We start from the raw sequence: 142,914 nt of genomic DNA on the forward strand, positions 1-142,914 counted from the left end.
TCAGCCCGCATTCCCCTGCTGCCTTTGCTTAGAAACCAGGACTGGTGCACATCTTGGTCTGCACCACTATAAAATTCAGAGGAAGCCAAGATGCACGCAGACTTGGAAACTAAAAATCACTTCTTGGTCTAGTGACATACATGCAGCCTTTTCATCCAGTCATATAGATGTCTCCTGGACGAACCTACCCCTTTATAATGCACTGCAAGATCTATCACAGCATTGAGGCTATTGCTGTAATAGAAATGGCAATGCTGATGTTCAGGAGAAACGTTTGCACAGGCTCTGGCCGACTATAAACTAACCTCAGTTCAACTCTTCCTCCATTACTGCTTCATCATTTAAAGTACAGGTATAGATCTGCTCTGCTAATGGGATTAGGGAAAAGTTTCAAGCACCTGAGATCCAACAAACTGAAATGATGAAGCCTTTATGCTAATTGCTTTGCTAGAGATCACAGCAAAGAATGTTTTGTAAGTGTGAATGTAATTTTATTTTGCCAAACACATCAGAATAATAAATTGGAGAGAACTGTAGCTAATCACAATGGCCTAGTATCTATAAAATGACTGCTTTTGTGGGTGCAAAATTAATGCTCACTTAAAGCATGTATAGTTTCCAATAAAGATAAGTCTTTCAGACATTGTTGGTAGAAAGGAAGAAGGAAAAGTAAAATTTCAATTGCAATTCAGGGGATCCCTTTTACCTTCTCTTACTTTTTTTCCCCCAAAGAAAATCTCTTCCTTTCATTTCAAAATGTAAGGTAAAGGCACAAAGTCCCTATTTCAAAATGCTTTAATTATTTTCCATACAATTTGCTACAAACCAGGAAATTTTTTCATTAGAAATCAGTCAACAAATTCACTTTCAAATATTGCTTTCCAATTAAACACCTAAGAAGACATCGAACAGTTACTATCTCTCTCTGTCTCTCTTTTGTCTCTTTTTCTGGGGTAGAGTGGGAAGGTGTGGGAATAATTCCCAAGCACAGAAGCATCTGCTTCACTTGCTATCAAATAGTAGCTAGCAAAGCTAAGTCATTTTTTTTTTTAATGGAAACCACTATACTGTAACAACAAAAGCTAAAGAGAGGAGGAAATTTAATGTATACAAAATTCTGCAGTCATTAAAACTTTAATCACAAAGAGCTATTGATTTTAGTTCTAATCTTTGAAAAAACAGGAGAACCACTCTATACTAAGGAGGTTGTTGGAACAGATTCATACGTTAATTGGGTTTCACCTGTCTTCGCACCTGCATTGTTTAGGACTGTGCATGATGGTCTACTTAGTAGGTTCTATAAACATGAAATCAATTACTTTAGAGTTGACTGGCAGGAATTCATTATTTTTTGCATATGTATATAACAATATCTTTTTTCTTTTCTGTTTCAGTAAATCACAAGTTTGCCACATTTAGTACTGATACTGAAAAATTATATATAAATGCAGCGATTTTCTTAAAGGAAATTGTTGGTGTCTGGATACATCTTGACACTCATAGTAAAACAAAAATTAATTGTTTAATTGTTAAATTACTGCCACTCTATATTTCTTCTCAAGAAAGTGGAAGCATAGCAAATATTAACCCAGCTGAAGGAATTCATCTGCCAAAGATAGATGTGTTTATCGCAGGCAACTGCCTTGCCATTCTTGTCACCACAGAACAGACACTTTCAGAGCTGGAGACTCCTCGCACTCTAAAGTGAGATGAATGTTTATCTCAGAGTGAGGTATAGGAACCAGGAAGAGATTTTATCTGTTATCTATCAAATGAGCTAAGTCCAGTCACAGAGACTTAAGTTGCCTACAGTCAGTTTCTTCCTATCCAAAGGGAGAACTGATTTGGTTATACCTATGTAATAATAACAATAAAAAAAAGTATACAGCTTCTCATCTGAAAATAAAGATCAAGTCCAATGTTTTATGTAAATGTCTATGTAAGATTTAAAGTTAAGGGCTTGTGAAGAATTTTGTATTTGACTTTGATTTAGAAATAACTCTTGGAAATTAAGGGACCTGTGTCATGTGGACCCTGATCCTGATGTAAAGTGTGAGTTCCTGTGCTCTTACAGGTACAGAGGGTTGCACACAAAGTTCCCTTAAACACATGAACTAATTACTCTGAAACAGTAATTAATCCCCAGACCAAAACTGCATATTACAGAGATAAGACTGGATAAAACCGAAACACATCACAGGGATGCTATAATTATTTCCAAACCAAATGTTATAAGCCCAGGAAATAAAGAGTTAACATTGCACTGAAAAAAAATCTTAACAAATGGATATCTGGAAATACTTGTACACTCAAACAACCTTGGCACAATGTTACAATTATGATTAATATATAGTTGTTTATAGTCCTGCCTTAGAATACATTTGCTTTTATATGTGAATGCAATGTTTTTCTTTTTTTACCCTTTCTGGTAGCAGTTTGAGCATGCTCTTCTATATCTTAAATAATGTACTGAATCCTCCAAGTTCGGTATTTTTGATTTGGAAAAACTTGCACATTCATGATGCACATGCAAGATGAACAACAGGCTTTATTAAAAATAAAAGGACTTGGACTACAGTAAAATACAGTCAATTTTTACAGTTGTGAAGTCTAATACATAGAAATTAGATGCAACCTAAGTGTAATAGTCTACTATTTCTATGCATTTAATAACCTACTGTGTGTATCTTTAAACTCTTGGGGCAATATTCACAGATACTCCAACATTTCACTGCTCTGAAACTGAAATAAACTTATGGTTGTGCCTCCTTTGCATGAACCAGTTACGCACTTCCATCTCACTTCGCATACATCCCTCTACTCATTCACCTGCCTAGACATTTTACTTTCTTTTCTGTTCCCTGTGCTCTTCTCTCTGTCCTCTTACACATCCTCCTCTTCCTTACTTAATGGCTTCCACGCTCCAAGAACGCAACTAGTGAAGTATAAAGCCAGCCACCTGCTGTCGGATTCGCTATGATACGCAAAGCACGCCTTCAAGGTGACCTACAATGAGACTACTTAAAGGACTTGAGGCCAATGGAGAGTATGATCCCTAATGCGCTTACTCCCACTGGACCGAGTTGTAGGCTCCAACAACCACGGTTTAGGCTCCAAAACATGCCAGGATGTGTGCTACACATTTCTGTTTTCTTTTTCCTGTCAATGCAGGGAAAAAAAAATAAAACAGCAGTTTTCCATGCTGCTGTAAGGAATTATTTGAAGATGGTGATCCGAGGCTTAAATCCACTCGAGACACTGGTAACTCATCTGTCACAAAATCCGATTTCTTCCAGGCCCACAACACCTGGCACTGCCTCTTCTCCCTCTCGCACAGAGGCAGCCCCACCGCGACGCAGCGTGTTAGGCCTGTCTCCGCCGCCTCTTCTCTAACGGAGCAAGTTTAGAGAGAGAGAATCACCGCTTCTGAGGCCAGACCGCGGCCAACACTGACGCCTCCCCTTGCAAGCTCGGCGCTAACGGCCCCTTAACGGCCGCTGGCGGACACGCCCCGCCGCTCTGCGCAGACGCGTCTTACTCCCCCCCCCCCCCCCCCCCGCGTTCCTTCCTCAGCTCTCCTTTAAGGCGCGGCCCCGCCCCGCCCCCGGCCCCGCCCCCTCGTCGCTCCCCGGAAGCGGTAATGCTCAGCGGGTGATCCAGGAAGCGGATGAGCTCGCGCGCCTTCCTCTCCGGAGCGGCGCTGCGGGGGAGGGGCGGGGGGAGCGGCGCGCGCGCGCGCGCGACGGAGAGCGCGCGAAGGTCCCGAGGCGGAGCGCGCGGCCCGGCCCCCCGGCAGCGGCGGCGGCGGCGGCGGCGGGGTGGGGGGGGGGGAGAAGGGGGAGGGTGTGTTGGGAGGGGGGTGGAGGAGGAGGAGCGGCGCCGTCGTTTCCATGGCGCCGAGCGGGCGGGGGAGCCGGGGCTGAGGACCCCGCCCGCCCATGGACCCCGCCGCGGCGGCGGCCGCCGAGGAGGAGGGCGGGGAGAAGCCGCCGGTGATCTACACCATGGAGAACAAGCCCATCGTCACCTGTGAGTGCCCGCCGCCTGCCCCTCCCCCCAAGCCCCGTGCCGAGGGCGGCCGTTAACGGCTCGCGCGGCGGCAGCGACGTCCGGCGGGAGCGTTCTGAGCGGGGGAGGCGGCGCTGCCCCCGGGGCGGCGGGGCGCCGGAGTGCGGCGGCTCCGCAGGGAGCGGCCGGCGTAACGGGGGAGGGAAGGAGAAGGGCGGTTCGGGCTGGGCAGCGGCCCGCTTCGGGAGGGCGCTTCGGTGGAGATCCGCGGCTGTGGGTGGTTCTTGTGGCTAGCGCTTTGGCTGGAGAAAATGGCACTTCAGGGGTGGTCTGATGCTTTTGTCCCCCTCCTCCCCTTTTTTCTTTTCATACTAGTTTTTATGGCCGTAGACAAAATTTGAGTTTATTTCTGTATGTTTCATGGTTATAGTAACGGTACTTACCGTTTTGCTTACAGGTGCTTAGAGATATGAATACCACAATAAAATTTAACCCCCTCCCCAGACTTCTTACTAGTGAGTTTTGTGTAGGTTTACTCTGGATCTATCATCAGCAGGATGACATGCTTTCTGGGGAGGAGGGATTCCCACTGGCAGTTTCCCAGTGGTGTTATAACTTAATCTTTAATTATTAGGTTTTAGTCTCATTTCTGGAAGCGAGACAGTTCATTTAACAAACAGTATTGCATGGTTCCGGTGATGAATTAGTTCTTACAGGTGTCAGAGACAGGCTGCTGGAGCATGTGGACCCTGATCCTGATATAAGCTGTGAGTTCCTGTGCACTTACAGGTGTAGAGGGTTGCACACAAAGTTCCCTTAAAACATGAACTAATCAAGCATACTGGTGTCTGGCTACAGAAGTTTATTCATATGTGGCCCCAATCCCAGCAAGTGCTTTCATTTTCCAGATTTTAAGGATTAATTCCATTCAGATTGCTGGGAGAGGGAGCAGGGAAAAAAAATGTTTTTATTGTTTGTCATCTACCCTTTCAAGTAGCATTGATACCTTCTGGACAGACTGATTCAGCAAGCCTCAGTATTCTGGGCTGGGTTGTGCAGTTGTGCAGCTTTTAACAAACTTCTGGAATACTACCAATGTGTTTGAAGATGACAATTTTAAAATGGATTTTGGTACTATGAACTGCTCCTTGGACAAATAAAAGCACAGGGAATAACTTAGTCCCTGGTTAGTTAGCAATATCTATTAATCTTGGAATGGAGAAGAGGATCAGAAGTTAGGGAAGGGAATAGGACTTAATAAAATATAGTTGAAAAAATAATGAAACGATTCTAAAGTATTGTGCTATTTTAAGATACTTAAACAGAAGCTTCTAATAATTAACTTGAATAGTGGAGAAAAATCATTGTTCTTTTTCAGGTATTGCATGAATTTATGATTTTTGAAAAATATCCCTAAGCCATAATCATACTAAAAACTATAGAGTTAGGTTTTTTTAATATATAGCTATATATATATATATATATATATATATATATACACACACACATACATACACACACACACACGTGTATATGTATGTGTGTGTTTATATATATAAATCTATAATGCTTTTAAAAAAGGTGAATCAATTTAGAATCTACATGTTTTATCAAAATATATTGAAGCCTTTGTCCTACTTCAGGATATCCATTTCTCTTTAGGTAAAACTCAGAAAATGTGCATGTTGGAAACATCTAAAGAATGTTTTTGCTTCCCTTGTAGGTGCTATGTGAGTGTTCTGACTGAGGTGAAATGGTTTTTAGATTTCTTGTTTTTACCTTGTAGTTAGAACTGGAGTGTGTGTGTGTGTGTGTGCGCGCATGTGTGTGTTTGGGATGTGGTGTGGTGTCAGTCTTTACTATTCCTGTAATGATTTGAATCTGTAAGAATAGTTTTCAGGCTTGTCAAAGTGCATGTAATTTTACCTCAAACTTGTTTTTTTATTGGTAACTGCAGTAAAGGACTCTGGCCTCTTAGTGCCAGGAGATGCTCACGATTCCAGACATTAAATTTCCTGGGGTTTTGCTCAAGCCCAATTATCTGATGTTAAAAATAATTATTGACTTCATATAGTGAGTGTACTTTGTGATTACAAAAGGTTTTGGAATCCTTACAGTATGATAAGTATGTGATAGTATGATAGCACATACCTACAAATATGAGGTGGGGGTATGAGGTGAACATTATGTGTCATTTGTATGCCTCATTACTGGACTAAAAAAATAATTTTCTGAGACTATGAATAAGCATGACAGTAGTATCCTCACTGATGGGGATTGGACTGAGACAACTGAATTCATAGTATAAAGCTTACTGAGCAGAAGAGATGACTTTTCTGTTGAATATAGTAATGGTGACTTGCTGCTACTCCTTCCCTCCCCCAACGAGAAGTTCTGCTTTTAATGGTGGCAATGCATTTTGCTTTAACTTCCTTTCTCCTTTATCCAGAGAAGAGGAATATTTAGAGGCCATGAAATTTCAAAGAAATACATTCCATAAGATTATGACTTTTATTTGAGGGAAACCTTTTCTGATAATTTTACAGCAGGTGATTTATGAACAGTTGAAGCTTGGTCTTCTAGGAGGACAGTTGTTGGTTCGATATTAATGTCTTGGAAACTGTGTTCAAAACCACAATGTTAGAAGCGACTTGACAAATACAGCTTGGCTTTTGTTCTGTTGTCCTGGTTTCAAGTGGTCTGGGATGACTGTCCCACCTAGAAGGTGTGTATGAGGGGAAAACCAGAATTGCAAGGCAAGACCAGTTTTTCACTACGTGAAAGAAGGGTGAAGGTCAAGTGAGGCTGTACCTCAAATTATAAGTATTTCCTTTTACTCCTAGTTTCAGGCTTGCTTCTGTTAAGCAAGAATTTAAATCATGATATACTCTTCTTAACTGTTAGTTACTCTTATTTTGATTTTTTTTAATAAAATTTGTTTTCAACATCATATCTGAATGATGTTCTGCAAACGAATGTTTTTATTGTATGTTGTAACTCATGAACTTTAAATAAATTTGAGAATACTCTGAAAACAGTGCTTCTGTTTAGGATAAAAGTGGTAAAGAAAATTATACTTCCAAAACTATGAGTTAGTTTATATTGTAAAAGTAATTATTTGCTGTATTGGTAAGATCCTGAATTCAGCATTATTTTGTCCTTAATGTTGATAATTCTATTACAAAATATATGCTTCTTTATATGTACTTGAGTATGTTTGCAAGTGAACTTCCTTTATAGACTTTCACAGATGTACTTTGTGCTTAACGTGGAGATGTATTTGATTTTAGAACAATTGTCTCTTTCTGGATAGGTGAGTGGGTTCTGGTCCACTGGTATGCTCAAAAGTTTAGAATTGGGCTTCTAATCTCCTAGGCCTTAGGAGTAGGAGGAGGGTGAGACTTTTAAGGTGCTAATGCATTTTCTTGTTCCTATTTAGGATTGGAGAGTTTGTATCATGCTTCTATAATTCACTTCCATTCTGATACAGATTTTTATAAGCTAGTGTATCTAGACACCTGCTATTTCACAGTTATAAAAATTTATCCTTAACAGAACTGTAGCTCTCTGGACAAAATGCAGCAAATGTTGGAGTAAGTCTGCAAAACAATTTAAGAAGGAATTCAAGCTGTTTTCTGAAGTTGAAATGTCAAGGGGAGTGTAGGTAGGATAATGTAGATACCTATTCTCTGCCTCTGGAATGCAAGATGAAGAACAGAAATCTTAAGCTTGTCAGATTAGTAATGTACTTGCAATTTACCTTGGAGCTTTTTTACCTCATTTTTTTTTGTTAGTATTTTCTGGAAAAAAAATGTTAATAATACCTTAAAGATAAAATCCTTGCAAGATGGGATGAAACTCAGAACTCAGATGGGCTCAGAAACTCTAAAAAGGGGAAAACTAAAAGTTATTTTCAGCTATCAACTGTAAAATTTATATTTAGAGTTTTTTTTTTCTTTGTAAAGGCAATCTATTCTTCTGTTCTTTCCACCTATAATATGCTTCTGTAGACTTTAAAGACCAGGACCGATACTTTGTAGATCCAGTTTTCTATGGTGAAATACAACAAAAGTATTTTTCCTGGTGTTTAAGAATGGCAGACTGTCTGTATATATACACCAGTATTGCTGTATTAACTACTTGAATTCAATCTTTAAATTTTCCCCGTATGTACTGGCTTGGAACTATAGAAATAAAAATGGCAGCCTCCATACAGCTTTGATTCCAATTGTGAATGCAATTTTTGTCACTGCATTCTTCTCATGTAGGTACTGTAATAAAATAATTTTGCCCTAGAGCTTTTTATATAGGTTTTCTAGCTTTATATTTATGATGTCTGTATTATTGGCAAAAATGTAGCTTTAATAAAAAGCTTAGATTAATAGATTTCAGTTAGGTAAGCTGCATAAACAAAAACACATAGAGAAATTTTCTTTGGACATACTGGATTTTGTAATTGTTAAAAAGTAATATGCTTGCAAAAAGATGCAGTTCCTTTATCTTTCCTTCCTTTTCTCAGAATGGCAGTACCCCATGTAGTATTAAGTCATTCTCGTCAGTTAGGTCTGAATTCCATGATGACTCCTTTCCAAGTTAGCTAGAAATTTTATATTGTCAGTCTTTACTACATTGCAGACTCAATGAAGAGCCTCACTGTTCAGCTGTGGTTATGTTTACTCTGGCTTGTTACATTTGGAAGTCTTATTTCAAGTTGGTATCAATTTATCTTCATTGCTGCTAGAACTTGTATGTTTACTAAGCAATTTGAGTCAGTCTGAGCTTTCCTTTTGCTGTAGAAATACTACTTTTTAGCATCATTAATGGTTTTTGTTGAAGAGGCAAGCTGAGCAATTGCATCAGAAGATCAGATGTCACGAACTTGGGTAGTTTCTCTAGAATGTTGAGCTGACAGCAAATGCTGAGCTTTTAAACACAGCGTTGCTTCTTTTTCATGAATTATATTTGAAACTTAATGTTTCAAAGGCTTTCTGAAATTGTATGAATGAATGTTTCTTGCAAATACCTATCAGCAAAGGGTTTGGATTAGTGTGTCCTTACCTGGTTGGCTTGCATTTGAGTTATTAGCTCTATCTTTATCCATGCAAAGAGCAGATTGAAGACTTGGATGATCCTGCTAAATGAAGTAATTTAATAGGCTCTTCAGAGCTTTCCTACCAAATTACTCTTTTGCAATTATTTTCATGTAGTGCTTAAAACTTCCATGTCAGTTTGTAGTATCTGCTTATATGTTGTGTGTGACTGTGTGTATTTGTTCTCACTGTCAGTACTCTGTCCAAGTAGAAAGAAATTTGTATATTCCTTAATTTGTCTCTTGGTGGAGAGAGTAGGGTGTGCCGCTTTCATCCAGTCCTTGTTGAGAAGGTGCTGTGACATAGCAGAAGCAAAGCCATCAGCAAAATCATTTGTAGGCCTGGGAATGGAAACTCTTTGCCGATATCTATAAAATAAGGGGAAACAGAAAAGATTAATACAGTTAAAGGGGAGGTAGGAAGAGTTTTATGTCCTTTTTGCAGGGAAAATAAATGTTTGCCGTTAGGCATCCTGTTCTAGTCCTAGAAGAGCTTGATTCAAGGTTCTGTTATTAGTAGACAGAGGTAATAAAAGATGTACCAGACAAGAAGTGACATTTAGCCCAAGTGATTTGAATGGTTTGCAGCTAATAAGACCCTTACCAAAAAAAAAAAAAAAAAAAAAAAAAAAAAAACCACACACCACCCCTCCACTTTCTCCCCCCAAACCCTGTATCATATACATGTGTATTTTCCCTGTTCTTAAACAGGACTTCTCTGCCCTGTAGGTCACTTGCATTTTCTAGTTGATTCAGTATTATTCTGTATGTATGTACCTGATTACATATCTTGTAAGAAGGAGAAATATGTTCTTGTTAGTGTCAACTCTTGATTTCTAGATTAAATGATGTAGCAGTAAGTAAGAATTTAAAGCTCTACTAAGGATCTTTCTTCTGCAGTCTTCTGTTTCAATTTTTAGACCTTTTTTGAAAATGAACCAAGGGGGAGGAGGGAACCTAAAAAAAACATTCCTTCCAAAGCCTCAGGTGAATCTGCTTACAATAAGCTAGTGAATTTTAAAAAGCATTCATAGCAGAACTTTTTACCAGTGGAAGAATAAGTGGCATTGGAAAAGGTAGCCTTGAATGATATTTGGGAATAAAGTTAAAGTAAGCCTTTGCCAAAGTATAGTCTTGGACTGAGCTTGTTTGGAAGTGTTTGGAGCCTTTTATCTCAGCCTACAGGATTGTTGTTGCTATCGAAGTAAAATATTTGTCTGCTTTAGTCATCTGACATCAGGAGTCTGTTCTCCTTACAGTGCCTGTATAGTTAGTGGGTTGGAACAGTTCCTTCCAGAGGAAGATACTAAGTTGTGGGATATTCAGATACTGCAGTGACAAAGCCTATACACATCTAAATTTCTAGAAGATTAGAAAAAATAATGTATTTCTTAGGATTTTGGTGGTTTTTAGGCATGTATCAAATTTAAAAAGTGCCAATATTTTAGTATGCTTTTTGTCAGACATCTATCACAAAGTGGATGCTTGTTCTTGAGAATCCTGGCAAGATTGTCATTATGGTCCTCACATCATTCCCATATGGATGTCCAGCAGAACAGGTGTACTGGACTGGTGTGGAGAGAAGGGCGGATGCTTGCTTTGACTCTGTCAGCCAGAACATCGGGGGAAAGATAAAAGAGGAAGAATGGGAAAAAAGGAAAAGGTTGGGCCAGTAGCATATGGTTTTAATGGACAGTCACCTGGTCTGCAGTGGTATTGACTAGGCTGCTCACTCACTTTGTGTTGTGCTATAACCTAAACTATGAGTACTTTGGTACTAATTAAATAGGCATTAGTTGCCCATTTTACTTCTTGGCTTAACATTTAAAAAAATTTTCCATGGGATAGGCTCTATAGAGATGCAGCGTACCCCCAGCAATACATTTGGACATTCTTTACTCAATTTATGTAATGAATTTTTATCGCCAGGTTCACAATTGAGACTCATGTGGGTAAGTTGTTACCCTTTTGCCTGACCTGGCCATATTAATGTTTTGGATATGAATTTGATGGATATCAAGTGTTTGAAGGCCATGTAAGTGTTTTGAAATTATTTTGTCTGACTTGTTTTTAAAAAACGATTATGATAAAACCCTTTAAGGGTTTGTTAGGCTTTCTCTGATTTCTGGACAGATACCTATTTGTCTTGATTTATGTTTGTGAAATACTTTGATATGTAGTGAAGGGCATGCCTTCTGAACCTTAATACGGAAGAAAGACAAGAATCCTGCCCGCTCTCTACTTTCTTCCCTTTCTCCAGAAGTGTTTAAGTTATATCATTTGAGTATTATTGCTTTCTATTATGTACTTAGTTGAATTAAGGATTAACACTTCGCTTTACTTGCAGTAATTCTGTAAGTGATGCCACTCCACGTATGGGATAATTTTGTGCTTTCTTATCTCATGTGTGCGCCCATACCCAGATGGGGAATGGATGGATTGATATACAGCTGCAAAAGCTGAGATGGTTATTTGTAATCTAGATGCTATGGATTGTCATTTTTTTTATTGTAACCAAAAAAGAAAAAAGAAAAAGAAAAGGCTTCTTGTCTTTAGTCATGAAAGGATTCCAAAATTACTTTTCTGTCTCATTTATACACATCTTCCCTCCTTATCAACAATATCTGAATGAAGTGAACTTGCTGTGATGAAATGGTGCTTAGGAATCCTGCCACATTGTTGCTTAGTTTATTAAGAAAGAATAAAAACTTGTGGAGCAATTCTCAGTTTTCTGCAGGCTTTTGGATTTGCTGTAAGTTTGAATTCCAGGAATAGTTGTGTTTTCATAACATTCCCTCCAAAATTCAGTTACGTGCAAAGAAAATTTTTACACTTTCACATTACTAACTAGTCTTGCTCATATTTGTCCTGTGTCAATACTTTGCTAATTTTATCTAGTGATGACTTCATTTTAAATGCTCTTTGAGGTGAGTTCGCTCAAATTTGCTGATTACGGAAGATACAGGGTCCAGTTGAGCAGAACTTGAGATGTTATAATCCTTTAGTGCTTGTAGTATTTTATAGAAGTATTTGTTCTCTTTTTCTCTAGTTTTTGAGGATGGTCTTGCCTTGACCATAAGACATGTTCTTTTGTGTATTTTATATGCCATCAAAGCCAATGAAGGCGGGGGGGGGAACCCTAACTTTTTAAAACTGATTTAATTTTTCTTAAACTGATAATATGTTTTGGTTGTCTGTAATAGCAGGATAGTTAAATGGCATTGTTTAGTAGTTCTTCTGTATTCTGAATCATTTTTTTTTCTCTCAAGATGTTGAGGTTTTTTTTTGAGGGGGGGGGACCATATTGGCCTTTTAGGGATAGTCTAGAAGGAGTACTTTTGTTATCCTCCAGAGGCAAAATATATAACTGCTTCTTTAGTTCAGGTTCCAAGCTTCCTGGATTCACATTTGAATGTGGTCAGCCTGCTGTTGCTAAACCACTGAGCTGTATTTCACTTTCTGTGGGCAGTAATGAGTTGCAGATCAATAGACTGTTCTCCATGGCCTAGCTCAGTGAGATAGTGTAACCTGATGTGAGATAACATTAACAATATGATTAACATTTGTTTCACTATTTATTTTAGGCATTTGTTTATAGTCTTTAGATTTTTTTGTGGTACACTTAATGTGGAGTAGGATACAGGTGAAGACTGAAGAATAAAATGTTTGTTCTGTACCTTTCTGGAGACTTAAGGCTGAAGCACTAATAGAGTAGTTCTTAGCTATTTTAGGAAAGTATATCACTGAATAACAGCTTTTGTGTTCAGAGGCTAAAAAAAATTGGCTTTGTTTATTGTAGCTTTTAAACACAGATTTTTTTTAATTGATTATGCAGCGATAATTGTGCTGATGGCTACTGATCAAAATAGTGTAAGCAAGAAGTTTGGGAAAATGTGAATGGACTTGAAAAGGGGTTTCCAAAACAAATAAGATTTCCTAAACTATTGCACAAGTAGTTCCTGGCTCTGTGCCATGATACATGATTGTGTGATGGGAGGGAGAAGAAGGAATTTCAGGTACCTCTCCAGCCCTAGTGCCCTGTTTCTCAGAAAGAGCATCTCTCTATTCAGGTTGAGCTATACAATAGAGAATGATTACAAAAGGAAGCAGAAGGAAAAATATCAGGAAACAGCAGAATTGCTTGTATGCCTGTTTAAAATCTTAACTGGAAAATGTAACTTTTCAGCTCAAGAGATCATCAGAAGGAGAAGGAGAAGTGGAGAGCGTGCAGCCTCTGTAAGAGGAAATAAAAGATTTTTATTAATTTGTGGTCTGAGGTAGAAGAGAATGCAGCCAGCCAAAGATGAAAAAGGCAGTGAAGATGAGGTTTGGGCAAGAAAGCAGTAGCCCTGATAACTTCAGGGCAATGTGCAGATGAGAGATTAATGATAAGTGATACTGCTGAACTAATATGGGTCAGATCATTACTCCAGCTTTAGACAGGGTACATGACATCACTTGAGCCCTGAAATATGTTCAGTGGAAAACATGTTTCTGACCTTAGTCCTTTCTTATTTAGATAGGTGTGTTTGCCAGTAGTCAAATGCCATCTCTTCCCCCTTTAAGAAATGTGAAAGGCTATTTGGGCATTATACATTGGCTGGGGGTATTGAACTAGTCTGCTTGTTTTCAAATATGTCTAACAAAGCACCTTATTTCTGCATCTACTGTCTCTTTGCCCAGAGATACTAATTTCAGTCAGAAGTTGGAAGACTTATTTTGAACCTCTCTCTCATGTTCTTCACACTAAAGAATGGAATTTAAGGGATAATATTGGTAGATATTCATATTCTTAATTTTTATACATAGTTACTCTAGTGGTGTTCAGATTTAATGCAATTGCTCACAACCTGTGAATAGTCTCAGTGCTTGAGTGTGCTACAAAGCTAAGTGATTAAAGTCTATCTGGATCTGTTGCTACATCTGTATAGGGCCAGCTCAAGGGAACCTGCATAATGTTAATGAACCTGACCTTTCTGAAAGCAGCAAGCACAGGCCTGCAGTAGATGGGAAACCACTTTGTATTTTCAGCAGCCCCAAAATAGTAGAGAGGGGGGAGAGGAGTAGTTGAACCTAGTAAGGCTATTTATTTATTTATTTATGCTAATTTTCCAATGGTAGGCATAACTACCAAAAGATGTGAACCACTGTCTAATTATCCTGTTTTTTTGAAGGCTAAAATCTTGAGGTCTTTAAATGTATTGTGTTTAGCTACTGCCTCTGGTCGAAGAGTAATTTGGTGGTGTTAAGCATTGGACCAGCTATATGGGTGATATTCTGTCTTTCTAAGAGTGCAAGTTTTCTTGCTGGTTTATGGATTATGTAGTAATGTGGAAAATTGTAATAGGAATTTTAAAACAGTATATTATGTATCTTGTTAGCGTTGGATTGTGTGAGCATGTGACTTAAAAAAAAAAAAAAAGAAAGAAAAGAAAAGCAGCGCTTGGTGCTAAACTTTGGCTTCCGTGTAGTGTACAAAATAACATTTTGTTTATTGAAATAAACTATAGTATAATTTATTAATATTCTATGTAATTTGTATAATAAATTAATGTCTTTAACTCTTAGGTGCTGGAGATCAGAATTTATTTACTTCCCTATATCCTACGCTTTCTCAGCAGCTTCCAAGAGAACCTATGGAATGGAGGAGGTAAATTGTATTTTTCTTCCATAATAATCGATATATGTTACTAGAGCTGGAACAGTGGGTATTTGTGGTGCACTGTGAAGTTTTTACCATAAATTGAGTTGAATATGGCAACTTAGTTGAGGAAAGAAGTCCTTAGTTAGTCATGGTAATCAGTTTGGTACACTTGAGGACAATTTCCACATTTAAGCTATGCTGAACTTCACTTAAAGAAAAGTTGGGGGTTTGTTTGTCTATTTTGGTATATGGCTGCTTGTGCTTCAGGCAGTCATGCTCTGAAAGTAACAGGCTGTTTTTTATGAGAATACAGACAGAATTTAAATAGATATAACTTCCTACAAAAAGTTTAGAGTGATACATTTTTCTGGTGGAAAAACTGTTTTAGGATTTTTTTTATTTATTTTGGATTTTATACTTTTGGAGGGCCTAGAGATGTAGAACTTTCTTTTAATTAAAATTGAAAGCTTCTAGGTCCTATTCTTGCTCAGAACCTCTACCATATTTCAAGTGTTATCTAATTTTAGTTAACTTTCTGTAAGTCAGGTGACAGTCAATAAGCATAGTTAGTGCATTTCCAGTGCCAGAATATTTCAGTTTATTATTCACTAAAATTCATTTTCGTTCTTGTGTTCTGCTACATAAATGTCCCATTCACTAACTGCACTTTTAAAATTCTTCAGGTCTTATGGCCGTGCTCCGAAGATGATTCATCTAGAATCTAACTTTGTTCAATTTAAAGAGGAGCTACTACCCAAAGAGGGGAATAAGGCTCTCTTGACCTTTCCCTTTCTTCATATTTATTGGACAGAATGTTGTGTAAGTATTAGGAAAACATAATGAAAAACAGAGGATTCAGTTTTAAAAATGAAATTGTTTTGACTTTCTACTTGTCCTCTGTGGTATTTTCCCTTTGCTTTTCACGCTTATTTGAACAATCAAGTCCCTGTTGCGTAAACATTACATACTTAACATATTGGAAATTTTGTCAAATGAGTACTTCTTACCATAAGTGGTATCTGTTTGTAATGGTGCCTGACACTGAAAGGACATGCTTTTGAATAACCAACCTTCAGCGATTTGGCACAAAAAATCCCAAGATCTAACAGTGCCACTGCAGTAATGCAGCACATGTGCTTCATGGTATGAAAATGTGACCGGATTATTTCAGTTATGATCTGTTGAGAAGTTAAACCTAAATATATATATTTTTTAATTTGTCCTCTATATGCAGCTGGTGTTAGTACAAGTTAGCAATCTAAACTGGGCAAGATTTGAAATGTCTTAATCCTGTTTATCTGCAGTTCATTGCTTAGTGGTTGTCTTCTGTTATGAATTAGTTATACAATCAAAGGACAAAAACTTTAAATAGTTTAAGATTTCAGCAGTGTTAGAAAGCTGAAATGTCACAGTTCTGTTACATTGTGAGAACAGAATGATTAAACTTTCTCATTTCAAACTGTGTTATGTTGTGAAGATTAAAAATGTATAAAATAAGAGTTAAAAGTTTAAAAATCTTAATTTCAGTAATCTAAAGAATTATAATTTTCCAAATTCTAAAACATATATGCTATTAACCAAAATACTAGGAATAAAAGAAACTTAAAGACTATAACCTTACCATACTTGTATTTGTTTTGATTTCTCATTTTCACTAATTCCATTTGATATTCCTCTATATTTTTCTTCCATTAGAACAAAATTTACCTTTTGAAATTGTTCAGAGTATCTGTTTGCTTTGATGATTCATCACTTTTTATCCCAGGACACGGAAGTGTATAAAGCTACAGTCAAGGATGACATCACCAAGTGGCAGAATGTTCTCAAAGCCCACAGCTCAGTGGACTGGCTAATTGTAGTAGTTGAGAGTGATGCCAAGAAAAAGAACAAAACAAATATCCTTCCCAGAACATCTATAGTAGATAAAATAAGAAATGACTTCTGTAACAAACAAAGTGACAGGTAAGGATTCTTTTACTTGCAAATACTTTAACCTGTGACTAGCTTGCTAATTAAAAATTCAGTTTCCTGTATAACAGAATCCTAGGTTATTTAAGGACCTTTCATTCCAGCATTCAAACTGATGGTACCATTAAGTCTGCTTAAATATACTTTGGAGAATGTAGACACAAGCAATTAAGGGAAATTTTTATTTTCAGTTGCTCTTGGAATAGTGGCTGCTTTGAATGTGATTCAAAAATATTTCGAGCATACTGAAACCTCTTTCTGGTTAAGAGACAGAGTCAAGGCAGAAAACATAGTAACAATCTGTTTTTAGGACTTTGTTTGTATGTTTCGGTGCTTTTAAAAATATTACCAGAATTACAGGTAGTTGGAATGAATTGGGAGGGAAATAAGAAACCAGTGAGGCCTTATTTTTTTTTACCAGTCTGCCTTCTACCTCTTATTTAATCAGCTTTGCACTACAGAGTAATTGCTTCAAATCCAGAGTCTTCATCTATTTTTACTGTAAGGAAAATAATGAACGTATGAAACTATTCCTGTTTCTATTAGAAGCCAGTGGAATACACAAATCTTAATCTGAAACTAACTCTAATACATAGTGTTTTTCTTCTTCCAGAACGTTGCACAGGATGTGTTCTACATTGTTTTTTTTTTTTTTCCCTTATTTCAAAAATTAACTTTAAATGGAAGATTTTCTCCATAAGAATGAATGACAGGAGATAAGCATTTGAAATTAAAAGGGTAGATGAAAGCACTTGTACTCTCGTGAAAGTTGACAGTGACTGGCAAGTCATCATGTTAGAACATGTAAATTGGTAGCACTTGCTTTGTATATAGACAATGTTGTTATATTACAGTATTATTTTGGCAAATAGTTTGGACAACGCTTTTTCAATTTGCTTTGATTTCTAACTGATTGGCTCCATTTAAACATTTTGCAATAGAATAAGGTGATTTTTCTAACTAGAAATGTTTTTGCCTGGATGAGAGATTGTCTTGTCTTTAGAGATGTTTATTCATTGTTCTTTTTTGAGAAGGAGGGAGTAGAAAAACGAAGCAAGAAAAATATTCTAAGTAAGCTTTTATTTGTGAATTGATGTGATCTGTGAAGGGCTTATTTCAAAAAAGCAGTGGCAGCTCTAGCATATAGGATGTGTAAAGTAAGTTGGCATTTTGCAAGAATAGACTATGAAGAATAATTTTAAATGACATATGAAAGGTTGACTGTATGTGGTCTAATGGATCTTGATTTCCATCTAGCATAATCTTTGCCAGGAGTAACTATAGTTACTATTCTATTAATTGCATTTCTAAGCAGATTTCTTTCCTTGCATAGTTGCAGCTTTACATGTGTTTAAATAATTGAAATAATATAGTCATTATTTTCTTTAAAAAAGATAAATATTTATAATATCCATTGGGTGGAAAACACTTAAAGCTTCTTTCCATCTGAGTATATTAAGCTCTACTATTTATGGAGAAGAAAAAAGTCACTGACCCTTGTAAGTATGTGCATTGTTTGTTTGTTACCAGTTAGTGTTGACTGAAAAATCCAAGTTTTGTCCACTGTGAATACTATCAGATATGCACAGTATTCAAATGTGTATTTATGTATGAATTCTATGTTTTATACCCCTCCTAAAAATAATTTTAATTAATCTCTTTACAGATGTGTGGTACTTTCTGACCCTTTGAAAGACTCTTCCCGTTCTCAGGAATCTTGGAATGCCTTCCTGACCAAACTCAGGACATTGCTGCTCATGTCTTTTACCAAAAACTTAGGCAAGTTTGAAGATGACATGAGAACTTTGAGAGAGAAAAGGACTGAGCCAGGCTGGAGCTTCTGCGAGTATTTCATGGTCCAGGTACGAGTCTATTTTTGAAGAACAAAATGATTGAGTCCTAGTTTGAATAATGGCATTTTTTTGTTGGCTGTCTTTTCTTTTTTTTTTTTTTTTTTTTTTTTTGGATGTTCTGTTTCCTCTTTTGGAGGAAAAAATGGACTGGTATGAAAGCAACATTTTTTAGATCTTCCTTGCAGCAGGTTTGTGTTACACTGTAACTCAGTACAGAATCTTTTCAGGCTTATCAATGTTTTATGAACCTAGACTATAGCAAACACAGAGTGTCTGTAAAGTGTTTTAGTATTTGCTCTTGAATGTTGGACAAATGTTCTATTACTGTGACTGCACAAAGGCACTCGAATTTGTTATGTAATGTGAGTGAATATTACTGTGCTTTCTTTACTTAGATTAATATCAGTATGCCTGGAGACTGTTTTCAGAAAAGCTTCTATTTCTAAGTAATCCTGTGTAGAGCATGTCATTGAATTTCAGATTTTTAGCTTGTAAATATGTCTTGTTTTAGCTGATGTAGAAAAAAAGCATGATATTCTTGAGCAATGGAATTGAAAATCTTGATTCTTTTGGATTTGTGTGGTGCCTGTACAGTTCATTTCTCCTCACTAGTTCCGTCTCATCTTCATGTCTCCTTTGACTTCATGCAGTGCCTATTGCATGTATTATATCCACATCTCTCTTTTTTTTTTTTTACCAGCAGCTTTGACCCCTCCCTTCTCTGTGCTTAACTGAACCTTTGATGCTGTAACTGCTGCTCTCACAGTGTAATCAGAAAGAGCAAGTTTTAACTACTATGAAAGATGAGGCTTCAGCAATTTTCTTGAAACTCAGAGTTTAATAGATCTATCAACAGTATCTTGTAGTGATTCGGGATCTGGATATGCAGCAGAAATTAATGGATTTAGATATTTGACTGAAGCTTCCTTTTTGAACTCCTTTGTGTTAGGAAGATGGTAAATGGAAGATGGAATGAAAGATGCATCAGTTACAATGGCAAATTACCCTATGTATGTAAGCAGTGGAAGTGGGGGGGAAAATGGAAAAAGTAATTCCTGGATCTCTAGGTGGATGGAGGCAGACTTTAACACAAAACATGACTAATATTTAACATGCTGTTTGTATTACTTGTTTGTCAAAAGGAAGAACTGGCCTTTGTCTTTGAGATGCTGCAGCAATTTGAGGATGCACTAGTGCAGTATGATGAACTGGATGCCTTGTTTTCTCAGTACGTTGTCAACTTTGGGGCTGGTGGTAAGTGTCCTAAAATGGTAAATAAATACTAACTGTAGTAGTTTCTATGCTATACTTCTCCTAAAACAATCTGGTGCTTTGGGTACCATGTATGTGTGAGTAGAAAGATGGTAACTTACAGCTGAGAGGTTCTTAGAGTTTGTGCTACCTCAGGCTCTTGTGTTATGTTGTACAGACTCAGGTGTATATTGGTTATATTCACTTGGAGTTTTGTTTTTTTGCCTCTGAGGCTTAAAAGTAATTTTTAATGAAAACTTGTATTTTATTCTTATTTGAGGGTTACAAATGGAACCCTGAACCTGTAATTACCTAAGCATTGATTTAGCTGGGATATAGTTGCTGTTCTCACAGCTCACTGCTAAGTTATGAAACAGAAAAGTTCTGAGTTTGCTTTAAATTATATGAGAAGTTTCATTCAGTTTCATAGTGATTACCAAATATGTACTTATCTGTACTACAGGAAATTTTATTTAGCTTCAAGAAAAATTACTATGCAAGAAGTATCAAATAATTAGAAACTGTTTTACTGAATGAAAAAGGATTGTTGTTTTATATAACAACTTAAGCAAGGTACTTGTTGTGACTATGCTAAAATTCTAGTGCTGGAATAATTGCAACAAAGTATTTGTCCTGTTCCAACCTGAGGCCATTCCTGCAAGTAAGGGCACATCTATCGATAAGGGCTGAATAAGAAATTCTGAAGTAGCTAAAGCTTGTTTTGAGCTTCAGGTAGATTTGATTTCTGAGAAACACATTATAAAGTGATGGCCACTATACTAATAACAAATATGCAGTTAAGACAAAGTGTACTTGAGATTTGAATGTTCTGAAATTCAGATTTGTACTTAGTTATGGAAGTGAGTGATGAGATTTTTTTTGTGTTTTTTTGTGTTTTTTAGTCAAGTCACTAAGCTTATCATATAGATAAGTGATTTAAAGAATAATCCAGCTTCCAACCTCTGAGGGGAGAAAAGAGGCTTTGATTTAAAGCAGTGATTGATTCTTGGATGTTAACTCTGTTTACTTAGATGGTGCAAATTGGCTGACTTTTTTTTGCCAGCCAGTGAGGAGCTGGAATGGATTAATTCTCCGAAAACCAATAGATATGGAGAAGAGAGAGCTAATTCAGAATCAAGAAGCTACTCTACTGGACTTGCGCAGTTACCTATTTTCTCGCCAGTGCACGTTATTAATCTTCCTGCAGAGACCCTGGGAGGTTTCCCAGCGAGCACTGGAGCTCCTTCACAACTGTGTGCAAGAGCTCAAGCTATTAGAAGTGAGTCAGTCCAATATATTCCGTTATTTGTATGATTTTATCCCAATATGACCTGACAAGATTTTGTTAAGTTTACATATTGCTGACTAGAACACACTAAGCATGGCTATGAGATATCAAAATGGTGCTGAAATAACCCTGTTACAATCTGAAACATCTGTTAAAACCGAATGCTTTATCATGAGATTGTCTTTGGAAAGGAATTTAGAAAAGTCTCATCCCTGAAAAACGAATGTGTACTTAGTGTTCTAGCTTTCACCTGGAAAGTTAACTTCTTATTCTGAGAGTGGTAGGCAATTTGTCTGCTTCTTTCCTGAATTTATTACTGATCTCTTGAAGTTCCAGTAATTTAAATCTATGTACAATATTGTATTGAAGAAAATTAGGACAGGATAATTAATATCTTGACATAGAGACTGCTAGTAACAAAATGCAGTTCAGAACTATAAAGAGTATCTAAAGTAGTGTTTCTTACTGCCATGTCAGTTGGTCACTGTTTTGACCACCTTTTGTGGTTCCTAATTAGTGATTCCTTTTGGTACCAACTAATGCTCCTCAGTATTTTTCATGTCTCTCTGGCTATCCCATCCTATCAGAATTAAAAGAATAGGCAGAAAGAAGTGACTGCTCTTGGAGCTTTTTGTCTTGCTACGTACCTTCAAGATTTCTTTTTAACACTTTAGTTTCTACTGATGTTTTTTAAATCTTATAAACAGGCTTTCTAAAGGATGCTCTATTCTAATCTCCCCTATGTATGACCACAGATAAATATTGAAATATATCTTTAAGAACAATATAATGTCCATCAGAATATTTCTGGACTTCGCTTTGTGACTCATGCATGTCCTTAATCCTGTGGGTTTATGGTTCTCTGTTAGTTTTTTGTGCTGTTATTATTATAACTGTTAATTTTTGTCTGCCTGTGTAGTAAGTTCCATGCATTAATGTGCCACATTTAAAACAGAACATCTACCGTAGATTTCTTTTTAAGTGGCACCTTCATGTGTTTTAAAATGGACTTGAAGAAATTCCCCTACATAAGAGTGTACACACACACACACACACACACACGTACTTGTGTGTATATGGGTTTAAAGACTTTCATAGTCTTCCCACTTCTCAGACTTTATTTTTGCATTGTTTATGAACAAAATTTTGATACCATTAATTGATTGTGTTCCAGATCTTTAGTTATATGATATTTATCACGTTTATTGGAGTGTTCTGATGTTAAACTCTCCTCCCTTGTCCTACCATGTCTCATTTGATAATCCCTTCTTCATCTTTGTCACAGTTCTTTAAGTTATCCGTGACTGATGTCCTATCCCGTTATTGACAAGCTTGTTGTTGTGAAGGACACTTACAATCTTAGACTCATTTCCATCTTTTTTTTTTTTTTGCTTCATAGGATACTTTTGATTTTTGTATTAGTTAGGTCAGGTGTATCCTTATTAAAATACTACATCTACAGAATTTTTTTCTAACTTTACTTTCCTTAGGATTATTTCTGACTTTTTGGAAACTTTCTCAGTACTAGTATCTATTAGTTCTCTCTTCCTTCACTTTCATCTTGGTGAGTGTATCAAACCTAATTAGTATGATCACTGTTTAGTTACTTAGCCAATCCTGTTTTATGAACTAATTTATATATATTATTCAGGAGGGAGTGAACAGTTAGCAGTCTCTTAGACCAGCTTATTCTAAGACTACGCAAACATAAGCTATGTTGTATCAAGAAAAATATTTTGACAAAGTATTTTCTGACTGAACTGATGATTATTTCCCAGTTAATGTTATCTGTTCATCTTCAGGTCTCTGTTCCTCCTGGAGCATTGGATTGTTGGGTATTTTTGAGTTGTTTGGAAGTCTTGCAAAGAATAGAAGGCTGCTGTGATAGGGCTCAAATAGATGCCAATGTTTCCCACACAGTTGGTTTATGGAGCTATGCCACTGAGAAGGTGAGCAAAGGATATGTTGCAGTGGTAGCATTATAATTTTGAAGTAGCCCACTTGTTTCTGTGGAACAAATTTTGCAGTTTTTTAGTGAAACTTTAACACATGCTTCTGTATATTATCTTTGCTCTATGTGAGATACCCAAGTTTATATTCCATTTCTCCACAGGCAGACAAGGCCTGGGAATTACTAGAGTATGCCCAGCTCTTTAGAGGAGTGATGGGTAGGATGTTTTATGTCATTAAACTGCATTAAGACAGGGTATATTTCTACTTAGCATCAAGCGTACCAGCTGTGGTCCAGAAAGAGTTTTTATGGCAGCTGTGTGTATTACACAACTTCCACAATGTTAGCTGAGCTGTTCATGTTTTTCAAGAAAGTTTTCATTTGGAATACAATCCTTCAGGTGAATTTGCAAGCTTATCTAGTGTACTGGAGACTGTTTGTATTTCCTGATTAATGGTTTTCAAACTTATGTACTGAAATACAGATGCGGTTTCTAGAAATTTCTTTGGCAGTAACTGCCAAATATCTCAAGCTTTCTATATGTAATATTTATATGGAGAAGTAGAAGGATTTATTCTAATTTAACGTTCTGCATGAAGGTATGTGTGTGTATATTTACGTATCAGTAACTTACATTATCTCTAATTTAACTCTTAATAAAATTACTTTTCAAGTGAGAACCACATTAACTTTTGAAAGGTTCTCCACCCTCGTTGCAAGAAACAACTTTTAATACACATTTTATATAAGCAGTACAATATGATGTTAGTATTTTCCAAGGAAAAATCTTGGGAAAGTATGTCAGTACACCAGAAAGACCTTACTGCACAGACTTCGTTTTCCTTCATTATTGAAGAACTGAGTTAGGTATGTCAGAAAAAAGGGGTTTTATATTGTTTTCATAGCCTATCAAAACCAAGCATCTGGTTTCTATTTTAGCTAAAATCTCTGGGCTATCTGTGTGGACTTGCATCAGAGAAGGGACCCAATTCAGAAGATCTTAACAGAACTGTCGATCTGTTAGCAGGGTTGGGAGCAGAACGCCCTGAAACAGGTACTGCCAGGAATGTGTGCATTCTTTCTAATAACTGACATTATCTTAAGTGCCTGGTATATAAATACATCAGTGGGGATAATACAATTCTGTGGTTAGCTTTATATACGTAGGGGTACCTGGAAAGTTTAAAAGCAAACAAAAAAAACCCAAAAACTCATAAGAGAGACAGCGTGCGTCCAGTGCTTGGAGAAGCTACCAATGTCTCTTTCTACTGTTGCAAGTATAAGTTTTTTCCAATAATGCTGTATTTGCCAGCATTGAGGTAAAAAGTCTTGAAGAATACTATTTTTTGATACTATGTTTTTAATACTCGTCTGAAAGTATTAAAACTAAAACTATTTGGAAGGGAACTGGAGGATCGTTAATCTGATGCAAATAGATAATCTGCAACTAGAACTACAAAGCGATATTACTTGAGTGGCTGAACAGTCCAGTTTATTTACTGGTTCTAGGCTTTTATGTCACACTCAAAGCTGTTTCTGAGAGGAAGAAACTTTTGGTTGTTCAATACAGTAGAACAATCAGCGTCTTTGAAATACTAGCTTACGAACTGACTTCTACAATAGCACGATATGTGAATTTTAATTCAGGGCTATATTTATTGTATATTTGTTTAAAATGTAGGCTTTTTTCTTCTAGAAATGTTAGCACATATTTGGATGATAAGGATTTTTAAATTGAGTGAATTTCTCCAGGAAAAAAATCTGATCTTGCTAACCATTTTCCATTGAAAAGCACAGTTTAATGTAGTAAAGTGTCTTTAAAGCATGGTAAGCAGTTGTAGCGGGTTGTGAGAACATAACCCTTGCTGAATATGGTAGAGTATTTCAATACAATTGTGTGTGTTGGTAGGTGAAACTGGTGATGCAATGAATGTTGTGAAATGCTATGGGGAGAAGTTTGTATAGCTTCTATATGCCTGCTTGTCTTTAGCCTGCTGTGCTGAATGTGTCACACACACACACACACACACACACCCCTCCAAAAAAAAAAAAAAAAAAAAAAAAAGGTCTATCTTCATCTTATTTTAGAATATAGGAAAGAAACTCATCTGTCTTTAAGTGTTGATGATGTTTCCCACATAAGATGAGTTTTAGGTTATACTCTGCTACTAAATCCACTAAAACGAAAAGGGAGGAGGGATAAAATAGAAATGTATTTGTGACATTTCTTTTTTTTTTTTTCCCCTAAAGCCAACACTTCACAGAGCCCATATAAGAAACTTAAAGAGGCCTTATCATCTGTAGAAGCTTTTGAAAAACACTACTTAGTAAGTATAGTTTGGGGATATGTTTACCTTAGATTGATTAGGACCGAATTTTCCAAACCAGAGAAGTTAATATTAAAAGAATAAATTTTTATCTTGGTATCCAAAGCTATTGCTTGCTTAATGTCTGAATGTACCAAATTCGATTTGCTGTGTGACTGGAACCCTATATTAAGCCTCGAATTTGACATTTCTGGATTTACTTTAGTATTTACCATTACAGGGCTGGAGATTATTATCTCTAAGTGTGTATATACAATTACTAAAAAAAGATGATGTTTTGGTAACCCTATTTTGCCATTTCAAGCTTTTAACAAGCTTTTTCATTTACTATTTATGATATAGGTATGGGATGATGACCAACTATATAAAAAGCAAAGCTGACCTGTTGCAAACTTTTCAAAAGCTTGTGTTCGAGTGGGGATGAAATCTAAAAAGTGACTTATTCTGGTCATTTTGCTGCAATAACTTAGTTACTGGTTGTTTTTTTATGTGTGAAATACTGTATAACTACTAAAAATACATAACTAACTTACAGTTATTTCTTTTCTTTTAAACAGGATCTGTCCCATGCCACCATTGAAATGTACACAAACATTGGAAGAATTCGCTCAGCTAAGCTTGTTGGAAAGGACTTGGCAGAGTTTTATATGTAAATGAATCTTTCAAATGTCTTAAATGTATTAGTTTTGAGAAGTTTGTCTGTAAACTGTGAGGAAAATAAACTATATTTTAAAAGGAATTCTTAACAGTATTTTTGTGAAAATGTCTCCTAAGCTTCAGGCTGTTTTACACTGGAAAATTAGAATACCAGCAGTGTTTTGGTATCAAATCATAATTCTCACCTCATAATTTAGTGCTCTTTAAGCATCCTATGTTTTTCAGTTTGATCCTTCCTTCCACTGGGAAGAAGAGAGTAATGAAGGGGGAGAGTGGGAGGGGTAGCTTTGTATTTATTGTAAGGTGCTATATAATGTGGTTTCTGACTCTTACAGAATATCAGTTTATATATACACGTATGTGTGTTTGTGTATGTATATATATGAATGTGTTTTTTTTGAAGCTACTCAGGTTCCTATTTGAGGTCATTGTTGCAAAATTATTTGTGCATTTCCCCCACTGTGAAAGTTATGGTGATTTTTTTTTTTCCCCAATTGCTCATTTCCAAAGATCTTTTCGGTGTTTAACTTTACTGTTGAATTCAGTTGAAATGCATTCAAAATGCATTTGTGTGAGGTAGACTCACCTCAGTTGCTTTAATTTGTGGTAGATCTGTATATCAAGTCTTTCACTGAAATGGTGTATTTAGACTAATTGCCATCCTACTTAAATGAATCATGTAAAGACTGGCCAAGTTGTTATCTGTTACAAGCAAAATGAGTAGCAAAACGGTTCACTGGGTTTTGTTCTGTATTCTTATGTGGTTTTACTGTTTCATCACCTTAAAAATATGTAGAAAGTTTTCATGGCCACAAAGGTTCTTATATCACTCTCTTATTTCTTTCTTTTTAAAGGAGGAAGAGAGGTCCACAGAAAGCAGAGGTCTATCTTCAAGGAGCACTGAAAACTTACCTTACTGAGGGCTGGGCATTACTTGTCACACATACGAGAAAACAGTTAGCAGAATGTCAGAAACAGCTTGGGCAAATAGAAAAGTATCCTCTAAAAGACAGAGCCAGAAAATCAAGACTAAAGAAAATGATGCTACTACTACTTTTCTGACATATATTTAGTTTTTATTTAAGAGTAGAGACTGTCAAACATAAGACAGCTAGCTAGTTCTAGTTTTTGTTGTTGCTGTTCATTTGGAGAGAGTTGTTTGGTTTTTGTAGTGTTGTTAGGGTGGATTTTCTTGGTTTTTAAACGCATTGTTCACTTCAACCTTTTTACAGGTGGTAGGTGCGCTCCAATTTTAAATACACCTCGACTTTAGAGAGAGCAGGTGCGATGTGGGTAATGTTAAGTTTTTCATTAGCTCAGAAAATAAGATCTTTGTTTCTGTTTGCGTTTACTTATTACATAAGTTTGTAGTGATAATTTTTCCCCTTTTGGTTAATATGGCATTTATTTTTTGCGTATATCAAGGGGCTTAATTTCTTAGCTTTCTTTCTGTAACTACTGCTACCGTCTTTGTGTATGTGACCTGGCAAGGACTCTTCTGGCATTCTTAAGGATAACGTTTTCCAGGAGTTAAAACATATGCTTGGAAGATGAAAATCTTGTGGGTTTTTTTTATTTATTTGTCTTTGATCTCTTTTTTGTGTGGGGGAGTTTAAGCTGTATAAAAGCTCTTTGCTCAGTTTTCCATCCTCAAATGATATCATATACATGTGCTCTGTATGAATGCATGCTGATGCGTGGTAGTTTGTGTGTGTGATTTGGCCCACTCCTAAAGTTTGGCAGACTTCAAATTCTTCACTTTATTCTCTGCATTATTTTCACACAAAAACCTCTGTCAACTATAAATGTATATATATATATGTTTTTTTAATATTAAATCTGTGTTGCTGGGCTCTTGATTAAAAAAAAAAAAAGAGGACTATCTACTAACTGGCCTTAGGTACTGCATTGCATTCATTGTGGCATCAGAAGCAGGTGGAACTTCAGTTCTGCTTTTCATGTTAGCCTAATACGTTGTTGCTTAAATTTAGCAGCTAACTTAAGAAATGTGGTTCTAATCTGAACTGTATGTTGAGTGCAGGATATTGCATGTTATGCAAAACTGGCAAATTTTGATATTTCTTGAAAGCAGTAGTCTTTTTTTCCTCCTCAATATCATTAATTCTGTAGCTTTAAATGACATTCCTCTAGGTGTTTCAACTTGGGATGGTCAGCTTAACAAAGAATGCTTTCTGCAGGGCAGTTCTTCTGTAAATTGCACAGAAGAATTCAACTTTTTTTATTGGTTCTTCTGGCTAAAGGAAATTGTAGATTTTTCTTTGCTTGAAAGCTCGCATTTTAGGCTCTTCTAAGTGACAATATAGAGATCATACTGTAACTGGACATAAGTTGAATGTTGTGGGTTTTTTTTTGTTTTAGTTTTAAACAATAGACTTAAGCATTTTAAATGTCGTCTTAAAAATTCTTACACTAAAAATTCTAAGCACTCTTAAATTTTTCTGCTTCAGTACTTATGTTCTTAGAAATTCTGAGCCAGTAGTATTGTAGTCTTAACTAAATATTTAAATGAGCATTATATCCTCAGCACTCAAGAGTATGAAGAATGCCTTATGATTTAGTTATGGTAAATGGTACTGTAACAGCTTGCAGATTCCCAGAAAAGTGATAGGGCACACCAGTAAATTAGAATGTAATCAAATACGAGATTTACTTAATTTTAAATGTTGGATAGTCTAGTGTAACACGTTTGGGTTTGACTTACATGTTAGGATGTGTATCTGATGTCAAATAATGAATTTTCAATACTTGGTAACTTTTTAGATAATATATATTAAAATTGCTTGGGTTAAAAATATCTATTTTAGAAGGTCTACTGAAAAGTGAAAATTTTGCGGTATTTTCAAATGATAGTAAATCTTTCATTGTTTCTTTCCAAATGGAAAATTCTGCTGGTGATAAAAGCAGATCTTGTATCAGATTAGAAAATCAGTGCTTGAGTCTGATTTTCAGTCACATTCAGAAAATGTTTTATGTTTCTACCTCATGTTTCCTTAACTTTATTAGTTATCTTCAAACGAGCAGCCTTTTAGCCAGTGATAATCACTTAACAGAAGATGAACGCAAACGTTTCTGCCAGGAAATTCTAGATTTTGCCAATCAGCAAGCAGAGAGTCAAGGTGAGTCTGGCTCTTCAATATGTAAAGTTTAAGCTGCTATAATCTGATCTACAAAAAGATTAAATTTTTTTTTAATTGGATTCACTCTTTCAGCAATATTTTGTCCTCAAAAATCGGTCATGATTTAAATTCATACTGAGTATGTTTTGTAGCTCTGTCGACTAGTTATTTTTTATGTAATTTTTTGGGGGTGATGAATGGGTGAACCATGAAGAATATGTTATTTTAGCATTATTTCTTACTTGTACTTTTTTTTTCTGCTAGCAGTATTGTTTTTTGAAAACTAGTTGAACGATAAAGATGATGACTTGAGGTGCCTGTTTGATCATTAATTTATGTGGAAAGCTTTTTACTTTATGGTACTGTGTTCATCTACAACACTTCATGTGGCAGTTTAACATCTCACTACTACTTAAATATATCTCTTCAGTTAGTCCTTTTAATAACCTAAGTAGTAATGCAAAGTCTAGTAGGTGACTAGAATTATCAGAAAAAACTCTCAGCATCACTGGTCTCTTATGCTTTTATGCAGGATAAAACTTAAAATAGTGAAGTGTTGATTTGTTGTGAAAGGATTCATTGTGAAAAGATTTGAAAGTTGTTGATCTGATTAATTTTAGGGGTTAATATTTTGAAGCTTTTTAAATAAGAAAATAGATTTGCTAATGTTTAGCAGCATTAGAGGAGAATAAAATCCGTTTTTATCTTTCCAGGTCAAAAGATTATACTGCCTATGCACTCCTTTGCACAGTTGAAAACTCTACATTTTGACCCTCCAAATGCTGTTGTCCATGTAGGTGGAAAGTTGTCTATTGAGCTGACTTTGCTGAGCCAAATGCCCATCCCGGTCCAAGTGGATCAGATTGCCATCTATGTTCACTTCAGCATTGAGAAGAATAGTTACAGAAAAACAGCTGAGTGGCTCACTAAGCACAAAACTTCCAATGGTATTATCAATTTTTCAAATGAGGTTGCAGGCTTTCCGTTGTCGAGAAACAACTTGCCAGCACTGGAGTTATATGAAATGTATGAACGAAGTCCCTCTGATAACTCTTTGAACACAACAGGAATTATCTGCAAAAATGTGCACATGCTACTGCGAAGGCAGGAGAGCAGCACTTCTCTGGATATCCCCTCAGGGGTGACTCTAGAAGATGGGGCTCACATATTGAAATACAATGACTTAATACTGGAACCAGGGATCAATACAATAACTTTCAAAACTCAGGTATGTTTTTATAATTGAGTCAGTGTAGCACTCAGAAGAACTAAAAGCACTTGCTAAAGAAGAGCATAGTGCTGACAAGTGGTATCTGTATTGCTCCTTTTACAGCTTTAATGCTGCTCCCATTGTGGCTTTCTCTTTGTTCTGGATTTTAACTTTTCTTGAAGTGGTGCAGTTATGTTTGTGAATTGGTAAATCTTCTATTTGCGGTCATTAGAATCAGATTTCCTAACCTTATTTAAAAATACCTATTTGATTATTGCTGCCAAAAATAAAACTGATAAGTTGATATACAACATACTGTACTGCTCATCAAGGTACTGTTTTCAGAATAATGTTCAGATTTTTGGGAATGTATTTTCTAGCCTTTAGTAAGCGCATATTAAGTTTTGTTGATAGCATGCTTTTTCGCTGTAGAGAATGTAGAATATATTTTGTTTAGCAGCTGTAGTAAACCTGCATGTAAGAAAGTTGACAAGATTGAACTGAACTTTGAGTACCTGAAATTTGTGTGAGCAATCAACTAGGTTCATCTTTCCTGTAGCAGTGAGTCTTTATGTTCTTGCGTTTCCATTCATTATGGAAGATTAAGATGAATAATGGATGCAAGTACTTGTGAAAATGGGGAGTAAGCATCTAAATGGCATGCTTGGAAAATGGAGTTAGAGATCTGCTTCTGCCATGGAGTGTTGTTATGAAAGTCCTGCAAGCGTCCACTTGCACGCACTTTCTGGTTCAGCTTAGTTTTTTGAAGAAGTGTTCATTTTTTTTCTTCTTTCTCTCCTTTTCTCCTCCTCAGCAAACTAAGCACTCCAATAGTTGCTGAAATGTGTGAGGACAGTATTGGTCAGCAATTCTGGTAGTGAACATAAGGAATTACTGTGTAGTAACTGGAAATCAGCAGACTCTTGAGTACCAGTCCTGATTTTTACCACGTAATTATGTGGCCTCGTAATTTGCTGATTTGTTGTTCTTGATCTTCTTACTGTTATTAATGAAATGGGGAAAGGCATGTACCTGATGACTTTGTTCTAGAAACTAAAATGCCAAGCATTTTCAGAAGTGAGACTTCAGCATCTGTTTGGAATTCTAGCAGTAGGAGATTTTGGCCTCAGGTGTCTTTTCATTCTCTTCTTTGGTGCTTTTTCTTTTGTGTGTGGGGGGAGGTTAGAGAGGGGGAGAGGATGTTAACATCTGTTTTCCTCCTCTAGAGCCCTTTGTAGGGAGGTATCTGGTAGAGTTCAATACTACAAAATGAACTTGATTGTAAAGAAAAGTAAAGTGAGAAAATTTTGAGGAACTCAGTGTTGCATCTGAAGGATTAACAAGACATGAGGCAGCACAGTGAGAAGTGTAACAGCTGTACCATAGTCTCTTCATTTTCTGAGCGTTATCTTATATATTGAAAGGAGTATGGATTCTGTAAAGAAAGAAAAATGTATTTTTTTGGTTATATATGTTATAATATGTCTGCTAGCTTTGGCATTTTCTAATTGCTTTCACATTAGCTTTGCTCTCTTTTTATGAAACTAATTTTGAAATGAGAATCTACATGTCTGCTTTTGATGACCCAAAATTGATAGCTGAGCAGTGCTGGCCAGGAGGTTTCTTTCAGCCTTCTTATCATATTTTAGGCATCCCATTTCAATGATCTGAACTTTCTCCTTTTTTATTGTTAATTTCTATCTTGCTGCAGAACGTTTAGTCTGAAGCTGAGCAAAGGTTCTGCAGGTTGACATGCTCTGCCTTTCTGTTCCTCCTGCAGTGGGGCAGAAAGCACCAGAGAGATGTGCTCACAGGTGCAGGTTCACACTGTGGAGCATGTGTTCATTGCAGGTATCTCAAGGAGGTTCGGTTCAGTTCAAGCCCCTCTTGACACAATGTGAGTTGGCAGTCATGTCATTTGAACTATCTATCTACTGGCCTCATTTTTTCAGGTTTCTAGTTCTCTCAAAGGGTTTAATGGGATTTGGAGATGTTAGAGGTCTGGTGGCTGCAGATGAAGCTTTTTGTAAAATAATGAAGGTATCTACAGAATTTAGATCTCAGGTGAACCTTAATGTGTCACCTCTAAATTACATAGCTTTCCAGAGAATAGAATTTTGTTATTCCAAATTTTGCTAGAATAATGCTTAATTGCATTGCTTCCATATAAAAAAAAAGGAATAACTTTGCTTCTAAGATGCAAAGGGAATTTGATTCTTTCTGTAGATCTTAGGCTGATGATTAGTCTTGCTTATGCTAATGGATAGTGACCTTCCAAATTTAACCCCTTTTATTGTGTGTGTTCAAGCTTTACAACAGATGATAAAGGATTATTTAAGTTCTCCAGCTAGTATTCATCGCATGTTGATGTTTAAATGCTGGATGGATGCCTGTCTATAGGCACGACATTCACCAGTGCTTTTCCGTTAGAAGATATTCAAGGAGTGAAACTTAGTGACCATAATTTCAAAATACATAATGTTGAATTTCAGTTGCATTTGCTTGTTAATAACTGTATGCAAGTAAAGTTTGAATGTTGCGCCATTCCACCTGTTTTCCCTACCTTTTAATCCTGTTCTCTGGATTTAATTCTGCCCAGCATCAACATTTACATGCTACTAGCGACACTTGATAAAGTGACGCATGAAGAAAGAAAGCACTACCCATTCCGTAGCAGTAATAGCTAAGAGCAAATAGAATCAAGATAAATATGCTTTAGGAGATGATAGTGCTACAGTTTGGCTTTTTATAATGTTGTTATCTTAAAAACATCTAGAATACCATTATTAAGAGTAAGGGAAGAGTTTGAAGTAAAATGTATATTTTTGAAACATTTGGAAATCATTTTCATTGGGGCTGGGGGAGAAGTGTGTGAAATCAATAAGCTTGTCATGAGTTGAAGGCTGTGCCTTACACAAATGTTGTAGTACTTTATGAATGTCAGCCAAATAAGCACTTTGCTGCTGCTTGCTAAATATCATTTTGGTAGATAATAAATATAATTATATTTTAATGTGTGGCACTTGGAGGAAAACAAACACTCAAAGAAAGCAATTTGTCAGGGTAGTTATTGTATTAGTTACTCTGATTATTGGTATGTGTGAGTTAACATAACAGTTGTTCTTGAATCAGCCAGCTCTCTAGAGCTTATATCTTAATGGAGGAAAATGTGATCCTGGATAGAAAGTCTTGTCACTTATTCGCAGAACAATTATTTGTTTTTATTAATAAAAACGAAGTATCTAATCAAAATGAACTGAGAAATTTGCTTGTCTTTCACTAGAGGGTTTGTTTTAAAAGTACTTGCTAAATTGAAAAATCCTTTCAAACGTTTTCTTCCAAGGCCAAAGAACCTGGGACGTACACTCTCAGGCAACTGTGCACTTCACTGGGAAAAGTACAGTTTGTCCTTCTTCATATTTACCCAATTGCGCAGTATGATGTGTATTCTCAGGAGCCCCAGCTAAAAGTGGAACCAATGACTGGTATGTATAGTTGTTACACTGTGGTTGTATTGATGATCTTTCTTTTCCCACTGGAGTAGATAAAATATTTTTCATCTTGAATTGTGTTCAGAATTTTTTTGCCTTGCTGTTAATTTTGAGCTAGAAGTTTAAAATAAACTTATTTTTAAAATTATTAAGTATACTGTGTCAATGATAGATGGCATTCAGCAACTAATTTTAGAGTCTAGATCAAATTTGAAGATGTAGTGTCATTTAAATATCAGGCATGAATTGGCCTCCTACGCAGATTAGAAGAAGTGAATATTCTTATTGGCTTATTATTATAAGTTCACTTATTCTTAAGTGAACTTCTTATTGGCTAGTTTTGTGACACTGCAGTGTCTTTGGTAAAAGGGAAGAAAAAATCATGAGAAATGAGTTCCTCTTCTAGAGGTGATAACCGAAAATTCTAAAATCAAATACTGAGTGCATTGCATTTGTGACAGTTGAGCGCTGTGTGATGTAGCATTTGTTACAGCATATAAACTGAAGGTAATATGACTTTATTTTCAAGTTATAAATTGAGGTAACTGAGCTGATATGAGTTCAGTGGAACCATTCCTGTTACAGGTGTTACGATGTATGGCAAAGGAAGGACAGGCATACTGGAGAGAGGAGAGTTAATCAAATTAGCTGTAAAATTGGTGGTTGTGGTTCAGATCTCTGAGAATCTGTGCCTATTGGCATTCTAATAATCTTGATTACGTAAATACAGCCTGTGGGTATGACAGTCGTCATAGGTGCAGAAATACAAAGCTGTCCGCAACCTGTAGAAAGCTTAAAAAGGTTGACAATGTCTTTCACTAAGTTTTGTGCTACTGGAGACAGCAGAGTACATACTGTGCCATACACAGTATGTGAGCTAGCTAATCTAAACCTAGCTCAAGAGACATCAACATGCAGAAGTAGGTTGTTTCAAGTCAAAAGAGACTGAAATTCACTCTTGGATGGCTTTAACGTCTTGCATAACATCACTCCCCCCCCCCCCCCCCCCGAAAATTTTAAGTTACTCTAATGTAATAAGAAATTGCCTGGGAATATTTACTTGTAAATGCTCACTAGCAAGCGTTAGCAGCATATTGTAACCATCTGATAAAGACTGTTGGAATGTAATAACAATTTTGCTTTTTTCCTTCAGATAGCCTTTTGGCTGGTATTCCACAGAAGGTGAAATTCACAGTAATTACTGGCCATTACACCATGAAGAATGGAGATACTTTGCAGCTCAGTAATGCTGATGCCATGCCTATTCTTTACCATCCAGAGAGCAAGGCAGTCATCTATTCCAACACAAGGGGTAAGCAATGGAGTGAAAATGAATACTCCTTATCAATCCGAAAATTCAGTAACCCTGAAATAAAGCTGTAGTTATTAGTGTGAAGAACACTGATACTGGCTCTTCCAGTAGCTGTTATTAACTGAAGCTATTTAGGGACTTGCAAGTCAGCACTTCAGTGTAAGAAAGATCTTAAACTTTCATCCCTAGTAAAGCAGTAGCATGAGCTTTCAGCAAACACCTGGACAGCTTTCACTTTCATGGATGAAGGTCAATAGGTATGGAGAGGAAGTAGCTGTTGAGGTGAGCATCTTTTGTGATTTCCAAATGAATTATGATGATCTGTTCCTTTGTGGACTGTGTTTTAACTAGACTACTGTAAAGTAATCTAGGTAGGTTTTTATTTAGTGCTCTGTGTAAACAAAATATTTTCTTGAGATAGAGATTAATTTTAAACAGATGATGTCGTAAGATTTTTTTTCTCTACTTGGGTACTGTATTCTCAATTGCTCGAGTGTAGAGCAATTTTTTTAATAAATGGAGAGAGCAGTGTTAATTGCTTTAATAAAGTTGAGATTGATTAAAATAGACTATACAGAGGCATCTTGTATGTAGCATTTTAAAGATACACTGATGAAAAATAATGATGTGTGTGTTTGAAGAGAAAAAGAATTGTGAGACTAAGAAGCTAAAGAATGATGTAAAAACTGTAATGCGTGTCGGATGATAGACTAAAGTAGCTCTTTATCTACTTTGAAGCTTGGTATCAGATCGTCATCTTTGGAGCTTTCTTGACTATTGAAAGGGACTACTATACTGAATGTGTTGGCTACCTTCCTGCAGTCTTCAAGCTGGGTAGAGCATTGCCCGTGCAAAACTGAACAGCAGTGGTATTGAAGATGTGAAGATTATAGCTCGTTTGAGGATGTTACTCTGGAGTTGTGTAATATGGTTTCTGGTTGCTGGTTATGCAAGCATAGAAGTCTTGCTAGTAGATTCTTATGGTGCCACCTATTTTCTATTGTTTTTAGTTCCTCAGACTAATTTTTTTTTTTTACTTTATTAGATTAAAATGAAAATTGGGAAGGGATGAACAATTTTTAAACTATTTTTTCCTCATTCTACATTAACTACAGAAAAGATCTCAGAATCGTCATTAAGGATTCAGTCTTCTGAAAAGATTACAAGCATCAGTTTGCCAGTGACTCCTGCATATCATGTAATTGAGTTTGAATTAGAAGTCATATATTTGCCATCAACCCCAGAATCTGCAGTGGAGAGAGAAAATACTGTAAAAGAAGCTCACAGGAAAAACAAAGAGAAGCAGAAACCGGCCAATCGCATGGCTACTGTTGACCAAAAAGTAAGGTAACATTTGACATAGATTGGCTTGATCACAAGGGCGTACACTCAACAAAATATAAATTGTGATGATAGAGAAACTGGTTGCATAGAAGTGATTTTTCTCTTAAAGGTTATAAATGCAAAAATCTTACCAAATCTTTATAGACATAAAGAATAAGTGAACAAAAATATACACTATACTTAGTATATGACCAGCTGTTCCGCTGGTTAGCCCTCTTAAGAGTTTTGGCATTGTAGTGCACACAGTTTGCTTAGGATAAAAGATACTTCTGTCTTTTTTGAAAGTTGGATTGATGTCTTTAAAAGTGCTGTGAATGAGATCCTCCCTTCTGACTCAGGGGAAGGATATTTCTTCCACTTGTAGAGCATCTGTACACAGTACTTGAGCAGTACAGTATAGGGTTTCAGGCTGCCACATTCCATAGTTGGAGGTGAGTTTTCCTCTTAATTCTTGCTGTGAAGAATGAATAAAATGAGCAACATAAAGATGCTATTCAGTTAGCAAAATGAACTTGGAATCACCTTTCACAGGGGGTACGCCTTGCTAAAATTGATTGAAATGTGCTGCCCTATATCCTTGTGTATGAAGAAGGGGGTGAAGATGAATAGCTACCAGCTGGCATTACTAGAACTAAAATATTAAAACATGCAATCTTTCCCTCCATAGAAGAGTATGTTACTTAGTGTGCATGCTGTAGAGTTAGAAACAGTGGCACCATTCAGTTAAGGTGAAATTCTTCAGTTAAGCATGCTGTTCAAAAGCTGAAACAAATACATGTACAATATATAATAAAGAATATTAAATGCAAACTTATCATTAATTTATATAAAAGTGTTTGTGTGTGTGTGTATATGTATGTATATATGTATGTATTATAAAGATATTTCAGAAATAAGCCTTAATAGGAATTTACTTTATACTGTCATTTTTATCCAATTTTAGAATTCAGCTGCTATCAGTATTGTCACTGTCCTCTATCTTTTCTTTCTTGTATTCCCCTTCCTATCTATTTTTGACGTTTGTGGTCTCCAGAACTAGGTACAATCAATTTCCACAGAAAAATTTCTTCTGAATTTCATACTAGCTCAAAAAGAACATTAGTCTTTTGTTTTCATCAGATTTGGTTTTGACCCGCTGCCCATCACACCCACTCTGGATGCATTAGATCTAGACACTTATTGAGAAATCTTTGGTTTTGAAATGAGGAGAAAAGAAAACCATTATGCCAATGACCAAGAACCATGTTCCTTTTTCCCTTTAGGTAACCATTGATTGTCCTTGGTCAATTTACTCCACTATTATCGCATTAACATTCTGCATACCTTTTAATGCCAAGCATTCCTTATTGTCAGCTGGCAAACGGTAATGTACTCATTACGTATTTATTGTTTCTTTCCTCTTACAAGCTATGGAGGTGGAATTTCATAAGTAATATTTCTAGTCAACTGGTTTCTTAAGTTAGGATTTTGTTGTCTTGCAGCTTCCTGCTGGAAGCTTTCTTATTTCTTCTAGTGCACTTTCCTAGCAATAAAACAAATATGTGGTTTCAGTCATTTTGGAAATAAGACCACAAGATAAACCAGAGTGAACTATTTCTGTTAAGGTATTTCGTTTTATTTAATATGTGAGAGAACGTTTTACAGCTTTATTTCTGCAAACCCCTAAATATAGTTTTTGGGAAAAAAAAAAAAAAAAAAAAACACCTGCCATTCTGTTTTTTCTTGAGTTGTGTGCTTTGGAAAGAATGCTATGGACATCTTTTAAGCATAATTGTTCAAATTTGCTATGTAATTCAACAAACTGTATATCTTTTTTTCAGGAAATATGTGCAAGTCTGTATACAGAATTTGTCAGAACTGTGTTTCCAGCTTTCAGACAACAGCCTAAAAACTTCTGCTAATTGTACAGATTTGCAGCTGGTACCTCTGAACCCTGAATCTCAACAGGTAAAGACTCTTTTGGTGGTATATGAGCTCACTGATAGGAGACCTAGATATGAAACTTAGTGAAATTATTAGCACCTCTGCATATGTACTTTATAGGTACAGCTGATAATTGATACTTTGTCAGATTTTTGCCAATCTTTGAGAGAGAACTTTGTTTCTCAAAACATCTTTAAGAATAATTTATATCTGCAGGTCTCGGATCAAATTCTAAAAACCTACACAAACGATTAAATAAGTTTCCAAACTCCTCCTTTTGCCTCTTGTAGAGAACCACATTCCAGTCAGTGTTTCAAAAGAATACATTTTCCTTCATACCATGTTTAGACTGGGCTTAAAGAAACCTCAGGAAACTGTTTTGGCACTTAACTTGAGTCAGATTTACAGTAGCATGGCCATTCCATCAGTGTCTTTTGAAACTGGTCTAAAGGTGGTATGAAGTTGGTCTGTCTTGATGACTAGGAAAATGATATGCAAACATACTTCATCTCTCTTACTTTTTTTGGTATATTATACCAAATACTTTTGAATAAAATATTTTTCCGCATTGAATACGAAATATATTCTTTTGAAACACTGATTCTGACAGTAAAATGTCTCATTCTTTTTAAGTGCAGCACACATCTAATTGAAAGATTTCACAGCAGCTATTGGTTTTGGTTGCATATTTTCACTGATGATTTATTTTATACTGAAAAGATTTGTTTTGTTTTATAAACTATAGTAATTCCAGAAAAGACATACACATAGGAACATGTATTTCTACTTTCCTTTCTCAGAGAGGAGGGAAAGAGCTGATACTATGAACAAATACTCTCTTTCAGGTCATACACAGTAAGCAATCAATATTCTTTGTATGGGAATTGAAGTGGACAAAAGAGCTTCCTCTGTCCTTGCAGTGCCTGTTTTCAGTCAGCTTTTGTCCAGCTACCTCTGAAGAACAGTCCCTTTCCCTGAAGCCGTTCACTTATGAATTCCAAGTGGAAAATTTTTTTGTAAGTATTCTTTTGTATATCCAAATATTAGAAAACCATGTTCAGTTAACATATATGAAAGGGAGAAGTCAAAAGTATGTTAAAGATTTTCTGAGGTTGATACCTATAAAGGATTGTTGGAAAACTAGTTTGTAGTTTGTTGAACCACAAAAATAGAGGGGAGGTGGAATCATATTTACCACTGGCATCCCCCCCCCCCCAAAAAAAAAAAAAAAAAAAAAAAGTTTCCTTGATCTTTTTGTGATTTTTGGTGTTGGTGGTTGGTTCTTCTGTGTTTTCCTCTCCCTAGGTTTGTGCTGTTGAGGCTTGCTTAGACTACTGAGCTGCTTTCTGACCTAATGGCTTAGGACAGCCATCTCCAAAGCAAATGACTGTTTCCGAAAATCTTTGTTTTTGAAAGCATTTGTATTGTTTAAGTGGTGCTTGAGATGAGCTCTTCTAATGAACTATTTAGGATTTTTTTAAAGCCATTATCTGGAATATTTCTTCTTTCCTTTTATGGACAAACTCTTTGTTTATTTGGTCAGCAAGAAAGCTTAAAGGCTAGATTTCCTTTGTCCTTTTCTTGATGCTTATTACAAATTGGCACTGAGCAAAATTTAGATATGGGCTTACCTACTCGCATGCAACTAGCAATTATTGGCATTTGTATCAGTATCTTTCTGGATATTTTTAGGGGAACTAAATGTGTTAATGACTTTTGTAGAAATTTAATTTTGTAGCAAAAGAATTAGGTTTTTGATAGTGCAAACACCTTCATTCTGGGGATTATGATGTTAAGAGTGAAGTAGTTTTCTCCTGTATTACCCAGAATTTGAGCAATGTGGAAAGTAAGAAGTTGAGAAACTAATTAAAGCTTGTTTAAAAAATAATAAAAGAAAAATGATATCTACTTAGAAGCACTGAAAGGCTGGAGAGCTAAAGCACAGAAATGGAGGGAAAAATTGTGTTTTTACTCCTGGTATAGGAAACAATTGTTTGAATCAGATTTGGCTTGCTTAATTGCTCAAACTGAGCAATATAATGAAGTGAACATTACTTATCACTGAATCTTGTATTAAAAAGATGTAATAGGATGCAAATGTTACACTTTGTACTGTATCAATTGTCCAGTTTTCTTTTAAACGCAAATAAAACACCCTTTTTTTCTTGATAACAGCACTGTTTTCTTCCTGACAGACATTATATAATGTGAAAACTGAAATTTTTCCCCCATTGGGGGCAGAGTATTGTAAAACAGGCTCACTCTGCTCTTTAGAGGTGTCCATCACCCGACTTGCGGACCTCTTAGAAGTTGACAAAGATGAAGCGTTAACAGAGTCTGATGGGTATTGTACAACAAAACTGATGTATGAGGGTAAGAATATTTTTCTCGATATAATGCTTAAGCATGTTGACGAGATTCTCCAATTTTTTGTCTTGATAATGACATCTGCCAGACCTTCCATGGCCATTGTCTTGTATTGTGTATAGCAGTTTTCGTTGTCTGAGAACGTATTATTTTTCTTCCTCACTAATCTATCCAAGTGGAATATAATTACTGCTTGGGCTGGACAAATGCTTCCTTGAGGCCAAAGTATATTGATATCTTTTGGGGAGAGCTGTTTTCTTACTTCGAACAGCTGTTCATGTACAAAAGTCTGTGGGCATCTAGATATTGTGAAAATACTGATTAAAGAATGTTCTAAAACTGTGCTGAGGGTTCTTAATTTTCAAAAAAAGATTCTGATAGTATTTTCTCTCTATTCTTGCAGTTGTTGACAACAGCAGTAACTGGGCAGTGTGTGGAAAAAGTTCTGGAGTGATATCTATGCCTGTAGCAGCTCGAGCAACTCACAAAGTCCACATGGAAGTGATGCCGCTCTTTGCTGGATACCTCCCCTTTCCTGATGTCAGATTATTTAAATACCTCCCTCATCATTCTGCTCACTCCATGCAACTTGATGCTGGTAAAGCTATCTTGACTATGTGGCTACTTATAGAAATGATTCTGCTGCTTCTGTGTCCTTGTGTAAAGAGGAAAGCAAGGCGAGGGAGTGTATTAACTACTTTAGGGTTCTTATGTTACTTAATTTCATTTCACAGTTCGTATTTGAAATTTACAAAAAGCTGCTCTGACATGAATATTGAATTCAGATTGTAGCCTTACTGTGTGAGAGGGCATAATAAACTCCCTGTTTTCTTATATATCCTTTAAAGATTATTGCATAGTTATCACTGAATTCATAACCAAGTGAAAATTCGCTTGATAACCCTCAATAATCCTGAAGTTTCATTGCTTGTAAATTGTGTATCTACTGTGTCTTAACTTTGAAAAATTTCCCCAGTTGTTGGAAGGATTAAGTAGGAAATAGCAGAGCTGCTGAAAACTTGTGGCGTATAAACCAGATTAGATCAAGAGTTTAAATTACTGTAGCCACCTAGAATCTTCATTGGTATTGTTGAGCAGCTCTAGAGCTGTAATGAGAATTAACTCATGCAAGCAACTGTCCATTTGTTAGTTGAGTTCTGGTAAGTGCCAGTGTACATTTTTCTAGCCCATGACAAATCTGAGGTAAGGCTACTTAAATTTTCCTTAGCTGTAACAATGTGAATGATACTGGTTTCTGCTGCTGGTCAAAAGTGTGCACAAACTATTAGTTCAACTGAAATGATGAGTAACTGTTACCATGTGGTAAGTCGACTGTGTCGAGCTCTGGAATAGTTTTAAGTTATTTAATCAGTTTAGAGAATGAATTTGTGGGTTTCTGTTTTAAACAGATAGCTGGATTGAGAATGATAACTTATCTGTGGACAAGAATGTGGATGATCAAGCTGACAGCAGCAGCATAAGGAGCAGAAGTAGCTTGCATTCTGCGGCTAGTGGGGAGCACAAAGGTTTGCCAATGCCCCGTCTACAATCCTTTTCATCTGGTCAGGTCTTCAACTGCAGCACTGGTATGCAAATACTTGTTGTTCCCAGCAAGGATGACCATGTTCTGGAAGTAAATATCACATGACAACTTGGTATAAAAATGAAGAAAACAAAGACCTTTAGAAACTGGATATGGAAGCACTTTAAAGGGTCACGACCTGATTAGTCTTTGCTGTAACATTCTAACTCTAACCAGACCTATGGCACTTAATGCTTACTGGCCATGGAAGCACCAGACAATTGTATCAATTCAAATGTACAGTGAAGCTTGTGTCAGCTAGTTTATATTGCCACTTTAGTATGTTTTGTGTAAGCTATTGGGTTTTTTCCCTTCAATCACATCCTGCTGGTAAAGATGCTTGCTGCAGTTTGTCCTTTATGTAACTTGAGCAGCCTACAGTTTTGCTGTTTTTAAAAAGCCTGATTTCTGTTCACAAAAAAATTTTCAGGTTGACAAACAGTAAGCCTTGCAACGTGGCTATAATTGACTTGTGTGTGCCTTTCCAGTCACACGACTGTCTGGTTTTCTGGACTAGGGTAGCCTTCACAATTTCTGAAAAACAAGGTGTGATTCTGAATCCCATAGCATCTAGAAGATGTCAAAGATATATATATATTTTTTTTTTTCCTGAAGACTTGCTTAATGTCTTCTATGTGTTGGGATATAGGAATTACGCTTGCCCCAAGAAATCCTTTAGAACCATACCACATCCCAAGCTATCCAGTTCTGCCATATTTTTTGAAGATCATGGCCCTTGAATTTAAACCAGTGGCTTGGCATGTGAGTAAATGTAGTGAATGCTCATGGGACCATGTTTTTTCCCTAGTGACTTAAATGGGCAGATGAACATCATATCACATGCATTTTATTATGTGCTAGCTTGTTTTTTTTTTTTAAACCAAAGTTGTTTTTCCCCATTTCTCCAGCCCTAATTAGTGTTTACTTTTTTTTTTTGGGGGGGGGGCACCTTAATTCCAGAGTTTTTGAAAGTAAATAATGCCGTTTGAAATTAAATTTACTTCACAAATATGGGAGAAGGATTAAGGTCCTAAAATTCAGTCTCTTCTGGTCCAGCAAACTGCAGTCATACCATACCAACTGATTATTTATCAGTTGTAAATTTTAATGTACATATGGTTGACTATTTAAATAATGTTACAAATTAACGGATGTATTGTCTGTATAAGTTGCACCAAAAATCAAGGATTAAAAAAAATGTGTGTTTTTACGGTGTGAAAGTCACAGCTTGTAAATATGTGTAGTGTTTTAAACCTTTTCCAGATCTCAAAAGCTCTGTATTTTTGTATATATATATAGGTATTTCTCTGGAATTCACAGATAAAGATGGTGGGAGGAGGGCTAAGAGGAAGAGAGGAAGTCAGCATGAACTGGTGTATCCAGGAGATTTGTGGCCTCTCTTTAGAAAAATTCTATTCTGAGCCTTAAAGGAATAACAAGAATATTTGCAGTTGAATAGATCCTTACTACAACACAGTATAGGGCAACAAAAATAAAAAAATCCAGATCTTTGAACTCTTTCTCTTTTTGTTTAGCAGCTGCCTGCTTTCTGTTTTCATGCTTTCTGTATGTTTCAGAATTTAGTCAGTTGGATGATATCATTATCTGACGTCTTGTATTTTTAAGTAATAATTTACAGGTTATTCGAGCCCTGTTCCAGAAATACAACAAAGCATATAACAACTTGTTCGCTGATGTAATAGAACCCCGTTTTTCTTCTAGCATCAGTAATCCTTGTCATTGAAATCTTGTATTTAGCTTCCATCTTTTGCATGCCTAAATGCATGGAGGAGGTATTGCTATTAACAGCCTTAACTGAACAAAATTCTTTAATTTTGAGGCGTTCCCTTTCACTGAGTAGACATGCGTCACATACGTTACGTGGGTTGGTTTGTTTGTTTGTTTTTCTAGATGGCTTATGTTCTTACTTAGTTCTTACCAAAGAAAGAAACTGTTAGAATTTAATCTGTGATTATTTGGCTTCGTGAGTTTTTAGATGAGTTTCCTTTAAGCATTTAAATGTTCCAATTTTTAAATTGGGGCAAAAATTTCAGTATGATATAACACTTAAACAGTCAACCTTTCCTCCCAAAGGCTTAGTCTAATTATTACTGATTAGAGGCCAAACTTATGCATTCATGATGGAAGAAAGAGGTTGGTTTTAATAGGAAAGTTTGCAGATATAGCATAATTGTGAAACAAAGTGTAAAACGTGTAACTTAATTTCATTATTTATATTTGAAATGTAAATATAAAAAAGTGTATAAAAAAGTGTAATTTTTGTGAATGTTGCAGTTTTACCTGTGACTGGAAAAATTACAACTTCTGATGTCCTGCTTCCGATATTGTGAGAATTTAATGTGAGAATGACATTTTCTACTTGCAGTTCTATAATGTTGCATTGTCAGGACGCTCCACAGAGGAAAACTGTCCCATATCAGATATCTGTCAGTAAGGACAAAAGTATAAAGAAGTGGAGAACTGCTCATTAGACAGGTTTTCAGTAATTGTTTTTCTTTAGCTCAGGTTCTGCTAAATTATAAAGGGAAGAAAAACACTCCAAAAGAATGGTAATTAAATTAAAATCCAAACCCTACATTCATCTAAGTATTTTAAAAATGTAAAGATATCTAAGTTAGACCTGCTAGTTGAAAACGTTATCGTTACGCATCTTCTTTCTGTGAAGGAATGCCCTATCTCTGTGGAAATCATAACACTTTATCCTAGAGCAAACCCAAAGCACCATTTAGTGTGAATGACTGCTGTGATTCTTTGACTGGAAAAGGTAACAAGTTAGTGACTTTGACACTGCAGGTACTATAATTAATTCCATTTTCATGGTTTACTACTAAATCATTTTTCACATTGTTCTGTAAAATACTGTTAGATGACACGCATTGTATTAAGATTGTTTAATGAAATTGTAAGCGTTACGGTTCTAAATATACATGTTTTAAAAAGAAACCGCACTTCGCTGCTGCCCTTTCTCCCCCTCGCTTGGTGATCACGTTTTGCCCCCTTTCGGCCAAAAAAAAGGGCGGGGGGGGGGGGCGGGCTCTAGAGGGAAAACGCTGCTCCTCCGCCTTGAGGCCCCGGCAGCCGCCCGCGCATGCGCGGCGCCGCTGCCCGGCCCGGCTGCCGTAGCGGCCGGCGGAAGGGGCGGGGCGGGTGCGCGCGCGCCGCTCACGTGGGGCGGCAGCGGCGGCAGCGGCAGCCATGAAGCTCGCCTACCGGGTGAGGGCCGCGCGCGCGCCTGGGGCTGCGGGCCTCTCTGCTGCCCTCCCCCCCGCCACCCCGCACCTTTAACCGTTGCCCTCTTTTTTTTTTTTTTCCCCCCTTTTTCCACTCCTCCCCCGCGCAGTTCTCCGGCCTGCTGGGCACCGTGTACCGCCGCGGCAACCTCAACTTCACCCGCGATGGCAGCGCCCTCCTCAGCCCCGTCGGGAACAGGATCTCTATCTTCGACCTGAAGAAGTCAGTGAGCCCCAACGGCTACCCTCTTCCCCCCCCCTTCCCCCCTCCGCCCTCGCGGCGACCTCCTGCCCTCTCCTACCGCGGTCGGCGGGACAGAAGCACGAGGCTAAATGACAGGCTGGGCCTCAGCACTGTGTGGTGTGGAGGCGGAGCTGGGAGGGGCTGGCCCTCTCAAGAACCGTTTGCCTTCCCGAAGTGCCCTGAGAGGTTTCAGACTTAGTGTTAAGAGCTGGATGGAGTTCACCTGTCAGGATAACTGTCAAGAGGTATTGCAGGGTGCTGATTTTTCTGTGCACAGGGAAGAATAATGTAAGTGTGTGAAGCAGCATTTTGGAAACACAGTGGAAAAATAGTTCGTAGTTAATTTGGTAGCATTAGTTCCTTGTGTTCTTAGCTTGCACTGCATCTCATAAATAGGAAAACGTAGATCTGTTATCAGCCTTTTTCTGTAGGCCGTGTTGTGACTGACACTTGTTCTGGAATTCTAGTTAGGAGTCTCTCTTGCATACTTAGTGTTTACAGGATTTTGATGGTTGAGTACTTTGATACAGCCTTGAGGGTCGAACATCAAAGTTGATTGAATGGCCCTAGAGTAGAAATGAAGCTATACTTCATTGATGATAAAGAATACAACTGTTGTGTCTACCGTCTACATCCTTATACCTTATTTATTTAGTTATTTATTTTAATCTGTCTATTTTTATCTCTTTCTTGCAGTAATAGGTGTGAAACACTGCCGTTGGCTGCACGGCATAATATTGTATGTGTGGGGCTCTCTCCAGATGGAAGTCTTGCCATACTAATTGATGAAGGTATTTGCATACAGCAGGTATTTGCTTTCTAACAGGTGAAAAATTAAAAAACACCCTGAAGAGGAAAGTCTGCATTGCCAGGCACTCAATCTTAACAGAAATTAAAAAACACTCTGCTTTAAAAATTGTTAGACTCTTTGAGAAAAGTATCTTTACTTACAGAACCTGATTTTTTAAAATGTAACTTAATTATGATGATGTTTTTCTTCTCAGAATTAAGTATGCTATCTTGGAAAGTTTCTGAGAGGGTATTTAACAAGAAGAAAAAGGTAAACTTGCTGGGGTTCTGCTTTTTGGGGAGAACTGGATAATTTCCATGATCATTTCTCTTCTGCCCTTACAGAGGGAGCTGCCTTGCTTGTCAGTTTAATCGGTAAATCCGTGATACATAACTTCCATTTTCATAAGCCAGTGCATAGTGTCTGCTTTTCCCCTGATGGCAAGTAAGTGACATGCACACGTGTTAGAACAAACCAACAGAAATTATCTCATAAACTAGTTGTAATTAATCCAAAGACTAACTAGAGAATTATATTTGTTAATTCATTTAGGTGAGATTTCAGACTGGGCCAGGGCCAATATTTCTGTAAAGCTGATAGGGGAAGAGGAGAGGAGTAGCAAAGCCTGGGAACTAGACCCTGACTGGAAACATGCTTTTCACAGGTGCTCTCTACAGAGGAAGATTTAGAAACTTAGAACCTTTACTGTACCTGCTAAGTGTTATTCATGTTACGGGGAAGGTGTAAGAGCCTGCTTTGAAACAGTGCTGCAGAGTTGTGTGAGGGTGCTCACAGCAGTGCAGTTTCACTGCTGATTTGAGTTTGTTTGAAGTTATTTTGCTACTGAAACAAACATCCTTCTCGGAACTGAGTCTTTGTCGTGTCCCTTGTATTGTGGCTGCATGGTCACTGAGCCAAAATGTAGCAACGTAAATGTTAGACATGACAGAACTATGAGAGGGGGAAAAAGTGCAGACTGCTTTTTTTGGTACCAGCCCTCAACTTGATTAACATAAGCTGATTGGGTAACCACAGAGCCAGTTTTTGCTTGAATGTTGGAAGTCGGTAGTTCTCTGTTGTTAGGGAATTACATTGGTAAAAGGGACAGAATAGAGAATTTGGGTAACAAGGATGCGGGGTTCTTTATGTCTGTGAAAGTGGCCAATATATGGAAGTTAAGACAGGGTGAAATTGCATATCTTATTTTAGATGCTTAAATGTTTCCTTCCATTATATGAATTAGCGTATAAATGTTTTGTAATTTGACCTAATTCATTTTACTGAGTTCTATATTTCAGTGTAATACAGTGTGTCTGTAAACTGTATCTGTATTCAAGAAATTGAGAGATAATAGATGCCTGCAAATAATTTGGGGTTTTTAACTCTCTTAAAAGAAAGTAGTGTTTATTACTTAAGTAACACAAAAACCTCTTTAATATTGCTTTGTTTCATTATATTGCATTGCGTACTGAACAATTCTTTGTGTTTACAGCTTTATGTGTAATTCTGCCTTTTTTTACCCCGATATAACAGGAAATTTGTGATTACAAAAGACAATGTAGCTCTTATGTACCATGCTCCTGGAAGAAAAAGAGAATTTAATGCATTTGTTCTGGACAAAACTTATTACGGTCCATATGATGAAACAACATGTATTGACTGGACTGATGATTCCAAGTGAGTTGTTAAACTAAAGCATTACCTACCATTATTTGTTGTTAATATTGTTGTACATATGGTATTGTAGTCTGTTTTCTTTGATCTAAGTTGTTTTTACTGGCAGTAAAAACTCATTTGATGTTTCCATTTCTCATTGTCTCTTGAATTAAAAAATATTATTAGACTAGGAAGTATAAAAATACACATTCTTTCTTGAAAATGCCTGGTTATCTATAAAGGAACATATCTTAAGAGCATGAACGTGATTATCTTAATACATTTAATCTAATATACCTCTGTTAGAGTTGCCAACTTTAGATTAGAACTCTGTTGTGTGTGAAATTACTTTCTGTTTAAGTGGTAACTGGTGTCTTCATATTCAGCATGTTCTCTGCTCAGTGAGAAGTCTTGCAAACCAGTGCTCTAATCCAAAGTGCCTTTTCTTTTGTAGATGTTTTGCTGTAGGAAGCAAGGACATGTCAACGTGGGTGTTTGGAGCAGAGCGTTGGGCAAACTTGATCTATTACTCACTTGGAGGGCATAAGGATGCAATAGTAGCATGTTTTTTTGAAGAGAACAGTCTAGATGTATGTACATAATCATGCTACCTTCTTAAAATTTAGTGTTAATATAGTTGTAGCTGTCTGTGTCTTTTATCTGTAGATAAGGATGCTGAGTTTCAGGTTATTATTTTGCTGATATCCCAGAAATTAGAAAAAAATAAAGGTTGTATCTCTTGACTCATCTAATTTGATCAGGAGTCTACAAATTTAGTTTTAATGCTACTTTTATTGAATATTTGGGAAATTAAATGTTAAAGGAAGAGGAGAGTAAGTTTTTCTCTGAAACAATTTTAATTTTAAATGAAAAAAAAATTAGCTGTAATTCAGAAGCTTGTTACCAAATTGGCTTTTCAGAAATTCTCAGAAAGCAGAGAAGAGTAAATCCAGGAGAAATAAGTTAGTTTTCTAAGTCGGCATCTCTGGATTGTCAGAGGACTAAGTTAAATATCATCCTAATAGCATGCAGATTACCCCTTCTACAACTGTATATTCGTTATAGCAGGGCAGCAGGTCAGGAAGCATAGATATTGCATGAACATAGTAGGTTTGTTTGTTTGTATTCTAGCTGTACACAATTAGCCAGGATGGAGCTCTCTGTGTGTGGCAGTGTGATACAGAGCTGGATGGTTTGAAGCCAATGCCCCCTAAAGATGAAGCTAAGGAAGAGAATAAACCAAAAGAAGATGAAGAGTTTATTGAAGAACCTCAGGGTGAACAAATTCGTGGAAAAGCCAATCCAAATGAACAAGAGACTAGAGAGAAGGTTAAATACTCTCGTATTGCAAAGTAAGTGATTTTCATTTTTTCAAAGATAGTTATTATGGATATTATTATATTGGGCTTTTTTCACCCTCTGTTACTTTTAAGTGATTTGAAACACTGCCCAGGTTTTAATAATTCACTATAAATACCATTATAAATGGTTTCAGTAGAAGAACCTGTTTATCTTACCTTGAGTATATGAAGGGCAATAATCTTCAGTTTCAGAGTAACAACTTAGTATTGCCTAAAGGCTGTTAGTTCTTGCACAGAGATAGATTAACTTCAAGAGGTGACAGCAGCATTTGTTAGATATGTAATCAGTCTTGGTAACCTGTTTGAAAGTGCCTTTCTGAAGGACCTCCCTGTCTGTTCACATCAAAGCACACATATCTTTTAGAGAATAATGGAACAGTTAAGATAGTTGCAATGTTTAGTTTTGCTTGAAGAAGGCTAACTTTCATTGTCTCTTTAGTCAGTGGAGTGAGGGGGAGATGGGATGCTTTCAAGGGACTGAGGAACTGTTGTGAGCACCTGAGGTTAGGTTTCTGTTCTGTCCCTTTCCATTGACTGGAAAGGAAGCCTAAAGAAAGTACCTTGCACAGGCTGGAATGAGCCTTTGTGAACATTCCTTTCAGAGAGTAAAGGAATTTGGAATATAAAACAGCTAGGCAATGCTCAGATGCTCTTCTATTTTACCATCATCTGTTTGTCTAATTTCACTAAAAGCTACAAAGAAACTGAGAAAAACTTCACTGCTAAGCATACAGTATATGACTCTACTTCAAGTAATTAATCTACAAGAGAACTTAAACATTCAAGCATAAGCATTGAATTTTAAAGCCATGGTTGCTGGTATTAGATGACAAAAAGGGAATCCGCAATGTAATTCTTCTGAGGTTAACCTTAAGTGCCTTTCATTGCAAGACATCGGGTGTCACTTCTGATAAATGAGATTACTGCAGCAATTGTAAACATTCAGGGAAGGGAAAAGAATTAACTTTTCCCTAGCAATGTAAAATATGTATGTTCAGTAATTTCCAGAATTACTCTTTTTAGCTTTATTGTAGGAGACTTTCAAAATACTTGCTATGTGTTGAAACGTTTCTTTCTCTATTTTTTTGGTGCACAGGTATTTTTTCAATAAAGAGGGTGATTTTAATAACCTGACATCTGCAGCTTATCACAAGAAAACACACCTTTTAGTCACAGGTTTTGCCTCTGGAATCTTCCACCTCCATGAGCTTCCAGATTTCAGTCTGATCCACTCCTTGAGGTGAGGTGGGGTTTTTGTTTGGTTGTTTTTTTTGGGGGGGAGGTGTGGAATAAGGTGAGAACACATCCTGTTTAGCAGTGAAGGATGAATATCAGAGTACAAAAATATTTAACATCTGTTTAATATCATAATTGCATTTGTGGAAATGCGGAGATGTTCTGGTTCAAGAAAAGCAGCAATTATTGATAGACTTATATAATAAGTGGCAATATATGTCATAATAAGTGTCATACAGCTGCAGATAGCTAATTATAGAAAAATGAGGAATGAATAGGAATTCCTGAATATTTGTTGGCCATAGATTTCTTTAAAGCTTTGGACATTTCACTTTGCTGTCAGTTTCTGTAAAGCAAATAAAAAAAATAGTGAAAATTGTTTATACGTGAAATTACCTGCAAATTTCCTCCAAGCTGAAAAATGACATGTTTTTTCCATCCTTGTTTGAAGCTAGCTAAGTAATGCATGATTTCCCTTTATGAAAGATAAATTTTTCCTGAATATGAGGAATTTTAATCTGTCCTGGCAAGTATTTCTTTATTAGGGATTTAGTTATACTTTCTTCCAACTATACAAGACAGTATTGTTTATTTGATGTCCTTGAATATGAAAAAGGATAGAACTTGTTTGCTACTTTTGATTTTACAGAGATGCAGAGAGTCAGTAATCAGAGATCTTGCTTGAAAAGAGGAAATCACATCTAGTTTCTCAAATCTGAAAACTTTAGGGTTTTAAAGTGCAAGTTTATTGAGTGATTCTTTTAATTTTAGTATTTCAGATCAACGGATATCTTCTGTTTCTATCAACTGTACTGGTGACTGGATTGCCTTTGGATGTTCAGGTTTGTGAATTGGTTGGTGTGCATTCATGGAAAAGAATAGAAGTGTTGATGATATGCAAGCATGATTTCCTCTTACCCTTCTTGACTCAAATATTTATGTTTTGTTAATACTTTATAGTTTCATCTCAGTAGTATCAGAATACAGTAAAGCATATATCCTTGGTGAATTTTTCCTCACAGAAGTCATGTGATCCAGGGAAGTACTTTGTTGATAAGAAATAAAAGAAAAAGGAAATGATTATTCTGAAATCATACATGAAATCTCTAGCAGATTGGATAAAGGCCATATCCTTTGAATATGACTCTATCCTTAGCGTAGTGTATAATATGCTTTCATTCTGTGCACAGTTTCTCTTCCCTGGTTGCTGCTGCTTGTATATGGCATTTTACAAAGTAAGCATTTCTATTCCAGCCCAGTCCAAAATGGTTGGCATAGCAACCAAGACTGTGCTTTTATATGCAGTCTTGTTTCTCTTTTAGCTCATGTATTTAAAATAAGGTAAAAAGGAAGAATCTAACATCTCCTTTATAACCCTCAGGCTTTCTGTCCTTCATTTCTCAAGTTCAAGGGCTATTGGGTATTCAGTGCAGTAACCAGCTAGTAAGGCCGTTGACAGTCAGATCAGTTACATTGTCTTAAAAATGAAATCAGGCTTTAAATTACTCATCTGTTACTATCTTTGAAATACAGTTTTGATATACATTAAATATTTTAGGTTAAAAATAAGTTATGTGAAAATCAAGCTCTGTTTCTGACATATCTGGGTTTGACTGCTTATCAGCATGTGTCTGTTTGCTAGCAAAGCCATTTAATAGCATTGCTGTTGTAGAATTGAGGATTTAAAAGTCAAGTGACAACTCATTGTTGAGGAAAGTGTTAACTTGAACTTTAAAAGAAAATTATTAAGTTTGATTAGGTTGCATAGTGCGATCTGTCTAAACCAACCTTTGTTGTGTTGCATGCAAGCATGTATTTTGTGGCCTGTTATTTCCTGGATTCCATCACTGGATTAATAATTTTGGATAATTTGCGTTTACAGGTCTGGGTCAGCTCCTGGTGTGGGAATGGCAAAGCGAATCATATGTGTTGAAGCAGCAGGGCCATTTCAACAGCATGGTCTCATTAGCGTATTCTCCAGACGGACAGTACATAGTAACTGGAGGGGATGATGGGAAAGTAAGTGAGACAATATTATTGAAATGTGAGCTGAAGTCTTAAAAACACAGAAAACTGCTTGAATTTCCATTCTATGCAGAGAGCTCTGTTATGGTAACTGATACGAATTTTTATAAAGTTTGTTCTCACTGTTCTTAATTTTTTATTTATTTTTCTCTACAGCGTGTGTATTTTGACTTATTATTGGTATCCTTTGCGGACTGCGTTGCTTACACTGTCTTGCAGATAATTTTTAATGACTGCAGTGACCATAAATACAGAAAAATTTTAATTCATTATGTTTATTTACATGCTTGTATTAGTTCCATCATATATCAAGATGTGTGAAGTTCACTCACCCAGATTCAGCCCTTTTGGTATTTGGTTTTAGTGTGAAATTCTTGAGTTCTTTATAAAGTGCAATATTTATAAACATTTTTTCTGCTTTTTTACTGTTGCAGAAGTTTGTTATTTAACAGAAAAGTTAGCTTCTCATGGGTGACTTGTCTTGAAATGATAATTAGGCATACCGCTACTGTTTTTATTCTGAAAGAAGATCTATTATAGAGCAATGTCGAGATCTCTTGGAACATAAATGTAACAAATATATGATATCTTCTAACATCCAGTTTTGATGGGAAAGAAAAAAGACTTGCTGTTTCATAGTTTTTCCCATTCAGATTTGAAATTGGCCAAAACCCAGAATTCTGAAACTAGATAGCTAAACTCTGAACTTTTTTTTTTTTTTTTTTTTTTTTTTTAATGAAAAACCATTGAAACAATATTTCCATTTGAACTTTTCAAAAGACGTCACAGTTGGTTTTAACTCTAAGCATCTTAGCTATGGACAATCCAAAGTTTGGGAGCCTGACATGTCCACCAAGTGCTGTAGTGCTATAATTTTCCTTTAAAAGTAACTTTGTTTCAAAAATATTTATGATCATTTCCAGTCTGATTTTTATGATGTATATGTGTCTTTAGGGGGTTGATGATAAAATGTGGCTTTTTGTGCTGCTTGTACAAAATTCCTGCTGATTGAATTGACAGTCCTGTTTCAGAGCAATACAGAAAAACTAGCTTTTGAATTTTAGAAGAACAAAGCTATTGTGGAATTTTAGGGCTAACTTTTCTTTACTCCTCTCTGCTACCTTTTCCATACTTCCTTTCTAAATTTCTGATGCAGATTCTAAGAAGGCTTTTCTTGTCTCTCTTGCAGGTGAAAGTGTGGAACACTTCCAGCAGCTTTTGCTTTGTCACTTTTACAGAACATACCAGTGGCATAACTGCTGTAACTTTTACTTCCAGTGGTTATGTCATTTTGAGTGCTTCCCTAGATGGAACGGTGCGGGCCTTTGATCTACACAGGTAACTCTTATTTTTTTTTTTTTAAAAAAAAAAAAAAAAAAAAAAAGCTTTTGTGTATTATTTAGTTTCCTGGTTTAATCCCCCGAAATACAGCAAACTACTGTTTCTTGGTTTCAAGATCAAGTTGCTTGAATGTGAGTCCTGCTTTATTGTAGTAACTAGGAATCCTATCACTGCAGCTAATTTTTGTGAAAAAAATTCTGGAAGAATTTTTTTTTTTTTCAGATAAGCTGGAAATCCAGTAAGATCATTCTCTGGTTCTACAACTGAAACTGGCAAAGGCACCTGCCTAATTTGTTTTAGTGGTTGAGCTGTTAAAACGTGTATGCAGAACTGGATGTGTAAACCTGATATTATCCAAGGAATGGACATATACTATGTAATAGAAGAAACCTTGTGTGTTTGAATATTTTTGGCTGTTATTTCTACAGAGTTAATACCTTTTCTAGTCTTGGACTCACAGTGAGGAGTTGCATCTAATTTCACATAAAGGATTTTTTTTATTTCTGCAGATGTATTTTTTTCTATTTTGTGTTAATTTAAACATGCATCTTGCATTTTTAATTCATATAGTTGATTTAAAAGACTACAAGTAAAGTAAAATACTTAAAAATTTTTTTTACTACATTGTTAAAACATCTGTTTTAGACCTACCTAAAATGTTTTTAAAATATATTTTCACATTTACAACAGATACCGCAATTTCCGCACCTTTACTTCTCCACGACCAACTCAGTTCTCTTGTTTAGCTGTGGACTCCAGTGGTGAGATTGTGTCAGCTGGTTCCCAAGATTCCTTTGAAATATTCGTCTGGTCAATGCAGAGTGGGAGGCTGTTGGACGTAAGGACCTACAATTGTTACAGTGCTTGAACTTAATGTAGAATACATCATGAACATAAGACCTACCTTTGCGATTAATTGGAGGGTTTTAATATAATATTAAATGTTGTATTGTGTTTCTATTTAAGAACTGGAGCTAAATCACTTTAACAGCATTTTTTTTAATTTATTCTGTGGAAGCTATTAAGCTCTTTCTAGCCGATGAATGAACACAAGTATTGCCATGCTGTCTCATGGGGCAAAAAGGACAGTCTACTCTCGTAGTTGTTTAGAGATGTTCTTTTCTGTGTATTTTCTTCAGGTAATTAGGAAGTTTTAGGTGCAGTCCTAAGATTAGTAGATGCTGTGGACTGTCTTGCTGGAGTAGATTAGGGGAATGCTTGCTTTTGAACAGGTTTTTATGACAGAAGGGAAGAAAATTATTATGAGAAAATTTGAAGTTAAATACCATCTTGCTGCTAGCTTGAAATATATTTTCTTCAGAGTAGATTTAATAATTGTGAGACAGTACTTCTGAGCAAATCAAAGCCATTTGCCGTTGTCAACTTTTAAGCATTATTGTTCATGTGATCTCAAAGTAGATGAACAGAAGTGATTTATTTATTCGGAGTAGCTGTTGAATGCAGACCTTTAATAGTATCTCAGCATACACATGCATGGCTCTCCAGTGTTGAGTTTAGTTCCTTTATCTGACTTATTTTGAGAGGACTAGGAGCTCAGTGGTTGGAAAAAAAATCTGTTTTACTTCATAATTTTTCATTAGTGTATTCTGGAATGTTTTCAGCTGCAGGACATTCTCAATTCCCAGTGCAATGACTTGCTTCCTAACCGTTCCTCTTGTTACAATGTTATGATAAGGAGAAAAAAAAATGCAGTATTCTGTAGTCATAGTCTCTAAAGTCTTTAGTCAAGATAATTACTTGATTTCATTTATTTAAGGTCTGCTGGTGTTTCCCTTCTGTGCATGTGTGCGTGTGTAAGAGTGGTTATAGATGGTTTTGCAGTGGTAGCACATCCAATGAAAATTTTTGGATTCTGAAAATAAGTCGAGAATCACTGTTGTGTATCATTCTGCATGCCTAAAGGTAGACAAATTAAGCAAGGTTTCATTGTTGTATTTAGCTTTTGTTCGATATAGTACAGCATATGAATTTCAGTTTCTTTTACCTAATTCTGTGTTATCTTTTCTTCTTTACTAGGTATTATCAGGTCACGAGGGCCCTATCAGCAGTTTATCCTTTAACCCAATGAAGTGTGTTCTAGCTAGTGCCTCTTGGGATAAGACTGTCAAGTTATGGGATATGTTAGACAGTTGGAGAACCAAGGAGACTCTAACACTGAACTCAGATGGTAATCTTTACTTCATCCTATGTTGAATATATAAAAATACTATCAAAAATATTTGGAGGATGTTTGTATTTGATGTATCCTGTTGGTCATACTTCTCCTTAGTAAACCAAAAATTGAGTTTTTTTTTTATAGTACTCAGCTAATAGCACAAAAATCCTTGCTATTTATTGCCAGCTCTGATTTTTATAATAGCTAAAAAATGTTTGACCCGGAGAAAAAGTGGAGTTGCACTTTTTACTCTGAAGATTCTGCTGGTAGTTGAGATAAAGATGCTGCAAAAATACAGGGTATTTTCTTAGAAAAAGATTTGACTGCATTTAATCATCAATTTTCTGCAGTTCTTGTTGTTGCTTTCCGTCCTGATGGCAAAGAACTTGCAGTTGCCTCTTTGAATGGACAGATAACATTTTGGGATCATGAAAACGCAGTGCAAACTGGCTCAATTGAGGGAAGACATGACCTGCAGATGGGAAGAAAGGAGCTTGATAAAATAACAGCCAAACAGTCAGCCAAGGGAAAGTAAGTAAACTAGATAGCAGTGAAAAGAGGATACCACACTTGCTTATGCTTTTGAGTTGTTTCTTTTCTATTGTTTTTTACGTGAGGATTTCAAAGTGCATTGTTGGTTGAATATTTTGATTCTGATATTGGATTTTTTTTTTAAAAAAAATGCCTGACTTGACGTCTGAACAGATCTTTTGTTTGTCTTTTGCTATGTTTACCCACTGATCAGCGTTGTTCTGAGCATCTGTTATTTTTCATCAGTTACAACCTTATGTTGCTTGCATACTATGAAGTTTCTCATATCAAGTTGTATGTTTGCTAAGAGTGATAGCACTCTAGGTCGATGTCTTGTTATGTAGCTATTAGCATGTAACTGCTAGTGTGTAGAAAGTGATTATTTTTTAGAAATGTAAATATGCTGTGTTTTATTGTCTGTTAATATGACTGTGAAGCGGTTTTAAAAGGCAAGCAAGTTATGTGCTGTCAGATGCCTGTGATGTGGATGTCTTGCATTTCATTTCTCTCCTTTCCCTAGATCCTTCTTTCTTTTGTACTGCTGTCCTTCAAAACAAAATGAAAAAAGGAAGCAATGACTTGAAAAACATGTAATTTTTAGCAATGAGCTCTTCTGTCCTCTCTTTAAAACATGCCATGACACTTTTCTTCCTAGCTCTTCTGACCAGCCTTAATTTTGTAGAAGGTGAAGTTGAGAGCTCATTCAGTAAGCTGCTGCTTGTAATCAGAAGTGTAAAAGTACTTCAGAAAAGCTTTTTTAAGTTCTAAAGTGTTTGTGATTCATAGTAAAGGAACAGTAGTAGTTGGTTGTGGTGAAATTTTGTGTGTTGAATATGTATTACATGAATGAAGAGCTTCATTTGCTTTCTGTAGAATGATTGTTCTTCCATGTCTTTAGACTGTACTCATGTCTGTTTTGAGCTCAGAGGTGCTGTTGAAATTAACTGTATTTTTTTTTTCCCTAGATCTTTTACTACTCTGTGTTACTCAGCGGATGGTCAGTCTATTCTGGCAGGTGGATTGTCAAAATTTGTCTGCATATATAATGTCAAAGAGCAGATTCTGATGAAAAAATTTGAAATCTCATGCAACTTTTCTTTAGATGCAATGGAGGTATGTGACCATGTAGGCCAGTTCTGGTTTTGCTTGTTTTCCCTTGAAATTTTGATTTTGGTGTAACGTCTTGTTTAAGTGAGATTTGTGAATATTTTTTTAAGCCTGGGTTTATTTTCTTGTTATTGGGCAAGAAAGCTGTAAGGAAAAAGTATTTCTCAGAAAATAAAATTAATTCCTGAAGTTCAGCTAACTGAAGTCTGCCAGATTGCAATGTGCTTGTCTTGAATGTGCAGAGCTCTTATGCATGGTTAAGTCAACTAGCAGTTGACTTAAAATGAATGAGATAGTATGAAAACTTAAATGGCTGATATTTTAAATCAAGATAACTTAGCCTGGCTGTTATTTGGTTGTGTTTGCAAAGAAATGCAGGATTTTAGAGTGGTGAGTCCCTTAATATCACCAAATGCAAAACTCAGATGTTTCTTTGATAGTGAAGTGAATGATGAAAAGCTTCAGAAGTTAAGATGGAAAGAAAGTCTAATAAGACTTCTTACCTTGGAGAAGAATGATTACCCTAATGCTGTGGTGTTCATTTGGTGCTATGTTTGGTAGTGGTTCCAAATATATTCCTTTGACAGAATTGATGTGTGAAGCAACCTTTGTTACATTGCTGCCCTCTGTTGTGCTAGCATAGTTTAACATACAGTCTAAAAGGGTAGCAGATAGTGGAAGTGAGACAGATTAAAAAAAAAACAGAAGAAGAAGGAAAAAAAAAAAAAAAAACAAAAAAAAACAAAAAAAAAAAAACAAAGAATCCTGAGTTGGGGATGGAGGTTGTTTTTTTGTTTGTTTGTTTGTTTTTTAAGGGGGTGGGGGGCAGCAGGGAAATGTCCTAAACCTCATTTGTGTAGCTGCCTGGCTACACAATGGTTCTATTAGCACAATGCGATTATGGAGGTTGAAGGAGGAGGAAAGAGTAGGACTACATCTGAGAAAGCAGTGCATCTGTTAGCCAGAGCAACAGTATAATAATGTGAAGCCATAGTCTGAACTGACTTGAGTTATTCTGAGGCTGTAAGAGTTGAGCAGTCTTGATTCTGATGAGTGGTTGAATACTGCTGCCTGCTATTGTGAAATGCTCAGTTTTCTCCACAAATTAGGAGAAACTTTTGGAAGAAAGTTTAAAGAAATAATCACTAGATAACCACTGACCATCTTGGAGAACTTTTGGTTAATCCAGATATTTGAAAGGAGATTCAATATAATGAATTGAATGTTTTTCTAGGAGTACCTAGATCGAAGAAAAATGACTGAATTTGGCAGCATGGCTCTGATTGATGAAGGTGCTGGAGATGAAGATGGTGTTGCTATTCCTCTCCCTGGAGTGAAGAGAGGTAAGTCTCCTTATATTAAGCAGATGACTTTGGGCTTTGCTTTCTTGTTCCTAGCTTTATGTGAATCAAAATCTGAGACTTAGGGTAGGTATCAGATTGGAAGGGTTTGACTTATCCAGCTCAGTTTTCTAGTTATGATTACTGAAAGTTCAGCTGGCAGTGATCTGTTTCAAAAGTGCTAAGTATGTGTATGGATAGATCCTTCTGTGTAGAAGAAGCAATAGGAAACTGGGTACTGAAGAAGGTACTGTGGTCTATTGAATTGGGCCTAGGAGACGTGAATTTATTTTCCAGTTCTTACTTTCTTTGTTCTATGGTAGTGAGCAAATTTCAGTCCCATCACTTTGTTTAGTTTATTTTAACTGTAAGATCTCTTGAACAAGAACTGTCCTTTACTGTGTATTTCACTGCACTAGGTTTTGCCATATTCTCATTATTTTTCAGCATTATGATAATAGCATAGTTAGAATTGATAGGTAGACTGTGAGCATTTGGTACATATATAAATTCACTTCTAAATTTCTCTTTTAGGTGACATGAGTTTTCGACACTTCAAACCAGAAATAAGAGTGACTTGCCTACAGTTCTCTCCTACGGGTCAGTATTAACAATGAACGTAGGAATTTTTTCTTCCACATAAAACAAAAGAATAGAGTAATGAAGGAATAATAATGGAAGTACCTTGGAGATGATTTCTCCAGGTGTTACAGAGTACTGCTAGGTTGGTAGTCTGGTTCTCTCCACAATGAATAATTAGGAAATCTAAGTGTACATTACTTTCAGATAGTGTTTTTCACAAACGTTTTGTCATTACTAACAGGCTCATTGCTAAGTTATGTTTTTCGTCTTTCTCGTGTTGTGCGAGTGATGAAGTGTCATCTGTTTATCATTACTCTTGTGCTTCCATCCTAAAAAAGACAGCTGTGTTCTTAAGTGTTTCTCTTCTAGGACGAAGCTGGGCAGCCACTACCACAGAAGGCCTTCTTATCTATTCACTGGACTCTGGGCTAATTTTTGATCCTTTTGAGCTAGATGTTGATGTTACACCCAGCAATATACACAAAATACTGCATCAAAAGGAGTACACTATGGCTATCATTATGGCCTTCAAGCTGAATGAGAAGAAATTGATTCAGGAGGTCGTAGAGGCTGTACCTAGTAATGAAAGTAAGTGTATCTTCCATGAAGTATCACTGAACTAATTGTAAGCAGAGATATGCAAGAGATATGTAAGCCAAATAAGTTGAAGCCTAAAGGTCTGAGATTTATCTCTTAAAAAATATGTATATATATCAAACAGTAATATTTAAGCACTCAGTATTTAAGCACTTTTTATTTATTATGATGTACCTGAAGATTAAGGAGGAGGGTACTGTTTTTATCAATCTGCTACATGCACAAACTGTTGAATTTCTATGTGGTTTACCCTTTTATTTATTCTAAGAATAGCAATAATAAGGATAAAGCTCCCTTGGAATCAAACCACATAAAAGAGACTAAATGTACTTTGCACTGTTTAGAAAGGATAGGTTTCAGAAATCACTGTTTTAGCTATATATACGTAGTTCATACAGTGCACTCTTTACTCCTGCAGCTCATACAAGTAGGTGACCAAACAGAAGTCTTGTACTGTCTCTTGGTTTGATTTCACTATTCTAGTTTATCTAGTCACTTTTGAATATGGAATTTGATCAAGTCCAGGATATTCAGGTAAAGTTCTCAGAATGATATTGGTATTAGGTGCACAGCAAGCTTAATGGGAGCCAGCAGTGTGCCTGTGTGGTGAAGAAGGCCAACCACACTCGGTTGTATTGTCATGGATGTAGTCAGTAGCTTGAGGGAAGTGATTATTTCCTTCTCTTTGGCACTTGTGAGACCACATCAGGAACAGTGTTCAGTTTTGGGCTCAGACATTGATATGCTGGAGCATACAGTGGAGGAACTGGTTAGGGATCCAGAGTGCATGACAGATGAAAAGAGGCTGAGAGAACTGGTTTATTCAGTGTAAGATTATAAGGCTAAGGGTGAATGTTTTTACTGTCTTCAAGTGCCTAATTGGAAATTATATAGAAGGCAGAGCCAGACTCTTCTTGGAACTGGGCAATGATAGGACAAGAGGCAACAGACATGAGTAGCAACATGGGAAATTTTAATGAGATATTAAAAAAATTGTGTGCTGGAGATAGTCAAACACTGCAACAGGTTGCCCAGGGAGGCAGTGGAATCTCTGTCTTCGGAGGTGTGCAGCGCTCAACTGGAAAAAGCTCTGAGCCAGCTGCTCGAAGTTGACCTTGCTTTGGACTGCCAGGATTTGGAAAATCTCTGCAAGTGTCAGCCTTTTGGAGTTCTGATTTATTTTTATTCCTTTTGGTCTTATGTTTATTAGAGTCATCCCTCTAAACATTTACAGATATAGTCGTGATAGAGGATTGTTTTCACACAAACTAAGCATTATTAGTTAACAGACTGTCATAAAGTGTTAAAGCTCTTTCTCACAGAAGATGGGTGCTTTCACAGTTGCAGCTGTAGCTTGACAAAAATAAAAGGAATAGGTAAGATGTCATGTGGCTTTGGAGAACATTTACTGAAGCCATTTTTTAGCATCCTTTATCTTCCTGCTAATAAATATACATACTCATTAAGAATATATAGTAGATAAAAATCTTACAAAAAATTTTTAGTGTATTTTATTGTTTAACATTATAACTTCATCAACAGTTCCATCATAATAACATTAAATTGTATTTTCTTAGCTTTAACTCACTGTTGTTACCCTAGAGAAAAGTGATTATTTCTTTCCAGTGTTTTGTGTATAACATACAGAGTTCCATGTGGTCAAAACATGCTCTAGTCTGAAATTTGATGTATTCCAAACTTTTAAAGCATTTCTTACCTTATTCCCTAGATAGCAAGCCTGATAATTATTCATGTCAGGGTAAACCATCTTTTGTGTATATACATTGACACAATAGTGTTTTCCTCTGTCTGGCAAAACTTTTTTTATTATTATTTTAACTGAAGTTAATTAAAAATATATATATCTATGTATATATACACACATACAGACAATGCTGGATATGAAAGCAGCAACTGAAACCCCAGGAGCAGAGGATGAGAGATTGAAATTTCAGGCATAGTGATCAGAGATAGCAGAATGAATGTGTGACACTTTCTCCTCTAGATGAAGAATGTTTTTCACTGTTGAACATTAGATAGAACAGTTGAGGTGGCTGCAGCGAATAAGGGTTGATTATTTGTAGAGAGTATCGTGGATAATGAGGTCATCATACTTATAGGTGAAATTGTTTGGAATAGTTAGTCATACTTCCTCATGCTGCTGAATTGCTAACAGCATTCAGGTACTTCCTCTGTGGGCAGGCAGCTTTGATATCTTTTCAAACATCTTTTATTGTTTCTGATCATTACACTTATTCCACTAAATACAGAATTCTGATGTAGTTAAAAGAAACACAACTTTGGTGAAGTCTGGCTATGCCAAAAGAGAAGGAAAAAGGTGGAAGTAAAAGTTCTGAAGGGGAGATGGGGCAGGGGGAGTGTTTTAATAGGATGAAAAATGTTATGGCAGGTCTTGGAGAAGAGGAGAGTTGCTAAATTCTTCCTTTAAATGCAGCAGTGATTAGAAGGCTCAATGGGAAAGACTTGCATTCTGAGGGGCTGCAGCACTGTGACCTGATATAGAATAGTACACTTCAAATAGTTCCCAAAATCATGTTTTATTTTCCTTCCCCGTATACTTTCCTGTGCTCACTTTCATATTGCTCCAAATTGTAATCCAACACTAACGTCTGCAATGTTTTTCTTCTTTTTTCATAGTTGATGTTGTCTGCTCATCACTCCCAGATCTGTATGTGGAGAAGGTATTGGAGTTCCTGGCCTCTGCCTTTGAGATATCTTGTCACTTAGAGTTCTATCTTATCTGGGCTCATAAATTGCTCATGCTACATGGACAGAAACTAAAAACAAGGTTAGTTCCTGTAGAAGTCAAAATGCTAACAAGCATTTTGAAATGTCTGTCAGCTTGGGGGTTTCAGTTAAGTTACTGACATTCTGGATATCCTCGTACACAACAATTAAAAGTACTTGATTGTACTTGGTTGTATTAACAACTGAGAGATAGTTAAGAATTGGAATGCATAATAGGGTTTGTGAAGATATATTGCAAAGGATTTTTCAGATGCTACAGGTAAAGTTGCATGGGTTGCTAGTGTATAAATGATGATTTCAAGGGTGTTAGTAGGATTTCAGGAACTTGTGCTTTTAAACAATTATTCATATTAAATATAAATTAAATGAAAGACATGGTGCAGGGTACTGACTGTGCAATTTATAGACTTTGCTTGTGATTATAGCACGCACTGTTAACTTCTTAGTGCTCTGCTTTCCTGCCTAGTTGTTTTCAATTACGTAGTCCTGCCCTGTGAATTGTATTCAGCTCACCTCAAGTGGGGAGTTCATAGACTTTTTGGAACAAAAATGGCAAATTTGGAGTGTGACAGTGAGAGATCAAGTAGGCTCTGAGAGGGAGTCTTGCAGATTAAAGTAACAGTGAATTGTGTAACCCTTTGCTTAATGAAACATTGGTATGAAATGACCAGAACAAATTATCTCCTTTTTTGCTGTTAAAGTAGAAGTGAGTTTAAATGAAATTCCTCCTTATTTGGAAAGTAGTATAGTTGGAAGGAACTGTCTTCAATACAGCAAGCAGAGTCAGTTCTTCAGGCTGCAGTTTGACATTAGAAGAAGTGATTTCTGGCAATAAATGACTTATATTTAGCATAATAAATGGTGGTACAATTAAAAGCGAATAGCTTTTGTTTGTTTGGTATCATCTTAAAACGTTCATATTTAAAAGTTAACATGTATGCTTTTTAAAATTCTGAGAATATAGAACAGTTCTAGGGTTCCAAATGTAATTATAAATTACATTGTAAATTGTACGTTTTTTCCATTCAAGGTCAGAAAAGCTGCTCCCTGTGATCCAGTTTCTTCAGAAAAGCATCCAGCGTCATTTTGAAGATGTTTCCAAACTGTATGTATTGTCATATTTAGGTGGTTTAAACCATAATCCTTTAAAAGTGTGGAGTAATTTGGGGGGACTAGCAGGGATGTAGTTTTAGAGGTTTGAAGATGGCTTCCTTATAGAGGTGGCTTTATTTTAGGGGAAAATTAATTTTTTTTTTTCTTTTTTGGGGGGAAAAGTGACTTCATTGGTGAGGAAATTCATTTTTCTAATTTCTTATTTTTTACAGCTGTGAATGGAATATCTACAATATTAAATATGCATTAGCCATTTCGCAACAGCGGGGCATGAAACGTCTGGCAGACGCATCAGATGAAGGAGACGTGGATTCTGACAGCGATTATATTTTGCAGGATGTTCATAAGGACAATTTTAGTTCCTAGTTACTCTTCATGAGAGGAAGAAAACTTGAGAGAAAGTTTTATGCAGTGGTATTCACTGAGACTGAGTGGCCCTTGTAGAGGCATAATTTCACTCTTGTTAACAGTATGGACAGTGCTACATGCAAGTTACAGAAATCAGTTAAATTTAGAATGGACAAAGTGTCATCTATGGTATACTTAGTGTGATCTGTTGAATCCAACAAAGTTCCAGTAATTAGACTGAATAACATACCTATACCAATGAATATGGGAACAAAGTTAACTGTGCTATAAAGCTTCTCCAAGAATTTAATTAATCTGAGATACTGTGGTAAAGATTTATGTTTGTAAATTGCCAGCTTAATAATGTAACTTAAACTGTAAGGGAAGGAATGTGTTACAAATGTTTATCTTTTCCTCAAGAAAGCTCTTTTATTTTTTAAATGTTACTTATTAAAATAACAAAATCTGAAAGTTCTGATTTCCTCGCTTTTGTGAATTGGCATGGGAATTGGGTAATACTGACACTGTGGTCCTGAGTACCAAAAAAATGTTCGGAATGCTTCCAAGCCACATGTTGAAAGGGTTATGTTAGTGAAGATGTTGCAAGTGTTAACACTGAGCCAGCAGTGATTTCTTTTTTCTTTTCTTTTCTTTTTTTCTTTTCTTTTTTCTTTTTTTTCTTTTTTTTTTTTTGAAGTGCTCAGCTCTTGAAAGAGAGGAGTGATGGGGTTATTGAAGACTGTTCCAGGAAAAATATATGTCCAAAACACGCAGCAAACACATGCAGTCAGTTTGTAGGGTTTCGGTGTGTAAATAAAGATGCACTTGCTACTTAAATGCAATGTAGCATTTTTTTCTTATTGTAAAATGATTAAAGATGTCTTCACTTGTTGGCACCTCTTCCTTCCAGTAATTTTTATAGTAGTGTCTGTGTTTCAGGGTGTCAAAGACAAAAGGGGTGAAGGAGTAGTTTGGTTGGACAGAAATACTTGTGGAAGATGCTCTGCGGTGTTGGGTTAGGACTTGGAATTGCTTTCGTTCTCTGCCTCCTCCCCTGCCATTGTAGAAAGCAGAAGAGGCAGAAGGGAAGTGTGACTAGGGGGTAAAAGCACACAAAGGAGGAGAGAAAATCCGTCTTGGGATGCTTTTAAACTGAAATGTGTAACTCGGCATGCAAAGCATGATCGTGTTACCTGACATACTAACCCAGTTGTTAATTCGTAATACATCTTGCTGTTTTCATATGCCTGTCTTTACCTGTTTGCTTTTAGGACAGGATTTCTCTCTTTAACTTTGTGGCCCAGAGCACACAGCTTATTATTGTTCTGGGACTGTCATGGCGATAACTGTGTATAAAATAGGAGTTGTTCTTTATGAAGTAGCCTGACTTAGTCCCTAAACTTGCATTTATCTCTTGGAGTTCACAGTATTACAAAACGCAGCATATGGAGAAAATCCAAAGAGAGACATGCTTTTGGGTTATTTCACTCTTCGTGTGGAAAACACTTGTGAAATTATCTTCAGAAATAATTTTTACCTGGGGCAAGAGCCCTGTGAGAAGGGCAGCAGTTGTCAGCTTTTATGTAGAGATAGGATGTGTTCTGCCCTCAAGCTATAACAAAGTCTCAGGTTACCACGACAAAGACAAATTTTCTGATGCACATGAAGGCCAGTACATTTTCCAGTGTGCTCTTGCATATAAATGGGGGGTGGGGGGAGGATAATGAAAACTGAATGTTAGGTTTTAAGTCTGGTAGGTCCAGAGTTTGGTGGGATCTTTGTGCACATCTGCTCAGTTTGCGAGTCCCAAAGACTTGGCCAAGTGCAATGGGGTTAGGACTTAAACAGCATCATTTGGTTACATTTTTTTTCTGCAGTTTCAGGCTACAACGGGAGCCCTGCATTATGATTTATTTAGATCCAGTCATATAGAGATGCTTACATTTATTTTGTCAGGAATGTCTTGTAAGTAGCTTGGTTTCCTTAAAAATAAATTAAAAGATGACTTTTTAAAAACTGATTTTAGTTTACGAGGAAAAGAAATTGGGGGGGGGGCGCAGTGTTGGAATTTGGCAGTTTGATATTTTTTATGTCCTTCTGAAAAAGGAGGAAAGATCATTTAGGAGGCAGTACTTTTTTCCGTATTGCTTTAACTTGTTTTTTCTTGTCAAAAACAAGACACGATTCCCTGAGGCGCTCTTGGCGCCTCGCTGCCTCGGAGACTTAACGCGGCGCCTCCCGCCCGGCTCAGAGCCGGCCCGCGCGTCCCCTCCGCGCTTTCGACGCTGGCGACGGGGGTTATATTTAACGCGGAGGTCGCAGCAAGCCCCGCCGGCCGAGGGGCCGGGGCCGGATCCCGCCCCTGGCGGCGGCGCTGCCCCTCCCGGCCTCCGGGGGCGCCGTAGCGGCCTCCCGCCGCCATCGCCGCCGCCATCGGGCTCCCCGCGACCCTGCTGACCGTGCCCGGAGCCATGTTGGCGGCCGGCGGGTCGGCGCTGCGCACCGCGCTGCGGCGGGCGGCGCCCGGCGGCCTGGCCGCGCTGCACGGCTCGGCCGGCCGCTGCCGCCCCGCCCGCGTCGCTGTGGTGAGTAACGGCCGCCGCGCCGCGCCGGGCCGGCAAGACGGCCCGGGGGCGGCGGGCCCGCGGCGGCCGAAGAAGGGATATTTTATTTATTTACTTATTTATTTATTATTTTATTGTATATTTTATTTTTGTTATATATTTTATTTTGTCCTCCGCGTTGCCGCCCGGCGGGGCTGGTGCCGGCCCGGCGTGAGGGTGAAGGGGTGTGTGTGTGTGTGTGGAGGAGGAGGCGGCGGGATGGAAGCTGAAAAGCAGCAGGGAAAAGCCGTATGCCCGAGGGATCCCATCGAGAGGCGCCTGGGTGCGGGAAGGCTTCAGGAAGGCGGGCCGGGAGCGGGAAATAGCTGGTTGCCGCCTTGCTGCTCGTCAGCGTGTATCTTTGGAAGAGGTACTGGTAAGCTTTTTCGGTCTAAATTAGGTGGAAAAAGAAATAAAGGCAGCTCCTGGTGTAACGGTTTTCAGTTTGAGCCGTGATGAATTACAGGAGTTGTTTAATGGTGACAGCAGATAGGGGAAAAAAGGGTTCCTGCAGGAACATCTGTTCGGAGATAGTATTTCAAGCGAGGGCAGGAGTTTGTGGGGGAGTGTTCCTGACTGAAGTTGATCAATAATTTCAAAATTATAACCCAAGAAGGCAGAAAACTGAGAAAAAAAAATGGACCCTACAAAATACATTAAAACAATTGCCCAAATGCTTCACCCTGCCTGACCTGTAAATAAAATAGAGTGAAAGAAAAGAAGCCAGGCTCCTACAAGCTGGGAATTGAATAAAGATGAGACATAATTGAGCTTTGATTTCTTAGAAGAGGTGGAGGATATTGAGCAAGAGAGCAAAAGCGGGGTCTCTAATGGGAATACAAATGTGGCATTCACCTCAACCAGGACATACGCAAGGCCTCCACATCTAAAACCTCTTGGAACAGAGGCCCAGATGTTCGTCACTGTTGATTTCCTTTGGGATGTAAAAATATCTCTAGTGAAGACTTCAAGTAAATCTGCTAAGAATGATTTTCTTATTGGGAAAGAGCCAGTGTGTTTATGATAAAAGAGAAGAACCAACGCATTTATGCAGGAGTAAAAGAGCACGCAAGGAGATAGTCTTGTCAGCTTAATCTCCGTGTCATGCCAGCCTCGAGAACGTGTTTTGGGAGCAAAGCAAATAGTAGCACAAAAAAGCAAGATTGTTGTGTTGAAAAGTACTGGTGTTGTGAAGCTAGGGGAATGACATGAGTATGAAAAAGGATTGAAATACCATACACGAGGGAACTGTGAGGACTGCTGCAATAGGAGACGACAAAAGTTAATCACTAAGTGCAAGGTCATGCAGCTAGGGATTAATAGCAGTAACTTTTTCTGTGAAGTAGGTGCTTACAATTCGGAAATGAGGAGGAGGAGGAGAGAGAGCTAGGTGCATTAATCAGTAATAAGATGGTTGCTTGCCACTGAAGTGGTGTGACAGGCGGGTAGAGCAGCACAATTCCAGGCAGTGCATGTCCAAGGGAAAGAAAATAATGTCACTTTTGAAGGCAATGTTGAGACCTCTGGTAGATTTCAAGTCACTTGTGTTACAGAAAGATAAATGAAAAAAGCTGCATGGGTCAGGAGGGTGAAGTCTGTGATATGAAAGGAAGATTAAAAGAGCAAGCAGTTTGTTTAACCTAGTGAAAAGGAGGTTGAGACAAGCTGTAGTTTTCTTCTAGAAGTGCATTAGGGAAAGTGAGTGGCAATTTAATCTAAAGGAGAATGAGCACACAAGAAGAAGAGAGTATGAACTGGCTATATTCATGAGTAATTGAAAAAGTGAGTTTAGGTTGGAAAGTAGGAGGAGGTTCCGGAATATTGGAGCAGTGAGATTCTAGGTAGGATTTGCAGGGACAAAAAAAAAAAAACTAGTTTTAAATTAGATCTTACTCATTTAGTAAAGGGGATTGTAGGATGTCAGGCCTGTGATAGCTGAGGACTGGATGTTGTGGTCTGAAAGCCCCTTCTAGTCTGACATTTTTAAGTGAGACAGTTTCAATTGTGTCTGTTTATGTGTCTGCAATTAGAAACTTATTAAACTTCTAAAACCAGACAAAACCAGGAGGAGAGAGAGTAAAGTTAATAAATGGAGACTCTTCAGTGGGAGTTTTTTTTTAAAAAAAAAAAAAAAAGAAAAAAAAGAAAAGAAAAAGCACCATAAGCTTTTACATATCATTTCAGGCACAAAGAAGGAATTCTTCAGATTTTTTGGGGTTTTTTTCTTACAAGCACTTTTTCCCTGTGTTTTGTTTTGTTTTAATGTTTTATCTCTTTTCTACTGCTTTATGAAGACTCCTTCCACTTACACAAGAATGACTGATTGCTTTGTGTATTTTATGCCCCGTGTATATATGCAAATTAAAAGCATTATTACTGTAGTAATAAGGAAAAGTATGGCTAATGTAGCATACTTGGATAATGAAAAATGATTTAGCTATTGATCTCTGGTGTGGATCCTCAGACAGAAAGTCAGCAGCAGGTGAAATAGCATATCATAAATGCAACCTTAAAATGTGTTTTTATCCCACTTCGGTTTGTTGTGCATCCAGATGAGAATATCTCTCACAAGGATGAGGACATCTCATCAACAGACTTAATGATACTCAGAATAACTCACTGCATGCATAATAAAAGCGCACCTAAGGGCTGTCTTGTCAGTTTATCAAATCTGAGGAATACGTATCTGAGACCTGTGTATGACCGGTAACTATGAACAGAGTATCCTGGTTGTGCAGTATGTCAAATGGCAACACCAGGGCTAATAGCTTGATATTTGCTGGCTTGCTAAAGACCTTGTTCCTAAGGCTGTAGATTTTTTTTTATCTCCCAGGGTTTTTGAAGGATTGTGTAGGAATATTTGTATGAGCTGAAATAATTTCTTGATTTCCTTACTGCAGGTCTTGTCTGGTTGTGGTGTCTACGATGGCACAGAAATTCATGAGGCCTCAGCGTAAGTTGCTTGATATAACTTAGCCTCCGAAAATGCCTACTTTATATTAGAATACTCTGAATTCAATTCCACTTCCCATGGGCTGTCAAAATCGCCCTGAAAGATTTGTGATAATTTTTCTTCATTGGCCCATAAAACTTCACAGTATTCTCACAGCATAATGAGATATTAGGCTGCTTCCTTGCAGGACGTAATGACTGTCCAAAGAACCAGTACTTTCTGGTATATGTAATGCCAGAGCCATAAGTTTGAGAGAGTCTTTCCTTCAGGAACAGCAATTCCGTTTGCTATAAACAAGCTCAAGCGAGATAAATAGAGACTTATGCTTCCTGGACCTAATTCAGATACCACAATTGTTAGTATTCAAGCTGAATTATTAATTCAATTCAAATGTTAGTATTCATTTCTAAAAGATGTTTGACCTAGATTCAAGTTTAAAAATTCACCTAGGTATGCTAACTATGGGACTCTTCTGTAAAACTGAGGTCTTGTAATTAGATAATTTTTATCGTTTCCTGTATAAGAGCATTGAATGAAAAAGGTTGTTGTCACTAGCTTGTCTGTCCCTACCTCCAGATTGACTCTTTTTTCCCTCCCCCCCTCTGATCTCTGGTATTATATAGAGTGTTTTTGCTGCTACATGTTCAGTATGCTTTGGGAAGAATGTTTTTTTTTTTTCCCTCATTCAACATTTGGTGGAATATTTCTATCAAGACTTAGAGGCCAGCTAAAGGCTCTCTTCTGAGGTTCTCAGCATGTTTTATGTCTGGTTTTGTAGCATACTGGTACACCTTAGTCGTGGGGGAGCTGAGGTTCAGATGTATGCTCCAGATGTTCCTCAGATGCATGTAATTGACCACAGTAAAGGGCAGCCAGCTGAAGCTGAGTCAAGGTAAGAGCTGTGCTTAATCTGTTCTGTGACTCCTGGGTCTTGGTCTCATACAAGCTAGATGTTATTCAGACATAGTATTCTGTAGCTGAACTTGTAGCCCTTGTTGACTGGGTTTAATAGCTGTATGCTAGCTGGCATTTTATTTTGGAGACAAAACAAAACATTTGGAGAGAAAAGCTTAAAGGCGGTTTGTGGCGATTACTGTATGTTATTACTATATCCTAATGCCTACGTTTTCCGGTTGTAGTGTCTTTGAAGCAGCTAGAGCTTTAGTTGTTTAGTGCCACTGTTCATCTTGCTTGTTCTACCACCAACTTCTCTGTCAAATCTTTTTTTATGCTCTGTTTTGCACAAATCCTTCATTTGTCTCATTGTTTAATTTTTGATTCTTCAAGAAATGTTTTGGTGGAATCTGCAAGGATTGCTCGTGGTAAAATCACAAGCCTGGCTAAACTTACTACAACAGACCATGATGCTGTGATATTTCCTGGTGGATTTGGAGCTGCTAAAAACTTGTGAGTGCAAGTAAATGTTAGACTCCTTCCTTATGACTCGCACAATAAAAAGAGCAAGCAGCAAATGGCCTTCTCTAGTACATATACAACCCTACCTAATTTAGTAAGAAAAACTCATTTTGAAGTGTTAGAATTAAGTCTTCCATGTCATTCATGTTGTTTTCCGTTTCTATTCTTATTGGCACTGTCGCATTTTAATTTTTTCCAGTAGCATTGCTTAAGGTTCTGGAGTTTAGATAATGTATAAAAAGTTGTTTTCCCTCTTATGTTGTAGTGTTTTTTGGGGTCTTGCTGAGGAAAGCAAACCTTCTAAGTTTTCAATGTTCCTATTGTTTTCCTTCTGTTTCTTCATGTCCAAAGTGCCTGGCTACAAAAAAGTCCTGTCTTGCTTTAATAACAGTAAAAAAATGACTGGCTCAAAGAAAAAAAGATCGTATGTTAGCCAAGTGGAAATTGTGCGTTAACCTTCTGATGGTCTTGTTACTGACCTGTCATTTTGTTGGCTTTGAAAACCCAACATATGTAATGCCAGAGCAGTAAGTTTGAGAGTGTCTTTCCTTCAGGAACAGCAATTCAGTTTTCTAGAAAAAGGCTCTCTGTGTATTCCGTTTCTCTTTTGTGCATTTTTATTCCCTGATAAAATTGCTGTTCTGCTTCTCAGAAATCTTACAAAGCTGATTTGATAATGCTTATTTCTAGATGCTTATCCTAAGGAGTTTTCTGACATACCAGAGCCTTAGAAGAAAGTCACTTTGGCTTATGTAGTGTTGGTCTCCTACAGCATTTTTCAGCAACCTCTGAGAAGCTGCTGCATTTGTGATGACCCTTTAGAGCCAGTCTCAGGGTTGTAGGCGTGTCTGTATGTTTATATTAAGGTATGTATAAAGTTTCTTGTTGTGGCAGATCTACCTTTGCTGTTGATGGGAAAGATTGCAAGGTGAATAGTGAAGTTGAACGTGTCTTGAAAGACTTCCACAAAGCAGGCAAACCTATTGGGTACGTATGTTGGTTGTAGAGGAGTATTTATTTGATAGTGTGAATATGGAAACAAAGTGTGTCATGTAGGAATGCACAGCAGTCAGTGTTGGAACTAGAAAAGATATATTCAGTTTTGTATCACCTTTAGCGTAATTTTTTAAATGTGTTTTTCAAGATATGTGTGTGTGCAAGTGTTTGTGAAAGAAGAAGCTAAGAAAACGTTGACCAAAAGTTGCCTTTTGGGGTCTTTCAGATTTGTCAGAGCATGCACATTTGAATCCTTTCAGTTATGACTGAGTTTTGAGAGAATGCCATCATGGAATCTCTTATAATTCCTTTTATTTTTGCAGTCTTTGCTGCATTTCACCAGTGCTGGCAGCAAAGGTTCTCTCTGGTGCTGAAGTAACTGTGGGGCATGAAAAAGAAGAAGGTGGCAAGTGGCCTTATGCTGGAACTGCAGAAGCCATTAAAGAACTGGGAGGAAAACACTGCATCAAAGAAGTAACTATATCCTTTCCTATTAACTTCCATGTTGAGAGAAAATTTAGTAGTGTGTTATTGCACACTAGTGCAATAAATAGTAAATATATACAGGATCTGTGCTTTTTCAGTTCGTGTTTAGTGGGAATGTGTAGTGTATATAGTATGTGATATGGTGCATGATGAAGGAACTTCATTTCTCTTAGGCAGCTGCAGAATTAGAAGTAGTGCTCAACTGTTTCAGTAGAGCTCCCTTAGACACTTGATAATACAGGCAGGCTGGAAATGCTGGGTGAGTTTGCACACAGAACTGGTATGAGTCACAAGTGGTCAGTTTTCTTTGAGATTTTCTTTCTTTTCCTGAAGGCTAAAGCTGTGTTCAAACAAACTGTACCCAGAGGCTTACAGGCAGTAAGTTTTCCAAGTTTTCTTGTGTTCCTGAATGATGTTATTTCCCCAGATTGTTCTTGCAGTGTATGTATTTCTAGCAAAATAACTTGTAGTATTTCAGATTATAGGTTGCACCTGTTTTACAGCTGGACAGTAGTATATTTGGAGGTGCATATTTAAGGAGTAGGAGAGATTTAAGTTTTTTGTCAGAGGTAGTTTATTTTGCAGATAGCATTTACAAGTGAAGCATAGGTTGTGTTTTCCTTAACTTCTGTTTACGAAGCTCATGTGGATACAAAGAACAAGGTGGTAACTACCCCAGCATTCATGTGTGAAACAGAATTACATAACATCTTTGATGGCATTGGGGCTATGGTGAAGAATGTGCTAAAGTTAACTGGCAAGTAAAGCAGCTATTTCTAAAAGTAAAACTATAGAAATGTTTAAATTTAGGGTATAGTATCAAAAAAAAAAAAAAAAAAAAAGGGACTAATGGAAACATTTTCACCTGTTTTTTTCCTGTTCATGCCCTAAGAGCTGATAAAGAGCTGATTGATTCCCAGCTGTGGGGATTTCCATGTGTTTTCCAAGAGAGGGGCCTGCAGAATGGCTCACAGAGTATGAGCAGTCTGCCCTGAGACACAGAGCATTTTCTTGAGCTTTTGCAGCTGGAGAGAGCTGTGTGGACATATTCAGAAACCGGTCATCACATGGTGCCAGTGTCAAATCTTTTCAGTGAGGACAAAAAAGACTAAAGGCCTTTCCAGAGCTGAGTGCAGATGTGGTGTAGGGGCATAGCAGATGGAGTGGCAGTGTATCTAGTGGGCTAAGAATGGAAATAGAGAGGCAGGAGTGCATGGTTCATGGTTTAGGCAATTGGGCCCATATCTGTAAACTAAAAGCCAGAGTCAACTGTGACATAGCCAAGGGAACAGACATCTTCCACATCCTAATGTTACCTCAACATTACTTAAAACATTTGTGTTCTATTTTTCCATTTTAAAGAACTGCTTTCTACAAAGCAGCCATTTTGAATGTTAGCAGCAGGATACGTCTTATCTATCACAGTACTAGCACTTTGAAAAATCCATTGGCCCATTATAAGTGAAAAAGGTCTTGAAATGAAAGAGAAAATAATCCGCTGATGTGACGCACAATTTTTTAGGATAATATCGCTGTTAAAGTAGTTGCATGATTAACAGTGGACAAAAAACAAATCTCAAGTTATCCTCACTTTCCTCGCTTTAGGGTAATAAAGCTTTCTCCAAAGAAATATTGAATGTCTGGAAAATGATGTCTAAATAAATTTAATTTCTGCCTTTATCTCATCCTTGTCACTTCATTTGTGTTTGATAACTGCCTCTCATAACTCATGCTGGTTGATACATTCTAGCAGTTTTTCAGAACTCTTTACACTTTATCTTCAGTATTGTGTGCATAAAATGTAATGACATTTTAAAATGCATGTCTTCCCTACATATGTAGGACTTTTAAAAGAAACATGGTAACATCAGGAATTTCCACAAGCAGAGATGGAATTGAAATCCCTGGAGTAGAAGATCAGTGGGTGCCCATGTTAACAGTAACATTATATGCTGCAAGAATGATCTGAATTGAGCTGAACTTGCATACCCCTTTCTATCCCTTCCCCTCAGGGGCTGAGAATTCAATCTTCCCGTTGTCCCCTTTCACCACGGCAAAGCTGTGTGTATAGGTAGGCTTTCTCATATCCGCAGTTCCTACTAAGGGCTGCTGTGGTGGCTTAAAGATTTCCTTTTTTTCTTGCTTAGATTAAGGTGTCATAAGAGAAAGAAAAGATTTTCTTTAAGAAGTTGCTACTATCATGCCATGAGCAATTGTTGCAGGTTGGCAAGAAGATCATCTAGATGTTGCCTCTTTTTACAGTCCTCTGAGATTTTGTCTTTAACTGGGATACCAAAATAATGGAGACCACTAACAGTCCAATGAGTCCCCTTTTAAGCAGATGCAACGCTGGTTATGACAATCCCTGTCTTGGTAATTTGCAGGTTGGAATATCCTGCTGGCTTATGTTTAAGATCAAGTCTACAAGTTAGAAACTTACCTAGTTTGGCAAGAGTTAGCAGCTAAATCATATGAGAGCGTACTTTGCTCTAAAAAGGTAGTCTCAATATTGATGATCATTTGAAGGTTTGGACTGTGAGTTGTAACTGGAGTGCCTAAGGAACCAGCTCCTACTCAGTACCCGAAACTTTTCAAGATGGTTCATAGAAAAAAATGAGCTACCGAAAGAGTGTCAGTGCTGGGAGCTCAGGCATTTGGTGAGGACATGACAGATTGCTGTAGTGGGGAAACCAGAGACAAAATATTATTTTCAGTAATAATCACATTTTAGAGCATCTTTCTACCCTTCCCCCCCTTTTTTTCCATTGAGAGATAATGTTTTTTAAGGGAGAAAGAACCATGCACCAGAGTTAACCTTTAATTTTTTTTTTTAATTTGTGGGACATTCTAATTCTTCAGTGATGTTCTGAACAAAAACCTTCAATACATGGTCTTTTTTTTAAGGTTTTATGTTAATAGATAATCATTTAACTTTGGTGGAAGGTCTAAGACCATCTTCTTGGCTTTCAGCCAGTGTAAATATGAAGGGAAATTCCATGTGTGTGTGGAGATTAATAGAAGCGTTTTACTGCCGAGCTTGGTTTTTTCCCTTTCTTTTCTATGGCTGTTTGGAGCTGCTAAGGGGTTTGCTTGTTTCAGCCAAGTGGGCAAAAGTTTGATTAATGTGTTTTGTAAATGCCATGAGAAATAAGAAGTGAAAGAATATGTATATTCTTTGAGCCTCCATGAGGAGGCGTCTTGTATTTGCCTTATGGATCCTATGGTTTTTGATCTGCAGAAAGCATTTAAGAGCTTATCTTACTAAAATAGAGTGATAAAAATTAATTCTCCTGCTTCTGTTAGTTTTCTAGTGATATGATGGGATTATTTCTGGCAGGGAGGAGTTGTTAGCTTTTATCAATTATGTTTCTGCCTGATCCATTTTGCCCAAACTGGTGATACAGGCAAGAAATATTTTACAAAATGTTTGTCAGCAGAATGTTGCAATGGCTTGTTTCATCAAAAAATTTGGTAAGGGTCCTTTTTTTCTTGTGAAAGCAGAAATGAGAGTAGGGATTGTGATGCACTTTTAGTGTTTTCCTTGTGGTTTATGGCTAGAAGAGACGATCTTTTGAATGACCAAAGTGCCAGCAGGGGGCACTTCATGAACAATGTTTTGTGCAGGTTTTCACTTCAGGCACAGTATTTCAGCTGTTGTTTTATATAAGACATTTTTGTGTTGACATTTTGGACACACAGAGGAAAATCAAAGAGATATTGCTTCCTACTGGTTTAGCAAAAATAAATAGAAGTTCATTGCTATCTTAATGAATGCATTTGTTCAGCTGCCTTGCAAAGACTCATTTCTTCATTTCTTCCCCTTTTTATCTCCAGGAAAGCACAGTATAAAGCAGGCTTACATGCAGCTATAAAATCTTCCTGTGATATAATTGTCCTGGAAAGATATAGTAAAAAGCCATAAGAGTATACAATACCTTTTCTTTTATTTTTTAATAGTAGTGCTGTCATGCTTGAGATGTCCTAAATACAAGGTTTGTAGACAGACTTTTATTGGCCAGCTAATACTCCTGGAAGAAAATGAACTGTTTCTTCTAGAGTTTTTCTGTTTGCAAGATAGCTGTTTGCCTCTGTGTGTGTGTGTGTGTATGTATACCTAGGTATATATATGTATATATATTTTAATTTTTATCCTTTAAAAATGGCAGTTTAAATAATCTTCTATCTGTGAATAATTGAGAGCTGCATTCAAGACTTGAGTCTTTGGTTTAAGTTGTCTGTCGTCTTCCCTCCTATGGCTTGCAGTGCCTGAGAGAGAGCTTATTTGTTATATGAGTCAGCCTTAGCCCTCAGAAATACAAAGGAACTAATATTTGGCCATCTTTTCTAAGATGATTTCAATGGTGGTCAGGATCTCTCAAGCAATAGAGTGAGATAGGGGGAGAAAAGGGACTAAACTTGGACAATTTCAAAAGTTGAAACGGAAGTTTAAACAAGGAGTGCATTCCCATAGTAACATAATTTCCTGCTTTTTTAATTGAAACATAATCATCTTCCGTGCCTGTTTTCAATATGTTTCAGTTCTCTTGATTAAATTGCTGAGTGACATGCTGTGTGAATGATTGACCTCAGCCCTAGCTGAAATAATGGTGGAAATTCTGCACCAAAGCTTATTACATTTATGTCTGTCTGGGCCATTTCTTCTACAGCACGTAGAGCTGAAAGGAGCTCAGTGAAAACCATTAACCAGTAAAACTGGCTTTGCTATAAAATTAGACAAATACAACATGAGCAAACAAAGTCCTTTTTCCCTCTGTCTTACCAGCGTCACTGTCAAGCATGAAAAAAACAAACTTGCTTTTGCTGCCATCTTTTTTCAAGAATAATGCACAAGGATCTCTCAAGAATTTCCGTAATGCAGCAGATGACCAGCCTGTACTCTTGCCATATGAAATCTGTAGGTGCAGGCAAACGAGAAGAGTAGAGATTCCACCTTCTTAAATGCGTGAATTGTTTTGGTACTCCTTAGTTTTCAAAGCTAACTCTAGTTCATGTTGAAACTCTGGAGACCACAAGAAGCATGTGCTGCTCACACTCTGCACATTAAGTATGCTTTGAGACATTTGCTTAGTGGGTCATCACCCAGGCAGAGAAAGTTCAAGTCATTCAAACCTTCCCCTGCAGTCTCACAGGAAAGACAAATGGTGGTGGTATGTTATCACTGGGAATGACATTAGCTGCAACTTGTGGAAATATGATGAATGGGGGCATTTAAACATCCCAAATGCCATTGCAAGTCTGAGTCATAAAAAATAGTGTTGTAAGAGACATCTACAGGTCACCCAGTCTGCCTCCCTCCACCCATTACGCTCTTGCCTCCGTCTGCTCATGTGCTCACTGTGATTCACGTCAGATTGCAAGGGCAGGAAGAATCACTTCTAGGCTGGGAAAGGCTGAGGACTGAGGGAACTGGGCCTTCCTCATAAGCACCCACCAGCGTGGTGCTTGCTCTTGCGCATGTGACTAGGATGCCCTTTTGTGGCTGTCCCTCTCTGCAGCAGTGAGGGCTGTGTTTCAGCGCTGCGTGCCTGCATGAAGGTATTTAAGTATTCATTTTCTTGCCTAAGAAACTTCTGCACGTGTGTAATCACACAGCTTGCACCTGTGAGGTGCTCGCTTTGCATACCATAACACCTTTTGAAAACTGTATGGCCCTTAAGTCGTTATAAGGAGATAAGAGGAATCATGTTGTTATTGAGATGAACAGGGGCAACTCAGGCTTTCAGGGCTGGGCCAGGCAGACCTGTACAGATCCTACTTCCGAATTTGTTGATTGCACAGGGAGCCTGTCAAACTCTAGGAACAACTGCAATACAAATAACTCCTAGATAGCTTACCAAGTGATTGCTCTTACCATTTTTTCCAGAATTTAAGACTTTATTTTTAATTAACTCTTCTGTTTTGAAAAATATATATAATTTGAGACAAACAATGTTTGGAGGGTGGGACAAAGGAGATAATCACAGTATGGGTGTCATCTAACATTGAAATCTCTCTGTTAAATGGATCCCCAGTTGCTACATGAAGCAACTCTGTAGCAAGGGCAGCCTGAGCAGCAGCTGCGCTTCACTGTGGCAGGAGGCACACTGCCTGTGGCATTCTGTCTGTTTTCCCCACAGTGGGGAAAGGGCCATTTGCCAATGAAAGTCAAAGTTAACAGTCTTCTCCTCAATAGGTACGACTTTAAGCACTGTTTTATTCAGGTCCTTTCCTTGCAAAAACAACCCCGTCTTTCCTCTGAAAAGAGGGTGAAACTGTTTCAAATTGAAATTGCTCTGTGTGTGTCCTTATGAGTCGTTCTCCTCTGCTTGAGGACGCAGGCAAAATGACTGCATTGCGCTTGCCGCTCTTCACGCTGATCCTGGTGAGCAGTTCTCCGGGCACTTCTCAGTTCTGTTGTAGCACAGTTGCAACAGCTCTGGCCTGACACAGAACTTCTGTACTTTCTTGATGTTATCGGTAAACAAGAACCTTTCAATCTTAGCTTTACCTTGAACATCTTGTACTACTTGCATTGGACATTTTATCTGCATGGGTAACAGTTGTCATTCCTTGACCAGTTTTTAATTCCTTTTTTTTCATCTGAAGGCATCTTAAACAAGAAACAGTGTCACAGTATCAGTCTTTTATCACACAGTTCTAGCTTAAGATTATAGCTTTTGCCTGATGATGACATTTCCACCTTTCATGGCAAGAAGAGAAAATACTAAATTCAATCTTCTAAAGCCTTTGACTTATCTAAATGTAGGTTCTGTAATAATACAGGACTTTCTTCCTCTACACTGAATTTTTCTAACTTCTGTCATCTTCATTTGTCAGCTTTACCCTTCTGCTGAAGAAATAGTTCATTTCTTCCAGGGGAAAAAAAATCGCTAGTGATAACCATGACATTTAAGAGTGATAATAGAAGCTGAAGTTCTGCAGGCTCAGATTTCACAAGGTTTTCATCCTTATGCTTCACAAAGAGAGCCTCTTTTTACTTCCAGTTTTTGTCTGACACATAGGGTAAATTGCCCCTTCTCCTTTCAGTTTTCTCGAAGGGCTGCAGATGGGATCTTAAGCAAAAGAGCTCCCTAGGGTCAGTTCTAACATGATGCTGTGGCTCTAGGTTTTTATCTGAACTGAAGTTATCATTAAAGCAAAACCATCAAATGCTAAAATGCTCACATTTACAGCACAAAAACTGGGCTTCAAGAAACAAATGAAAAAGCAGGCTTGCCACCTCTTGAGTTTTACTGCCTTTGGTTTCTTCTGTGCACCAAAATACAGGACACAAACACCTAGTGCTAGGTGTGTTTCCAAATATTGGTGCCTCTTTCATGTGGCTGTGGAGCAGTCCTAACCTTACAGAGCTGTTCTGTACAGCAAGGTCTTCTGATGAGAACTTCCCAAACCGAAGTTTAGCTTTCCCAGTCACAAATGCCAAAGCATCAGTGTTACCAGGAGATGAAAAGAGACAGCAAGTATATCTAGTCGCTGCGCATCACCAGGACTTCTCGGGGAAGCCTGACTGTGACCTGAAAGATTAAAAAAAGAAAAAGCTTTCATGTAACTAGTGGATTGACAAGAAGTGCATTTGAAATTTGTGTGGCCTTTTACTGGTGTAAAATTTTATGAATGCAATGAGAGAAAATTGAAACATTATCTGGATTTTGCCTCTTTTGCAAAATTTTGCTTTGTGTGTGTACATGTACTATACAGGAAAAAAAAAGTCTTAAGGACTATGAGAAATATTTTCTTTTTCCTTCACAGAAGAGACACAGTTACTCAGCAACAATAAATACAGTGTTCATTTCTGGGGTGACTTAGGAAATTTTGTTCAAAGTCCCGATAGAACAACAACTAGAAGAATATACCATACGTTATCAATCCAGCTAGTCAGGACTTAAGGCAGGCATTTCTGGTAAGTGTCCTTAAATAATGATACTAACTATTGAAATAACTAGGCCACAGACTCTCGGATGGTAGTACTTAGACCACTGCTAGTACCGAAGCCACTGCATAGCATGGCACAGAGCAAAGTCTTCACCCTTTCCCAGGATGGTATCTGCAACCAATGCTGAGGGTGTATGCAGATGAAAAAGGATTTTGAACCCCTGACTTACGCAGTAGCTACACTTCTCCCATCACTGTTCAGGTCAGATGCCTTCTCTGGGAAATGAGGTTGTATATTCTTGTAATTCTGTCTCATTTCTTGGGCTGTTCCTGTTGCTGTAGTGTCTCAGCCCTTTCAGGTAATGCCTTTCAGTGGGTCACTACAGTTATCTGGTCACTAGTATGGGTTCTTCCTCCCCTCTTTCTAGGAGGAGTATAACGCAATGACATGTAAGGGATCAGTTAATGTCTAGTAGTCCCCAGGAACACTCTGAGGTAAATGTAAGACTATAACAAATCTCCTCTCTTCTTGAGAGCTCTTCTAGGCCAATACACTATCATTTTTACCCAGAAGCTGACTTAGAACAAGTTTCTGTTGACCCAGAAAGAGTCTCCCAAGAAACCCAAAGTAACAGGAAAATCAGGCTTTTAAATATAGTTTAGGGGAAAAAAAATTAACCTAGCAAACAAATAAATAGAAACAGAGGTGGAACTGAGCAAAACTTTTTCTGTTTTATATAAAATATGACTTATCTACTGATCTGATTATAAGGAAGGCAAAGTGTGGGAATTATTTGTGCACACAGTCTCTTTGTTCTCAGCATGTCCTTTAATGTCCAAAGTTCCAAGTGCCTCTCAGCCTAAAGACTAATACAAAACAGATTCACTTCCCCCCTCTTTCTAAAGAAATTGCTGGAAATGCAATGCTGGCTATGTTTTTCCTAAAATAATTCTGAGAATAGGAAACATCATTTTTCTTTTCATAAAAAGAATTATGTTGCAAATGTTAGGCTTCTCCATCTCCATTTCTCCACCTCCAAGGCCCCCAAACCCAGAAACACAGAAACCTTCAGGTATGTGCAAGTGTGTGGTTCAGTTTGTTCTCTTATAGCAAGATCAAAACACTTCTCCTGCCAATCTCTTTTTTTTTTCAAAAAAAAAAGAAAATCTTTTCATGATAAGAAAAAGTTCCTGTTGAGAAAAAGTTGTCACAGAGTTTTCAGCTCAGTAAAATGTATACATAGTGAATATATTGTATATATATATTTATTTAGAGTTGTATGCATTTTTTCTTTAACTACGCGTATTTTACACCCTCTTTCTAAGAAACCTCCATTGCTATTGCATTAAAAAGTCTGATATTTTCATATTTCCTATGGAGATATTCTAGCTTCTTTTTGGGGGGCTTTTGTAATACTATTACTTCCTTCTATTAAGGCATAAGATACCATCTGAAATTTCTCTTCATATTCTTTAAAGACCTCTAAGCCAGTGAAAGGAGCTATCTTAGCTCCAAAGAGGATATTTCCTGTAATTCTTGAAGTTGTTTATTGTTCATGTGGTATAGAGCTGAGATCTTCTGTATGATAATGAGATGAAACACTGCAGTGTTTCTCTTCCTTGGTTTCTGTTTGAGTTCATTGCTGCATCATATCTTGATCTGGCTCTAATATCTTTTTGTGGCCAAACTTACTACATTAACTGCAGTACTATATCCTTTACCTACACTAAGTAAAATGAAAATTACAGCCATTAATTTTTATATAACAAAATGTTACAGGTTTGATAATAGTAATTTAAGATTTTGTAGAGCTAATATGAATAATTTGCATTACAAGCAGGAATTCTATGGGAGAATTTCGTGAGAATGACATGTCAGAGCTGGACAGCCCTTATGTATTATATTCAGTGAAGAAGTGTTTACAAATGACCCTAATGTAGTTTTGTGTTATGACTAAGACTTCAGCGTCTGCATTATACTTCCGAATTGCCTTTGGATGAGATCCACTTCAGTTTTCCTGCAAGAGAGTAGCTCAACTCTGGGAGTTCATTCATACCAACCTAATTTACAATGGCTTTTTCTTACCTCCAGGAATTGAATGGCTTCCACATGACTTGTTTTTTATTGACTTTCATGGTGCTTACAATGGTAATTAGCTTTATGGACTAGGGATCACTGGTATGTCAGTAATTCTCACTGTGTTCTACGTCTGTGTTAGTGGCAAAGATATTCTGTCCTGTCCTGGATAGCTGTACTTATATTTGTGTTTTGCTAGAATCAATAAGAGAGAACAAGCACCAAAAGTCTCTTGGACTCAAAAGTGATTAGTTTAAGCCTAGAACGGGAAAAGGGTACCAGTAATTAATCTAAGGGTTAGGGTTTGTTTGTTTGTTTGTTTCTCCTGAGGAAGAATAGGTTTGCCAAACAAACTGAAAATTTAAATGTGATCACAAAATTAAATCAGAGCAAAGGACACTTTATTTCTCACCAAAAATGAGATGAGATGATGAAAACATTTTGGTTTTGCATTTTCAAAACGATTTTTTTTCACTTTGAAAACTGCAAAGCTTTTCACTTAAGTTTTCTGAAAAAAAAGTATTTCACTTTACATTTCAAAAACATTTTTCTCTTAAGAATGATGTGTGTTTTATAAAAAGACTTCAAAGGGGTTTAAATTACTTGAAAACAAAATAAAACATTTCTTTAAGCTGAATGAAGTGTGTGTGGTTGACCAAAATGAAAGTTTCCAGCTAATTTACTCAAGCAAAATAAAATCTTAAAAACTCATATTTTGCTTTGACCTATAGCCTCTTTTTATTTATTTATTTATTTCAACTGATCAGTTGGTCAAACTGAACAACCCCTCATTTTACTGGCTATGCTTCTAGGTAACTCAAAGATATAGGCTTCGTGTTTGGTTGCCAGAGATGAAGCTAATCTTCATTCACAGATCCGAGTCCAAATAGTGAATGAAACTCACCCGTTCTTCTGGGGACAAGGTGGATGCAGGACAATACAGAAACAGAAATAACCAAATGCAGAAAAAGCTAGGAGACCTCATTACCCAACAGTGGATCCTGTAAAGAGAGGTGGAAGGCGCAGGGGGCTTGCCTTCAGCAATCCTACTGCTTCTGTGCATATGCAGTGCTGAAGCTTAGCAAAGATGCATATTTTTTTCCTTCTCCCATCTTTTTTGTCCAACAAAAGCAATGAACAGAGGGAAACTGAGTGGAGATGCTTTAGATTTTGGACTCATTCCAATCAGTGGCAGTATTTGGGTTGTGTCAGCAAAATGCTCCCCTCAACTCCCTCCCTCTTAACTAAAAAAAAAAAAAAAAAAAAAAGTCTTACCGTCTTACCTGATACATAGAGTTTAATTTTAGATTTCTGTGTTTCGTTGGAAAGAGACGAAGCCTGTTTATAGATGCAAGTATATACAGCTGCATCCTCTAATCGGACATTGGAGAGCTGTAGGGAAAAGTTGCCATGCTTCACCTCATCCAAAAAAAGACGGGTTCTGCCACGGTAATTTGTATCTTGGTACCCTAGTGAATCTTCTCCATTGTGAAAAAAATGGACTAAAACAGAGTCTATCTGCCAGTAGAGCTTTGAATCGGAAACATCCAGCTCTTCAGGGGAGGTGATGGTACAAGGCAAAATGACAGTTTCTCCAACAAATGCATGGCATGTTGTATCTGGCTGACCTGGAATGAAAAACAGACAACTTGTTCAGTTGGCAGCAGAGCTAAGGACACCAACTTTCCTATAAGTTGGCTTCCTGACAACTTTATTGTTTCTCTTCCCAGCCTCCTGCTCCCAGCCATGGAGAAGGCAGCACGTGCTGTGACATGACATGAGGCCCATATGTGCTGATTGACAGCCAGCTGTGCAGCAGGGCAGAACTAGCTGCATGCGAGCTGCATCCACTTCCTCAGTGCTGGCACTGATTTGCGTTTCCTTAGCTAGGGATTCTCCAGGTTCTGAGAACCTTAGTCTTTGAGATCAGGTGTCAGATTCAGTTGAAATTAGTCAGTTTGCAAGGGGAGAAAAGCATGTGGGGAAGTGAAGATTGGCAGACAACATGACTAAATAAGTTTTATTTTTGTAGACAGTCTGGCTAAAAAAAGGAGAAGTGTGAAAAGGATGTTAAACTGCCAAGAGAAGAATCCTGGAAAAGCTTGGTCTCCCTCAACTCCTCTTGCTCAGCCATCACATCATGGCTCCAGTTGTGTAAATAATGTGCTAGATTCCGCTTCTCCCTTCCTCTGCAACATCTTAAAAATGATCTGATGGAACAGAGTAATTTTCTGCAAGTTTGTTTGGATGTACTCAAAGATGGGTTTAGCTCAGTTGGTTAGAATGTGGTGCTGCTAATGCCAAGGTTGTGGGTTCAATCCCCATATAAGCTATGTTGAGGGTTGGACTAGATGATCTCCAGAGGTCCCTTCCAACCTTACTGTTCTATGATTTTTTAAGATCTTACTAACTGTAGTCTCTGGGTCTCTTACAGTATTTGATATAATTATTCTTCTAACACCCCCAAAAGAATTTTCATTTTAAAGATGCAGAACTGACGCACAGAAAGGCTGAATGATGCTTCCAAGGCCTCAGGGAGATCCACTATTGATCACTGGGTGTAGTTTGTACCTGTGACCTGGACATTTGATGGTAACAGTACCAGCTGATTCCAACAGATACAAGAATCATTGTGTATTAGCGAGTGCAGCATACTGGTGAACAAGCAGGCAGAAAGGTATGGCAAGAAAACAAATATATTGCAAAATGAACACTGTTCATGTAACAACTTTGGTGCTAATTATTTTCATAAATTCTTCCAAGTCAGTTGAAAATACACTTCCACAAACGGAGAGGTCTGCTATTACTGAGTAGGACAACTCTTACTAGATTTTGCTGTAACAGTTTCCTGGGAAAGGTTGGGGGATGAGAGAAGGTCTCTATACCTAACTAGCTATGCTTGGTTTAGAAAATAAAAGCAAGAGTTTTTAAAGCATGGACAGCTAGGTATTTACAGCATATGGAGTTAAGTTAAAGATTTGACCAAACTCATTTCATAAAATATTTTTATAAATTAAAATACAGATTAATTTATTTGGATGGGAAAATTTCCTCCCCAGCAGGGAGCTGAACAAAAGCAGCATGAGCTTCTGATTTCACAGGAAGAAAAGCCAAAATTCACTGTGAAATAACTCAGTCTGTTTTCACTGCAAAAGTCATGTAAAGCATGAGAGGCAAGTAATTAGACTAAATATAAAAATACACGCACTTGGTCTCAAGTGTGTTCATTTTTAGACCATGTTTTACATCTCTAAATGTAGCAGCCCTATCCATTTATTGTGCCAAAGATCAAAAGGAGTCCAAGTTCCCTCTTCAAGTCACTGATGTCAGCCAGAAAAACCAGCGCTTTGCTTTCTACATGCTCAGGCTGCTGTTGCCATATTTATTAGTGTCTGGTTTTTGGCTTATTTGTTTTCTCATTGTGTATGGCCAGATAGAGGTAAAAGCAGAAGAAAAAATGTCATTCAGCAAACTAAATCACAGAGCTGAGAAGTGTCTCCTATTGGAACCTTTTCACCAAACATACGCTTTCCTTGGATTTTCAAAATTTTCAGCTGAAGATCCCAATCCTCTTTTTGCCAAATGTTTTAAAGCTTGAGCTGAAAATCTACCCATCTCCAGTGCAATTCCTATTTGCCAGTGGAAGGAGATCCCTGCCTACCCTTACTGTCTTGAGAGCTCAACCGTTTAAAGATTGTATCAGACACTGACGAGGTTTTGCCTCTCTCAAGAGGAGCCTGAATCACAACAGTATCCAAATAACTGTCTTCTGATTTTATTTATAATGAAATTCTAGCCCCTGCTGAACTGTGGGTTATCTGCCAGAACAACGCAACCCTACGCTTACCAAGGAAAGTGCCTCAGCAATTGCTAATTAACCTTAGCACTGCAGCTGAGGAAAGGCAGCGAGGGGATGGGAGCAGCCTGGGAGCTGTCTCTGAGTTGTGTGGATCAGGAGAGCTGAGCGAGGCTGTGCTTAGCAGAGCCTCTCCAAGGCAGGACCATACCCTGGGTTTTGCTGACCATGCTTAGCTAGGTATGGGGCAGAGACAAATGCCTCTGAGCTGGCTGCAGCTGTTTTGAAAGCCAAGGAGGAGGTGAGCCTCCAGAAGAGCTTTCTAGTGAGAAGAGTTGTGTCCACAGGAGGCTAGTAGTACTGAGAATGCTCACAACGTACTCGGTTGCACATGGATGAAGAAAAGATCATCCTGAAATCAACAAAACCTGTGGCCCTATTAAGAAAAAAGAGGCACTGAGCACTTGCTTGAAGAGCAAAAGAGGAAAAAAAAGATGTTCATCCTACCTCTTCATTCTCTTCACTTTTAAATTTGATCCTGGTTTTGGAATTGTGATGCATCAGTCTCATCTACCTTCTTTTTGGCTCTTTATGCCTTTTCTGAAGCTTGAGGACAGCAGTGCAATAATTTGGGCCCAAATTTCTTTCCTGCATGATATGGTGCACGAGCCTCACGCTGCTTGCGATGGAATAAATAAACACCTGAGGGCCCCAACCCAGCCTGCCCTACTCTGCTTGCGACTGGTAAAGCGAGGATGCCAGGGGCGAAATAGAGGGCTCTGCTGGAGTTGGCTGGGACAAGAAATGACCAAAATCTGGCCGTAATGATTTATCTAACAGAGCTGACAAGAAAGTGAGGTCTCTTACAGTTAGTGTGAGCAGGCTTCTGGATAAAAGTTGGATAGAGGCCCTTATGAAAGCTAATCCTGAGAAGAAGGCTTGGGTTATGCCAAACTGACTAGGTGATACTACATTAGGTTTCTCGCTGAGGACCTTGACACACCTGAAGGAGTGGAATGGGTAGTTTCCCGGCCAGAAGATGGAAGCACCCATGCAGGGAGTACCAGGGATGGTGGCAGCCTGCTGTTGGGGTGCCTGAAGGGAGGTGAGTAGTGCTGGTCTATTTTGCCTTGAGAGCTCTGTGTATAGGATGTGGTCTTATGCAGATCTCTACCCTGAGAAAAAAAAAAACATCTTGGCATGTGGCTTTCACTCGCAGGTGTAAGACTCAAATGTTAAGTTAGACTTTTAAAAAATACATTGTTTTTTAAGTGCTGGCAAAAGTTTCAGATTATCAAGGTGAAGCTGAGTGTGAAAATTAAACTGTTTATAGGGATAAATTAGGATTTCTATAGAGAATAAACACTGTTTCTTCAGTATGCTGTTGTAAGCTATGATCCATCATTGCTTCCAAAAAATGACTCTTTACTGAAGGATCCACTATTGTTATACTAAACTTCTGTACAGAACTTTCAACACTTTTTCTTTCTTCTTCTTCTTCTTCTTCTTCTTCTTCTTCTTCTTTTTTTTTTAAAAAAGCTAGAGACAGCTGTGCTGCAGCCTGGCTTTTCAGCAAGAGATGGAGTAGTTATTTAGCAAAACATTTAAAAACCAGGCGCTATGATTGCTGTAGAATTCAGTCTGGGGTAACTTTCAGCTTGTTGGTCACTTTGGCAGCCCCTAGATCTCCCTTCCCCCAGTCTGAGACAAAACCAATAGCTAAGTACCCTTTGGGCTTTTTGTATCCTTGTGGTCAGATTTCTGTTAAGAGCCTACCTTTTTTCTGTTGCTACCTGGGAATGACTCAAGGGCTGGTGTGCTGGGCAGCATGCAGAAGGTGATGCAGGGAAGTGCATAAAGCCTGGCTTGTAGGCCATTAATGATGGATTTTTTTGTAGGGCAACCAGATTTGTGTATTAATTATGTACTGCCTATACTGGGGGAATCTGAGATGCCAGTAGGAGATCTAGAGTTTATGCCTTGAGGAGAAGGGTCTGGAAGTGGGAACTTTTGAGTCTATCATGTTTACTGGGCTTTGAGAATACTATTGTAGTTCTGACAAAGAGAGCATAGAAAGATCCAGGAGTAATGGATTAAATGGAGAAAAAATGCTCTGGTGACAGAAACAAGCAACAGGGGATTTATTCTCTTGTGGTTTTGAGTATCTGTGAGCTTGAACTGGAATGTGTTATCCTGACAAGGTGTTATCTTGATTCCTCACAAGCATGTCTCGCCTATATGCAGATGTGTCTGTAGAGGATCAGGCTGTCTGCAATCCCACTTCCTCACTCAGAAACACTGAACTTGTGGCTTCTTATTACAAGGGGAAAAAATGAGCCAAAGGGTAATTACATAAATGTCTCGGGGTGCTTGCAGGTGCACGCTCCACTGAAAGAGTACATCTTGAGTGGCAACAGCCTTTTCACGTTGCTCCACACAGACGTGTGAAAGGTCTCTTTAAAAATGACAATCATGCTCCCTGAAGAGAGGGAGCGACTAGTTCAAAACAAAGTATACCTTTCTGAGCCACTGCAGCACTTTCTGAAAGCAAGGTGCTCCTGAACAAGTGGAAGAATCTTGACCACAGACGGAAATCTCAGTATTGCTGAATTTAAGCTTAAAATGAAGAAATTGAAGGGATTTGTTCCTGTAGCTTGTAGAAGGCTCCCTTAGCAGTACATGCTAACATATCTTTTTCATATGAAAGAGCATTACATCTAACATATACTGGGCCAGAAAGCCAGCTCTACTAGAACTTGGTCGTGTTTGTGCAAAGATTCAGGGCAAGAGCATGTGCGAGAGCAGGCTGCGCAGCCCAGGCTGCTCATGCGGTTGGGCTTCAGTCGTTTGCTTATCTCATTATAGCCAGCAACCTGCCAGATTTAAATACAAAACCAGATGCAAGACAACTGGAGTTATAAAGGTGACTTGGAATTTGCTTCTCCAGTATTACAGAGAAAGGGGGATACTCTAAGGACATGGGCAGGATAAGCTTTATAGGTAGAGGTTTGTGGGCCTGGAAATGCCTAAACCTTGAAACCCTCTTTCAATTATAATTTATCTGAAAATTATTACCTGTACCTTGTCCTGAACGTGCTGGAATGTATTCAAAGCAAGGCATGTCTCTGTTTTGCTCAACTCAAAGATTCTTACTGGATCTTTATCATAATTGCAGTTTGTGTGTTCATGTGTAAATATTTCCACAAATTCCTAGATGTGTATTACGGTATATTTACCTCTGGGTAGAGATGCAAACAGTAAACAGGCAACCATCCAGAAAGCAGTCTCCCTAATGAAGTGAGAGAAATAGAGAAATGCTGAATGCTTTGTTGGAATGCTACAGCAGAGATCAAAGGCTTTTTCTCTGGCATGGTTTATGCCCTGTTTCACAATTCTCTCATCTGTGAAGAAAATTTGGATAGAAATCTGAGTGGATTAGAACCCCTGTCTCGTTTAGTTTTCTAGTCTTTGGTGTGAATCACAACTTTTCTCTTTATATCTGAGCCCTAAGGGGACTGGGCTTTAGTCACAAACACTAGCTCCGTAATTCCTTCTTCCGTTCTCGTATGGGCAAAGTGAACTGTACATACAGTTTATTCTTGGAACTATAGTTTTCTATAATTTTCTTTTGTAATGAAGTCAAATCCCCTTTGCCCCCAAGCTTCAGCTGCTCGGCAATAGAAGAAAAACTAACTTACCATTTCATTTTTGTGGCTTCCCAATTGCTAGGAATTGTCCCACGTCACTAAATCCACCAGGCACTTCAGCTGTGACTTTTGACTCTATAAAAACAAGAGAGTGAAAAACACTTTCCCCCACCCGCCCCCTCCAGAGAACTTCTCTAGAAGGGAATAGGATGTTTACTACTCCTAGTGCTTGGTTTGCTGAGGTACGGTTTTTCTTCTTTCACTGGAGAGAGTCCAGCGTAGGGCTACAAAGATGATCAGAGGGCTGGAGCACCTGCCCTACAAGGAACGGCTGCGAGAGCTGGGCCTCTACAGCCTGGGGAAGAGAAGACTGAGGGGGGGATCTTACCAGTGTGTACAAGTACCTGAAGGGAGGGTGTCAACGGGATGGGGACAAACTCTTTTCAGTTGTCACCTGTGACAGGACAAGAGGCAATGGGCAGAAATTGAAGCACAGGAAGGTTCTGAATATGAGGAAGAATTCTTTATTGTGAATGTAACAGAGCACTGGCACAGGTTGCCCAGAGAGGTTGTGGAGTCTCCTTCTCTGGAGATCTTCAAGGCCCACCTGGATGCAACCCTGTCCAATATGCTCTAGGTGACCTTGCTTGAGCCGGGAGGTTGGACTAGATGATCTCCGGAGGTCCCTTCCAATCTCAACCATTCTGTGATTCTATGACTGTGTGTATACAATACCAGGAATTTATTTTCATGTCGAGGATGGATGCGAGTCACAAGCCATACAGTCAGGGACTAGGGAGGTTTCAGTCATTTGTAGGGGATTTTTCTATAGCCATCTGGGATCAAAAAAGGTGATGAAACCTAATGGGTGTCTAGTAAAACCGTATTTGTCAAGACCTATCTGTCAACACTATCCCTACAAGTCTACCAAATATCATCCAGGGTGCACACTCACCAACAAAATTCAGTCAAAGCAAATAAGCCTGTAAGGAGAATACTGATTAAAACATCTTCTTACTATAGCCCTCAGAGGAAGCTGTTAGATTACATACTCTCTCAAGGAGGCAGCAACCAGCACAAGGAAAAAAGATGTATATTTTGTGCTTCCCCCCCATCCCTGTCCTGTTCCCACCTCCTCTCAGCACCTTATGGAGTGAAAGTATGAAGCTTATGGAATACAAGTATGTGAGTGATTGTTCCTCCTCAGCGTGCTGCAGAGAGGGTACTGACAGCAGAATGGGTGGTTTAGCCAAGGGCACCTTCTCTTCCCACTGGGTTGACTGTAGATGGTTGAGAAGACATGGGGAAGCTGATGGTGCTGTTCTGCTGCCTACTGCTTCAGGTGAAACCAAGTTTCCTAGAATAAACAAGGCACCAGGTGCAACCCCCTGGGGAACCTGCTTATCCCACAAGGGCTGGAATTTGTGTGCTCACGCTCTAAAATCCAGTCACAAGAGCTGAATTTCTGTGCTTCCCTCTCTCTGTGGCCAAGCCCTGGTTACACTTCCTTTATCAGCCCTTTCCCCAAACCTGGGGCAAACCATCTGGCTTCTTTGGTTTCTTATAGCAAGCAGGAGGCAACTGTCTGCCAGGATCCCTGCTCTGCCCCTAGATACACCTCCTCCCCATTATGTGCCTCTGGCTGGACTGGACTGTGAAAGGTTGAGCTTGGACTTGGATATCTGACAGATGTCTTTTGTGTTGGAAAGCTTAAGGCATCTCCTTGGGAGGTCAATTCCTCTGTTCTTTTTGTAGCAGAGGTTAGTTTAACTTTAAAATACTCTGTTCAGCACGAATGACTTATTTTTGAGAGCTTGTGGAAGGTTTTGGGTGTTCTTTGCTCTGTTTTGAAAAGGACAAGCAGATGATGTGTAGTGGCTGGTATAATTGGCATTGGGAAAGATCTGGTTTTGCAATGTAAGTACCATGAAACCTTCACTCTTTTGAGTTGTCTTATGGATTTAAGCCAATGTGTCCTGCTTGATAGACTTATCCTGTGGTTATCTCCCTCTCAGTTGTAATAGTTACTTTTCCAGGCATAGGTATACATTTATGGTAATTGAGGTTATCCCATATGTGTTTCCTTTTTGCCTTCCTTTAGTAAATGAAACTGAGATACTGACAGCCAGTTCTATCTCCCTGATTAGCTCTCCATGGTGCTTTGGAGTTTAACCACCCCCTCCTGCAACCTTTGTACAAAAATATCATCAGCAAACCTCTTATTCAGTGCTCTGGCCTGCCACTGGGTCAAGGACAAGGTGAAGCTGGAGGGGCCGTGGCTCCACACCAGCTTGTGCTTATGCCAGAGCAAGTCTTACTCCAGGCCTGAAGGAGAAGGAGCATAGCCTGGCTGCTGGTGCTCCGAAGCAGCGCTCTATATAGCTGCCGAAGCCATGGCCCCCTCTTCCTGTAGGTAAAGCTGGTCTTTAAGATACCTCCCTATGCAGAAGGAACTCAAAATCTGATAGATGTGATCAACTAACAGATCTGTATAAAGTAGCAGACAGGAATGAGCCAAAAGCCAGATGCTGTAAAAGCAATGCCCTTCTCCTGTAGGCCACCCATTTTCTAACAGATTTAATTCTGACTTAAGAACCAATTGGAGGTTGTTGCTCCAGCCAAGCCTGTTGTTTCCATGTCTGGCTTTGGCTGATTTACTCCCACAGAGTCCCTTCATGACATATGGTTCTCACATATGTCAGTACCAAAGTCTTGGGGTGGGGTGGAAGTGGGATCAGACCTGCAATACCAAATGACATCGGAAGCGTATGTGAATGTTGCTCATTTTTGCCATTCATGTGCTTCTGTTAGTTCCCTATTGAAGTTTAAGCCTCTATATACAAGCAGAGTAAGGAAGGTCTGTTTTGTGAAGTAGTGCTTAACTGCAGGTGTGTTTTGGACTGTTTCAGCCGGAGCACCTGGCCCTTACTTTAGCTTAACGTATTGTTTAGTTAAAGTAACATTTATTTCTGGGTTGAGCTGACACTGCTTGAAATGGAAATGTTCACACCCAACCTACACAAGGATTGCTAAACTGGAGATCTGATCCAGTCTCTGCACTTCAGCTGGTGCAAGATGTTTCAGTCACTACATGGATGAGGGCTTAAAATGAATAGTTTCTATTCACTCTTTCACATCTTGCCTTTCTTAAATGCTAGCTTAAATGAGAAAGAATTTCAGGAAACTAATGCATATTTTTGTCTCTATTTTTGAAATGTAAAAATCAATTTACTAGTCATTTTATTCTGACAGAGGAGTTTGGACTTATTTTTCAGAGTCTAAACCAATTAACTGAGTAAGACTTTGTAGTGAAGAATCATTCCCTGAAGAATTAAAATAGTACCTGATATCTCTTTTAACACATTAACCTATTTAAGACAGATGAGGGCATTAAAGACAATTAAAGTGCATGATTAAATTACAAAACTTGAAACTTCATGGCAATATCTGCGTCATCTAATGTTTGTGTGAGTGTGAGTCCATTCAGTGAACGTGCTGGCTTAGCTCTGCCATAAAATGAAATCAGCCAACTAGGCAAATAAATAAACATTTCGAGTGTCTGCAAAGCAGCAGTGCTGTGTCTCAAAGTACTTCCTGCTGTTTTGTTCCACGAGGCAGGAGAGGGAGAGATAAGTACATAAATGTTCCTGGTGAAGACTCATCTCCCTTGAAGGGAGGTTAAGAAAATGGTATTCTCTGCAGGTGCCATGCTGACCCTGGAAACAGCGCTGCTGTGGTTAAAGAAGGGAGGATGTTCCTCTCTGAACAACTCTGCCAGTTAGGACTCCTGGGATTGCCAGAAGGAAAAGTGGGTGGAAAGGGGGAGAAGGGTAGAAAAATTCTGCCCAAATCAGGGGTCCATGTTGTGAGCAGGGGCTTTTCTTTTTTCTACTGCCCTAAACCTTCCTGGCAACTGTGAGATTCCAGCAGTGACCACACAGCTGCAGCATGGAGCGTAACGCTTCTGTGATCTTACAGTGGGGCAGCAATTCTGGTAACTGAGCTATGACACAGGAAAACAGAAGTAATCAGTCCAGTGATGGCCTGTAGTCATGGTACATCTGTATATTTTGTGTACTGCGAAGATACAAAAGGGTCTAGACCAGAAAGGAAAGCCGACCTGAGAACAGAAGGACTAGAGAAGGCTCGTGAGAGGCTGTTATGGGGCAAGGGGTTGAAGCAAAGTGCTGGCCAGGATGAGGGAGGAGGTGCTGAGGCTGGAAGCCTTTCAATTCCGGTTTAAAAGCTGTTGCAGATTAAGCGGATTTAACAATTTGGATGTTGTATTGAAGGGACCGGTTTGGCTGCCAGCTTTTCCACTTGTTTTGCCAGTCTCCAGTACTGGCTGAACAACATGGGTAAGGCACTGAATAAATGGTGGCACAAGATGGAACAGACACCAGTAACCCTGAAAGACTTGACCAAAAGCACATCAGAGACAAATGAAGACAGTTGCTAAGAAAACTGCTCATCACACGCACTTGGCAGCGCTTTACGGTTTAGTCACTGAAGTGCTGACATATTTCTTCCCTCTCCTTGTGTACTTCTGTCTTTCAAGAGCAGGTATTATGTTAACTTGTTACTGTTATATAACTTGTTACTGATGTTTGCGGAAGTGTGTGCACTTTCTCCCCGACCTGATGAAATCCTGGCAGCACCTAGAGCAAAGAAATGCCGCCCTACTATTTCTCATCCACCTTAAGGCCATATTCTGTCCTTTCTGTTCTTTAAATCCTTTCTGCTCATATAACCAGCCAGTCCTGTTACCCTTTGTAGTAGAAAGCTAATGAATGAGGAAAGCTCATGAGTGAGCTTGCAAGCAGAAATTATGCTTTGGTTGGTCGGAGAAAGTTCTTATGATGCAACTGTCTGTACCGAAACTTGATAATTGTTTCTGATCTTATCTGAAAGAACTCTGTAAACAAAATGAGGCCATTTGGAGAGCTGTCCTACAGTTAGCTGAAGGAAAGATACCTCAGAGACTTCAGTGAGGGACATGCTGGCAGGTATCCAAAATGAAAACTTCCCTTGTTAGGGTTTTAGTTTTGGAGGTAAATCATCCTAATTATGCCAATCGGAAAGTAACTTTCCAGGGATTGTGAGTGATGGCAGGTAGTACTTGCGCAGCAAAACTGTTGTGTAATTTACCCTCGCAGCTTCAGGCAGCTGGAAGAAGTGCCCTTTGCTTCCAAGGGAGTGTCTGGAGCTTCAGGCTACAACGTGTGCTGTGAGAGCAGCCAAATCCTGCGTTCGCCTTTTTTTTTTTTTTTTTTTTTTTTTTTTTTTGGTGCACTGTAACAAACTTAATGTGTCTGTGGACCCTGTGGATGAAGAAGTTGTCAAAGACAGCATGTGCCACTCTTTTGAGGGCAACTGAAGGCTGGTCTGTGTTATTTGTTGTTGTTTGGTGTGGTGTGTTTGTTGGGTGTTTTTTTGTTTTTTTTGTTTGTTTTGGGGGTTTCTCTTGTGTGTGCGGTTTTTTTTTTTCATAGTCTGTAGCTGTTTAAAGCTACCCCACCTTGTCCATGCCTGCTGTGCGCTTGGGTGTCGTGGACTCTGTTCACGCTTACTTTCTTTTCCCCTAGCTGTGCTCCAGCCACACCTCCCAGGCTGCGACGGGGGGTGTTGGGTGGAATACTGACTCTGTGCTTGCCTGTGTTTTTCCCCATAGTGCTGGAATTTCCCACTGCCTACTTTTCCCATTGCCTCCACTGGCTTCTTATGGGCCATGATCAGGCTGTGGGGCTGAAAGGTTGTTATCAAATGCATATCTACTCTAAAATGTTACTCCATTGCAGGGATAGAGTGAATGAATGGTGGTACGTGATTCACTCCCAGGGGAAAGCTGTACCCCAGACTGAGTCCTAGGTGCTACAGCGGGAACTTATGCACGCGCCCACCCCTTTCCCTGGCTTTGAATAAATGGTTTTGGTAAGGAGCATTATCCGCATGCACAGAAATAAGATGGGTGAGAGAACAGGAGTTAAAAATTATACATGACTTCAAACTCGCAAACACCTTTGCAAAGATTTGAGGGGAAAGTAGCAGAACTTTGGATGTAGCTGACCAAAAAGGGAATGTGTACAAGTTAGCAGAATCTAGTTACCTACTCATTTCAATTTCTAGATTTTGCTGTTGATTTCAGAATAACCTATCTAATAGCTCTCAGACTAAAGCTGCTTGCGGCTTTGAAAAATGAGAAGGGTTTAAGTGGCTCAGGGGACCAGAGCTAAATGTAGCACATCTCATTTCAAGTTTCAGAAGGAAGGAAGCATGCTCTTGGTACACAAGTGAGAACAATTCAAAAGTGATCAAATGATGCTCCAGTCTTGTGGTATGTGGTGCTTTCATGTTATATTTGGTCTGACTGAATTCCCAGAGAGCCAGGATCCATATAATCCATATAACTGTTATGTCTGAAGAATTTTGGTATGTTATCTACTTGCTTCCCTTGGGTGAAGGTCAATCTAGGGATTAGGTGAAGCATGTCTGTACACAGATCCCCAAGGCATTTCATGCCACTGCTGCCTGTGCAGTCTGTTGTAGACACAGTGGACACTGTTGCCACCAGTCCTGGAACTTTAAGCAGTGGGTTTGCACTCTGTTCTTCTAAAATATGCTTTGTCCTCTAAGTAAGATAACTCTTGTACTAGGTTAACAATTAGGTTTTCAAAACTCTCTGCTGCTCCACAGAAGGCAAAATGTCAAGGCAATGCCTTTTCCTCTTTTATTTTTATTTTTTCCCCCTTCCTCCAGGCAAAGACTTTTGATTAGGGAGCAATATCTGCCCTCTTAAACCCTAATGTGTTCTTGGCCTCCCTAGCACTGTCATTGCCATCATAAGTCCTCCTGGGTTTCTGAAGGTTTGATGCTGCCTGGGTGGAAGCTCAGGAAGCATGACCTAAGCAGTATATGCTGTCTCCCATCCTCTACCTCATCTGGTGCTTACTGGGTGAGGCTTATTCCCTATGGCTAGTGATTGTACAGTGATCTCATGCCCTTTTTTGAAACTTCTAAAGAGAAACCCAAAAGTCATTGTTCCTTTTTGCAATGTCTTTCTGACAGCCCCAAAGAAAGTTCCGCTTTCCTCTCTATTCCTTCTTGTTCCTCTGAGAGTTTCCGCTGCTCTTTATCTGTCAGTTCCAGCAAAATATATTTTTCTCTTTTGCTGAATAATTTATTTTTAAGAAGAATAAAGAGCTGGTCTTCCGTAAGACTGCAGTTGCATGCAAAAGATGTATGTGTGTGTGGTGTTTTTTCTTTTAGAAACCTCAACGACAAGATCACGAGTGCTAAAGGAAAAAGAGATGCAGGTTCCTTCAGTTGAATTAAAAAAAAATGTATATTTTTTTTGCCCTCTTCTCTGCCTTAGAAAGCAACTCCTGTCTGAATACCTGGTTCTAGTAATCTAACTGACATCTTGTTTTAGTACTGTGTAACTTCTGAAGATAGAAGTATTGCAGAGTAAAATGCTAACATGCAAATAAGGGCCCTAATTCCTCACTGTGGGTTTTCTTTCTCTGGCATGTGCTCAAACTGACCCTTAGAAATCAGTGGCATTGACGGATTCTGGAATACGCTATTCAAAAAACAAATAGCTAAGCCCATGCCTAGATTCACTATCTAGAGTCCTGTAGAGATGAATAGAATTACTGAAGTCAGTAAAACTGTATTTGCTGGATTAATACAACACTGCTACTCACATTTCCAAATTGGATGATCTGAAGCTAGCTGTGAAAATGAGATCTAATTTGAAGAGAGATATGATGCAGACTAGATTACTAGAACCACTTTGGAGCTGAGAGTTCAGCCTCTTTGAGGGTGCTGGGTTATTGCCATAATCTTTGAAAAGTTTGGTCAGTCCTCTCCCTGCCTGTATGTATGAGGGCTCACGTTCTTACTGGCCATAAGCTGAGGAGAAACATTTGTAAGCTGTATCGGAAAAGGACAGAAGGGTGGAATCAAGTTACCTCATTCATTCCTCTGATCTTCTCAAATACTTGAACTTTTTTCCCTTAAGCCAGGCCCTGTATATAGCCTCTCATAAAACAGGCAGAAATAACCAAAATGGACAGAAATACATGGGAGATTCCTACCCCTGTAGGTGTGGTCAATAGATATTTCTCCTTACTCCTTTATATCTCCCTCTTGGGCAACTAGTCCTTTCCTTCCTATTGTAGTAATTTGTTTTAAGGGGCTTTCTACAATCTGTAGTAGAGGATCCCTGCATGAAATGATTCATTCTCTTTGAAGGACTGGGTCTCCTAATGCTGCTGTTGATCTGTTGCCTATAGAAACACCTCACCAAAAAATCTCCACCTAGATCAAACTTCAGCAAAGAGCTTGCAGCTCTATCAGTTTGATGGACTAAATGTGCCTTTTGCATCTTGCTCACAAATCTTGGAAGGCTTTGAACTTGTCCTTTGCTACTAAGCCTCTCCAGAGGGGCCACGACTCCTCCATATGTGCACAGCTGTGCACGTGCAGAGCTCATCCAGGCTTTTGGGAAAAACAGGCAGAGCAGAGGATTGCTGCCAGAGACAAGGAAAGGGACAGAGCCAGGCTTGTGGCTGGCAAAAGGATGGGAGAAGCTGGGTGCTGCCCCCTGCTACTGAGGAACTGGTGTTGCTGGAATAGAAGCTGCTTGACTCCTCCAGATCTCTAACTTAGCAGGGCTGTGGGTGATCTGGGCTGGAGCATGCTTTGCCTTTGCCCTGAGCTGGGCCTGCTGCCTTGTGCATACTGAAGCAGGCAGGTACCTGATCTCAGCTCCTGGCTGAGTGTCTCGGTTATCTCAGCCTTTAGTGTCCTCTGCTACTCACAGCTGATAAGTCTCCTAAAGCCCAGGAACGAGATCCCTTTTCTTGTTTTCTCCATCCCACGTGTGTAGTGTCTTGACAGAGTGCAGCTTAAAAGCCATGAAACTCTTCCTGGCTGAAGGAGAGAGGTTATAATTTGACAATAACTGAGTTGCTGAGGGTTCCTGCCTGTCATGAGCTGCATGCTCTCACAGCTTGACAAATGACTCGTGCACAGCAGTAGGACAAAGTATACTGGAAGAGGAGGGGGAAAAAAAAAAGGATGGCTTAGAGTAGGGGAGAGGCACAGATTTGCATTGAACTAAACTGAAGCTTAACTTATGGGGGACTTCAGCAAAATGCAAAAAAATGGAAAAATATATTTTCAGTCGGTTTAAAACACCTCACCTGGCCTGAAATAATGCATGAATTTAATTTGGAATCAGTGAGTACTCCACTCCTGAAAACTCATTTAGTGTTCCAAAGGATTAACATGCATCAAATGGGGTTTGGTGGATTTTTTTGAAGATAAACAACTACAAACAAAGCTCGTTGTCTCTGAATGGAATGTCCTGACAGTTGCTGAAATTGTACCTTGTTCTGTGCATTAGGCTGTATAAATGCCCTATTTATGCAAGGATGAAATATTGTCATAACAGCCTCTGTAACTGGTCTCCATAATGGCCCTGTGATTAATTGAACAGCTCTGGATTTATGTGAGTGCACGTGAAAAAGAATTGAACTCAAGATAAGAACAGTATTGTGCTATTTATACTGTAAAGCTGCAAAGAATAACATCTTTTTTTTTGAAAAAAACTGTCAGCATTTAGTGTAATAATTTCATAAGTATTTGTGGTGATGTCATTAGCTGTCTCTCACTCAATACATTATCCATTTAAAAAGTTGTTTTTTTCAGTCTTTTCACACCAAGCCAGGGTTATAAAACCCCCCACAGTAAATGTCATCAGTCCAAAGAAGAAAAAGAGGAAAATTCCCTCCTTTTGAACTTTAAAACTCATATAATAGATAAAGCCTGTTTACAAGGGGGGAGGGAGAAAGGGAAATTCTAGGGGACTTTCCTAGGAAGCAGAAGGGAAACTCTTTTGGGCTTGGAAGACTGCTTTCAGCTGATCGTCTAGTCAATAAAATGTCTTTGTTACTTTTGTCTGATGCCTCATCTGGTAGGAAATGTGACGTACTAACTCAAGAGAATTTCTATTCTCCAAAATCGCCTTCTGATTTGACACTGTGAAAGCAAGGAAAATCCTGGCCTTCAAATGCTTATTTGTGTTGGCAAATGTTGCCAGCAACAGGCTTAGGGGCTTTAAATTCTGCTAGTTGCTCTTCTAGATAGTGAGTCATGCATAATTCCCTCTCCCCTTACCTTTTATTAATTTATATATTTTTAATTGGAAAAAAAACCCTCTAATCAAAATGAGATGATGATACTAGTGATGCATATACACAATCCAGCTTAGATACAATGGTCATTTATTTATTTATTTTTATCAGACCAGTTTATTTTTTTTCTTTATCAGACCTATTGCTAGAGAATACACTTTCTTCCTGACTCATAACCCTATGGTTGGTTGGCTCTGTATTTCTTGATAGCTGAGAGCAGAAAGTAAGCTGTGGAGCAGATGAAGTTTAGAGAGTAATTATTAGTGCCTTCTACAAAAGTGTTGAGCATGCATCAAGAATAGTAAGCAGGATGGGTGAGCTTAAGAGGTAAATGAAACTAGTAGCCAGGCAATGGTCTTCGCAGGGTTGGACAGGGAAATACTGGGAAAAGTGGGGCAAAATGGAAGCCTGGAGTGCCAGGGTGAAAGAGAGAAAAAACAAAAAAACAAAAAAACGCAGGTTGACAAGGTTGGTGCAACTTGCTTTGGCTCTTCCCCAGGGCATTTGTTGAACTGGCAGAGCTCTAGATCAGTCACCTCGTGGAGGGTGTGCACACCTGGAGGTTACACCTCTACTGCAGTGGCTGGAGATAAGCCAACAGACTTGCATCCTGGGATTTTCCTAAGCTACAAAAGGCACCTTATTGGACAGGCTTGTAAGCAACCATTTGTCATAAAGATTTTATGGCTCTGAGATTGAGCAAAGATATTATTAATATCTTGGATATTCTTCTATGTTTTGATGGCAGTGTTTCGTGAGCAAAAAAAAAAAAAAAAAAAAAAACACAAGGTAAGTGCAATGAATGCAAATAACTAAGAGGGAAGAGTCATTCCATTCTCCAGAAGCCTGCGTTAAACTTTTTTGTAGTTATCCCTTGAAATGCATAAAGTATTTGCTGAGTGTAAACTTTACGCTAATAAAAATATCAGGTTTTAGTGGTTCAAGGACTCTCAAACCAGTGATAAAAATGAAGCTGACAGTTGCCAGATATTACATTTTTTTTAAAAAAACCCCAAATTCCTACCCTACCTCTGCTTTTTGAAAATATTTACAGACAAAACTGAAGTCTACACAATCTTTTAATTCTAGTTGCACTAGTAAGAGAGCTGAATGTATCTACTTGGTTGTTATAGGCACAAGAATATTGATGTCCTGTTTATTTCTGTCCATCAGAAATGGACAGAAATAGGCCCTTAAAATAGCCTGTGAACACTACACTGTTTTTAAAACTAAGGCCTAAGTAACAGTTCCAAGTGGAGAACAACCATGCATTGAGTTAACAGGATGTTAATAGATACGATACATAATATTGAACTGTATTGAGATACCCAAGGTATTTTGCCCAGATGTGTGAAGTGGAGAAATCTGAACAACCAGCTTGAGAACTGAGATGGGTGTATATTTCAGTGAGGTTAAGGGTGAAGGAAATATCTTGAACAATCAATTTGGATGAATAGAAAAAAGATAAAATAGGTATCATAAGCCCTTATTAAAGCTCCTGCAGACCCTCTACTCTGAAATATTTCTCAATAATCTTAAAACTTTCAGATTTCATTTCTAATGGTTGGCTCAGATCTAGTTCAGCTAAACTGTTTCAAAATCTGAAGCATGAGTCTCAAGTATTAAGTGTGATTAGATCTTGTCTTGTTTCCACCAACAAATGTGCTTTTGTCTGTTACCAATGCAATAGCACTGCATTTTTTCCCACCTGTAATCATATCCCTACAAGGAGGTGCTGACTTCTTCTCAAAACAGCAAGCTCAGGTTTTGGAAGCAGAGAGGAACGTCTTTCTTTTAGAGCGCTTTGACAAACTGCTTATGTTTGATTTCTGCAGATGTGTTTCTATTCAAAGATAAGGAATGAGGCAGAGGTGGCATCCTTCAACTTTTCCTTTTATAGGAAGGACAGGATATAGTTTCTGTGCCTGTGTACGGGTACGATTAATTTTCACCTACTGTCTGTTCTCTATAGGAAGATGTGAGAAATCTGAAAGTGGTTTCATTTTTAGAATTGTGTGTGTGTGTTTCCTTTTTCTGTTCTAGTTCAATGTCTTGTCTTTACTGTTGGAGCCTGTGTAGGACTTGAACAGAAATCCTTGTAAATGATTTTGGGTGGGGGTTGTGCTTGCCTGGAGTGCTACTCTTCTAAAATAGAGGATGATCCTCAGTCCTGGTTGCTTGAGGATGTCCGGGGGAGGAAAAAACCCCTAAAATTAGCCAGTGGACTGCTTTGCAGTAGAAAAATCTCTTCCTCTGGAGAAAGCAGGGGAACAGGGTGAGACAGAAGCCACAATTTCCTGTGCTGTCGCATTTCCTACTGTAACATTCTTATGTGCCTTCATTTTCCCATTATAGAATGACACTGGCAACCTCACAGGTCATGATTTTCTCAGGGCACAGTTGGTCACTTTTTTCTCTTTACGATCCTGCTCCTTGGGACGTCTGGCTACTGACTTCTATACTAACACATTTTGAACTAATAATGGGTTAGATTTTCATGTACTTCTCAATAGTAACTAACATCCCTATCACAGCTGAGGCACTGATAAAGCAAACTTAAGGTTTTGGGCCTTTATCTTCTCTGTCGGATCCAATTTCATTTCTGAAATAAGAGCTCGTGGTCTCCTGTGGGGCAGGAATGTTGTCTTGGACAAGTTTGGAGCAGTTAGAGGCATAGCCCAGCAGGAGCCACAGGATCATGTCTACGAAACTCTGGAAAAAACACTACTCAATTGTTGGGCTTGACCTTGTTGCTCCTCTTCTCCCAATGACACAGGGTGACTGAAGTGCCAGAGATGTTGGTGTGATTTAGCTGTATGATGAGCTGATGGAGTTAAGGCAGTGCAGTGGGTTGAAGAGCTCCAGAAGCAGACAACGTGTTGCTGAGGAAGCTTAGAAGGGTGATCTGGGCTGGTCTGTAGGGGTACTCAGTGCCAGGAAAGGTCTGAGGTGGAGCTATAGGGGATGATTCTGAAGTACAGCCACATTTACTCTATGTACCCTTCACACTGCTGGCCCTTTGAGTTTGCAAGTGCTTTCCCCCCGCCAATCCCTTGGACAGTGTTTGTGTCCAAATTAGCACTTGTATGCTGTAAGGCATTACTTACACGAATTGTGGATGCTGGGGGGATACAAGGGAAGAGTTATCCAATATCCATGCTATCCTTAAATAACATTTCCTATTGTTATTGCCAGAGATGAAGCACTGGCTAGACTTGTCTAATCCTGTAGGGCACTATTTATTTGGGCAAGATAGGAGACAATTATGACAGAGAGATGAGGAATTTGAAAGGATGTTACTACAACAGCAGCATAGGCTATATTGCAAAGTATGCCATACAAATAGAGAATTACTAGCAGTCAGGTTGAAAATACTTTACATTGGATGTTGTTTCCCCAAACAGAATGCCTGAGGTGAAGGAATACAAATTGTTATCCTGTAACTGCTAGAGGAAAACTGCACGGAAGTGCATGGGACAGGAGACTGAATTCTCTTATGGATTCTCTGATGTGCCATTCTGCTATTCAAGCTTTTTGCAATCTCCTCTCCAACAGAAGCTCTCTGGACTCTTACAAGAGCCAACTTAATGGGGATGTTCTGTTTTGTTTTGTTTTGTTTTTTTTTTTTCTCTTGCCCCAAGAAAGGTACTAACAGAATCTTACCTACTTTTTTCATTTAATTTTTGAAAGACCTGTCTAATGGCTACAAAGAATGTTGGGGAGAAAAGGGAGAAGTTGGACAGGTGTTTGCTTGATCACCTGAGCCCTGTTTCTCTTAAGAAACCAGGTTATAACCTGTTAATCACATTTTCAAAGGATTGGCTAATACTGTCTAGGTTGTTGAAAAAACAGAAAGGTAAAGATAAGCCAGTCAACTGGATGAATAGAAAACAACAAACCTATATACAGTGGATCATATTTTAGAAGAACTACATGGGGGATATAAGTCCTAAAAGTTGCTGTAAGAGGGAGAGAGGTTTTGAAATGGTCTTTAGTTTGCTCTTCTAAGGTGATATAGTTCAGTGATTATGGAGCTCTATTGGCAAATTGTCTCATTTCCTCAAAGGGTGCTTGCTTTAGCTGTGGTAATATAACTCTTACACCATGCACACAGCGCACTTGGTGAAATACTTGTCATCTGAAAGAAGGCTATAGCTGAAAACAATCTAGAGAAATAATATCTGAAAGCAACTAAATGATGTCAAGTCTATGAACACTACCTAGATATAGTTTTCCTTGTGTTGTAATAGCATCTGATGGCCACTTAGTAGTGGACAATCAGGTCATCTTGCATGTTGTGATGGAGAATACTTTGGATGTGACTTGAGCACGAAGTACCTTAGCAACTGGATTTACTTTGTACAAATCTGCTATAAAACCAGCTTGCTAGCTAGGTAGACTAGTAAAGCAGTGAAGAGGTAACTGCTGCTATCTCTTTTTGTAATCAATAGTTCATGCAATTTAACCCTTCTCAGTGTCAGATGCTGAACAGAACATTAACAAGTTTATGTTGTTTTAAGCACGATGGCGAGTAGTGACTTGAAAAAGAGGAGCATCTTGTGCAAAACCACAAGCTTTCATGTTGTAAAAGATCAGCTCTGCAGTTCTACACTTTGATGGTAGGAAACCCCCTGTGAAAATTTAGGTAAACTTAGTTTTACAGTATATTTCCAACCAGCCCCAAACTGGAAGTTGAGGGTGTGAAATGCACAGCCCAAATAAGGCTTGCAATTTTGGCATGCATGGCACTGACCTACAATTTGGCCTCTAAGCCTCACCTTCCCATGGAAGAAAGTAAACTTCATGATCTGGTCAGATTTTCAGGCTCAATAGACAGGAATGATAGGGATGGTCCTACATCTTGAAATTAGTGAATTGATCTAAAGCAAAATCATCTCAGATCTTATAGGAATTTATTGCTGCACAGTTAGACTCTGTATTGAGCCCTCAATCTTGCAAAACCTGTCTCCTTCAGGTGAAGTGGGCAGTTGCCTAGGGCACTAGTCTGTAAGGAGCATCAAGAGTCTTAGGAAGCAGTAGCCCCCAAGGTGGAAGGGTTGGCAGCTACTCTTTGGGGAGAGGGTGAAGAAAGAAAGAGGCAGCTTCTCCTCAATCTTTCTTACACCTTCGTAGTCCTTCCTCCAAGGCCCCTTGTTGCCTTGCAGTAGGAGTGACTCAGCCCTTTCCCTTCTGGAGGAGCAACATTTAGTTTTACTTATGTTCTTGAGAAAACTCAGCTGTCCTCCGACTGGAGCAGCCCTTGTTAGGGGTCCCCCCACTTAATTTCCCTTGAACATGTAACTCTTCCCCTTCCCTTGGCTAACACCCTGTGAAGTACTTTCTGTTGGCAGCTCTCACAGCAGGGCTTTTTCTGTTGTGCAATCCAGGCCCAGTAGCTCCTTCTGTACTGGCTGAACAGGCTATAATTCCGCTGGTAGTGAGATAGCAGCTCTGGTAGTCAAAGCAGCAGGCTCAGTGCCTCCGGCAGTGTAACAAAGATGCCATTTGTTCTCCGTAGCAGCAGCCTCCAGTGGCATGTCTGTTTGAGTGCCCTTCAGGCTCTTGGCTGGAGTTGTGCACAAAGTGGTGAGTCCTTTGCCATCACTTCGATAACAACTTTTCCTTGGAAATTTAGGAATCTGCAGGCTGGAGCATTACAGTCATTGTAAGGTCTGTGACACTGATTTTTGGAAACAATATTCAGTAGATGTATTGTTTGGCAGCAAACTACTAGCTGGTACATGGTGTGGCTTAGAAAAAAAGGGCACAAAGATGTGCTGCAGTGTTCCAGCATCAAAAAAAAAAAAAAAAAAAAAAAAAAAAAAAAAAGTGCATGATTGGAAATATCCTCTGGTTATATCATCTCATGACTCTAAATCCTCAGGTATCTTCTCCAAGAATGTCAGCCAACCAACCAATATAACTTGGGAGCCCACCCAAAACTGAGCAGCCAGTTATAATCATGTGGTTCTAGGCCCAGTCTTAACTGTTTCTCTGCCCATTTATCCCAGAGCCACAAGTTCCTAGTTGTGATACTTTTGAAAACTCTGCACTGTCAGACCTTTCTGGCAGTCTCTGCTTTGGTGATGTCTTGAGGTGCATGTTTTATATGCGTTTATGCATATGTGAGAGATTTCCAAGTTTGTCTTCAGGTTTCTCGTACTAGAAAGCCCTGTAAAAAAGACTAGTTTCCTTATTCACTCCTTGCAGAAATTTCATTTAAAATCATGGGACAAATCCTTTGAGGTAGTGTTTGTATGTGTTGAGGATGTATTACAGAGGCAGTACCATATTTGGCTAGTTTCTTTGGTACCACAGAGCATGCTGTAGGTGCTTTGATAGGACTGAAAGGTTGTCCAGTCTTAAGAGTTTTTGTGATGTGGTTGAATCTTCTAAACAACAACGCTATTCAATGTACAGCTGTTACTGTTGGAGTGAGCAAATGCTTTTCTATTTTGTCATCAGGTTTAGGGAAGTGGATACTTCCAGGAAAAGGCTAACAAAGCTGTATCCAGGAGAATTTTTTGTCATTGTGAAATACCTTTCAGTTTTCATCTTGAAAGATGCAGTACCTAAGTAAGTATTTGTACTGCATGTGGCAAGAGACGTAGGGCTTCGTAAGCCATCCCTGTTTCCCATAGCATGACTGCCACAATCCCTGTTCTCTTCTGCCAGAGACACTCTGTGAAAACCTTTTGGATGGGTCTAAAACTGATGTTTTGAGCATTTGTGGTAATGAAAGAGAAAACTTGAGGCCTAATGGAGGTGATTGAACTCAAAGTCAAAATTTTACAGAAAATCTTATTCGGAAGGATGAGATTCTTCTCCCATTTTGATTGTCTTACTAACAGAAAGAGTTGACATGTGCAACAAGATCTTAGGTTGATCAGTCTTCAGTGATAGGAATGGGGACATTTGCTTACCCAAACTGTATCTTGTTATTTTGACTGCAGAAGGAAGTAGAGAGAGGAGAAAGTGTTAAAGGGGACTTACTGTGCAACCTGCTGCAAGTCCTGCTTTCATGGGAGCAGGCCTGTGACGTCCTCAGACTATATGAAAGTACAAAGTGCTAATTGATTAGATATGATGTTGGACCAGTTTCACTTGTTGCTGCCATCCATCTTGGGGATGGGTTACGTTGCTAGCAAATGAAATACGTTGCTTGGATTTTTAGCACACTTCTAAAATGTGTTAAATGCTATGGCTGCCCTTCTTGTAAATACAAATGCCTACCTGTGGGATTATGTTACGAAACAAGCTCTTTCCCCTTGCTGACATGTTTGTAAACGTTTAACTAGCAATTGTTAGTTGCAATTGTTAGTTGCAATTGTTATTGTGTCCTGTGCTTAACATTGCAGATGTTTAGCAGATATCAGTTAATGAACTTACTACAACGAAGTACAGGGGAAACAACAATTCATAGGAAGCAATTAAATCCTATAAACTTCAGATGACCTGATTTTTAAAGCGCTTCCACTAAATACTCACAGAAGTCTTTTCTAGATGTTAATGTGCCAATCTGAAGTCTGCAGTTCAAAGCTCTTACACCTCTGTCCTACTTCCAAATGGGATTTGAAGAGCCTCGTTATTTACATATCTTACAGTATAATGACCTCAAAGCTGACCTCGGCACTTCTGTGACTATTTAGACTGAACTAACAGCACTACATATTAATCTTTCATAATCCTTCATCTTTCAGCTGTAAACAGTCATCTGGGAGAAGTCAAGGTGGCAGCTGCAGGAGGGCAATGAACTCTTTAGAGCAGCACAAAAGTGGGAGCCAGAGCTTTTAGGACTTGAAGCAACCCTGTTCCTAAGCTATAGTTTAGGGCAGGTAAAAAGTCTGAGAGTTAGCTTTGCAAAGCCTTGCAAACACGCAGACTCCAGATCTACCTGAGATGAAATGTTTTCCCTGGTCAAAAATGGACGAGTCAAGGTGCGTCTCTGATCTGCACTTTGCTGCTAACAAGTTGGTGGTGGTAACAACCATGAGCCGCATTACCCTAGCCGTGCCCTATTTCTTATAACTGTTTCCCTCTGCCAAAGTCTCCTATAACACAGGCTAAAAATGCGTGGGGAGTTGGTGCCAAAAGAGCACTTTTATGCCCAACGAGGATGACCCTTGACATAAGAAATTTCCGGGTAGAAACTGTGTTATGTCTCTTTCAACACAGAGGGGAAGTAAGAGAAAATAGGAACAAAGACACTCGAACCTCATTTTAATTGAGGCTGTCCTATTTTAATTCAATCTCTCCCTTCCTCTGGAGCATGGAACAAATCTATATTTGCTTGAGAATATTGAGGCTTCATCCAGACTGCGGTAAAGCCACATCCTGGTGGAGTAATCAACCTGTGTTCAGCAAGACACTGCCTCCATCCTTGGGAGACCCTGACTGTGGGCCTAAGAGCTTTTTGTGGAGTTGGGTCCACTGGAGTATACTTACCAGTGGGACAACAGTGTTCTAGTGCAAACAAAAACACTTTCCTCTCCTTCCTCTCCACAGAAGGAGGAAAGAAATGGGGGAGTAAGGAAGTAGTGTGAGTGTTACAGTGTGGACACTTGCATAAGTTTTAATCACAGGTGAAATGTAGGCCTCTTCTTTGGCTTAGCACAGCTATTTCCCAGGCTGTCTTGCAGAGGTACTTTTTCAAGGAAACTTGTTAACATCAAAGTGACTTGCTTTTGGTTTATTCCCAGCAGAGGACTGGGAACGTACAAGAGATGCAGCACAGCATGGGTAGCATGTGTGTTTTCTGGCAGCACAGAACTTGGGGTAGGCAGCAGCTAGCGCATGTGTGATTAGCCAGCACCAAACCTGGAGCTGCCCCAGGCACCTGGCCGCAGCTCTACTAACTAGTTGTAATTGTGCCAGCTGCAAGGAATACTTAGCTTGTGGCCTGAGTAGATGGAAGCAATAGTGTGAGTGAGGCTGCAAGGAGTGCATGGAAGTGAATTAATCACGGCATGGCCCTTAGTGGGTATGTGGTAGAGCGGGGAAAGCAGCTGTGCTCCTCATCACCATCTCTGTTCGCTCCTTTGAATTCACGAATGCCTCTGGACATCTTCCGCCACCCTTTCCCTTTGGAAGTCCTAAATGCATATGTTGGAGTAAAGGTGATGAGAGAAGGAACATGAAGATCAGGCTGAGAATCTCCTGCTTTTTTGTTTTATGGGGTAAAAACGCCCGTGCACTGAATTTTCCTATATCACAGTTACTTGAGAGATGCTCTTCTCTGGATAGCAATGAGTGTTTCAGTAAGAGGGAGCTGTTGCCTTTTAGGAGGTAACAGGATTCATCATAACTGAAAGAATGAAATAGAGGTTTTCAGGCTAGTAAATGTGGTTTAGATTTGTGTCCATGTTGTTTGTATGTTGTTCATCTGTTGTAAGGGGACAGAAAAAGACACTTCCAGGTCCTCCAAAGCTGAATAACTAAAAAAGGCTGGTTCTGCAGATTTAAGCTGTATCAGTTTACATACACTCAAGGATGCGGAGCAAAAAATGCAGCAGCTCCGTACAGAACTTGAAAAAACTCACGTTTTTTAAAGAACAAACCATGTGTGAATTGGGCTGCCTCAGCGAGGGAAGTGTAGGGAGATCCGGATGCTCTTCTCATTCTTGGAGTAATAATAAAATAACCCTCTTTTCTCAGATGTGATAGCAAGAATCAGCTGGCTGTAGCTCAAGTAACACTAACCGTGATGACCTCATTCTGGCAAGGTTGCTGAGAAAGGAGCTAAAAGCTAATTTGCCTTTACTGAAAAAAGTTAGTTCAGAAATTAAGCACATGGCACTGTATAATGTGGGAGACAGATGTGGGAAGCCAGAGGTGAAGAAATTGTATTCTTTCTTTAACCATACTTAGTTGAGAAATACATTTGGACTGTACGAATAAACTTAATTTATAAACTGGGAAAAAATCAAGCAAATAGCTGAGTCCTTTACCTCATTGTGTTGAGTCTTTCCAGCTGCCTTGCAGGGAAATTGAAAGTGAAATAAAATAATACAACCTCCCTGAAACTTAATACATGCAAAGGAGGCACAGAGGGGAAAATACCTGCATGCAAAACCAAGCTGTAGAAATAATTTTAAAATACAAAGCTAGTATCCTCTAATGTAATTTGAATATTTTTCCTGCTTTCTTCAAGCCCTCCCCCCTGCCCCTAATTATTAAAGTTGTGTTCTTGAACCAAGCCAAAGCTGAATTGCACCAGTGGCTTGCAGTCTTCACTGACAGTGCAAAAGTGAATTTGGAGTGGAACTGGTAAACTGCAATGACCAAAACAAAATGCTTGAAATGAAGCCTTGCAGGTGACATTAAGTCCTGTGGTTTCATCCACCACAGGTGCGCTCTCTCAGAATGATATTGAGTGCTGTTAATATGATGCTGCATTAATGTCTGCTGCTCGGTAGATGGGCCGAGTGCCCTGAATTCAGCTTCAGGGCTGCTTTCAGGGAATATATTGCTGTATGGATCCTGTAGTCGTAAGTTTTGTTGTTGGTAGCCTACTTGCTTTTAACGCTTTGTAGATCACAAATAGCATTTTACTGGTATTGAAATCTTACGCGTTGTCCTATCTACTAATGGAACAAATTTCGTAGTGCAAAGTGGAGCTGGTTTGACTCTGCTACTTCAGCAAGAGTAAAGGGTCGAGAGGATGTGGTAAAGCACATTATATATGGGCAGCCTCTGCTAGAATTTATGCATGAAGGTTAAGAAAGCAGAAAGCTGACTACATGGGTTTGAGACCTTCCCCACCAAACCTGCCAGAGATGGACATTCTGCGATAGTGGCTGAGCTGCAGTAATGTTTGTTGCCGAAGGTGCCATTATCTTGTAAACAGAAAAAACTGTGGTTGGCTGAATGTTTCTGGTGTGTATGTGGAATTTTTTTCCTGTGGTTGCTTTGAAAGCGAGAACAAAAAGCGGTAACCCACAGACAAAAAAAACCTAACAGCCGCCACCAACAAGAAAATGGAAAAAAACCCCTCCCTATGGCTTTAAGGTAGTTGTCTCTGGGATGTTAGGAAATCTCTGAAATTAATGAGGTTACATTCCTTATAAGAAGTTGAATAATTTAACCGTCAAAAAGCCAAAAGCAAGTCTTCTGTTCCTAGAATTTGTCTCATTTGGAGTCCTTTAGCTAGCTGCGTATTGCTGCATTTTTCAACTGCTTGTGCTGGGGTGAAGCTCGGCTGTTCTGAGCAGTGCTTGCTCTTGTAGAAGATAACAGGCATGCTGAGGCTTTAGCAGTTTAAGACATAAATATATATAAGCTACAATAAATATTCTTTCTACACATTCTACAATATATCTTCCTACAACAGATTATACTTGCTCCATTTTGTGATATCTTCTTTTCTCCCTCCTCTCTGCTCGGCAGGCATGCTGAAACTAAAGGGCACAAACTCCCTGTCTTCAGGGCACCAGCCTGAAGGCTCTGTCCTAGCATTGGGGTGTGTGCAATTTATGGTTTAATTACAAATGACTTGAGCAACTAGCATGAGGAAGAACTGGCAGAAAAGTCTATGGGGTGACTGGAATCAGGAGAGTTTACAAAGAAGAAAATGCAGAGAAGACGAAGTGGAAGGAAGCTGAGTGCGTAACCAAATCTAGAATTAGCTTTAGTCACAAAATGGACATTCCTTTTAGTGGTACTGAATGTGACTATAAATATTGAACAAATACAACAAGATGAGCAGGGAGGAAAACTTAAAAAAAAAAAAAAAAAAAAAAAAGTTAGCCATAAATTCAATTAAACCCTCGAGCCGCTGTGACCACAGGTATGTGTCTGCTACACTACGTCTTGCAGTGCTGAGGTTTTGGACCAGGGCTGAGCGGCCGAGGCTGCTCACAGGAGCCCTGTGCAGAGCCGAGTTCCTAGCTCAGGCTCCGGGGCAGCAGAGCCTCGTAAGCGTGGCAGGGAGCTGCAAATGAGTAGCTTCTCCGTCAGCACAGTGAACCCATTTGGGAGCAGCGCTTCTCCCAGGCCCCGCTAGCACAGGAGCCTCCACACCAAGCCATTATTTCAGGCTCTTTGTAATTGGAGCCAACATGCTGGGGACTTCTTTTTCTTATATCGCTCATTTTTGTAAGTATTTTAGTGACCTAGTTTGCTTTATAGCAAGAGAGCTTAGAGATGAAAAACTACTATTGCCATCAACCACCCATTCTAGAAATAATCAGTTTCTGTAGAAGGTAAAATCTGCAATGAATTCTGCCTTTACATTACTTGTGCTTGTATTATAAAGATAAGTTCAAAGGAATAGCAATTTTCTGATTTCACGAACACTGATATCTATAGTTGTGTAGTTTCACTGCACACTCAAGACTCACTTTTAGTCTCAAAAAAAATTAAGCACAAGTGTTTGGCATGAGCTGGCTTTTAAGGAGCCAAGTACACATAATTAGGGGAGAAACTGGGCTTGGCAGCATCTTGTTTTGTATTTTCAGACTGTATTTCTCTTCTATCTTCCTCTCTCCCTGTATTACTTGGGTGGGTACAATTTCTTCTAACGAGATGAGCTATCAGAAATCTCATGGGTTTGTTTTGTTTTCTGCACAGTTTAGGTCAAAATTGATTCAATAAGCTTTCTTTAAATGGGAAAACTTGTTTTAAATGCCCCGATGTACATATGACTGCTGTGTACATGTGGGATTTGTTTTTGGTGGAAGTATATTCAGTTGCTATAAACTCTCCTTTAAAACTCAAAGGCAAAGAATGCTACTTGTGAAACCTACCTTTGCCTCGGTATCTAGAAATCATCGTTACCTCATTTTTCTAAGCTTCGGATGGAAACCAGAGTGACTAATGACTTGGGCAAATCCTCCTAGCCTGATGGTTGCTTGGCCTCTTTCTTGTCCTTTCGCTCTTGCGCTTGATTCCTTCACCAACTGCAAACTGAGACTGCACGTTTTATGTGGCTGCGAGCTGTGTGCGCGTTGCTCGGTGTGACGGGACTCCCTTGCGTGCCTTGCAAGGAGGTTTTTAGGTGCTGCTCTAAGCTGTCAGTTTGTAAACAGAGACTATTCAGAACCTGAGAAGTGAAGTGGGGTTTCATTTCTGGTGTGACTGCTGCGCTGAGCGTGACGTCCGAGTCTTCCCCCTTGCTCGGCTCACATTTTGAGGGCGTATGTGCGAGTATTTGTTTTCAACTTAGTGTTCGTTCTCTGAACATCACTGAACTGAAATTCACACTTCATTCAGTATCTCCGCCTCCACGCCAGTTTAATAACTAAAGAACAGTAGAAAGCAAAGAGCATGATGGCAAAATTGTACTGGGTGAGTAAATTTAGCCCGAGATGCCTTTTGGGGTCTTAGGTGAGCCAGTAGCCTCAGACTTGCTTTCCCTTTGCAAACTGTTTGCACGCCGAAGTGCAACCCCTTCTGACACTCGCTCAAGGGAGCGGAGTGGATTTGCAGAGCAGAAATGCTTTAGTTAGGGGCCTCACATGTTTGCATTTTCCCTCTCCAGCAGTCTGCCACTTACAACAAGGAAAAAAAAAAAAAGAGTTGTCTTGTTTAATTTTTTTGTCTCCCCGTGCCACAACTGTGAAAGAGCTAACCCAAACAGTCGCATCCAACATCCTGCAGTTTTAGCACTTTCTGGTAGAGGAGAGAAAACTTGATCTTTTTTTTACTTACCTGTGTGCAATTTCTCTTGATATCCTGCCCGCGACTGCTGAGAATCAAACTGCTGCTCCGACGAGTCCCTGCTTTAAATGAGGAAGTGCTGAAGAAAGGCAGGATGTGTGAAGCAATGACTCAGGCATCTAGTGCTGCCTTTCTTGCCCAGCTGAGGAATAGAGGGAATTATAGACGCTACTCGCTGCAGCATGCTGAGCTGACGCAAGACTCGCGGGCTACCGCTTTACCAATAGTAAAAGCTCAGGAGCATTCAATATTTCATCCTTCATCCCTTCCTTGACGTATCCCAAGCCTTATGCTGACCAGGGAAAGAAAGCGTTGCTGAGGATCAGAAATCTTGAGGTGCTACATGCAGAGGTAGAGGACTCGTAAAAACATGAAGTAAATCTCAAATGTAGTAACTTACCTTGCAAAGGCCTATCTGCAGCATTTTAGTAGTATGGCGTTTGAGTTTGTTTTTTTTTTTTTTTTGTTTTATTTTTTTTTTTCCAAAGTAGGAAGGAGATGCGTGTGATAGAAAAAAAAATCCACTAGGTGAGTTGTGTTTGATGGTATTTGTGTGTGTGGGGGGTGTGGTATCCACGCGACCTTCGCTGCCTAGGATAGTACAATGCTCTGGTACTGCAGTCCTTCCTAGACATAGTATATCTACCTCTTGTCGTATAAAATGTCCATGCTAAGAAGCATTTCTTTGCACAATTATGCCACCTGAAGATGTTCAGAAAAAGGTTTTAGTTTTTTTGAAAGAGCTGATGCTTCCTTAGATCAAGTATGCCCTTACAACTTTGCTTGGTTCTTCCCATTAAGATTTTTTTTTTCAAAAAAAAGTCCCTTTTTACAATTAGTTTAACTGACACTCGTGTGCTGAACACAAGCTACCACTTGCAGTTTCCAAGTATGCCTCTCCTGATTCTGCATGGTCAAAAAAGGCTCTTTTACTTGGCCGACAATCAAGCCGTATTGTCTCACTAGCTTTCTGCTTTTGATGGATGATTGTGAGCAACGTTTACCGTTGTGTTTTCAACCAGCCATGGGGGGAAACTTCCTAATCCTCCCTGAGAGAGCTCTTGCTCATGTCTTAGTGAGTTGACTGTCAGCTTGGGTGTGGGTGCCTGGTACACTTTATGTTACTTCATAATGAACTTTATTTTCTTAGTGCACTTATTATCATGACCATTGCTTCGCTGGGGTTTCATTGAACATAGTTTCTTTATTGCACATTTCAGCTCTTACACAATCCAGAAATGGAGTAATATTAGGTGGAGCCTGTTCAATTGTCTTCTCTAAATTATTGGTTTCTGGATAGTCCCCTTACTACTTTAGGCCTTCTGACACATCCCTTTGTCTATTTTTAAAAGTGTTTGCACATTAAGGCTGTGTGTATGTATAAATACATATCATAATTTGCGTATAATGCACTGTTGATGTGTTGAACTTATTTTCATTATATAAGCATGCCCCCAAAAGCATACCAATTGACTAAAATAATATTCCAAAAGGTCTGATTTCATTCATCTAACTGTCCTCTGCTTAGGTTAAACGAAGATCTAGGTATTAAATAATAAAATATTGCTATCTAAAACTTTTTTTTTTTGGTAATAAGCCAGAAATTGAAGAAATTTCAGGAAGTTATGTTTCATTATGCTAGAAGAGCCAAAAAAGCGTCTCAGAAAAACAGTGTCTGAATAATACACAATTTCTCAGTCAAATAACACTGTGGAGGAATCGCTCACCTCTTCATGCGATACTGATGATCCCACATATTTACTTGATGCATTTCACTTTTGGAAAGCTTTCACTACCTGATGCAACTCGCTCTAGCTTTGTGGTAAGACAATGTAGATAACTTGCATAAACTCAGAAGTATGTTTATTCTCTGTCTGGCATTGAAGCAAAACAGTGAAAGACTTCTGGGACTCAAAATTTCTGCCGAAGCACAAAAACATCTGTAACTGCACTAACGTCATAAGAAAGATGTACTGACTTCTCTTGCTCTTCTGAAAGCTCGTTTATTGATAGAATACTAATCTAAAGGCTCATCCTATGTCAAACATAAAACAAAAGCATCATCTGAGTTAACACAGCTGTTGAAATCTCTGACTCACAGATACTATGTCCAACACTAAGTAAGAGAAAGTTACTCCATAACAGAGTTTAAGATTTTTAAGGTGTATCCATTAGGCTTCATAGACCTGTTCTGAGCACTTGAAGGAGTTTGCATGAGACGCTAGGTAACCAACCCTGAATTTAAACCATCAGCTAAGGTAATTCTTCAGTGTCTTCAATGATTTGAATATCTTTTTTCAGTACGTATCCTTTAAAATCCGATGATACTGCATACTTCAGTTTTGTTTGGCTTTGGTCTTTGAAGAGATGTACTGGCATTGTGGTTAAGTGCCATACATAGTATAGCAAAAATCATGAGGAATGAAAGCCAACTATTCCAGCTTTGCATCTAGATAGGCATCCCGTCAGCATTTTCTGTTCCATCCTTATTTCACTTCAATGCTGTTCTCCTATCATGCAAAAGAGGTAGCAGATCTAGATTACTAACACTTCCTTCCAAAAACCTTCAGTGAGTGGAAAATGCAGGAGTCAGACATGTCTTCTAATGGTCTGGAGCAAAGGTTATATGGCTGGAGGGCATGGCCATATAGTTATTACTCAATTTAATTTTCAGGGTTTAAGACAAAATACGCTGTTCCATAGTGAGCACTGGCTAGGTTAAACCATGCCGGAACATGTAGGCTTCTTCCAAGCTTGCTAATGGCTCATGTGACAAAATGAGCAACTGTGATCAACTGTATTACACTGAGTGTATTTAAGTATGAAATAAAATGAAAGTGTAATTTCCAGTGGAACAAAAGTATTGTCAAAGGCCATCAAGTTACTATAAAACTTTTAAGCTGATTCATGCAGTAATGACCATTGTCTAATGCCTTGTTGTTTTTTTTAATCTCTGCTGCTCAGTCCAGTGTTTGGAGATACCCAACAGATTAGTGGCTTATTCATGATGATTTTACGTATAACTGCCCCCTCATTCCCATAGTGTGTCTTCCATATTTGCTAAAAGGCTTTCAACAGAAGCAAAATATGGTCTCCTTTGATGCAGCATAGAGAAATCAACTTTAGAAGTTGTCTTGCGTTTGTTGAAAAAGTTTCCCACATGTGCGGCCAGTTCAAACACTGTGAATCAAATGCTTTTTTAAAGTCAAAGCCAGACTATTTGCACCAGGTGAATGGATGGAAGAAGAGAGAGTCTCTATGCTTCAATCTCTGAAAATCCTGCAGTATTTGAAATATAAACTGGAATTCAGCTAGGTACTCTTTTTTAGGCTGGACAAGGATCCTGTGTAACTACTTCAGTGCCCGGGAAGCACTCTTTCAGTGCTACATTAGCAAGTGGTGACCTTGCGATGTTCCTCTTTTAGTTGTATTTTTACCTCCTCCTGTGTTCACAGTCAGAATGGTTTGTGATCTCACTGACAGATTACTCCAAAAAAGTGAGTCACGTATCACTGACTGCTATGCAACATGGTAACCACTAGTAATGACACTTTTGTCTGGTGTAGCAAAGAAATTGAATTTTTCCCTCCCTCCCCCTTTTTCTCTTGGCTGAACAACAAAACAATCTTAACATGCTGCCTGCTTCACTGTAGTGTGAAAGTGTAAACCCTACTTCATTTGTCATTTTGAGGGGGAGATTGAGTTATTTTGAGGGGCAGGGAAGTATAGACCAATAATATCTATGGCTTGCCGTGCTTGTTGTCTTCTCTGACTTCATTTTGCTAAACTTTATTCACTCTTCAATCTGAGTAGAAACAAAAAAGGTTATTTACATTAGGATAGAGAGCACTCAAGATCTGTGTACTTGAACTGCCATTTTGGGTTGGCCATCAACTAAAGCTCTCCAGCATGTGAGAAGTGTTTCCAGTTGTGACTGATTTCTCCTGTTCACAGTTCATTTGAGGTAATGGACTGTTTTTGGTCACAGAATGGTTGAGGTTGGAAGCGACCCCTGGAGATCATCTAGCTCCCCCCCCGGCTCAAACAGGGTCACCTAGAACACATTGCCCAGGACCCTGTCCAGATGGCTTTTGAATATCTCCAAGGATGGAGACTCCATAATCTCTCCGGGCAACCTGTTCCAGTGCTCCGATATCCTCACACTAACAATACCTTTCTTCATGTTCAGGCAGAACTGCCTGTGTTTCGTTTGGAGCCCACTGCCTCTTGTTCTATCACTGGGCACCACTAAAAAGAGTCTGGCCCTGTTCTCTTTACGCCCTGCCTTCAAGTGTTACATAGGTAGAGCTCTTGCCCCAGAGTGAGAGAAGACAGAATAAACAGAGAGCGCTCGTGTTGGCTCTTAAATCCTTTGAGCAACTACTCAAATCCTCTCGTTGTGCAATTGGGGTAGTAAAAACTGTAGAAGATTGCTCATTTGCACATCAAGAGGCAGCAGTCAGTACTGTTATAGTCCTAGATAGAAATGTTCTTTTTAGAAACCTGACAATAAGAGATACTTAGCAAGAATTATGCATGCATGGCTGAGGCTTGTTGACCGTAATGTGCAAGGATAAATGGGAACAAAAATTCAGCTTCACTGTGAGAAAGCAAGGAGAATGAAGTTGAGATTTTTGCTACTTTTGTCAGTTCAATTCCTTAAGCGACAAAGCTTCCAAGCTGATTGATTAGTTGCTGGTTTCTCTCTTAGGTAACTTTTTCTCTTCTTTTGGAAGACCCTGAAGTGGGTGGCAGCCCACTCATCTCAGGCACTCAGCAGTGGGAATTCATGCTTTTTTCTGTAAACCTGTTCATGATTGTATTTGCCACCAGGCTTCTGGGCTTTTCTGGGGAACAGCAGTGAGTACTGGAGGTGTTTAAATTGTACATTTTTCTGGACACTTCTGCTTTCCTCCTGAAGCAAGCAAGATGCAGCCTCACCTGTTTCACTGGCCTGGGCAGGGCAGAGGCCAAGTGGGCTCAGGGCGATACTTGCTAACGCTGGAGCACAGGGAGTCTGGGTGGCACTTGGCAAAGGCTCATGGGGAGCCAGCTGATGTCATGGACTTGAATCATCCCCTAGCTATATATATGCCTTTCTAGCTTTCCTACTGCTGGCTTCCTCTCCCATCTCTCCAGCCCTCTGAGTGATTCAGTGAAGGAGTGTTTTGTTGTGTTTCATCTCTCTTCACTGGGCTCTGGCACTGTTTGGAGCATGCAACTCTGATGCTTAATCTCTTTCTCAACCTCAAATATATATATACACATATATGTGTGTGTGTGTGTGTGTATACACATACATATATAGCCCATTGCTGCGACTGCTATGCTACCCTCCCTTGAGCTGTGCTTTGAATTCTCCTCCTGCTCTGTGACTAGCTCTAGAACCTGCCCCTGCTGCTCACAGCATTTCCATACAGCACTGCCTTGAAGCAGGCATGCTTCTTGACAGTTTGTTACAGCTGAGATAATTCTGGATAGCAGTAAGAGAAGTCAACAAGAAAATCTCTTGGCATGCTAATGTCCTAGTAAAACACAGATTGCACCAAAAATAACTAGACCTTTGGCTCTAGTCTTAGTCTTCACAAAGCTAAATGTGCTTGGACTTGCACTTAAACCACATACTTATTTTTTTCAGCCATTTACTGTAGTTTTTTCGTTCCCTTTCATTGCTAGTGCAGAAAAGAAGAGAACTTGCTGTCAGTAAGATGGCATACACATATCTCCTTAAGGATGCCTAGAAACATCTTTTGGGGTGATATTGGTGGGGAAACAGCTGATTGTCCCTGCCACATGGCAGTGGGTTGGATGATGTGTGGGCTGGCTAATCAACACCTTAAAAATCTGCCTGTGGCCAGAAGTAGACACACTGCCCAGAGTGATCCAGGGCTCTCTACTTAAAAAGAGCGGCCTTGAGATGCTACAGTCGCACTGCACAACCAGTGTTTGCATAGTACTTATGGCATGACTTCTTCTTCTAAATATAGCAGAAGACTTGGTTGGTTTCTCGTGAAGAAGAGAAGGAGTGGGACTTGGTGCTCTGATGAGAATAGGAGAATACACCAGGGCAGGATGGAAGGAAGAAAAAAAAGGATGTGAACAGATGAGATGGGAAGGGGAGCACTTGGGAGTGAGGGGAACTGGTGGGACAGCTACTCCCAGAGGCAATCTCCTCTGGAAAATACAGATCCTTGCAGACTGGTTGTTCCTATGGGTCAGCTGTAATCTGGGAGATACACCTCTCTGGGCAAGGTGGCCCGACATATTTCTTCCCTCCGTTCCATCACAGAGGATTTGGAGTGGCCCTATGCAAGGTGGAAACTTTTGTACCTGGCACCAGGCACCAAAATTAAAGTATAACCTGGTGAGAGGAAGGCCAGTTGCCTGGGCCAGGGGTATGACTGAGGAGATCTGGCCAAAACAGGAGTCACAAGTCTAATCGTGGTGGAGAGCAGGACTGGTGTCACACACAGGACCAGATCCTGCTATTGCCACTGGCTTAGTGAGGGTGAGGAGGGGACTCTACTCTGTTGAGATGTGCATGGGGAGCACACCCACACCCCATCTTCTGTCATATACTTCGGCCAGCACATTTGGGAATGTAACTAAATTTCTCTCTGACCCTGTTAACTGTATAAACCAAACACTGAATGTCTGCCCTGTCATCTCCATCAGGGGAGAGAAATATGTACTTTGGAAGTACAACCTAGTAGCAGTAAGGCCATCTACAGTCCTTCAGAGATGCAACTGGTCAGATTATTGCTAATGAGGAATGCTTCTTTCATTTAGCCATGTCTGGGAAACCATGAAATCCAACAGTAAAAAACCTTTAAAGTTGGTTTATGCAGGATTAAAAGTATGCTGTCTGGTATCTTGCGTGAGTTTTGCAGAATCAAATACATACACTTCTAAGCCTAAGCAATGAAATTGCTGTACTCACAGATGTAACCCTCCACAAGTAAAGCCCCTTCCTTTTCAGGCGTGTGATGTGCACGCATTCGTTTTGCCACTGTCTACTATTGGAGAGGAGGTGCCTGCGGCATCCCTATGGTTCAGCTCTTAGTCTGATTTCTAGGAAGACTGTCACCTCTACTTTATTCTAAACCTGTGGTGTTTTCTGGTTGGTTGGTTTCATTGCCTTTTTTCACCGTACCCCCTATTCCATCTCTGTACACCAATCTTGAGATTGGCATGCGATCCTTGTCTTAGGCAACTGCCGGCTGTCACGGTGGCTTGGGTGTCCCTGAGCCTTGCTTCCTCTTGCACAAGGCAACGTTAAGTGAATCATAATTGTTTTGTTCAGGCCCACAAACTTTTTCTCCTTGGGTCCCTTTGACCGTTTGGTTCACCCCTGCTCCGAAGGGGAGATGCCCTCCAGGCTTACCCGAACCATTAGTATGTGCTGACAGGCTCTGCTCCTTGCTCAGTGCTGCTGCTCCCGCCGCAATGGAGAGAGCTGGGGTGCCCACGACTCCCGCTGCGTGGCCGCTCCGGCCCCGAGGGCAAAGGGACTCTGGTTTCTGGTCCTGCTGAAATTTGGGCTTTGCTTGCATGTCGCATTTCTGAGGAGCACGTGCAGCTCTGGCAACTCTCACTCTCTGCTGGTAATGAGTTGTTGGATGTTTTTTATCTCTCTTTGTGTTGTCGGTGTTACTGGAGAGGCTAAATATTCTATAAGTATTAGTGTCACTTAAAGTCCTCATTTTGCGGGTGTTATGGGCAGTCCTCTAGCTTTAACCTATCAGAAATCAGTCCAGTAATGGGGAAAATTGTTCATTTTAGGCAACAACTGCTATGCTGTGAGAGTCCAAAAGCTCTGCTAGCTTAAAATCCTGTCTTTGACTGTGACCTGCAGAGAGAGCAGGGAAGAGTTTGTGACCAGGGGACAGATAAAGTCATAAGCCTGCAGAACCCTCTCTGGCCTTCACCTAGAAACAAAGCATCATGGTTTTTTTGTTTGTTTGTTTGTTTTGTTGGTTTTTTTTGTTCACTTTGTGCTTCCTCTGGCAAATGTCTCTTACTCTGAAAGTTTAGGCAAACTTTATTAAAGTTGACTAAGTTTTCTGGCATTTTGTCAACCCACACAGAGAAGTGTCTCAAGAGGACAGAGCAAATTATGTGTTGTCTTGGTGATAAACAGAAACACTAGCGTCATGTTCCACGTCCATGTCTGTGTCTGTGCTCGCGCATGTGTGTCAGTGGACAGAATGCTAATCTTCCTTCCCTGAAAGTACAAAGTCCGAGCAATGTGGTGGCATCTGGACCCTGTTAATATCCAGTCTATAGCAGCTGTGTCATTCAAACACAGAGGTGTTCATCGCAGGGTGACTTGCTTGAGCCATGTATTTTCTCACTCCTCCCTTTGCAAAACCTGACTTGCATTTGGTACTTTACTCCATTGCACTCACCTCTGTGCACGTACACCGATTGCTTGCATGGACTTTCCAGGCAATAGGGGTGTTGTACAGTTATTTGTCTACAAACCAAGTGCTCTATTCCATCCCAGCATCTAGGTGTGCAATGATTAAGATTATAGTATGCTTCGTCAAATATGTAGCGAGCGATACGTAGGAGAGCTGGTCTGATAAGCCAGGCCTTTACCAGTGGGGGGTCAGATTTTGGTTTCTTTTTGGCTTTTGGCTAGGTGCATAACCTCTGTGGTCTCCTTGCTGAGTGGAGCAGCATTGTCTATGGACTGAAATAAAATAAAAATCTTTCCCTTTTTTCCTCTACTAACTCCACTCCAAAGGTTTCCAAATTGTATGCAGATGGGAGCATACGTCTGCGCCCATGTGGCTGTGGCGTGCTCAAGCCATAGTGCCAAGCTCTGTTCCTGCAAGCACGTGACCTGGAGGCATACCACAAATGCAGCAATGGAAACCCGTGGATGACAACTGTTCCTTTTGCCAGGTTTTCTGTTTCTGAGAAACTGTTTGATTTTTTTTTTCTTTTTTTTGGTTGGTTGATTGTTTTTTTTTTTTTTTTTTTGACATCCAGATATCTTGTGATGCAACAGGAATCGCTCAAAAGCGAAGCTGAAACATGTTGTGTGCAGTCTGTCAGCAGTCGTCACGTTGCCAGAAGCACTAACAAAAGACACTGGCTGGCTGTGCACATGCCCGGTGGTTTTCGTGGTTGATAATTCCAGCCAGCCAGCCAGAGCACATGTTTGTTAATGAGAGCCTTCCTCAAAGGCCGCTTTAAAAAACTAAAATTAAATTCCCACACTGAGTTTCCTCTCCAGAGGGCTGGTGAAGTGTCACTGGGCTGGGGCAAAGACAAAGATTTTTTTCCTTTTCTCTCTTATTCCGTGATCTCAGGTGGATAAAACCTTTCCAGGAACAACACCTCCACAGTCAGCTGTCTCCCTCATGGTGGGCCTGAATAATTCAATCCCCAAAGACAAAAACGTAAAAAAAACAAAGCAAAAAAAAAAAAAGATTCTCTAAACCCAGAACAGATAACAGATGTGTCGGATTTGAGGGTTTCTTTTTTTTTTTCTTTTTTTTTTTTTTGTTTTTGTTTTTTTCAATTTATTTCCTTTTTTTCCTTGGTCAAAGGCACTTATTCTTCAGAGCTGAGCTGTTGTGCCCCAGCGTGCTAAGCCAATGCGAACAAGCTGCTGTGTGGCTGGCAGGGATGCTCCTGCGCCAAGCCGTGGTCTGCCGCCCTGGCTCGCCGCTGCGATCCCAGCTCTCACCTTGCTGGTGCCCCAGCTGCTGGGCACCGTTTGCAGCGTGGCTTCCTCGGAAGGCCGGCAGAGCTCCCAGGATGGATGGCCGAGGGCCCGGCAGGCTCTCCCAGGCCCTGGCCAGCTCCCTGCCTAGCTCCGCATAGAAGGCAGCAGGTCATTGGCATGTAAAACAGCCTGACCAGTGGGTCTGCAGCTCAGAAGCTGGAACTGCATTTTTCTGAATGATCTCTGCCTCCCAGTAGCTACAGTCTTTACTTTTTGTCCTTACTCACTTACACTTACTCTTCTCCATCCAACCAGTCCATCCCAGGACAGGAACATCGGGACAGACCTATTGATGGGGGTCAGGAGATCAGGAACCAGCACAGAGCCGGATTTTTCTCATGATCCCGACATGAGAATTCAATAATGTATTACAAGCAAGGGAGCAATTCTCCTGTGGTGCAGACGTTGCCAAATAGATATAGAGATAGCAATATAAATATAGATAACTAAAGGAATGGTGTTAAAAGACTGTGCTTATGATACAACTTCTGATGCTTTCCTGACCCAGAGCTTTAATGTCACTGGCATTTTGTCAATCATCTGATCTAAAATGTCTAATAAGATGATAAAGGTGCTTTGTGTTATAAAGGGACCTATAGTGCTTTGAGAATTGTTCAGACACTTTACACTTTTACCCCTTGACTGCCTTTTTGTCTCTATGATTGAAGTGGTGATGTATTTATTTTGAAAGTTAGATAAAATAGCAAGGGTAAGTAAGTATGGTAAAGAAAGAGATGAATCAAGAGGAAGAGAATTGCCTCTAGTCCAGCGTGATGGTATGGAAAAGAAGTTTTTGTAAGCAAATCTGATTTTTGTTTTGAGATTGCAAGCTCAGCCTCTTAAAAGTTATTACATGTATGTCATCTGTGATGGTGTAGATTTTCTGGCAGAAGAAATTTTAGAAAGAAATTTTAGCACTTCACAAGGAGGGTGAATGTTGCAGAGAAGTAGACTTTCCAGTCCAGCCAGTAAAAGGAGGAGAGAAGGGTGGCTCTTCCTAGTGGTGTGAGTTCAAGCTCAGAGTCAGCTATAGGCTTGCTTGACATTGGCCAGATGGCTTTTGTGTCCACTTTTTCCAATTATAAGATGGTCCACATGGCACCTCTTCAAATCACAGGAAAACGAAGTAGCGCTTTCTTACTAAACAGCTGGGAACTGGTTTGGGTAAGCTGGAAGGTCAGGGTGAGCCTCTCCTGAGGCAAGAGTGTGCATTTCCACATAGCAACTGCTCGAGCCAGGCTGAAGCGGGAGACTATACCCTCCCCTAACCAAGTACTTAAGCATTTGATTAACAGTAAGATCATGAGTAGTTTGCATGGACTGGTGTTTTGTGCCATGGGGCATTGGTTCTGATATGTTGCTAATGCTGATTTAGTGGTACTGGCAATGCCTAAGCTGTTGGGAGCATTTTCGTTGTGTTGGATAATACAGATGAACATTTTGTGACAGAAATACCACTAGAAAGATGACTGAGGAAGAGGCTAATGGTTTTTGGCCTCTAATTCCCTGGGCTGCCAGGTGAGGAGGAGATAACCTCAAGGAACACAAGCTCAGTTACAGGCACTTTGCTATGCAAACTGCTGGGATTTTCAGTACTGTAGCTGTCTTTCATGATCCTCAGATGGGGACTAGTTCGTGATGATTCCATCCTGTATCATCTAAAGATCTTGTGGTGAAGTCCTAATATCAGCTCAAGCTTTGAGAGGAAGATTCCCAAAGGCCTAACTTTTGTAAGCTCAGGCTTTGAGAGGAAGATTCCCAAAGGCCTAACTTTTGTAACAGTAAGGTTTCTCTCCTTAAAGTCCCTCTGAAGTGAGCTGAACAGGATTATTCTTTAGAGCAGTTTCTCTTTCTATGGAGATGTGAGGGGGCTCCATGAGGGTAATGTGAACTTTTGTGCATAAGTTCTCCTCTGCCTCCTTAAATGTGAAAAGGATTGACTTTTTACATTTTGGAAAATAAGTTTCTAATAAAGTTCTTCAGGAAGCACAAGTGGCTACAGAGAAATATACAGTATTTGGAGTCAGGGTAGTTGAAGTGAAAAAAGGGAAAGTGTTTTTGGGTGAAAGAGAAATTTCGGCTCTCACAGGTGAAAAAGATTTAAATAATGAATTTGACTACAGGAAGGATGGATTCAAACCACTAAGCAGCAACACGCGTTCTCTCGCGGGGCTTTCCACCTGTGGTTTACCAGCCATGCCACAACAAAAGCCTTTTGCTTTTCTGTGAAAGTGAATCCATTTCTTAGAGTCTTCCCCAGAGCAGCATCAGGTGATGCTTTCCTGCACCTGTGTTTAAGCTACTTGGGATATACACTTAATGTAAGCTGGTGCCTCTAACAAAAGAAAATAGGGCGATGTTGGTGCTGAGGTGCAATGCCTGCCCAGGACAGTGCGATGAACCAGTTTAAGGTCAGGAGGTGCGAGGAGTTGGTTGCACCTTTGCTCTGCTGTCAGTCATTCAAGTGAGCTGAGAAACGGATGCATCAACTTAGCGTTGCCCTCAGGTTTCTGCATGGCTTTCAATTAGTTTGTTCAAGGTATACTGTTGTGCAATCAAATAGAGCGAAGCTTGTCCAGTCGCTGTGTTGCATTAGTCTCCTCTCATCTGAGGGCTTCGGAAAGGAGCACTCATGTGCCCTGAACTAATGTGACCAAAACTGTCATTTTGAGGGACTGTGATTTGGAGTGACTTGTCTTTTATGTGCTGATAGATTCAATCAAACATCCAGAAGAAAAATTAATGGACTTTATTTGGAATATAAACACAATGTGTGGTGACAAGAGCTCAATAAGTACAGATTTTCCCAGACCTTTGAATAGTAGCAAGCAACCGTCATCTAGGATTTATTTGCCTTCAGAAATAGCTGGAAGCTTGAACCACTTGAAAGTATGGCTTTTGCAAGAGCAAGCTGTCCTGTTCAGATGTATTCACTATGTATATGTAGTAATCTCGTAGTAAGAAAACCTCAGTGGTCTGAATTAGCTTAACAACATACTGCAGAGTGATGGCTAGGACACTTCTTGTACCTCAGTTGCAGCTTATTGCAGTTGCAGAACAGAAAGGAGGAAAACTGTTCTGAGAAAAGGCATGTGTCAGTAACAGCAGCACCAAAGGGGCTGCCCAAAACAACTCTGCATGCTGGGTGGTGAGGAAGCGCCTGCAGGACCTCTTCCTGACGCATTAGAACATGGTTACCCTTCACATCCGCACAGATGTCATTCACATTTTTAAGGTGTCTGCAAGCTTAGGCAAGACAAGAAAAAGATGGCATGTAAAGTAGCCTGTGGCTTCTCAGTCTTTTTATCTAACAAGTACTGTGAGCTAAATGTCATATCTGATTGTAATTGTAAACTGGAAGGCAGCACAGGACAAAAGTAAAATTAATAAATAAATCAGGGTATCTTTCACAGACATTCAAAAATAGCAAATATGCAATATGTTTTTTAGAAGTTAATAGATAAAATTGCTTTTTAAAAAAACATTACTGTACAAACTATTACTTACAATCCGAACAAGATAGGAGCTTAAGTATTTAGTTGCAGCTTGCCCTTAAATTTTTTCCAGTTTCCATATCCTGTCCAAACTGGTGAGTAAGCTTAGATTGCATCAAATGAGAGCTTAACTGCCCCTTCCGTTAAATTTCACATAAGCTGAGTCTGTGCAGTCCTTCAACAAAATGCTGACACGGTAGAGCCCCACAGTTACCAAACTCTGAGCCTGCTTGTGGGTATTGCTTCCACAAAAACTAACTGTGCTATTGCCAAACGGTTCTCTGTTCTGCATGATGGAAGAATAGGACAACCAAATTGATTTTCACTTGACTAGAATTTGAAATCTAATCTTAACATGAAAACTTAATTTCTCAAGTCATAATTGACACTGAAGTGCCTTCTCCATGCAGAGTTAGGACAAATGAGGCTGTGACTTGTTCACAGAGAAGGTAGGATCTTAGTCTAGCAACAGTGCAGGAGCAGCCAAGTGTTTCCAGGGCTCAGTTTAGAAAACAAACAAAAAACCCCACAAGCTGGCAAGAACTGCCCCATCTAAGCAGGTGGGAGCTGGTATAAATTTCTCTTCCTTCAAAACTTTGTCATGAATGGATTTTACTGCTTTACTATTTTCAGCCTGCTGTTCCTGGCTGAATAGGGGCTGAATCAGCGAGGCACGTGTCCTGTGGAAATTGCAGGTTTTGGCCTTCTCTCCTTTTCACTTACTTTAGCCATTGGTAAGTAAAGAATATTCATGGACAATGCAGTGATATAGCCTGCACTCCTCCTTTTCTGAGGGGAGGGAAGAGACAGGAGGAGAGGGGAGAAGAATTCAGTTTAAAATCCTCACTGGAAGTCACAAAGCAGTGACTAAACAAACAGAGACCAGCTGAATTGAGCAGAGCCTAGCTACACTTTTGTTCCATCCCAAAAGGGTATGTCTGGGTAATTTGACATTAACAGAGCAGAGAGAGTGCTATTTTTATCACAGTCTATCTGATTTCCACAAACTCTTCTTTCACACAGTATGCACTGGCTTTTATCAAAAGTGGAAGTCCCCGTTTTGGCACAATAATCAGTAAAGAATAAAATGTTAACATCAAGTGCATTTAAAGAAGGTTTCCTCATGTTAAGACACTGAGCTTAACCTAGTCACAGTGACTCCCATTTTGTAGAGTGATTGAACATTTGTGTGGTCTGAACATTTCTAGCTAGTTCTGTACACAGTAACACGCAGCTGGTAACACCAGACGAGGAGAGCGAAAGGACGTACTTAGGGGGAGAAAGGTGAAGTTCACAAATCTCACTTTGCAGAAAGTCCTGCAGTTTTCTTATTTTCTTTTGCTTTTGTTGTTTATTTTCTTTTCTAGCTGCCATTCTTCGTGTTCAGTAGCCATTGTCAGAGTAATGAGAAACAGAAAGAACTTCCAACACGCCTGAAACACAGTCGCTTCTGCTAGTAACAAATTCTTCGGTGATGGTGATCATAGACTTCAGCATTCACCAAGTTTCATCATTCTGGCATAGAGTAGCTAAGTCTGAGACTTACTACTTTTCCGCAGTGCAGGAGCTCAAAACGCCAACAGACTCTCACAAAGGAATACCTGAAGTTGTTAACTGGTGTGGTGACGCAACTGCTGGTTGGCACAAAAATCCAAAGGATTTTGCTCTCTTCTTTGAAGAAGCTTTTTGCTGTCTATCTTGGCACATGCTGCAGAAACCTCTGTCACTTGTATCACAAGTAATGCTGCCACCGAGATAGGGGTGATTCTCCTGATGCAAGTCAAGCTGCCCAGGTTCTTGGTGGACTTTCCACTTAGACAGGTGCTGTAAAAACAAAACAACTTTTTTCTTTAGAAAACAAAGCATCAGATCCTAGAGTTGTGCTTTTCCCACATAATCAGTGGAATAAGCAGCAAAGCTATATAAAAGGTAGATATCTATAAAAATATATAAAAGATAGATTCAGTCCTACAATAGTAAGAGTTGCTGTGACTGGGTTAAACATTGAATGTATTAACATTAGGAAGCCTTCTTTAAATGCACTTGATGCTAACATTTTATTCTCTACTGAATATTCTACCAAAACGGGGATTTCCATTTTTGATAAAAGCTCATGCTGCTGTGAGAAAATCAGCCTGGCTGTGAGTCCCTGAGCATCTGCCTGGCTACCTGACACATCAGCGTCTCGCTGCTTAGGTAAAGGTTGCCCTGGTGCTTGTGCTATAAAGTGCAAGTGCAAAAAGTGCTTCTCCTGCCAACATTCATGTCCCTGTGAAGGGATGTCAGTGTCACCATTGGTTTGGTTTAAGTTTCTCCTAAATAGAGAGATACACAAACCCTATCCTTGGATGAGGGGAAACCAGCTTCCCTGAGGCTCCTCTACAGTCTGTGGAGGGAGTCCTCCAGAAAGCAATTCAGAACAACAACGGCAGCTTTGGCTCCAAATTCCTCCTCATGGGAGCATCCTGCCCCACTGACTGATACAGGCATCTGCAGACTCCAGCCTCAACAGGATGCAATTACTCTTCTTTGTGGCTTGCTTTCCCTACATTTTCTAAATGTCTTTGTTTTGTAACAGCAAAGCTAGTCTCAGCTGGCTGCTTTCTTTTCTTTTCTTTTCTTTTCTTTTCTTTTCTTTTCTTTTCTTTTCTTTTCTTTTCTTTTCTTTTCTTTTCTTTTCTTTTCTTTTCTTTTCTTTTCTTTTCTTTTCTTTTCTTTTCTTTTCTTTTCTTTTCTTTTCTTTTCTTTTCTTTTCCCTTTTTCTTTTTTGTGGTATTCACAATTTTCCCCCCTCTGTTAAACACTCTGACCTTCTTCACAGAGTCAAACTGCTAAAAGCAGGAACACATTTTTACACCAGTATTGAAAAGCAGACTGCTATGGCAGTCTGTCCTTGAGGACATGACCACTGAAGTGTGTTACTCCCTAGCTACCGCACAGCCACCTTGAAAATCTCAAGAAATCATTGAACTGAGCCAGAATTTCTGCAAAATCATCACTTGGAGAAAGAAGAGCCCATCTTTTTGCCCCAGGGTAGTACCAGCTATTTCTGTATCATCTCTAACAGATACCTTTTTCTTGTTTTGTTAAGCAAATGCAAAGCAACAGCAACAAACCTGGAGTGATGGAGACTTCATAGACTCTCCACCTTGGTGCTCAGCTCCCATTACCCTTAGAAAGGTTTTTTTTCTAATATCTAACCTAAATTTCTGGGGTTTTTTTGGTTTAAGCCTGTTGTACGCTGCGTGATTTGTCTACTTGACTGAGACAATAAATGACTTCTCATCTCTTTATAGATTCTCTAAAGAGGGTTGTTATTGTGTCCCTACTCAACCTTGCCTTCCCCAGCCTAAATAAACACACACAATTAGGCTGTCATCAGAGATCACATTCCCTAGATCATTCTCATTTCTCTGGCTTTGGTCCAAGTTGCCCTTGAATTCAGATGCCCAAAGGATTTAGGGGCACATGGCCTTCCCTGCCTTACATGGCTCTATTGGCAGAAAACAATCTTCACGGGTGGGACAGTTTCTGATAGCAACAAACACTCCAAAACTGCCGTCCTACCTCCTCCGCCAAATGATGCAGAGATGTGCCAAGGAAAAGATAGTGTCTGGAGGGACAGGATCTTCATTTGTTGTTAATAAACAAATCAAGCTAGAGCAGCCTTCGATATAAGATAAATATTTACCTCTATTTGTGTGTCAGAGGTTATTTCTACTTAGGAGCTAAGTCCAGAGATCTAATTAAGGAGAGTTTGGCCTAAGTTAGAGGAAAAAACTGACTTTAAACAAATGGCCAGTTTTATGTTACTGTAGCTCACAAGAATGGAAGGAGAGGATGTCTCCTTATCTGAAGGAGAAACCCCATTCTTCTTACTATGTTATATTACACAGGAAACAGCCTGTAAATAAATAACAGCAGATAAATGGCTGCAGATAAGACTAGAATGGTATGATGAGTCTGGAGAACTGACTGTTCACCCAGTTTACATGATCACAAAAAAATTCTAAGCGTTTTTTTTAGTCTAGGGATCATTCTGCTTCTGTTTGCTATTATGAACAGGGCACATACAGAGCTAAGGAAGACTCTACAGAGCTAAGTCTGTTAAGGCAGACTATGCTTTCTGTTGCTCTCACTGTTACAGTTTTGGCAGAGCCACAATATTTTCTGTCTAATCTGCAGAGACCTCCCAGGAAACAGTGCCTCAGCACAAACTACTAAATGAGATTTCACTCTCTCTGTGCTCTTACAAGTCCTCTGTGCTGAGTTTGTTTTTCCAGATTTTGCTGGATTTGTTTTGCTCTGTTTTTATTTCCTCCCACTATGAATGGAGAAACGAATTGTTAAACCAGCTGCTGGCCTTGCTTATGAAAACATGAACATACTGAAGCTCTAAAATGCATTTCATTTTTTCCACTAGAAAAGGAGACATTCCTAGTACTTTTTTTTTATGGGGTGTAAATAGGCTCAGGTTCATGGATATGAAGTAAATGATGTTCATCTGTCCCAGCTGAAGACCATCTAGGATGCGGCGCCTAAAAAGGCAGAGAACAACCACTTGCAGATTTTTACTGACATGAAATGGCCAGGGTTGTCCAAACTTGAAAATCAGCATTTAAAACAGATCTGTTAAGTCTGACTCTGCCTGGATTATATTATAACCAATCTGTCCTGATAAGAGTAGTAGCTGCAGCATAGCTGTAAAGCAGGAGGGGAGGGTGGTTCTTGCCTGTACACTCATATCAATTTGTCAGGTCCTTTGGCCTGAACTGTTGAAGGAGGACTTCCAGGAACTAGAACTCTCAGGCTGCTTTGGCAATACTCACAGGGCTCAAGAGAAGGGCTTCATGTGCTTGAGTTTACACACAGGTAGAAAGTCTAATTCAAAGGTTTTGTGCTGAACACAAGCACTAAAACTGTAAAGTTAAGTCATTCCTGAGACAAACATGGTAACATATTTTTAATACTTACAGTTGAACTCTCCTTTGTCTTCATTTGGTTGGACATCTGTTGAAAAAAAAATGCAGGGTTTTAGGTATATAGGGTAGATGATAGCCATGGTCTTTATCTGAACTAAGGAGCATCCATTAGAACTGAGGGTTCCTTGAGCTAAATGTTCTTTGGACAGCAAAATGTGGTCCCTATCTGTTTGTTTGAAGTAAAGGTCACGTTTTCAGTACAGATATATATTTGGCTTGAAGTGACAGTCCTGCTCCATGTTTTAGGATGGAGTGGCTTTGCATCGCTCCTGTGTTGTTTCTGAAAGAAGGACACGGCTGCTAGCACAGCTGCTGCAGATACAGGCCAAGAGATCATCCTGCTTTCTCCTGCTCTTTTCTGGAGTGTCTAGGGGGTGTCAGCCAAGAGAAGGCAGAGCATGGATTGAAACTGTGGCTTGTCCTTCCCTATGAAAAGTGTGATTGCCCCTGCTTCCTTTTCTTAGAGGTTAGCTCTTGCATACCTGCAAACTACCTTGCGGTAATTACTTGCATACAGCAGCACAAACTCAGTCTGGTTTATAAGACATCTCTTGGAGCTACTCAGCCTTCATGCCTATTCAGGTTCTAGTTTCTTGGCTGTGATTCCTGCAGGACAATTCTGGAAAGGTGGAGGGGATATTCCTCCATGGAAAAGGACTGCTTCAGTAACTCACTCTTTTTCAGAACAATCCCAACCAAAAATCAGAGGACAAATCAGTCCTGAGAACCCTAGAGTCACTGAGTGGACAATTAAGGGCTCAAGATCCCACTATGAATTTCCTAAGCAGGTAGCTTTCTACGAGTTAGTTAGAAACAAAGCACATCTCACTGTCACTCCAATTTGTACTTGCACGCTGTTATATTGCTGCATTTGCCCGTGTGTGGGACTCTCAGTGCTTGGCAAGACAGAACAAAAAGTAGAATCATAGAATCAGTAAGGTTAGAAGGGACCTCTGGAGATCATCTAGTCCAACCTCCCTGCTCAAGCAGAGTCATCTAGAGCATGTTAGACAGGGTTGCATCCAGGCGGGTTTTGAAGATCTCCAGAGAAGGAGACTCCACAACCTCTCTGGGCAACCTGTGCCAGTGCTCTGTCACTCTCACAGGGAAGAAATTGCCCCTCATGGTCAGATGGAACTGCCTGTGCTTCAATTTCTGCCCATTGCCTCTTGTCCTGTCACAGGCACAACTGAAAAGAGTTTGTCCCCATCCCCTTGACACCCTCCCTTCAGGCACTTATACACATTGATAAGATCCCCTCTCAGTCTTCTCTTCCCCAGACTGAACAGGCCCAGCTCTCGCAGCCGTTCCTCACAGGGCAGATGCTCCAGCACCCTGATCATCTTTGCAGATGATGATTATGTCCAGTGACATGCTAGATGACATTAAATATTTTGGCAAATGAATAAGAATTCTTCAGATTTGATTGAGGAAATCAAGGACCTCATTACCTTTGTAAGATACCACTTGAGAGGACCTCCATCTCCCTCTCCGTAGCCAGCAGGCTACAACAGCTAGAATAGCTATCAGAATGACAATGGAAACGATGCCGGCTGCTTGAGCACCTTGTCTTTTTTTTTCCAGGTCTTTTTGACTTTCTGTGTTAGAAGAGTTGTTTATCTTTTCCTGTGTGTCTAAAATAAAACAGAAGAAACAGGATGTAATGAGGTGTAAATTATTATGTTTCATTCCAGGCAGTCAACTGACCACATTCTGTACAAAAATTCTGAAAGACTAAATATCTATGCCATTTGCTTCATTGTAATTCTGGTCCTATTCCTTTTGTGCAAGGCATGTCTCTAGCTGACATGGTCTGATAGTATAGTAATACAATACCACTTCATTCCTGTTGCGTCATTATACCACATACACTCCGCTTCCTTCTTTCTTTTTATTCTTATTTCACCTCAGCCTTGTCAGACTCAGTTGAAAATAAAGCTATGTAAAAGCTATAATGAAAATGTGGCAGCATTCACAGAAGTGAGTGAAAATCTGTTCCTCTGAAGTTAGTGATGAAATCCCACTGATTTCTGTGGACTTAGACCTGGATATGAGGAAGAACTTCTTCACTGTGAGAGTGACAGAGCACTGGCACAGGTTGCCCAGAGAGGTTGTGGAGTCTCCTTCTCTGGAGATATTCAAAACCCGCCTGGATGCAACCCTGTCTAACATGCTCTGGGTGACCCTGCTTGAGCAGGGGGGTTGGACTAGATACTTACTTTTCCTTTAATTTAGGTTAAGAGTAAGGGATGAGAGCACATAGTTTTTTTCCTGAAAGTAGTTTAATCTGTATAACTTGGCTATGTTAGTGCAATCAGTTCCATTAACTCAAGGTTATGTGACTGCGTCTATAAAGACACTGTGGGGGAAGAGGGGAAAGTAAGGGGAAGAGAAGAAAGATTTCTTCATATCCTACCATGGCTATCTGCTGTTTCTGATTCATGAACGGAAACAGTTGATTTTGGATTGGCTGTCCAGGTCTGTTCTGCAGCTCTTGGCCTCACCGTGCCCACCACAGCCTAGCATGCTCAGGTAAACTAACTATGGGAATTTAGACATAGCTCTGTAAGCAGTCAAACCTCCTTGCAGCAGGTGCAGGAGCCTGAGAAAGAAAGGTGTGGTGGGTAGCAGGACCAGGAACTGTGGAGAGACTGAGCAACCGACTGAAGATAAGCGCTCCCACTCCAGATCGCTTCTCTATACAGCTGTTTAGAAACCACAAAGTATGCTATCATCAGTACTAGAGCTATAACTTTTTTTTTAAATAGCTACTAGCTTTCTGTTTCTGTGAAGAACTGAGTGGGTAAACACTTCTTTTTATTACTGATCATTAAAATCAGCAGTAAACAGTGTATTATTCTTGTGATCTCATTTTATTGCTCTGTCAGGCTAATGTCACCTGTTTGCTACAGGCCTACTTTAAACAGTGCACCGTGTTGAACTGAGTTTGGGGACTGAAAATAGAACTTCACAACTAAACAGAATAAAAAGAAAATGTAAATAAAAACAGAATAAAAAGAAAAGCAACCATGTGTTGGGGTGGGTGGGTCAGGAATCACGGATCTACTGCACAGTGTCACTCGAAAAATAATCTGACTCCCCAAGCTGTCACATGCCAGAGAGGCAGAAGAGTAAAGCCCAGTAGTTTCAAAATTACTGTCTCAGAGGCAAGGGATTCTCAGTATTGCTGCTGTAAAATGCTTGATGGGGTGTTCTGTTGAATTTGGAAGATGTTAGAAGTAAACATAAATTCCATGGCTAAGAGTAGTTAGGTTAAAAGAAAAGCTGAACTTTTCTCAGTAGCTTTCCGAACTACTGAATTAAGGTATACCCCTCATTAGAAGTGCATGTCTACAAACAGATGCACGCTAATTGATATGCCTGTTATCTAGAAAACATGAAATATTATGAAGCAACTTACAGTTGGCTGATAGATTTTCCTGTAGTATTTTATTTTCTATGGAGCACTCTATCTGCATATTAGAAGTTGCTTTAATCTTCAGTGTACTGAAAACGCTGTAAGTGCCATCAGCGTGGGGGGTGATCTTTAATTCTGATGGAGGCAGGTGGCTGTTGTCTGTTTTATTTATCCAATAAACATTTGGTTCTGGGTATCCATTGCTGGATTTGCAGCTGAAAGTTACCTCTTCCCCACTGCTGTTCGCATTTCTTACTGGTCCACTAAGTATTGGTTGGCTGTAACTTGCTGGCGTGAAAGAAAAAGGAAAGAGTCATCAACATTTTTAAACGTACTAAAAAGACAAAACTTTGTCATGGATTCTCAAGCAGAATTCCTGGGCTTCACAAAGTCATCACAACTTGAACATAAAACATCTGTAGGTTTGATATATAAACTAGTTATGTGAGTGAATTATCTGGAGGGGCAGAAAGCTGAAGCCAAATCCAAAAGAAGAAAGCAACCTAGTAAACTGCTATACCCCAGTGATGTGCAAGATCCCTTAAATTCATAAAAACCAAACTTAAAAAAAAAGGATAAACAGATGATAGAGTTATACTACCAGTTTTCACTTCTTTATCTGTAACATTTAAATCAAGTAGATTCCAGTTCAACAAAAGCACTGAAGTGTACTTCAGATTTAAGGACATGCTTAAATGCAATACTGAAATGGCACTGATTTGAAAAATTAGAATCATGATTGGGCAAATACGTGCAAGTAATAAAAGTTCTTACCTGCTAAACTGAGAACTACTACTTCCTGGTGAATCACTCTGGTATACTCAGTTTTCTGCAGTACTATGCATTTGTATGTACGTTCATCACTTTGGCTGACATTTAACAGCAGCAGAGAAAAGTTGCCATTTTCCAGTCTATCCCAAAATAACTGAGTCCTGTTTTTAAAGTGAATACACTGTTCACTTTCATTGTCTTGGCCGGAGATTAGTGCATGCACTACTAAACACTTTTCTTGGTCATCAGCTACTTGCCAATATACCCGTAGGTTATTTAAGTGGAATTTCCCTGCTAGAGGATAAATGCAACTCAGTTTAGCATTGTCTCCAAGTTTACTGATGATGAACTTCTCCTCCAGTGCAGTAACTACAAAGATAAAAAGAGAAGGAGGACAAAAGGAGATTATGTGGAGAAAATGTCTTTTTTTTCCAAGTATATTCTATTACATGTGGACTCTGATATTAGTATTTATAACTTACTTCTCTTCACCTGCAGCTAATTTTATGTATGTGTGCGTATGTATTTTCCAAAGGGATCTTTACAATACAAATTCTACTGATTATTTCTTTCTTTGAACACCTACCAGTGTTTCTTGCTAACTGTTGCAAGAAACAGTTAGCTCCATGGACACTGCATTTGTTTCACCTTGCCATAAATTAAACTGACTGTGACTAACTGCAGATGAGTATTAAAAAGTCCTAATGAAAAAAAAAAGTGATCATCAACACATTAAACTAAGAAAAATGACAAACATCACAAGGGCAATCACAAGAATTGGCAATATTAATAAGAAACATAGCAGTACCATTTAATGGTTGAGATCAAAATAATTAGTAATTTCATAGGGATGAAACTGTGTTTCTCAAAGTGGATGCGTCAAAGAGTAATATTTTGCTGCTACCATGGGTGTCACCCTGTCAAATACACGCAGTGAGCAAGTTAGCATGCTGAGGTGTCACAGGCAGTGACACATCTATTACACATGTGCAACCTCCATCAACTGCTTGAGACAGGCCAGCAGAGCAGCTGGCCTGCCAGTTTGAGCAAGGCAGCCTCTCCTCTTGGAGGAGCAATCGGAAGAGGTCAGCAGTCTGCCAGGACATGCAGAAAGTGCAAATCAGCCACCTGGAATGCTCTGACCTCTCAGCCACCTTTATTATATCACCTCTCCTTGATTGCAGCAGCCAAACCCTTGTTGCAATAGGTGGCTGAGACCAAAGCACAGTGCATGCTGGTTGTAAATGTTGGACAGATGTGTAAGAGGGTTGCATGTTGTATTGGGTGGGAGAGATTATGGATGGGGAAAAGGATTATGCATGGGTGGAGATTAGGGAGAGAAAAGATAACAGGTGTGGGGATTGGAAATATGAAACAGAGCACATTTTAGCAGGAGGAAGCAATGTTTTAGGTAACGGGGGACATGTCCCAGTGCTGATGCACCGGACTCAGACAGACTCAGAAAAGGCTCATTCACATGTCTAAGTAAAACACTGCTGGAGTGAGTGCACTACTTGCAGGGAGGAAGGGAATATATGTCCTGCAGGCCCTCATGCTCTGCTGGATGAGGCAAAGTTGTGGGCATGAACTGCAGCAAAGGTGGGCAGCTCAGGCACAAGGAAGCCCCTCACAGCAGCAGAAAAAATGAAGCTCTGGAAAACACTGCTTGGGAAGGTGGAGGCACCCTCATCACTGATGTTGTTTAAGAGACCAACCAGCATCTACCAAAACTGATTCAGGTGTGGTTTGTCCCGATTTAGGGCCTGGGGGGTTTCCTTTAATGACTCTGTCAAGGTCCTTCTCAGCCACCAGTGATTAAGCAAAAATGGATAACAGATATCTCTCAATATAAAAATGTTTAAATATTATCACTGGGGGTAACTTTTTTTTTTTGAAAGGGAATCTGGAATTGCAGTAAAAGACATCTTTGATACAGTGGTATACAGTGCTATCCACAATATGAGCATTGAATTCAGCTGTACATCTCAGACCTTCTAATCTCCAGCCCTTATTATCTCACTTCTAAGGCCTTTTGTTGGTAGTAGGTGATGAACATGCAGGGATGTCTGCAAAGCAGGAAGAGTAGTCTGAACAAGAGCATCCACATGATTCCTTGCTGGTCTCTGTATTAACATTGAGACAAATTGTGTTTTTCACTTTTTCTTTGCATGATGCATGTCACAGCAGTTTTTCACACTGACAAGTCCTTAAGCATTTTGCTGAAAACATCTGGATGTTTATTTTGTACATATTATGGATACTCTGTGTATTTGAACAAACATTGTCAGGAAGGGCAGCCTGGGTTTATTTGAAGTGTTCTTTACTTACCAGGTCTCAGAATATGAAGAAACAGTAACAAAACTCCACAGCTAAAATAAAAAACAAACATGTTACATAATAGACTAAGATGTCCATTGTTTACATGAGCAATAAACATCATGTTGGCTGTTTCAATATAGTAGCAGAAGTAGATAAATTTGGTACCCTAGTGATCTCCATTATGTAAACTCACAGTGAATATTTGCATTTTTGACAGCTGCAAAACTTCTGCTTGAACAACATAGCTCTGCGGGTGGGTGGCCAAGGCCAGGAATAGAAGTAAAATGCACTAATATTGGAATGGGAGCAGAAGCCATGAAGCTGTTGCTATGTCTATCTTTTTAAAATGAACCATATCAATCTACTGGACTGATGGGTCCTGTACAACATCGGAGTCACAGGACAGGAGAGCGGCTGCACGGACCTGAATCCAGGTCCAACCCCTGCATGTCACCTGGTTGTTGAAACAAAATGACCTGTGATTTTGTTTTGTTAAAGCGGCTAACTGTGCTGCCCACCGTTTTCTGCAGTCAGTAAAATGTGTAAACAGGAAATGCTTGATAGCATGGAGTTTGCACAGTTTTTACTGGAAAGATTTCAATATGTTTGATTACTCCAGAGGGCAAACCCATGCTGGAGTTTCCCAAGCTAGTTTCACACACTGGATACTATAGGAAAACTCAGTTTTCCTAAAGCCTTGGTGATTTAACTCTCATCCTGTAAGATCTAGGGAAAGATAAATGTCCAGCACATTTCTGAAAATTATTTTAAAATAGCCTCTCATCTCTATGCCTAATTATAATTTTGGATCTCCTTCCTCCAAACCTCTTTGTGAAAGGAAAATACTGGAAAAGTTTCAAAATGGGAATTGTGTGGCTCCAGTTTCCCACCTTGATATTGCCAAAGAGCAGAGGAGCACAGGCTTATTCCCAGTTCCCCCAGCTTGCTTTTACGAGCAAGCGGGGCCATGAGGCCACACTGCTTGGCAGCAGTTGGTTCCCCTCCCCTGGTCACTGTCATGCCACAGCCAGGTTGGACACAGAGCAGAGAGTCAGGGCACTGGGCAGAGCTCTCCCCAGTGGCTTGTGTCCACCCAGGAATGAGTGTGGGGGTCTCCCATGCAGGCTCCTCACCTCTTTCCCTCCAAACCAACCTGCCCAGCCTGGCTCTCCTTCTTCCAAGCTCTAACCCAAGCTCTCTTTCCCAGCGCCTATTTCTCACCTTACTTTTCCCCCTCAGCTGTACTTTACACCAATCACCTCCCCTCACTTCAAGGCTCTCTGCCCTTTACCTGCAGCTCCTGCCCCTTTGCCCACCTGGGCATCAGGTTTCCTCCAGCACCTCCTAGGTGCAACATCTGCCCAGCCCTAATCCCACCAGTTGCTTGGACCCATCCTGAGACCCCTCTGCTACTGTGGAGAAAGATCTCATCTGCTCTCAAGAAATTTTTAACGTACTCCAACATATCCAGCTTCCCATGGAGAAAGCAAAGGCCATCGTCCTGGCACAGAAGCTACCCTCATCTGATGGCCCATCTCCAGAGAATGGGAGAGGTTAAGAAGTTTAAAGAAAAGCTGGTCGGAGCTGTATGTCTTTTATACAAAGAAAACACTAGATTTTCCTCTTCTATGCCCTTTCAAATGCCTTCATAGATGAGGCTTAAAAAAATTCAAGTGGATGCCCAGTGTAGAATATTTCTGCTCTAACACAGTTATTTTAGCAAATCCATGAGCAGCCCTGAAGTAAGTCTCCTAAGTAAGCACATCTCAAAATTCCCGGGAGGCAGCTCTGTTCACGTTTCTGGCTGTGACTTGCAGTGCATGCAGTTTTACATTGTGCTCTTGTTTGTATTTCTATACTGTGCAGGAGCTATCACTTTCATGCCAGGCTATCAGATATCTTTCTTGAAAAGTTCACCCTAATGCTATTCTTAATCCTGTGGTTGTGTTTTTCTGTTTGTTTGTTCACACTTCTCCAAAACAAACTATGGCTGTAATAAGTCATTTGAATTAAATGGAGAACAATAATTGACTGTTCTTTATGGGACTTTTCAGGGAATTTCCCATGGGAGTCATTTGCTGGTGCCAACCAACTTTTTGGTAGTCAGCCAGAAATAATTATGTATACAGAGCAGATCTTAATTAATTATTTTAATAAGCTTTGTACCTGTCAAGGTTGGAAAACTCATCCTCTTACTGGGAGGAGGTTGCAACCATGGTAGTGCAGTACATTGGCCCACCATGTTCCCCCCCCCCAGCATAACTTTAGTGCTCTTTTGCTTTTGGAAAAAATGGGAGAAAGTCATGCCCACAGAGATCTTATTTTTGCCCTCATATGTACACTCCGCTCAGGGAGCTCCACTAATTGCAGGGGTAGCAGGACTAATTCTTTATGATTCCTCTCTTTATTTTCCCCTCCTTTTTTAAAGCCATGTTTTTCTCTCTCTTTTTTCAATTCTTTCCCACACCTTCCCCTTCTATTTTTTTTTAATGTCATGTGAAACGGGAGAAAGTTGCGCTTCCTCTTTCATATGTACTTGCTCAGTGAGATTATTCTTCCTATTCACATCTCAACCTTTTCATGCATGAGTTTCACGCAAGATGAGTTGAGGGATGTTGTTCCGTCACAAGTAGCAAGACAAAAGGTGTCTTGTTGCACGCAATAAAACTTCAGGGCTCCACAGCTAAGGTTTATAGATTTGCTTTATCTGCTAACTGGCCATGACAAACTTCTTGCATCTGCGCTGAGGAGTGTACTGCCCTAAACATGTCACCTGTAAAGCTTTTCTAACGCTCCCTTTAAGGCAATAACAAAAATGGTTGGGCCTGCTTGAGTTCTTCCCTCGTTCGCACCTGGGTGCAACGACTCCTTAAAAAGTGGGTTTATTGTGCACGGGCAGCACCTGGCTTTGCTGATGCTGAGTGGAAAGCGAAGCCGTGCAGGGCCTTTGCGCAGAAGCGATGTGCTGTGCCAGGCCAGGCACTCCCTGTCAAAGGGGGCTGCAGAGCTTTGCCTCTTCCCGTGTCCCGGCTTTGTGGCAGACCCCCGTCCTTGCCTCGCTGCCGGGGAGCCTCTCGCCGTGGCTCCGCGGCTCAGGGGAAGCTGCTTCGCCTCCTTGCGTGAATACCGATTTACAAGTGCGGGGCTGGGGCTGGAGCGGCTGGACAAAAAGTTAAACCGGAGGCTCGCTGCCCCCGTGCTCCGGGGGCCCGCGGGGCGCTCCGGGAGCCGCGGCCGCCGCCGGGCCGGGAGGGGACCCGGCCCCGCCGCATCCCCGCGCCGCGCCGCGCTCCGCGCCGGACTGCGCTTCACGCTGCAGTCAAACTGGGCTTCTTTTTCCTAAAGCGAGTAGTTGGGGGGGAGGGGGGGAATCTCTTTGCCTCTAAGCGACGCAAATCCTTAACCAGCAGCCGTGGGAAGCAGCCGGCGTCTCGCCTCCCCACGAGGACACGCAGGAGGGGAGGAAGGCAGATGCTCCCCCTCGAGCCCCTGCCCCGATCCCCGCACGGCCCCCGGGGCTGCCACTCACCGTCGCGGCTCCATCGCGGCGGCGGCGCGGGAGCCGAGCCGAGCAGAGCCGAGCCGAGCCAAGCTGTGCGA

At 39.4% G+C, this 142,914-nt stretch overlaps 4 protein-coding genes across 9 annotated transcripts in view; 3 read left to right on the top strand and 1 right to left on the bottom strand.

Annotated features, from left to right (window-relative positions):
• Positions 1-3,862: 3,862 nt before the first annotated feature.
• On the top strand, positions 3,863-45,366 carry TRAPPC10 (trafficking protein particle complex subunit 10). 5 transcript variants are annotated; one of them, XM_062599419.1, is made up of 23 exons: positions 3,863-4,029; positions 14,666-14,747; positions 15,425-15,560; positions 16,507-16,703; positions 18,376-18,571; positions 19,705-19,816; positions 20,845-21,092; positions 22,904-23,050; positions 23,992-24,106; positions 25,303-25,379; positions 25,937-26,028; positions 26,891-27,031; positions 29,061-29,173; positions 29,887-30,401; positions 33,727-33,868; positions 35,028-35,186; positions 36,302-36,528; positions 37,793-37,893; positions 38,351-38,477; positions 39,299-39,469; positions 40,649-40,826; positions 41,224-41,418; positions 42,230-45,366. In XM_062599419.1, exons 1-23 carry the CDS (start codon positions 3,939-3,941, stop codon positions 42,466-42,468), a joined length of 3,801 nt encoding a protein of 1,266 aa, XP_062455403.1. In that variant the 5' UTR covers positions 3,863-3,938; the 3' UTR covers positions 42,469-45,366. The 5 variants fall into 5 exon arrangements, 4 of the variants coding, with proteins under 4 accessions (XP_062455403.1, XP_062455411.1, XP_062455424.1 ...); XR_009961148.1 differs by lacking the exon at positions 42,230-45,366 and having other exon boundaries at positions 40,728-40,826; positions 41,224-41,313; XM_062599427.1 differs by lacking the exons at positions 41,224-41,418; positions 42,230-45,366 and having other exon boundaries at positions 40,629-40,748.
• A 232-nt stretch (positions 45,367-45,598) lies between these two features.
• On the top strand, positions 45,599-65,706 carry PWP2 (PWP2 small subunit processome component). Its single transcript, XM_062599461.1, has 21 exons — positions 45,599-45,636; positions 45,764-45,876; positions 46,594-46,688; positions 47,032-47,131; positions 48,221-48,364; positions 48,798-48,933; positions 49,475-49,695; positions 50,801-50,944; positions 51,712-51,782; positions 52,823-52,959; positions 54,155-54,303; positions 54,997-55,144; positions 56,344-56,494; positions 56,833-57,013; positions 57,979-58,126; positions 59,355-59,463; positions 59,995-60,060; positions 60,412-60,630; positions 63,298-63,448; positions 64,439-64,513; positions 64,734-65,706. Exons 1-21 carry the CDS (start codon positions 45,619-45,621, stop codon positions 64,885-64,887), a joined length of 2,730 nt encoding a protein of 909 aa, XP_062455445.1. The 5' UTR covers positions 45,599-45,618; the 3' UTR covers positions 64,888-65,706.
• Positions 65,707-67,325: 1,619 nt separating this feature from the next.
• GATD3 (glutamine amidotransferase class 1 domain containing 3) lies at positions 67,326-75,003 on the top strand. Its single transcript, XM_062599475.1, has 7 exons — positions 67,326-67,454; positions 70,373-70,425; positions 71,204-71,317; positions 71,713-71,832; positions 72,736-72,828; positions 73,161-73,317; positions 73,960-75,003. Exons 1-7 carry the CDS (start codon positions 67,341-67,343, stop codon positions 74,086-74,088), a joined length of 780 nt encoding a protein of 259 aa, XP_062455459.1. The 5' UTR covers positions 67,326-67,340; the 3' UTR covers positions 74,089-75,003.
• A 52,061-nt stretch (positions 75,004-127,064) lies between these two features.
• The window catches only part of ICOSLG (inducible T cell costimulator ligand), a 15,863-nt gene continuing 13 nt past the window's right edge, over positions 127,065-142,914 (bottom strand). Inside the window, exons 1-7 of one of the 2 annotated variants that reach the window (XM_062573858.1) lie at positions 142,844-142,914; positions 139,324-139,364; positions 136,999-137,364; positions 136,228-136,512; positions 134,258-134,440; positions 132,799-132,834; positions 127,065-127,576 (exon numbers count right to left, since the gene is read on the bottom strand). The exon at positions 142,844-142,914 is cut by the window's right edge and continues 13 nt beyond it. In XM_062573858.1, the coding sequence (XP_062429842.1) occupies positions 127,317-127,576; positions 132,799-132,834; positions 134,258-134,440; positions 136,228-136,512; positions 136,999-137,364; positions 139,324-139,364; positions 142,844-142,857 (1,185 nt within the window). In that variant the 5' untranslated portion in view covers positions 142,858-142,914 and the 3' untranslated portion in view covers positions 127,065-127,316. Of the gene's footprint in view, positions 129,649-132,798; positions 132,835-134,257; positions 134,441-136,227; positions 136,513-136,998; positions 137,365-139,323; positions 139,365-142,843 lie in introns of both variants that reach the window. The other variant, XM_062573866.1, reaches the window with a different exon arrangement.

This window comes from Rhea pennata, chromosome 1 (genome assembly GCF_028389875.1).
Source record: "Rhea pennata isolate bPtePen1 chromosome 1, bPtePen1.pri, whole genome shotgun sequence".
Taxonomy (NCBI): Eukaryota; Metazoa; Chordata; class Aves; order Rheiformes; family Rheidae; genus Rhea; species Rhea pennata.

Coding starts and splice junctions, on each gene's coding strand:
- GATD3 (XM_062599475.1), top strand. CDS start 67,341: ATGTTGGCGGCCGGCGGGTCGGCGCTGCGCACCGCGCTGCGGCGGGCG. Junction 71,833..72,735: donor TTTGGAGCTGCTAAAAACTT/GTGAGTGCAAGT, acceptor TTGTTGTGGCAG/ATCTACCTTTGCTGTTGATG. Junction 72,829..73,160: donor AAAGCAGGCAAACCTATTGG/GTACGTATGTTG, acceptor TTATTTTTGCAG/TCTTTGCTGCATTTCACCAG.
- PWP2 (XM_062599461.1), top strand. Junction 58,127..59,354: donor TTTCTTTAGATGCAATGGAG/GTATGTGACCAT, acceptor ATGTTTTTCTAG/GAGTACCTAGATCGAAGAAA. Junction 59,464..59,994: donor TCTCCCTGGAGTGAAGAGAG/GTAAGTCTCCTT, acceptor TTTCTCTTTTAG/GTGACATGAGTTTTCGACAC.
- TRAPPC10 (XM_062599419.1), top strand. CDS start 3,939: ATGGACCCCGCCGCGGCGGCGGCCGCCGAGGAGGAGGGCGGGGAGAAG. Junction 21,093..22,903: donor AAGAGCTCAAGCTATTAGAA/GTGAGTCAGTCC, acceptor GTTCATCTTCAG/GTCTCTGTTCCTCCTGGAGC. Junction 37,894..38,350: donor TTATTGTCAGCTGGCAAACG/GTAATGTACTCA, acceptor TCTTTTTTTCAG/GAAATATGTGCAAGTCTGTA.